Source organism: Eschrichtius robustus, chromosome 2 (assembly GCF_028021215.1).
Source record: "Eschrichtius robustus isolate mEscRob2 chromosome 2, mEscRob2.pri, whole genome shotgun sequence".
NCBI lineage: Eukaryota > Metazoa > Chordata > Mammalia > Artiodactyla > Eschrichtiidae > Eschrichtius > Eschrichtius robustus.
This window is the reverse complement of record NC_090825.1, coordinates 79,765,240-79,909,418: the sequence shown is the minus strand read 5'-3', so window position 1 is coordinate 79,909,418 and position 144,179 is coordinate 79,765,240. Positions and strand designations below refer to the sequence as shown.

The window sequence follows — 144,179 nt, the reverse complement described above, 5'->3', positions numbered from 1 at the left end:
AGATTTGTATTATTAAAATGTATGCAGCGTATATAGAAAATGTTTCACGTTATGTGCTGCAGTCATCAAGGGCTCACTATATATCACAGTGGCTGAGATAAATTTTGGAGCTAGACCAACCTAGTTCCAATACTATCTCCACCTTAACACTTTCCTTTTCTTTAACATAGAAAAAATAATTTGTTGTGAAGATTAAGTGAAATGATATTTGCAGAAAACCGACTTGTGCTTGGCACACAAGAGCTATATGAATGTTAGGTATTATTATTATATTATAGTGTGGTGAAATTTGCTGGACAATATACAGCTGAATACACTGTAAAATAAAGAAAGGAATAGGAGACTGCTTTGCCTATTGCAAACAGCAATAGGAAGCAGCAAGCCCAAATGCTTCTAGAGGACAGGGAGGTTGCACAAATATGTGTACAAGGTATATTGGAGGATGAGGAGAGAGAGAAAGAAAGTAGAGAATGATAGAACCAGGAAGGAGTTGGCTTTTGCAAATTAGAGTAAGCATGTCCAGCCTAAGGACATTCAAATTCAGTATTTATCAAGTGCTAGCCAAATATGAAAAACGTCTTTAAGTCAGATTGCCCTAAACTCCCAGTCAGCCACATGCATAGTTTCCAGAGTTGCTATATGTCACCTCAAAATATTGTCCATTCCTATTTCAGATTTTTTTGGGGGAAACTCCAGACCTTAAGGAGTCTGAATGGCCCATCTCTGGATGATGCAAGGGAGCTGAGGTGAGGATTATGTGCAGTTAAGGCATTTCCAGTACTCTGCAATCTCCCTTGAATGGAACCTCAACATCCCAAGGCTTGAGTGCTAAGTCCATGTGGGTCCACAGGAGGACAAAAGATAGGCTACTATTGACTAAAATACTTGAGGGAACTCAAGGTGTTTCTTGCCTCACTTCATCTCCAAAAGAGGACAATGGATAAAAAACAGAAGTAGGTAATACTGCCAGGAGCTGGAGTTTTTAATGTGGCAAGTGAAAAGGTTAAAGCAGTACTTTCAAAACCTTTTTTCAGTTTATGTCGCGACCTAAGGCAACTGGCATGGGGCCCTAGCTGTCCGGCTTCCATCCCCTACCTGGCCCCAAATCACACTTCTGACCTTTTCCTTTGAGAAGCACTATTTCAAATCTTGTGAATACATGTGATATTACACCTGGTTTTTCCTCACTCAGCTCTTCTCTAAGAAACTTGCTTCCTTTATGGGTAAGTAGCAGATGGTCCCAGGGATCCTCCTAACTGGGAAGGTGCTTTGTGCTTTGCTTTCTTCTCTTCCATTCTTAAACCTTGCCTTTTAAAAAGATCACATGGGAAAGAGATCAAATTATTTGAGTTCGATGTGCTTGGTCTTTGGAAAAGAAAATTTTTTTTTTCTGCTTGCGATATACCTTTCCTTGGGGTAGCTCTTCCTAACCTCTTCTTACCATCTACAAGCCATCAAGAAAGCAGATTAGTATGTGGGCTTATGAGAAAGTGGTCAAGGATGGCAGATGAGCATTAGGAAAGTGTGTAAGGGTGTAGACACAGAGCAAAAGGAAAGCAGAGTTGCCTAAGCATAAAATACAAAATTGGAAATCACAGTATTGACCTTCATCTACCAAGAACTAGAATAATTTTATTTATTATTAATTAAATGTACTAATATAACTCGGGGAACATTATTTGCCCAAGGTTTCAGATATTCGTAAGTATTAAGTATGGGAATGGAGGTGGTATATAAAACCTCAGTAGTATTCCACAAAATCACAGAATAGCTCTCTTAACTAACATTTATTTAACTCCTCACTTCTGCTGGCTGATGCCCATGGTTTGATGAATCTTGCACTGAGGTGCCTTTCCAGTACCTCCTAATATTCTATTCTCCCAGATGAGTTGTAAGCTTTTTAAGAGTTATACATGCATTCCCCAACCTATTTGAGCCAGCTGTGCTTATCAGTATAATTTCTTAATTTAATAAAATATTTATTTGTATTAAATTATAAATACTAATATTTTAATAAAATATTCTTAAATTTAATACAATATTTTCCACTTTATTATATTGTAAATAAATGCCAAACTATAACAGTACAACTTAAAACCAAAGAAATATGAATGTAAAAAATAGAGTTATATCTATAAAAACTAAATTTAATGCCTGTAAAGACTCAATAGAGGTGAGTTGTTGGAACTTCCCTGGTGGTCCAGTGGCTAAGACTCTGTGCTCCCAATGCAGGGGGCCTGGGTTCGATTCCTGGTCAGGGAACTAGATCCCACATGCCACAACTAAGAGTTCGTATGCTGCAACTAAAGATCCTGCATGCCACAACTGAAGATCCTGCGTGCCGCAACTAAGACCACATGCAGCCAAATAAATGAATAAATATAAAAAAAAATAGAGGTGAGTTGTTTTTAAAATGTTGCTGACAAATTAGAGTTCAAGGCAACTGTAAAAATCAGTGGGAAAGTATTAAAAGTCAAAAGAGGCTGCATTCAAATTGATTTATAAGTGTCATTAAGTCCTATATCACTTTAAGGAAACAGAAACTAAAAATCAGAAATGATGCAATTTGTGTGTTCCATGTCGCCATTTTGAGTATTTTTTCATGCCAGAAAGAAGACAGCAGCTGACTCATACACAGAGAACATTCATGAATGAATGAACATGTCTATATTTTAAGTCAAGATAAAATGTTTAAGATATGTTTGTATCATTTTTAAAATGATTTCCCAATCTTAATTGACATTTTTGGTGTGAACCAAATAATTCTGGGTCATCTTTGGGTCCCTCCCACCTGGAATAAGGTGGCTACTATTGAGTTTTTTGAAATTTCTAACTGGATGCATTTATGTAGTTGTTTCATGGGATTGTATTGTTTTATTTCCAGGGCAAAAGAAATGGCATCACATTACTAGAGGATATTTTTTATTACTTAGGAAACAACATATAGGTAGCAAGAGTGTAACAAATAGGTAGGGGTGAGACAGGCTTCTCAGAACACCAAACTTTCAAAACAGCCTTAAATAGCTAAATAGGATTTTTTGGACTTCTTTTGCACTTAACTTTTGTTATTTAACAATATTTTCATGTAATAAAATATCTCAATAATATTATAATTTTCATATTAAAGAATTTTTATATTCTTATATTCTGTAAGAATTCGTGAAAATAAAGTTACTGAATATAAACCAAAACTTATGATTTCTAGCACAAAGTCACACTATTATTGGAGTTCATCAAAGTTTATCAAGGATGCAGTACTCAGAGTTCCTTTCCTTCTTTCTACACCAAATTACATTATTCAATTGTAAGTTTTTATAAAATGAATATGCTAATCTGCAGATGACTTTCACCAGACTCTAATTTTACTAGGAAAACTGTGCAGTTAAAACAGTAGTTAACCATTCACCTCTTTTTAATGTCCTAACACATTTCAGAAACCAAGAGATAAGAAGGAGCAATATCAAGTTCAGTATTCAAAATTAAGAATTTTTACATTAATGGTATCAAATAACTTTTATTCATTTAATATTTATAAGCTTGATTTTTTCATAGATTAAATTTCTTATATCAGACATAAAAGGACAGCTTTTCAATCACAATAACAAGTGACTAAGGGAAAATTTTTATGCCTAAGGAAAAATTTGAATTCTACTTATGTTCAATTAAATATAAACAGAAAAAAAAGTTCAAGTAAACTCCTGTCATAACTCTCCCATGTCCCATTAGAAAACATCTTCCTTCTCTTTCGATTTATATTACCAGTAGAAGTGTTATATTTAACACTTCAGCAGAATTAAAGCTTTGATTAAAGCTTTAAATAAAATTCTATAGCTCTTTTTTTTTTTGGAAACATTTTATCTTTATTTATTTTTTGTCTGCGTTGGGTCTTCGTTGCTGCACACGGGCTTTTTCTAGTTGCAGCGAGTGGGAGCTACTCTTCGTTGCAGTACGCGGGCTCCTCATTGCGGTGGCTTCTCTTGTTGCGGAGCACAGGTTCTAGGTGCGTGGGCTTCAGTAGTTGTGGCACGCGGGCTCAGTAGTTGTGGTTCGCAGGCTCTAGAGCACAGGCTCAGTAGTTGTGGTGCACGGGCTTAGTTGCTCTGTGGCATGTGGGATCTTTTCTGACCAGGGATCAAACCCATGTCCCCTGCATTGGCAGGTGGATTCTTAACCACTGTGCCAGCAGGAAGGTGGAATTATAGGGTAGTCCCTATAACTCTTCTTATTAGAGCAATTTTATGGTGACAAATTATGCCTCAAAAAATTACAATGAAATTCTCTCTACTTAAAAATCCCAAAAGGATATAAAACTAAAGTTATACAATGATAATGATAAAACCTAATCTGCACTCTTAATGGCACATATTTTTAAGTTGCCCTCTATTTTTTAACAACCAAAGACATACATTTTTTAAATAATTACATATCCCTCTTCATGAATATGAGAACGAACCTACTCTGCCCTAACTGAATAGAAATCTTTATTTCTTTATTTAGAAAATATTTTTTGAGTGTTAAATATGCCTGGCACTATTCTAGACACTAGAGATATGGTAGTAAACAAAATAACCCTTAGAGAGTTTATATTATAGCAGAAGGAGACAGATAATAATACAATTAATAAGTAATGACTAAGGTTTTCAACTAGTGACAAGGCCTAAAAATAAAGCAGGGAATGGATAGAAAGCCTGGGGGATATGGAGGAACACAGAAGGCAGTGTAAATCTTTAACAGGATGGTCAAGAAAGACCTCACTAAAAAGACATTGGTAGGGCCTGAAGACATTAGTAAAGACTTTGATTTGTATGTTAAGTGAAATGGGAAGCTTTTAGAAGTTTCAGTTGCTGGATCATATGGTAGTTCTATTTTTAGTTTTCTGAGGAACCTCCATACTGTCTTCCATAGTAGCTGCACCAATTTACATTCCCACCAACAGTGTAGGAGGGTTCCCTTTTCTCCACACTCTCTCCAGCATTTGTTATTTGTAGACTTTTTAGTCATGGCCATTCTGACTGGTGTGAGGTGGTATCTCATTGTAGTTTTGATCTGCATTTCTCTAACAATTAGTGATGCTGGGCATCTTTTCATGTGCTTACTGGCCATCTGTATGTCTTCTTTGGAGAAATGTCTATTAAGGTCTTCTGCCCATTTTACCATATGATCCAGCAATCTCACTCCTGGGCATATACCCAGACAAAACTATAATTCAAAAAGATACATGCACCCCTATGTTCACAGCAGCACTATTCACAATAGCCAAGACATGGAAACAACCTAAATGTCCATTGACAGATGAATGGATAAAGAAGATGTGGTACATATATACAATGAAATACTACTTAGCAATAAAAAAGAACAAAATAATGCCATTTGCAGCAACATGGATGCAACTAGAGATTATCATACTAAGTGAAGTAAGTCAGAAAGACAAATACCATATGATATCACTTATAAGTGGAATCTAAAATATGGCACAAATGAACCTATCTACAAAACAGAAACAGACTTACAGATATAGAGAACAGACTTGTGGTTGCCAAGGGGGAGGTGGGGAGGGAGAGGGATGGACTGGGAGTTTGAGGTTAGTAGATGCAAACTATTACATTTAGAACGGATAAACAATAAGGTCCTACTGCATAGCGCAGGGAACTATATCCAATCTCCTGGGATAAACCATAATGGAAAAGAATATGAAAAAAGAATGTGTACGTGTGTATAAATGGGTCACTTTGCTGTACAGCAGAAATTACCACAACATTGTAAATCAACTATACTTCAATTAAAAGAAAAGAAAAAGAAGTTTGGAAAAGAGATGTGGCATGATCTGACTTACACTTTCAAAGGATCTCTAGCTGTTGCGTTGAGTACAGACTGGAGAGGAAAAGGGGTTTGGAGGGCAAGTAGGGAGAATGCAGAGGATGAGTTCAGAGGCTATTGTAGTAATCCAGATAGAAGATCAAAAAGTTTTTAAAATAGTGAAAAGTTTTTGGAATTGGGATATCTTTTGAAGGTGAATTCTACAAGAATTAGTATTGGATTGAATGTGAGCATAGAAAAGAACAAAAATTAATGACTATTCCCAATTATAAATTCCTTATTGTAAAACAGCACTCCAAAAAATTAAATTCAGCAGTTAAATAAGAGCATCTTTAAAAATAACGATAACAACAATAGTAGCTGTATTAGTCAGGAGAATCTAGGTTATGTTACTATAAGAAAAAAAGAAAAATCTCAGATAAAAGTCAGTTTCTTCCTTTATGCAAAGTTTGTTGCAGGTTTAGGAACTGTTTTAGGGCAGCTGTGTTCCATAGACTTTCCAGTGATCTAGATTGCTTCAATGTGTTGGCTCTTTCATCTCAACTTGAGGCCTCCTCCATGACCAGCAGGAAAAGAAAGATAAAGAAGTGTGAAAAAAAAAAAAAAGGGGGGACTTCCCTGGCAGTCCAGTGGTTAAGATTCTATGCTTCCAGTGCAGGGGGCATGGGTTCAACCCCTGATTGGGGAACTAAGATCCCACATGTCGTGCAGCCAAAAAAATTTTTATTTAAATTAAAAAAAAAAACAAGTGTGAATGGGCTTTTCCCTACCTCTGCCTAAAAGTGATATGCATCATTTCTGCTCACATTTCACTCACATATCTAGTGCCACAGCTCTACTCAACAGCAATGGAGCTGAGGAGTGGTCTTCCATGTATCAGGAAGGGGAAAAGAATGTATATTGCTAAAAGCTAGCTTTGTCAACTACATTAGCTAACATTATATAGCATTTTCAATGTGACAGGCTATGTGTACTATGACCCACAAATAAAGACTCCCAGTGATATGTTCTCAATAGTTTCTACATTGACTGGAATAGCACAGCCTGGGCTCATTGTCCTAGACCCTAACAGAAATTATTTCTAATGCTTGGGAATCCACCATTACCAGGATTTAGAAATGCTCTGGGAAAATCCAATTACTCCCAGATATGTACATGCAATAAGGAAACAGGGATTATGTCTGCCAGTTTCCACCTTTATTTGTGAGTTATAGCATACTCTGGGGATGGGATTATGATACTAACTAAAGACAAGTCCACATAAACAAGCCATGGCTCTCAGCAGAGTCCATGCTTAGGCATAAACATTCATGAACTCTGTTCTTCCAGTGCTTGGATACCAAATTTCATGTCTTGGGAAATTGATGCTATGTCTGAAAAGATTAATTGCCAAGGTGTCTGGAAGATAGCCCTACCCTGCGGCACCCTTCAACTTCATCACTGCTACTCCCTGCCAATATCAGTTAACTTTTATACCTAGCAGGATTGAAAGAAATCCAGGGCACCCAGCATGGCACCATATGCAATAAGGATTCCTATACCCAGGACTGAATTTAAGCCAAGTGTCTGTATTATGTTGCCTCTTATTTCCATCACATCACTCATTGCGGGCCAAAACACAAGTGTTCATCCAAAATACAAACCTAGAAGTCCAAGGGGCAGTTAAAACCACTTTTGACCCCCTAACATCTTTGAAGGGCATCCCTCTATGTTAATTGTACCAGAGTCATGTTGCAACACTAAGTGGTGGTGGACAGGTTAATTCTGATCAACAATTTATCTTTTCTTCAAGGCTGAGCTCAGCCCCAGACATTACAATCCTTTGGTTCTCCATGGTTCACAAAAACATACTCAGTTCAAGTTCAGTTTCTGGAAAATATAAACTCACTGTAAAGATGGAGAGTTTTTATTATCTTAGGAACAAATGTGAGAATTCTTTTTATAGAGAAAGAGCTATTTTTATTGGGAAAATACTTTTAAGCTGAGAGTTGGAGCTGAGGTCCTGAAGTCTGGGTATTAGCTGGCATGAAAACTTAAGAGGAAGGGAAAAGTAACTCTTGAAAAAGAAGCAGAGGAATTTGAGCTTCTAGGGAATATATCAGAGGGAAGAAGAAAAGTAAGCAAAGTTGATGTATAAAAGAGGGAAGGGCCAGAAAGAGAAAATCCCTATGGCATGTTATCTGAGAAAGAACTTAGGAAATCAATGATGTCATAAGCATATGAACCATAGCATACAAACTCTTCCTCCTTGTCCCCTGCAATAGCTCAAATGAAATCTATATTTCTCACTAACACTTCAGTGTGAGTTAATTTTTATGTGAAGGATCTGAGTCCTATATCTTGGATGAGACAAAATAACACAGGTTTTTGTTTTCAGAATAAATACTATTCCTAGCTGTGTAGCTTCAAATTAACTTCCCATTATATTATTCTTTATGAACAATATCCACTAGGAAAAAAAAATGCTTCTAATTCTTCTTCCTTCTTAATGTCTCATGTATTATTCTTCTTTTCCTCTTTCTATTGACACATCCTAGTGGACTAGGTACTGATACCTTTAGATCAGTATGACTAAAGTAGATTCCGAATTATTCTCTCTCTCTCTCTCTCAAAAACTCTAATATCTTCTGTACATACTGGCCTTACTACTTTTCCTAAAATTATTCCATTAAATCATTCTCTTATTCAATAACCTGCTATTGTTGGCCAAAATATTGATAGTAATTCCTTTTTCAATTATATCTTCCTCATTTTTGTAACCCCTGCTCCTATACTAAATCATATTTTTAAATTAATGGCTTCAGGGACTGCCCTGGAGGTCTAGTGGTTAAGACTTAGTGCCTCCACTGCAGGGGGCACGGGTTCAATCCCTGGCCCGGGAACGAAGATCCTGCATGCCGCGCAGTGGGGAAAAATAATAAAATGAAATGAAATGAAATGAAATGAAATGAAATGAAATAAAATAAAGTAAAATAAAATAAAATAGAATAAAGGCTTCAAAATTATTCCAAGTGGGTGCTAGAGGAGTACATAACAGAAAACAAGTAATACTACAAGGAAAAAGGAAAGCAAAGAAAAATAATATGTGACGAACTCTTACCATATCATCTTATGTATTCCCCCAACAGTCTGTGAGTTTGATATCATTATTCTCATTTCACAGATGAGAAACTAAGGCTAAAAAGTTAAGTGATGACCAAGCATACACAGCTCGAAAGTGGCAAGTCAAGAGTTAATGACAAGTCTGACCTTTTTGCCTCTTTCTCTGGCTTCAGGTGGGTGCCATCTATGTTTTGAATCACGAGTACTGGTTTCACAGCTGGTAGAGAAGGGGAATTCTATGATAGGCAGAGGAAACAGTATGAACAAATAGATACTTATATACGTGGGACATTCAGGAAAATTAGAGTTGTCAACAATTGTTGAAGCACAGTTTCACCACCACTTCCATTGCCAGGTCGGGTAGGCAGAATGGAGAACCTGCCAGTGGTCTGGAGCAAGACTTGGGGTAGAAGGTAGAATCACTCACTAAACAGTTAGCCATGATAGTATGTGTGTTACTAGAGGTATTCTAGATCAAGATGGAGCTATCTGCTGTCCCATCCTCAAAACTAACCACTATTCTAACTTCTAAAATTTAGTTTCTGAAGTTTATATTAATAGAATCATGCAGTTTTATTATTTGATGTCTGGTTTCTTTCAGTCAACGTATTTGTGAGATACATCCACACTGTGTATGTAGCTATAGAATCTGTTCACTTTCACTGCTGAATGGTGTTCTATTTTATGACTATGCCACACACTATTTATTCATTTTTTATTTTTATTTTATTGGTAAGAACATTTAACATGAGATCCACCCTCTTAACCAATTTTAAGTGGACAGTGTAGTATTGTTGACTATAGGTACAATGTTGTACATCAGATCTCTAGAGCTTATTCATCTTACTTAACTGAAACCTTATGCCTGTCAATTAATAACTCCCATTTCCCCTCTACCCAGCCACTGGTAACTACCATTCCAACCTTTGACTTTATGAATTCTACTAAAGATGCTTCACATAGGTGGAATCACTTCTATATCTGATTTATGTCACTTAGCATAATGTCCTCAAAATCCATCCATGTTGTCACATACTGTAGAATCTCCTTCTCTTTTTAAGGTTGAATAGTATTCATATATATATATATACACACACACACACACCATATTTTCTTTCTTTGGAATGACCTAAGGAAAAGCTGGCATGCATTCAGGGGCAACCTTGGTATGGGAGGCTGGGTTGCAGCACACAAGGTCACCAGGGCACTGCTTCCACTGTGTACTCTGATTCCCTACCTGAAGCTGCAGGCCCTAGATGTGGAGCAGTGTGTATGTCAGACAGGCTTGGCACGAAGGAATTAAATATAGCATAGATGAGCAGGGGTAAATATAGGAGGAAATACTAAAAGGTTGGTTAATTCAGTGAATCATCTTAAAGAACCTTATCAGTTGTCCTCCAACAGGTGTAAGTGTAAATGTCTATAAGGTAGGGAGAACCATCCAGTGTTTCCCATATGGCCTGACTGCCGAGATGTTTAGTATAGGTTTCTACGTACTTTATATTGCTCCTTGCATATTGGGAGAGTATATTACTCAGTTTTCCCATTTTTAAGAGTCAAACTGGCTTCTGAAAAAAGACAGGAAGTGGAGAGAAATTTCTTTGTTTAATTGAAAAAATATCCTGAAGTTCATGATTTCAGGCATGACTACATCCAGGAACTCAAAAACAAAGTGGATCTCAGTCCTTCTCTCTCAATCTCTCTCTCTCTCTCTGAAGTTTGTGTATTTATTCCCAACAGCATATATTGAGGTAGTGTAACATACTGGTAATAAACACAGGTTCTACATCCAGACTGCGTAGGTTGAAATTCAGCTTTACCATTGGCTGTAAAACTTAGGGCAAGACAGTTAGCTTCATTTACCTCATCTCTAGAGTGGGGATGAAAATTGTCAACCCTGTCTCTAAGGGCTATTGTAGGACTAGATGATTAAATGCATGGTTAATTAATACATAGTAATTGCTCAACTAATCTTGATTCTAACCATACCTTGATTCTCTTTTTCTTTGCATTAACTGCAATCTCAGATAGGCTCTCCTCAGACAGGCTCTCCACAAATGGTAACAAAATTGCTATCATCAGCTCAAGATTTTTATTATTAGGTTTAAATCTGTTGTAAAGGAAGCTTTTTTGTACCCCAATTCCAACATATAGGTCAGAAAGATAGCTTCCTGTCTTCTATTGTGTAGTTATCCATGACCCAAGCACTGTGGCTAGGCTAATGTGATTCTCTGACTGGATCACATAATCGCTCCTGGATCAAATGGGTGGCATCAGTCCCAACCTAACAATGTGGATTGACAATAGAAGAGAGGCAATGCCCTAAAAAAAAAAAAAAAAAAGCTGATGCCTTTATTATAAGAAAGGAGAATGTGCTGTTCTGGCTAAGCTAAAACAACAAATGTCCAAGAGCAGAGGGGATCCTGTAGGTTTCCTTGAGCAGCTCATCCAGGTATTAATCAGAGGCTTGTTAATGGAGGGGCAAAAAATGGGGAAGTAGGGATGGAAGCTGTGACGAAAATCAATGTTGTGATTAGCTGAATGGGTACAGCAATATACTCTTTGAAATTTCCACTGTAGTGGATTATTCCTTGGGCCTGTGTGGTATGTACGTGGAAGTGATCTTCTATAAATGATCTTTTAGAACATGTTTGGTGAGTTAATTGGTCTAAGATGGTGGGTGTTGGACAAGTGGATATGAGGATTTAAAACTGTGAGCAGTGACAGCTGGAAGCATGAGGAGAAAAGGGCTCAATGGTAAGATATCAGTGCTAGGCAATTTTTCTTAAGTCATATGACAATGACAGGGGATTAGAGTTCAGTAAAGAGAATGAAGTCTGGAATTTTGGTGAGTGCATCTACCAAGACTGTGATGTGATCTTTGGAAACATGCAAGTATTTTATGAAATCCATGGTGATGGTTTTTCAGAGGGGCTAAGGACTTGGAGTGAATGAAGAAAAGTCTTCCAGGATTTCCCGATTCCAAAGAAGTACATGACTGGGTGGTGCAATAGTGTAGGGCATTGTGTTGGAAGAGGGAGCATGTGAAATTTCTACGAGCAACATTGCAGGAGGACACAATTAAGATTCATGTTTATGTTTCCTCATTTGAAACATGGGGCAAGGTGTTTTTGTCTAGTTTAGGACCTGATCGGGGCTGTGTCTGGCTCACTACCAGACACTTAAAGGTATCATCTCCACTTGTTGTTTCTGCCTAATTATCTCAGTTATTGCCAATTGTGGCCAACTAGTGGACTCACGGTTTGGGCCAGCTTCTCAGTCAGTGCTCTCTTGTGATCCTCCTGATCTAAGCCATAAGCATGGGCCAGTTTCAGATCACCTGCTGCTAGAAGAACCTTAATTCTACATCCATACTGTCCAAAAGAGATGTGCTAACTTGTTCTATTAGGGTAGGTTGGATACTTCAAACACAGACTAGGAGGTGGCCAGAAACCCTCCCATAATTCCCCAAAGGGGAACTGCCAGGTTATCTAAATAAAATTAACCATTCATCTATGCCTCATTAGCAAGAGAATAAAAATGTTGCTTTTGTAGATTCCATATTTATTTATTAAAAAATATTTATTGAGCACTTACTATGTGTCAGGAAACTTTTTAATAGCTGGGAATGTTTCTGTAAATGTAGCAGATAAAAATCACCGCCCTCATCTAGTGTATATGCTAGTAAGATAAGACAGACAGTAAACAAAATAAGCAAAACACAGGAAGGAAATGCCAAAATATCTGAGATTTGCTTTAAAATACAGTAGAAAAAAAAGTATTTGGAGTATAGGTTAAATAAAATTGGTAAAATATTGATAATTATTGAAGCTTGGTATTGGGAACATGGCATTCATTATACCATTCACACACAATTGTTCATTTGTAATAAATGTTATATAAAAAAGTAAAGCAGAATAGGAGAATGAGTAGTCGGGGTACAACTATAAACAGAGTGGTCAGGGAAGGCCTGCTGAAAGGTGATATGTGAACAAAGATCATAAGGATAGGGTTACACATTTACTCACTACACTCAGATGTATGACAATGAGGTCTTTGCATTTTCTATAACTTATCTGATCCTCCTTGTGAGACCCTACCATTTTGGGAAGCAAGGAAGAAAAAAATTTAAATTTAATCCAACCCAGGAAAATCTCACCCTAATCTACTTGTTGCCTCTAATGTGTAGGATGGGGCACACTGATAAGGCAATGTAGAGACACAAACTTCTACCATCTATAGTGAATGCAACCTTGTCACTTAATTATAACAGGTCTAAGGCACCCAAGTATATTCTAAGTATGCAAGTCTGTACATTTTTATGTCTAACCCAAGTTTATAATTTTTACTTTCTCATCTTTCTTGGACAACTTCCTTCCCCCTTCCCCCCTCAAATGCTCCCTAGTTTTTCCTAGACCACAGGTTTAACAATTCATTCATTTTCTTATTTTATTTTCTTATTAAAATGTCAGTATCAAGAAGAGGGGTTTGATTGCCCAGGCCATCAGGAGTAGGGTCTATACAAGGTAACATCAGTTACAGTCTGTCCTTCTTTTGGTCAAACTCCTGTGCTTATCAACATAAGAATGGAAACATTCTGCAGCTGCATCATCCTTATCTGTTTTTCTCAATGTCTTGATGACCTTACAATTCTCTCTGAATTCAGGGACTTCATACATTCTGCTTTTTATAACCTACATTACTACAATTCCATTCTCCAATATAAGGTGTTTTCCTTCTGATCAATTCTACTCAACACCAGGAATCTGAACAATCCAGATCCTTCAGATTCTCTCCCTCAGCGCTGGCCCCCAACCCCATCATCCCCTCCAGAAGCCGACTTAACCTCTCTCCTTTTTCTGACTCTTTGAATCCTCCCTTTCCAAAAACCCTAGGCAAGTTCTTTTTTTTAATAATGTATCATGACTGGTGGATTAAAAAGAAATGAAATTGTAATTTGTAACGGACATAGACTATATCAAAATGCACTGCAAGTAATAAAAGTAAGTTTTTTATGCAAAACTGTTGTTTCTGTAACATATATATATACACTGAATATTATACATACATGTGAATTGGGTCATAACACAAAGTTTCCTATTATGGTTAGTGGTGCTTTGAAAGTCTGGTAGCTATCAGGCCTAGCTTTTGATATGTTAAATGCAAGTAAAAAAAAGATTGGGAAAACCTTTTCACCCTCCAGGTTTGCAAGACAATTATCTTCCTAGAGAGGTCAGGAAAGTCAGCTTTTGAGTCTAAAGCTCATCTGTGTCTTTTTTGGTATAGCTTCCTTTGTGTAATAGCCTTGGGCTCCTTTTGTGTAAAAAGCCTCAAACCTAGGGGGAGGAAGCCTGCAAAGAAGCACTAAGTTGTATCAGTATAATATTTTAAAATACAACATCACCCTATTAAACATGCCAATTATAAGTCTTGGGTTTCCATATGGATTTGCTTAAGTAAGAAAGGCAGTTTTGGGAATTCCAACGCGGTCCATTGGTTAGGACTCCATGCTGGTCGGGAAACTAAGATCCCACAAGCTGCTCAGCACGGCCAAAAAAAAAAGGCAGTTATTCTTAGTGACCCCAAGACATATTTGAGGAGATGAAGCAGTGATGGCTTGCAGATCCCTTAGACAGCTGTGGGAGGAGCTGCTGATACCTGCAGGACAAGCAGTTTTTTTTTTAAGCCAAGTGGGTATGTATAACTATTGTGGTCAGCATTCCCCTCCTTCATATCTGAGCTTCAACAGATGCACTTATCCCATTAGAATGAAAGGATTTTTGTTTACTGCTCTATCATTAGTAATCAGAATAGCATCTAGCATACAGTGTGGGCTCAAAAAATATTTGTTGAAAAAATTGCTGATTTAAAGTGTATTTTTTGCATACATCTTTTTTTTTTTTTTTAATTTTATTTATTTATGGCTGCGTTGAGTCTTCGTTTCTGTGCGAGGGCTTTGTCCAGTTGCGGCAAGCGGGGGCCTCTCTTCATCGCGGTGCGCGGGCCTCTCACTGTCGCAGCCTCTCTTGTTGCGGAGCACAGGCTCCGGACGCGCAGGCTCAGCAGTTGTGGCTCACGGGCCTAGTCGCTCCGTGGCATGTGGGATCTTCCCAGACCAGGGCTCGAACCCGTGTCCCCTGCATTGGCAGGCAGACTCTCAACCACTGCGCCACCAGGGAAGCCCATACATCTTTTAAAAGACTATGTTCCTAGAATCAACGGTTAGCAGCAAAATATCCATTGTCTCCACACAGGGACTGGGAATTAGGCTTGCCTGGGCTGCAGACCACTGGGCATGAGCATGACTATGGTGACTAAATTACCTGCAAAGGTCCAGAATAGAGAGAGCCAACTCACGGTCCCAAATTCAAGATTTAAGGGCCAGAACTTACACATAAATGCCAAGGTTAGGAAGTAGAAGAGATGGAATGAGGGATCACAATATGTATAAGAAATGGACCAGAACCAGGAAGTGGAGGCCAGAATGGTTTCTGCAAAGACCAATAGGTAGTTTCTTTTATAGCCTACAGGTAAGTGGCATGGTGAGTAACACTGCTTAAGAGATGCAAGGCTGAAAGAGAAAATGGAGGATGATTAAAGAAATAAGATTAAAGAAATAAGATATGTAGGTATGGTTTGGGGCAATAAAAGAAAAAATAGTGAGGACCTGAATAAAGCAGAGGGAAAAATAGATTTTAGATACTCTTCTGATTAGAATTTTCAAGACTTGGTGACCTGTACAATACAGGGAATATAGCCAAAATTTTATAATAACTACAAATGGAGTAAAACCTTTAAAAATTGTGAATCACTATATTTGTACATCTGTAACTTACGTAATATCATACAACTGTACTTCAATTAAAAAAAAAACACTTGGTGCCAACTGTTAGTATGATATAAAGGAAGAATAACAATGATTAAGGTAATTTACTTGGGAAACTGGGAAGGTAGTGACTGTAAAAAAAGAGATGGAGGCTCTGTGAGGGAGCAGTTTTGTTCCTCCATAAACTCAGTACCTTTATGAGTTTAATTTTGAACATGATGAATTTAAAGTGTCTGTAGAAAATTCAAGTTGAGAGGTCAAAAAGGCCTTTGGAAATTTTCATCTAGATCTCAGAAAAAAGGTTAGAGTTGGCCAAAACAATCTTGAGAAGGACGAACAGAGTTGAAGGTATCAGGCTCCCTGACTTTAGACTACACTACAAAGCTATAGTAATCAAGACAATATGGTACTGGCACAAAAACAGAAATATAGATCAATGGAACAGGATAGAAAGCCCAGAGATAAAGCCACTCACATATGGTCAACTAATCTATGACAAAGGAGGCAAGGATATTCAATGGAGAAAAGACAGTCTCTTCAATAAGTGGTGCTGGGAAAACTGGACAGCTACATGTAAAAGGATGAAATTAGAACACACCCTAACACCATATACAAAAATATGCTCAAAATGGGTTAAAGACCTAAATGTAAGACCGGAAACCATAAAAATCCTAGAAGAGAACATAGGCAGACACACTTTGACATATATCACAGCAATATTTTTTTTGACCTGTCTCCTAAGGCAAAGGAAACAAAAGCAAAAATAAATAAATGGGACCTAATTAAACTTAAAATCTTCTGCTCAGCAAAGGAAACCACTGACAAAATGAAGTCAACCTACTGAATGGGAGAAAATACTTGCAAATGATCTGAGTGATAAGGGGTTAACATCCAAAATATATAAACAGCTCATACAACTCAATATCAAAAAAAAAAAAACCCAATTAAAAAATGGGCAGAAGATTTGATAGACATTTTTCTGAAGAAGATACACAGATGGCCAACAGGTACATGAAAAAGGTACCTGAAAAGGTACATGAAAAGGTCAACAGGTACATCAACATCACTAATGATCAGAGAAATGCAAATCAAAACCACAATGAGGTATCACCTCACACCAGTCAGAACTGCCATCATCAAAAAGTCTACAAATAATAAATGCTGGAGAGGGGGTGGAGAAAAGGGAACCCTCCTACACTGTTGGTGGGAATGTAAATTGGTGCAGCCACTATGGAGAACAGTATGGAGGTTCCTTAAAAAACTAAAAATAGAACTATTATATGATCCAGCAATCCCACTACTAGGCATATATCCAGAAAAGACAAAATCTCTCATTTGAAAAGATACATGCACCTCAGTGTTCATAGCAGCACTATTTACAATAGCCAAGACATGGAAGCAACCTAAGTGTCCATCAACTGGATGAATGGATAAAGATGTGGTATGTATATATACATATATAATGGAATATTACTCAGCCATAAAAAAAATGAAATTTTGCCATTTGCAGCAACATGGACAGACCTAGAGACTATCACACTGAGTGAAGTAAGTCAGACGGAGAAAGATAAATCTTATACGATACCACTTATATGTAGAATTTAAAAAAGAATACAAATGAATTTGTTTACAGAACAGAAGCAGACTCACAGACATGGAAAACAAATTTGTGTTTACCAAAGGGGGTAGTGGTGGGGGGTGGGATAGGCAGGGAAGGGAGGGATAAATTAAGAGTATGGGATTAATACATGCATACCACTATATATAAAATAGATAAACAACAAGAATTTACTGTAGAGCACAGGGAACTACATTCAGTTTCTTGTAATAGACTATAATGAAAAAGAATCTGAAAAAATATATATATATATATGTGTGTGTGTGTATGTGTGTGTGTGTGTGTGTAACTGAATTGCTTTGCTGTATACCTGAAACTGATACAATATTGTAAATCACCTATACTTCAATTTAAAAAAAATGAGAGAGTTAGTTAGACAGTTACTAAGGACCCCTCATGTCTAAGAAAGGCAACCAATTGTATAAACGATTCATCAGCAATGAGTTTAGATAGCACGAAGCACCTGTTACTGAAGCAAGTGTTTTTAAAGCAGAATTACAGGATTTTGCCTCTGAAATATATATAAGCTATAGAATTCTTGAAAGCAGTCTATGACTGCCCTCTTCTGTTACTTATATGGTGAAGATAACAAACCAAATACACAGTGCTTTATTTTAAACTAACTTATAAGATTCCTACCACCCCTCCTGACAAATACTCATTTACTCAGAAAGGAGAAAATATGTTAAAATACTACATTCATGTGGGTTTGATTGTAAAATTTTACAGTGAATGAGAAAGCCCATGGCTATCATTGCATTAAGAAATTTACCCAAGAAAATAATATGCAACATGTTAGGCATCATGAATTCATGTCATTAAATATAAGTGTAATACTTACAAAGCATAAAAACGTTTTTATGCCAAAAAAGGAGCAGAGTTGATCTAGTCACAATTTTGCCTCTGAAAAGGCAGCAAAGAAATTTCTATTTTATATATGCTTGCCAAATCTCAAAGTTCAAGGATGTATCCCACGTATCTTTAATGTCTCCTGACAACTAATTGTGCTGTTTAGATATTTGATTTAATATTCCTTCACTTTTATCTTGTGTTATTTATTTGTTTTTTTGTTTTGGTTGTTGCTATCGTTTTATTCCAAGCATCAGAAATCAGCATTTTAAAATTGCAATGAATTCTCTTACTTCTACATTCAAAAGACAACTATTTTATTCATTCAACAACTTTTAAAAAAATTGAGGTATAACTCACATATCATAAAATTCACTCTTTAAAAGTGTACAGTTCAGTGGTTTTTAGCCACAAGGGACAGCAACTATTTATTGAAGGCCTACTATGTACTAGGTTTCTGTTCAATTTGATATTCATGTACTAGAAGTCAGAATTTTCTAATTACAATATGAACATTTCATAGCTATGCCAGATAGAACAGGCAATGTTGGAATAATCATTCGTTCCTGACCAGAGATGAATTTAGCCAATGTGAAAAATGGAATAAGCTTCCAAAGTTAAAAACAATACAATGTGCAGAGTCAAGAACTGTTTCCCCTTTGCATAGCCTGGCCTGCTCGTGAGCATAGATTAAATCTCTGGTATTAGCTGTACAGATGATGATTTGTCACCAGGTAGAACAGGCGATCATAGAATTTTAGAACTGGGTGATGCCTTAGGGATAATTGATATCCTATATCTCCACTGTACAGATCAGGAAAGCAAAGACCATAAGAGAGTTAGTGTTCAGCTCAATTCTTACCTAATGCTTTCAGATTCTTAACTAATGCTTGTTCCTCTAGAATAGTTTGCAAACTATATTTCTCAGGGACCCAGGATTCTTGGAGAAACCTACAGGGCTTCTAGGATGACGGAGGGGTGGCTAAGTAGAAGAGCCTCTGCATCTCTCCCTAACTTACTCTAACAGCTTTGACTTCATAAGATTCTAAGCAAGCATTTGTTTTAAAATAGCTTCACTGCTAAAAAAAAAACACGTTTAAAATTTTTGGCATTTGCTAAACTACTCCACAGTGTCCAGGGGAGGTATATACCTAGCACTGCACACACAGTTTAAATAGCCTGCCTAGAAAACTGCTCAACACCACCTGAACACTAAACTGGTTTCTTAGTACATGGTATATGTTTTAGGAATTGCTCCTTTTTCATGCAAGAATATTTTTTTAAATATACTGTCCATGTTTGAAAGCCCCCTGAAGAAAGCATTTTTCATTTACTGACCTCAAGTTCAGGTTCTGAAATTACAGAGAAAAAAAAAGAACAAAAAACCCACACACGGGTAGATGACTATATTTATTAACTGAATGCAAATCTATCCACATTCAAAAATGTATTTCTGACTATAGTTTCTGTTATATTAATCTGAATTGAAAATAGAATAGCATCTTCCCTAGAGTACTTCATTTTTAAAAACAAAGTATTTATAAAGTGTTCGAAGTCAAATTATGCCTAAAGAAATAATAAAGATGCTTTGCTAAAAAGTCTATTCAAATACATATTCTAGTACTAGCATAGTTCTACTACTAGGATAGCAAGTATTTGTTTATTTCCTAAGGCAACTGGCCTTCAAGGAGTATGAAAGGCTGACTTGGCACCTGGAGTACCCAACATGTGTACTAAGTGTCACCAAAATGTGTTGGAGTAAAAAGAGTGGGGTATAGACACTAGATCAAAGCTCTTTGAGAGTCATCTCAATAAATTTACTTCTGTAGAAACTTTAATGCTTTCTTGGGTCACTCACTATATTCTAGGGCTGCCATTACAAAGTGCCACAGACTGGGTGGCTTAGACAAAAGAAATTCAGCGTCCTGTGATGCTAGAAGCCTGAGATTAGGGTGTCAGCAGGGTAGACTTCTGAAGCCTCTCTCCTAGGCTTGCTGATGTCCGTCTTCTCCCCAACTCTTCACGTGGTCTTGCCTCTGTACCTGTTTCCAAATTTCTTCTTATACGGACACCAGTTATATTGGAGTAGGGCCTACCCTAATGATCTCATTTTAACTGAATTACCTCTTTAAAGGCCTTATCTCCAAATGCAGTCACATTCTGAGGCCCTGGGGGTTATGACTTCAATATATGAATTTTGAGAAGACACAATTCAGTCCACAGTGCTCACCATGCAGCAATAAATGCTGCTGGTAAATGTTTAATAAGCAGCTCTCCAAAAAGAAAATGCCCTGAATTTTAGCATTTACTTATTTCTTTGGCAATAAGTCTCCTATTTCAGCCAATGTCAGGCTACCAATGTGATTCCTCCGAGTGCAGAGTTGGGAAGAGGTAGGAGGCAGCACAGCATTTTATAGTATTTCTACCACAGAAATAACGCAGACGTAAAAAACTTAAGAACAGAGGTCAGGAGTCAGCAAACTTTTCTGTATATGGCCAGGTACTAAGTGTTTTCGATTTGCTCAACTCTGTGTTGTAGCAAGAAAGCAGCCATAAACAATATGTAAATAGATGGGCATGGCTATGTTCCAATGAAACTTCAGTTTGCAGTTGGCCTTTGCCCAGTGATAAGAAGTTGGGGACATCTAGCATTCTCATTGCTTCTTCAGCAGCTTTCAACCAGCCTTCATGAAGGTCCATTCTCCCGATCAAGTTCTCCTGCTCCAGTTGCTGGTACCCCCTGAACCTTCTCAGGCTAGATCAATAGGGCAGCCATGAAAGTGCACTTTGTAGGTCTCCCTTCAAAATATAACTTTGCCATTCAGCTGCCATGAATGCTAATAAGCTAACTGCCTCCATCTGCAGCAATTTTAAGATATGCTACAGACTTCCAGTTGAGGCCATCTCTTCCCTAGCAGCCCATAGCCAATGACTGAGCATGTGATGGTACTAGGGTCGAGCCATTTCTGCCCACTGTAGGATTTCCATGACAGGCAATATTTGCTCCAGAGCTCCACATGGTGTTGACTGAGCTTTTGTCATATCTGTAGCACAATCTGAAGATTTTTCCCATTCCTGCCTTCTCCCTCTTTTTCTTTTTTACAGTAGACTTCTTGCACTCCTAACTTCATGTCATCTTCTGCTTCTTGGAACACCCAGAGTGACACAGTGGGTAAAAGGAGTAGTCCAGGAAAGCAAGCAGTAAGATAGGGGTTGGGCTAGATCAGAACTGTCCCACTACCAATGAACCTCATTCCATATGGTGTTTGGGGCACAGATAGTCCCTGGCAGAATGTGGTGGCCTGATTACTAAAACTCTCACCAGTTATGACTTGGAAGATCATTCTGATATGGAGAAATGCCCTGGCTGGGGAAAAGTGCAGGCAGTTTAAAACTTTGTGTATGTGTATGGAACAATGGATACAGGCTATTATTGGCTAGCCATTATTAACTTGCATTGAGGCCTACAGGAAGTTAATAAAAAACCTGAAAGCAGTTAACAAACAAGTGAAAACTCATTGCCAGATGGCTTCTTTAGTAGCTTCCAAAGAAGGCCTTATCTCTGGAAAAACAGAAACTTGAACACCAAACTCAGAACTTAATCGTCAAGATGCCTTAAAAGGTCATTAAAGCCAAGGATAGATAACTTGCTGGAAAACTTGGTACCCTGACACACAGAATGGGGACAGCTGGGTGGATGCCCCCAAAGATTCTGGGTCCTGAGACTCCTCTGAACACTTGGAGCCTGCAGAGGTCACCCACCTTTCTTATTAAAAGCTAGCACTCCCCCTAAGCAGAAAAGCCACTGCAGTGAGTGCTTCTGAGCAAGATAACAGAAGGCCTCTCAAAAAACTACCTCACCTCCTCTCAGGGCTGCCACACCAACACCTAGTGGCAAATCACAGCATAACCCACATGGGAATGTGCTAGGTCTGATCTATACCCCAAAGAAGCTGCAAGAATTAGTCAGCATATACTGGCAGGAAACAGGGGAGTATTTGGGACTGGATTTTGAGGGTGCTTGATCAAGAGAGCTAGAAGGTGAGACTGGATAAGGGTGAACTTACTGAGTTGGAGGCATTTTTGGAATATGGGATTTAATACCCTGACACTAGGGGATGGTGCCAACTTCCTGTTAGGATGGTTCCTAAAACTCTGCACAAAGTAATAGTCTGTGCTGAGATGCTGAAATGCTTGAATTGCAGACAGTGGAGAGTGGGATTAAAAAGCTCAGAGAAGTGGGCAGGCTGGACTGAATATGTTATGGGAGGCCAGAAGCCCACAGGGAAGATTATGTTCCATGGGAGGGGCCAGAGGGTACACCCTTCACCAAGGTCATCAGGAGTGCCCTGCTAAGAGAGATAACTACCCTAAGAAGCTCAGTGACAGCTCACCTCTGAGGGTCAAGGCTCACAGTAGGAGATGCTATCACAGGCTTGCTGTATTAAATTGCAATGGAAATGATGGGGCCTAGAAGCATAGTAGATCCAGGAGGCAGAACTTAATGCCAAAAATCAGGACAGTCACAATTATCATAATGACTATAGCAAAACTGCACTGACAGTTAAGGGAGCTTGACCTGGAACTAGTTGAGATGTTTTATAGAACCCAGTGTTACGAGGAGAAAAACAGATGGGCAGGCAACAAGAGTACTGCCTACCATTTATAAGCAAAGAAAGCAAGAGTGGATGAGGAGACTGAGGGTAGTTACTACAATAAGAGAATGTCATGATCTCTTGCCCAGTTCCCAGATCTGAGCCAACGTTCAGACCCAGAACGTGCTGACTATAGAAGTGGCCAGGTCCTGGAGGAAAGTACCCCAAAACACTACGGCAAGTGTATATTGTAATAATTCTTTTAGTCCTTCCCTAAAGGCATCTAGGCCATTTTCTCAGGTGACTGCAGACTGAGAAATAGGGAATATCCACACAGTTCATGGAAAATCAGACACAGGGTCTGAGCTGACATTGATACTTAGAGATCTGGAGTATCATCATCTTGGCCTCCCCATTAAGGGTAGAAACATTCAGAGGGCCAGGTAATAAATGTAGTCCTGGCTAAATCCTGGCTCACAGTGGGTACTGGGTCCATGGAAACAGCTAGTGGTCATTTCCTCAGTCCCTGAAGGTTACAATTCTGACTGACACACTTGGCAGTTGGAGTAATCCCCACACTGGGTTTTAGCTCCTGAAGTAAGAGCTATCATAGTGGGGAAGGCCAAGCAGAAGTCTGGGAAACTTATACCCAGCCCACTTCAGACAAAATAAACCAAAAGCAACACATCGTATTTTAGGTGAGGATGGTGGAGATCAGTGCCACTCTTAAAAATCACAAGGGTCGTCTGTGACGGTTAATTTTATGTGTCAACTTGAGTGGGTCAAGGGTGCCAAATATTTGGTTAAACATTCTGGGTGTGTTTATGAGGGTGTTTCTGAATGAGATTAACATGTGAATTGTTTGACTGAGCAAAATGCCCTCCCTAGTGTGGGTGAGCCTTATGCAATCTGTTGAAGGCCTGAATAGAGCAAAAAGGCTGAGTAAGGGAGAATTTGCTCTCTCTGGCAGACTGTCTTTGAACTGGGACATCAGTCTTCTGCCTTCAGACTCAGACTCAAACTAGAACTTACACCATCAGCGTTCCTGGTTCTCAGGTCTTGGGACTTGGACTGGAACTATACCATGGGCTCTCCTGGGTCTCCAGCTTGCCAACTGCAGATCTTGGGACACCTCAGTCTATACAATTGCATGAGCCAATTCCTTACAATAAATCTCTATTTATAGATATCCTATTGTTTCTGTTTCTCTGGAGATTCCTGACTAATATGGTCCCTATCATATCTCTATTTGTTTTTCATAAATTTATTTATTTATTTTTGGCTACATTGGGTCTTTGTTGCTGTGCGCGGGCTTTCTCTAGTTGCGGCGAGTGGGGCTACTCTTCGTTGCGGTGCACGGGCTTCTCATTGCGGTGGCTTCACTTGTTGCAGAGCATGGGCTCTAGGCGCACGGGCTTCAGTAGTTGTGGCTCGCGGGCTCTAGAGCTCAGGCTCAGTAGTTGTGGTGCACAGGCTTTGTTGCTCCGCGGCATGTGGGATCTTCCCGGACCAGGGCTCTCAAACCCGTGTCCCCTGCATTGGCAGGCGGATTCTTAACCACTGTGCCAGCAGGGAAGTCCCTATCACATCTCTATTTAATTCACCTGTCTGTCTCCTACAAAAACTGGATGAATCCTGGAGAATGACCATAGACAACAGCAAGCCCAACCAAGTAGCAGCCCTAATTGTAGGTGGCAGCCTTGAATTGTCTCTTTACTCAAGCATATTAACATGGCTTCAGGTATACAGTATGTGAAAAAGCAAACTGAGCACAGAACGTTCTGAATGTTTATGCTATTTTCCTGTTTTTGTTTTTTGTTGTTGTTTGTTTTTACAGTTGTTTCATCCACACCTCACTTATCTGAATATTTTTAGTCAGTTGCCTTTGGTTTTTAAAAAGCATTCCACAAAAATTCATGGAAAGAACCGTTTGCCTTCTTAGTTCATCAGTTTACATAATTTTTTTCAATTCCATAATTACAATAACAAGTAGCAACAATAGGCTTAAGAACAAAAACATAATCTCTTAAAATACACAATTCAACTTATAGGAGCAGAAATGTATGTGGTACTAGAGCAGTTTACCACCTGTAAGCATTTAGAAATTCAGCATTCCAGTGACAGCAGTGTGTTTTACAGATGGAAAGGAGAGGATCTGTTATTCATTCCAAGGAGTTAGAGTAGATTTAAAGATTAAGTGGAGCTCAGTTATGAGTGTGTTTACATTCAGAAAGGACATGATTCTCATCTCTTTCTCCCTCCCCCCATGTGTGTGGGAGGAGCATGGAGAATAGTGGTAGGGGAATGTACTTTTGCTCTTTTTCAATGCTAAAAAGATCTGATCTTATCATTTGCCTGCTTCCAAACCACCATCAGTCCCCAATGCCTTCAAGAAAAATAAACTCCTTAAAAGTAGTGTATCAGGCCCTTCACCGGCTCAGACTCCCTATTATTTCAGTCATATTTCTACCTCATGCCATTTCCCCCCCACCAACCTCCCTGTCATGACAAACCAGAGATCATGCTTTTTCACTTACTCATGATTTTGCTGCTCAGTCTAGAATGACTTTTTTCCTTCTTTTTAGGGTGACTACATAATTTACTGTCCAAACTGGTACACATTTGAGAATGAAAGGGGACATTAATCAGATGGGACAATGAGAAAACAGGTATGAACTGGGGTAGCCCTATGCAGACAGGTCTATGGTTCCCCTACTCATCATGGGCCCACCAATTGCTTCATTAATGTGATCTCAGTGCCTAACACTCAGCTTGTGCTCCAAAAAGCTTAGTTGAAATTGATTATATATTCTATGACCTTCTCCTATTGCTGTTTTTATTTCCCTCTCCAACCTTGTTCACCACTAATACATACAGAAATTTTGTGTGAATGACAAAATGTGCCCTTTCTTCCTGGAAGCAAAATCCAGACTACACAGTGTGTGGACACAGGCTGGATTTCAGCCACTGCTTTCCCCTCATGTGGACACTTCTGTGTGTACTGAAAAAAATTACTCAATGTGTCTCCAACTATTTAGACTGTATAAAAATTAAGTGGTTGTGGAAGATACTGAAACACTCCACTAAAATATATGTCAGATGACATTTGAAATCTGGATGAGAAAAGACACAAAGTGAATTTGTAGTAGTAGGAGGAAAGTATCAAACATTATCTGAAATTTTATGTAGAGTGAACACGAGAGCACTGTGAACATCTACTGGGGAGTAATAAATTTGCTTTACATAGAAAAAGTATTTTACAAGAGGAACATGGGCCATAATATTATGTAGGGAAAGTGTATTATCAATATCACCCTAAGAAAAAGAAAAGCTGATATTCTTACCAATCAGAAACAGGCTATGATAACCATATATATAAAATGTCCATTTCATTTTAAGAAATCCGTCTTAATAAACAAGCATTCAGTACTTTTTCAGTTGTTCAACACTTTCGCAGCATAGTGCATACATTTAAAGATATTGGCCATTAAGCACTTAAACAAAGACATCTTCAAACTTCTTATCCTTTTTACATCTAGAACACCAAATATTTTAATCTTTAAACTGCCTTTATTAAAATAGTAATTAAAGGGAATTCCCTGGTGGTCCAGTGGTTAGGACGCCACGCTTTCACTGCCGAGGGCCTGGGTTCAATCCCTAGTTCCCTGACTAGATCCCACAAGCCACGCGGCAGGACCAAAAAAAAAAGTAATTAAAGAAATAATTTTTTAAATGGACTCAATTTAAAATTCTAAACTTCATTAGGTTCTTTTTGAAAAATCTAAATAATTAAGGTACATGTTTAAGAAATCAAATAGCTTTGTAAGGCGAACAAGGAAAAAGAATAGCCTGGGGCTCATCTCCCTTCCCTCCACCTCTTGGCCCTGTTTCCAAGAAGAAAACACTTCAACTATTTAAAGCTATTTCTTCTGTTAACAAGCTCCACTTTTCTAAATAATGCATACTAACATATATAAATATAATTTACAAATTTTAAATATCTCTTGACTTGTTAGGAGAGAGTTGGATTTTGTCAGTTAGGATGCCTCAATTTCTAGTAATCCCAATCCCACCTGGCTTAAGAAATTAAGAAATGCACTGATTTCCACAATTAGAAGCCCAGAGTTTGCAATGAACCTGAGTCAGCTTCATTCAGTGGCTCTGGCTCCAGTTCTCTGTCATTTCCTCAGTTCTATTCTCCTCCAGGTGACGTCCCATCCTTAGACTGCTTCTCCTGTGGGGGCAAAGACCTATAACAGCTCCTGGTTTCACACTGACACACCCAAAATCCAGAGGAAGAAAGAGGTTCATTCTCTGATCTTTCACATTTGAATAAGAAAATCTTTTTCTGAATTCCTAGACAGCTTTATACTACAAACTGGGTCACAGCTCATTCCTGAATCATCCCCTATGGCCTAAGGAATGTCATGAATTTTTTGGCTTACACCTGCCCACCTATAAATTTATTAGAGTGGCACGGGGTACTGGATTACATGAATCAATTAGGATTAATCAGGCACACTTCTAAAGCTGAAGTACATGGCCACTATGCAGAGGGTAAAGGTGGAAGGGATGTTGAATGGCAATGCTGACTTCCACTGTGGGCATCTAGCACTCACACACCCCTCCCACCCCAACCACACTGAGAATTACATCATCATATTTATCTAAAACAGTAACAGTGTTAACTTTATGATGACCGTGGAAAAGATGGCCATAGGGTACTAGGATTTTATTTCCTTTCTGTAGAACTTTTACACTTTACCTGTAACCTTTTAATTGCTTTTTAAAAAAAAATCCTACAAAATTTACTTTCCACATATCCTTTACTTTTCCAAATGTTTCACTGTAGCAGTCTATCAGGGAGCTTACCTTCTTGGTAAGAAGGGGAGAAAGCAATAGGCAAGTAAGACAAGTAACATGAAGTCATTGTAAATCATGATCATTACTATGAAAAAAACAAAGTAACTAAAAAAGTCACTGAGGAAGCCCCCTTTAGAGTATGTTGTTTAGAAGACCTCTGTAAGGAAGTGACATCTGGCCTGAGACCCAAAGGATAACGAATAGCCTCCATGAGAAGAGCTGAAAGAAGCATTCCACGCCTAGAAACAACCAAAGCGAAAGCCCGTGAATGGAAGACAATTTGGCAGGCATGAGGATAGAAAGGAGGCCAAGTAGCTGCAACATAATGAGTAGGGGGGAGAATGATGGGGGTAAGACTTTGGAGAGCCAGACTGAATTGAGATCATGCAGGCTCTTGGAAGACCATGGAAAGAAGTTTGGCTTTTTCTGAAAGGGTGTTAAAACAGTAGAGTGATATGATTTGTTTCATGTTTTTAAAAGACCCCTCTGGTTTCTATATTGAGAGTGGATGGAAGGTAGGGGGCAGGGTAAGGCAGAAATGGAAGTATGAAAAACAAGCAGGGTACCACCGCCACTCTCTTCCTCATAGCAATTCTACTGGACTGTACTTTTTGTCCTATAAACGCAGTTTTTAAAAAAGAGGGTTTTTTTTTAATGTCTTTACTGGAGTATAATTGCTTTACAATGGTGTGTTAGTTTCTGCTTTATAACAAAGTGAATCAGCTATACATATACATATATCCCCATATCTCCTCCCTCTTGCGTCTCCCTCCCACCCTCCCTATCCCACCCTCTAGGTGGTCACAAAGCACCGAGCTGATCTCCCTGTGCTATGTGGCTGCTTCCCACTAGCTATCTATTTTACGTTTGGTAGTATATATAAGTCCATGCCACTCTCTCACTTCGTCCCAGCTTCCCCTTCCCCTTCCCCATGTCCTCAAGTCCATTCTCTACATCTGTGTCTTTATTCCCGTCCTGCCCCTAGGTTCTTCAGAACTTTTTTTTTTTTTTTAAGATTCCATATATATGTGTTAGCATACGGTATTTGTTTTTCTCTTTCTGACTTACTTCACTCTGTATGACAGTCTCTAGGTCCATCCACCTCACTACAAATAACTCAATTTCGTTTCTTTTTAAGGCTGAGTAACATTCCATTGTATGTATGTGCCACATCTTTATCCATTCATCTGTCGATGGACACTTACGTTGCTTCCATGTCCTGGCTATTGTGAACAGAGCTGCAATGAACATTGTGGTACATGACTCTTTTTGAATTATGGTTTTGAACAGTTTTGAAAATGCCTAATCAACTTTATTTAATAATGTATTGTCACTTTAAATTAAATGTTAATTTTAACTATGAAGACCCATAGGACGTCAAACTTAAACAAGGTACTCACACTTATTTTTCCTTCCGTTCAAATATGTCTATTTGTCTTGGCTAATTATTTCAGATGAATCATGTAGGCTCACTTCCTCTGAAAGTTTTGCTAGTGATACATATCAATTGATAGTTTCATGTAATTTTTACCTACATTTCTCTAATTAAAGTGATATTAACTGAACAGAGGAAAAAATAGGTGATCCATAGTTACAAATAATATTAAGAAACCATAGAACCAAATTGATTTCTATTTTTTTTTAAAAATAAAGCCTTTATGCTTTATTGTAACTGTTATACCAAGTCTCCAAATACTTCAAATTTCAGGTTGAAAAATTAAAATCCATGGATAATTTAAAACATGAAAAGAGAGAAACTTCTAGCTAAATAAGCATTCTTACTTCCTGAAATTTGTCTTAACGCAAAAATTAGTATAAATGCAAACAAACAATTTTTAAAAATTAGAAAAAAAAAAAAAGAAAAAAAAATTAGTATGTGAGTGCTCATGCTACTGAAATCACATTAGATTCCTTGCTGTTCCATAAACATAATAAGCCCACTCTAGCCTATGGCTTTCTCTCACTCTTCTACATGGTGGAATGCCCCTGCCCCTGCCTTTGCCCCTGCCCCTGAAATATATCTGCAAGTCTCTCTTCTTTACTTTATTCAGGTGTTGGCTCACATATCTATTACCTTTTCAGGGAAGCTCTCTGTGATTCTGTTTAAAATACCATCCCCATCTCTCTCTCTATATATATATATGTGTATATATATATGTATATATACACACACACACATATATATGATTTTTTTCTTCATAGCACTTACCACTATTAGGTATAACATATGTTTATTTTCTGGCTCCCCTCACAGGAATATAAGCCCCAAACAATGCAGGGACTATTTTTGGTTGTTGTTGATTGCTGTATCTCGAACACTTAAAACAAAAACACAATACACAGATGTTCAACACATAGTTGTTGAATAATATTGTGTCCTTTTCAAATTAAGACCTATATTCTTAACATTAACTGAGTCTAGGCTGTCTTAAACTCATAATGATTCAACTATATCCTTTTCAAGTGAAGACCTTCTTTGCTCCTGTATTATGAATCTCAGGGTTAGGATCTGGGGCCACTGTTCTCCTTTCTCCAAGAATATATGCTCCCTTGAAGCTAATGTTATCAGCTCTACCACTGATCAGTCCTCTGTAGCTGTCCATTCTAGTTACTCTCTTATTTATTATCAACTTTAGTTCCTGGTTTACTATCATATTTTCCCTTTCCAAGACTATATACAGTCATTCCCAGTGACTTTCAAAAATATATGTAGATGGCCCATCCAACAGCACAGTCTCTTCTTTACTTTTTTAAAAAATTTATTTATTTATTTATTATTTTTGGCTGCACTGGGTCTTCGTTGCTGCGTGCCGGCTTTCTCTAGTTGCGGTGAGCAGGTTTCTCATTGAGGTGGCTTCTCTTGTTGCGGAGCACAGGCTCTAGGCTTCAGTAGTTGTGGCTCTCAGGCTTCAGCAGTTGTGGCACACGGGCTTAGTTGCTCCACGGCATGTGGGATCTTCCCGGACCAGGGCTTGAACCCGTGTCCCCTGCATTGGCAGGTGGATTCTTAACCACTGCACCACGAGGGAAGCCCTTAATTCTTTTGTTTCACTGTTTTTTAGTTTTTGTTTTTTCGGTTTGGCTGTTTATCCCTAGCACTTCTTTTTGGTTCTTTCTTAGGTTTTCCATCTCTCTGCTTACATTACCAATGTGTTCTTCCATGATGTCTACTTTATCCATTAGAGCCTTCAGGATACTAATTGTTTTAAATTCCTAGTCTGATAATTCCAATATTCTTGCCATGTCTGGGTCTGATGCTTTCTCTTTCTCTTCAAATTATGTTTTGTGCCTCTTGGTAATTTTTTTATTGATAGCTAAATACGTTGTATCAGGTAAAAGAAACTGTTTGAAATGTCTTCAGCAATGCGGCAGTGATGTGTGGGGGCAGAGGAAGCATTCTCTAGTCCTATGATTAGGTCTCAGTCTTTTAGTGAGCCTATGCCTGTGTACTTCACAAGTGTTCCTCAGTTTTCTTTCTGCCCTCTTAGGTGGGACAGGATGGCTAGAGTGGGCTGGAGTTGGGTACTTCCCTTCCCCTAGGTCAGTTAGGCTCTGATAATATCCCAGCAGATTGGGCTCTGGCTAACTAGCTTCCCCCGAGAGCAGGCTTTCTTTAGAACAGAGTGCTCTTAGATATTTCAAAATGGGTCCTTTTCCCTTCCTCCTGCTGGAAGCCCAAGAAGATTTTTTGTCAGATATTTACTGTGGGAACCTAGTCGAGCTCCTGGAGGTAAACCTTAACGATTTTGTCTTCCCCACCCGCCCATGACTGAGTCCCCTGAAGTTTTTAACTCTTAGAGTTGTCTGCACTGGGCTTCCAGCAATTCATAATTACAGTTCAGATTTTCTTACCCTGGACTGGTTCCCACAGTGGTTTATGCTCACCTCTGCTTAGGTGAGCTGTGACTCCCAATATTCTCCTGTCTCTCCAATCTTGGGGACAGAGGTTTGTCCTGTGTCCTCCCCCCTCTTACGGATCCAAAAAGAGTTGTCGATTTTTCACTCAGTTAGGATGGAGTGGAAACTTGTAAGCTCCTTACACGCAGAACCAGAAAAAACTTAATTCTCTAACTTCATCACCTCCAAAGACTATTACACAACCTAAACTCATATCTTAGACTAACCCCAGACGACGTAAGCCCTGATAACTGCACTACCTGTGAAATGTCAATTCTGGGCATCTTATTCAGTCCACCATCTCACTTTAGGTTGGCAATAAGTGTTTGGCCTCTTAGAGGTGTCCAGTCCATTGACCCCCACCTCCCACCTTCACCCCACTACTTTTTAATTATCTGTATTTACTCCCACGTTTACCCAGCTTGAATTTCATGGTTCATCATTATATTCATTCCTTTTTAAGCACAATCAACTGCCTTGGCTCCCATCTCTCTCTGTTGAACTTACTTAACAAAATCCCAGATCTGCTTGAACTCAGTTTGGTTCCTTGTGCAGAGAACCAAGCAACTTAATAAAGAAACAATACAATTAGCTGACTGATTTTTTTTTGAAATTCATGACCACAGACTGCAAATGAACACTCAAGACAACCTGGCAGTCCTACTATGCTTCCCTAGGAAGTTCATGTTCACATTCTCTGAGGTAAAAATGTCATATTTCTTTCCTGTTAGGTCAAACTCTTTCACTCCACCCATTTTCAGCTGGTGATCCTACGCCATAATCCACTGTGAATACAGAAACCATCAGAGAGGATTTACTTCATTTTCATTCCAACAAATATTCACACCTCTCTGCATCTGTACTCACCTCCTCAGCCTCTTTTCTGTAAAAAAGTGAAAGAGTGTCATTTTTCCTATCATGGTCAATTCTAACTCTTAACACCCATAGTTTCTGTTCTTCTCAGTATTTTGCTTCTTCAGTTATTCCGTTTGTCTACTGCACTTCATCAAATTTTCACTCTCTGCTTATTATTCATGCATCATACATTAGTTATTATTCTGCCCACATACATTAGTATTTCCTACTTAAAAAAAAATCCTCTGACTGCCTCCATCTATCACTACACCTCTCTGACCTTTTCACAGCAAAGCTTACACATAAACACATTAACACACATATATACAATTTTTATAAGAAAATGATATTGAATATTTATAACAAAAAATTGCATTCTCTCCCCCACCCCTCTCCACTCCCAACTATCTTCAGCATTTCTAGCTCTGATATGTCTCCACATTTCCAAATATGTTTATATTGCTTTTTATCAATTAACATATTTAGATACTAATGAATGGTAAGTGAGGACCTCAACTCAAATGTTACTTTAACATCCCCAATTTATCTTGATTCCATCTTGTCTACATCTCTAAAGCTACTCCTCTAATCCTAACAGGCCATTATACACTAAAGTAGGTCCCTAAGTGGAGAGCTAGAGAGTGGAGAGCCACTCTTGCTACTACTAGCATCCATTTTCTACACAGCAGCTAGAACAATCTTATGGAAGGCAAATCAGATTATGCAATTCTCTGGTGAAAAAACTTCCAATGGCATCCTGCTGTGTTTGGAATTAAACCCCAAATGCTTTCCATAGCCCTCAAGGCTCTAGATCAAAGGAGGTTCCTTGGCCATCTCTTCAATCTCATGTCAACCCAGCTTCCCCCTTGCTATGCTTCAGCTGTATTTGTCGCCTTCAATTCTTCACACGTAACAAACCCTTTCTTACCTTAGGGTCTTTGCACTTGTTCTCCTTCCTACTCTTCTTGTGGTTCTTTGCCACAGTAGGCTCTACTTCACTCTACCAGTTATAGCTCAAAGAGGCCTCCTCTGACCACCCCACTGCTCTTCCCATCTGAGTATGTCTCTCTTTACTCTCTCTGACATTACACTATCTATCTCTCCTTTATAGAGTCCATCCCAGCTTGTAAGCTTATTTCCTCATTCATCTCTCTCTCTTCTCCTCCTTCCCCAAACTAGAATGTCAATTCCAAGTAAGAAAAACCCTTGTCCATCTTTACACTATTTTGAATGTAACTAGCCCTAGGATAGGTATATAAAGCCCATACAAGAAATACTTGGATTAATTCTGCAATCTGTGGACTAAATATAAATTTAACTAGCTTGCTAAAGTATGTATTGTACCCAGCAGGAGTGGGATAGTAAATAATGGCCCTTGAAATCTCATAAGGCATGAGTTAACTGAAAAAATTCCTAGTCAGTTATTAGAAAATCTGTCTATATCCAGTTTGGATTCTCTTGTACAGAGTCCTCCAGGGCCACTCTTGACAAGGGACACTAAGGTTCTTCATTTCGGGAAAGGATACCCACTTCGAGCTGGTGCAGATTCTTTTGTACTGGAAAACAGGAGGTGCTTGAGGGGTTGAGATAGTCTGTGGTCTGAGTCTACTTTGGGGTTTTACGGCATGCAACTGCTCTACTGTGGAGGAGAGCCTGCTAATTTTCTTTTAGGCAGATTCCTTTTCCATTTAGCTAATGCTGAAGACTTTAGTGGGTCTGGTTTCTCCTTGTCAATCTGGACTTGTTTCTTAGCAACAGTTGAGACTCTGTCCATCCCTGTTGTTCTCTGCTTTAGCCTCAAAGCAAACAACAGAAAAAGTAGGCAAGGCAGTTTGCAGTTTGCCATTTAGTAATATTCCCAGACACATACTGCATTGCAATCCTAGTGGCTATTGATAGACAATGTGAAGGATCATCACACTTTTGTGAAGCATGAGAGGGGATGGGAAGTGGAAAATGTTTTGGAAGGAGCTGAGGAATTAGAGTCCTTAATATCATTTGTTCTTCCTTGACAGTCCTATCCTTATCACTAAAATTCCACTTTCTGGTATTCAATGTCAAAACTTTAGTGTGAGAAACAGGAGGCAAAAAAAAAAAAAAAATTATGTTGCCATTCAATGAGCCCTTTGAGTAATCTCTTGATCTAGTTGTATATTCTCAGCCCAAAGGCAAATTGGCTTCCAATAATTGCTAAATCAAATTTGCTAAATTTGGCACAACCCGTTCCAATCTACTTTCACCTAGGAACTCTGTTTAGAATTCCTCTCTTTTCCAACATACTTTTCAAAACTCCACACATAGAAACCAACGCACTCAATATTTTTTATATTTGGCTACCAAGATCTCTAGGCCCTACCTCAGTGACTACATTAGTCTGAGTTCTGAGACAAGATTGGAGAAAGCCTGGGTAAAAGATTCACTATTGCACAACAGAAGCTAACAGGTTCCCATCTTAAGGTAGGAAAGTCTTTATTGCCGGCAGCCCCACCTCGATTCAGTCAGTTTTAGTTTCTCTGAGCTTTGTTATTTGCATTCCAATTCATAGTCAAACTAGAGCAGGACACTTTCAGTTGCAATTGGCTGATCCACTTAGGCAAAGACATGAAATTTTATTATAAGGATAAATTATGATAAATAATTCAAAGATAGGGAGCAGACTACCCTTCTCAAGGGACTGAGCTCAGGAACTGGAAAGCTATCAGGAACCAAGGCAGCTATTATACATGTGTCTGATATGTCAGCACTTCATGAAAACACAGACTGGATTCAAACTGCCCAGGTTTTATTTTAGCTTCCAAAAAAAAAAGAGAGAGAAAGAAAAAAAAATATTTTAGCTTCAGCGCTTCAGCACTTTTTAGTCAAGCTTCTCAGTTTCCTTACCTGTAGAGATAACAGTACCAACCTCATAGAGTTATGACATTTATAACACTGAGTGATACAGTAAGTAATCTGAGATTATTCTTGTTTTTGCAACACAACTCTGACTCTCCATGTGCTGCTTCCAAACAAAGTACCCTGGCCTAACTTTATGTTTCTCAGGAAAAGATCAGCTGTCTGATGAACTTTCCAATTTTAAATTCTCAGAACAATCTGATTGGTCCAGATAGGGTTCTGTTGTTCATCCTGGCTAAAGCTAGAATAGTGTTCCTATGAAACCTTTCGCAAACCTAAATGAGGTAAAACAAAGAAGCAATTACCTTAGGACACATCTTGCTAATGGATGCACAAAATAAATGGAGATAAAGCACTGATGCTCACAGACACAGTTCAAAGCATGATGGCTTGATGCTGAGAGGCTGAGTGTAGTTCCCAGGGAAGGAGCTTGGAAGTGCCACTCTTGCTGCTCAGGGCGCATGCCACCTCTGTTACAACGGCTCACTGCAAAACAAATGCTGAATGCTATTTTCGCTTTTCGTCTTATTTTGTAAAAGCAAAAATCCTCTTCGGATTTCTTTTGTTTAGCGAAAACAGGTACTAAGGTATGTTTTTCATAAAAGTGAAGTGGCATAAAGTGAACTTTTGAAAAGGGGATACCTATACATATATAGCTGCTGAGGCCCACCCTAAATGTCTCTGGATATTTCTCAGTGGTGGGGGATCATGAATCAAGGCTGAATTTTTTTTTTAAGAATTTTTTTATACTCCTCCCAACTCACTGATCTTCTATTCTTCCATAATCACAAACATAAGGTCCCAATTTAAGGACTTGCCCAAAGTCATATGGTAATAATGGATGAAGGTGTGGTTCAAAACTAGGTCTGACTCCAAATCCAAAATTTACTTTCACTATACAATGCACTAGAGTTGTTTTTATCTGTTGAGAACATGTTAGGTAGCCAACCCTTTATTTAACCAAGTACTTAAGATACAAGATTTCAAGTAGTTCAAAATTAGGTTTCCTGATTTTTTTTCATAACTTTTAATTTTTAAAAATTGGGGTACGGCATGTGTAAAGTTCACAAAATTTAAATGTTCAGATTGATGAACTTTTTCATATGTATGCATTCATATAACAACCAATGAGATCAAGATCCAAAACATTTTCCATCATTTCATAAGGCTCCCTTGTGCCCCTTCTAAGTCAATACCCATGCCCAGAGAGGTAACTACTATCTTGACTTCTATCATCATGAATTAGTTTTTTTCTTGAATTTCATATAAATGGAATAATATTGGGCTGTCCAAAAAGTTTGTTCGAGTTTTTCCATTACATCTTATGGAAAAACCCAAACAAACAATTTGGTCTACCCAATACAATATGAATTGGTTTTTGTCTATTTCACTCAACAAATACCTATGAGATCCATCCATATTATTGTGTGTAGCAGTTTATTCATTTTTATTGCTGGGTAATATTCCATTGTAAGAATATATTTTACTTTGTTCCTATTTGAGGCCATAATGAATCAAACTACTATGGATATTTGTATACAAGACTTTTAGAAGACACCTGCACTCATTTTCTTGGATATACACTCACAAGAGAAACTGAATTACAGGCCTAAATTCAGCTGTAATGGATACTGTCTATCAGTTTCCCAAAGTGACTGCAATCAATGTATACCCCCGCCAGCAATAAGAGTTTCAGTTGCACTATATATATATATTTTTTGCACTATATTTTTTAAACTAGGAAAATAATGTAATCAGTCTATTGTGCTAGTCACACTTCGTAGTTCTACAAATTTATTTTAAGGCTCTTTTGTTGCTGGTTATAAGCAAGGCTAAGTTGTTAGGTGGGGCTACGTTGTTAGGTAGATCCTCATTCATTAGCACTCTTACTAAACTGTAAGCCCCACCCGTTAAGACTTTACTAAAAAATACTATTTAGCTTGCCATCCTATTTTATAGCAGGGTTTCTCAACAATGACATTATTGTCATTTTGGGCCAGATAATTCTTTGATGTGGGGGGTTGTCCAGTGCATTGTAGTATCTTCAGCAGTATCCCTGGCCTTTACCCACTGTATGTCAGCAGCTCCAACCCCCTTTCCCATTCATTGTGACTACCAAAAATGTTTCCATATTTTGTCAAATGTCCCGAGAGGCAAAAACTCCCCGTTAATAACCACCATTTTCAAAATAAGTGACCTGGCCTCTCTCTACTTCATCTAAACTAAATGTTGAGTCAATGCAGTGTTAACATGATGATGTCCATAGTTTTTAAACGTCAGTGGCACATTAGAATCATCATTTAAAAAGCTTTTAAAGAATGCATATGCCCAGGCCCCTTCTCAGAACAATGGAATGGAATCCCTTGAAGTAGGGCTTCAGCATTTTTATCGTGAAGTTCCTCAGGTATTTCTAAATTTTGGCACAGTTCAGAACTACTTTCTTAACAGATTACTTTTCCCATGAATATATGCTTTAAAATAGATTTATACCAACAACTTTTCAAACATTAGTAGAGCATGAGGCACGTATTTGGGGAGTAGAAGGCTCACAGAAACCCTCAAATCACAGCAATTAAGTGGCCACCTATAGCCCATAACTATAAACAGTGGTTATCTAGTGTTCCGTTCCTGATTGAAAAAAAAAATTCTATTTTTTCCCCAAATCACTTTGAAATGTTCATGTATTTTCTTTTTGAATGATTATTATGTGGTAATCCTTCCAGCTAATTCTTGTAGCTAACTCATATATTCACTCTCTCTCTCATAATGACATTTTCCATTGTCTTTCAAACACTCTAAATCTTTCACCTAAACAAAAATCCACAAAAGCCAGCAAAAAAAAAAAAAAAAAAAAAATTCATATTCCCTCCCAAGTCAAAGTCAAATCACCTAAACGAGAAATTTAGACTCAGATTCCACTTTTTCATTTATCACGTTCTACTCCAGTCTGGCTTCTAGCCCTATTATTCCAACAAAATAGTTCTTGCTAAGGTAACTGATGACTGTCATGTTATTAAATCCAGTGGCTATTATTCAGGCCTTATTTCACCATAGAACTGGACACTATTCACCACTCCTTCCTTGAAGCACTCAGACCTTTGTCCTCTATTGCACAACACCCTTCTGACATCGCAACTCCTTATCCAGCTAATCTTCCTCTACCTAGCCAAAAATTAATTGAAGTTCTTCACTGTACACTCCTAGGCTGTCTTCCAAGCCTATTTCACATATACTAAAGATTTTAATTTTCCCCTACACACTTAACAGTTTTTATTTTTAGTCTAGATCTCCCTTCTCAGGTCCAGACTTCTATTCAAAAGCTTCTTGGATGACTCAATGACATGAGAAACTCTAAATTCTAAACTAAATCTATCATATTCACACCTACCCATTTCCAAACATATTACCATTCAGTTCCATTCCATTGTATGTACAGCTTCCCTCCTTCTCCTAACCTTGAATCCAGCTGCATCAACAGATCCCATGGACATTTCCTTCCAAATCTACTCTCTCTACTTCCATACTACTACCCTGGTTCATTAAAGTTATTTCTAATCTTTTGGCCTCCTAATTCAAGAATTTTGTGTCGACTTTGACCCACTTTTAATCCATTTTTGGAATTTACAGTTAAAATTTTCAGTTTGTAAATCTCATCATTACCACCCATTTTAAAATCTGTCAAAGGTTTCCCTTTATTCCAGGCAAAGAACCTACTTCTTTACCTGGCATTTGGGCCCTGAATGGTCTGGCCACCATGCAGCTTCATCTTCCTCAGTTGTTGCTCCAGCAGTACTGTTCTTCTTTTAGTCCCTTATAGAGCGACAATGTAATTTATCATCCAAACCAGAACACTTCTGAAAGTAAAAAAAGGCCTATCCTTGGCAAACTGGGATGTAAGTTGATATCATCTCTCTGGCCCCTGAATTTTTGCCATGTTGTTACCGTTTACCTGTTACGAAGCTCTTCACTTCCCTTTTATCTAATCCACGTTAAATTCTTAGTTTTCATGGTTTGCAAGGCAGAAATAGAGACACAGATGTAGAGAACAAACGTATGGACACCAAGGGGGGAAAGAGGGGGTGGGGGGTGCGGTGGGATGAATTGGGAGATTGGGATTGACATGTATACACTGATGTGTATAAAATAGATAATAAGAACCTGCTGTATAAAAAAATAAAATTCAAAAAAAAAATTCTCAGTTCTCAGATGTCACTTCCTTTAGGGAGACTTTTGGGACTAGGGTTCTGAACTATGAATTCTCACAGCACTATATGTTTCTTCATACCATTTTTCTCAGTTATCATTTCCAAGTGTGACTGTTTCTTGCACTAGACTTTAACTCTTGAAAGAGTCTGTGTTTGCTCTATTATAACCCTCCCTCCCCCACCCCTGTAGAATGCCTGGTATGCAATGTATTGAATAAATGTGGATATAATGCAATGGGAAACAGAGTCTGCTCAAGGAGCTCACAATGTAATATGGAAACAAATGCTTTATTACAATATAACGATATGCTGCATTTGCAGAATACAAAATTTCCTAAAAGGGAAATGAGAGAGCTGCATGACATGTCTCATAGGGTTTTGGCACAATTTGTCAGTGTATTCAACAGCTATTGATTTACTTACACCTAAAATAAAATGATTCATAAGACAGATGGACTATATCCATTTACAGTGATATTGATACATTCCCAGTGACCTGGAGAAATGTATGGCTGGAGTGTCAAATGTCTGCTAGGAATGATGGGATGCAATGTTGAAATCAGATTGTGAACAAAGTAATTAAAATATTATGTATGCAAATATATGTGGTATACTTAAACATATGTATTTGAAGCAGGGGAGTGATATCACTAGATTTCAAATCTGAAGGAAGCCTGTAGGGTGGCCTGGAGGGAAAGGTGTAGGGAATAGAACCTAAGTAAACAAAGTAGTGGGGATTAAGGAGAAAGGCTGAAGACAACATATATGAGGTAAAATGGACAGTAAATAAAGGATCTGGGGGAGAGGAAGGAATGATACAGCATCAAGGCACCAATCTGATATTTTGAGATTAACTACTTAAACAACATTTTTCCCCATCTGCACACTTAATTTTTAAGTAGAATCTTTGTATCCACTTCAATACCTATTAGATTTTATACACAGTTGCTTCTTAGTATCATCTCTAAGAGCTTTACATTTGAAATTTTACTTACTATGATTTAAGAATTTATCAGTAAAAATCTCCAAATACAATGGCCATAAACAAGGTGGATGAGCTGTTGGTGGTTATCAGAACAATCTAGTTTTTCCAAACACTACTTAGAACCTAGAAATTGTGCATTTCAGAAAGGGAGTGTCCAGCATGTGTAATTAGGAAAAACTTTCCAAGGTGACTGACTCCTGTCCCTGCCCAACACTGGGAACCACAGCTACTCTCCTATAATTTTTAAGATCAAGAAAATAGAAAATGTACAGTAAATTTTCACTATAAGGTGACTTGGGATTTCATGGGTTCTGTTTACAGCAGACTTTGTAAATTTAAGTATCATATTTGGAGGACTCTTTCTCTGTTTGGCAAAAACCCGGGAAATGATGTCATAGATTGAGATTCTAGAGTATTTTAATACTGTCCTGATTGTTTTAGCAGCTTTTTGTATACAAATCCTCTAGGCAACAAGAACATAATTATGGAATTAAAATCCTATCTTGGCATCCAAAATGTTAACAGAAAAGCAAGAGTTGTTACTGCCTTTATGCTGCACATCTCACAATTCTGGGTAAGTGGTTTTCAATCTATTCCCACCTAAGGATACCCATTGGTAACTAGTCCTAGTAGAGCATGTCAGAATTAAGAACCTATAAAGTGCTGTCCCAGATTTTGTAAAAGTAATATTCTTTCCAAAGAACATGAAATTTCCCAAATGGAAAATCAGATAGTAATAAAGACCTCCTGGTTGATGTTAATTTTCAGGGATTTTTGCTATTCATGTGTTCAGATTATTTACTGTTTGTCTATTGTTTTCAGTAGACTTTTCAAAAAGGAGACATACAGTTTGTTTAAACAAAGTGAAACTGAGAATTTAACTATGCAGATAAAATATGGTCAAAAAATGTTTTTGTCTTATTTATCAACTGACTTTTAAAAAACTGAACTGGTAAGATTTTTCAATTTTCCACTTACCTTGTATTTCTCCACAGTCTCAAAAGTCATTCTAAAATTCTGTGAAGTCATAAAGTATATTATAATTTTACCAGAAATATAAGTCTCCAAGGTTCAATATATTATTACAAATTTGGCAAGGTTTTTTCCTTTTTTGTCTGCAAAAAAAGTGTCTCAAAATTATACGTAGCATATCACATCCAAACAGCAATTCAGTTTAAAAAGGTGCTTTCAAAAAACATATAAAACAGATTAAGTCAATACAGTAATCATTTTTTGGTGAGGTAACAAAATGCAATATGGTTATAATTGAAGACTTTATTATCTTAATCACACTTATGATTACAAAATTCTTTACCTGCCATGTTTTCCTCGGGTTTTTATTTTTTACTTACCACTCTAGTAATCCAAGAAATAAATTAGTCCGAGGAACAGGAAGTTCCTATTATCAAGGCACCTTATCATAATTTTAAAGCACAGTATTAAAAATTAGCACTTAGTTTCTAAGGACTTCAGAGATGGATATTTGTATGATCTTTTTATTCCTCACAACCCAGAATTATAGCTATTTAATAACTAGGATAAAAAAAGAGGCTGAGCATAGATCATTTTGCAAACTATGGTGGTGTTTCATTTTGTTTCACTATTCATTGACCACAGACATACACATTTTTTTCGAGAGACTGTGTCTACCTGTGTGCCTTCCCCTACTCCCCAAGGATGAGTATACCTTTCCATATAATAAATACGTATTTGGTGTTATGTTTGGAGATCTTTTTGAGGGCTCGGAACAAACTGTTTAAACAGACAGTAGACTAAAACTTGAATATTTCCCACATGTGAAAATAATTATTTGGGGAATGAAGCTACCGCATTCAAACTCATTTGACTTGGAAGGCAGTCCTTTACATCAGATCAAATAACTGAAGAATGGGATTAGAAAGTTTCAGAAATTATCATTAACTTGGGCTGACTCAACACTGATCTGTGGACGAGAAAAATAATGAACTGTAAAATAATTCTGACTTAAAAAAATGGTTTAAAGGAGAGAAGCGGAACACTCCCGTGCTTGAAAAGATAGTGTTTCTTTGGACAGATCTAAAAGGTTGTAACTGAGGCCCGCAGTTACAGTTATGAAACAAACCGTCAACTAAATTACAGTACGTTAACCTGCGACAGTTACTAACGTCTCTCGCATTGCATTTTTTGTACTGATTCGGCACCGCACCCTCCCCCAGCCCTCCGGGGAGCGACCTGGAAACGTTCTACACGTTTTTTTCCTGAACCGGGCACGGGCTACCCACAAATGAATCAAGAAAGGTCATAGGGTGTCAACAACTCGGTCTCTGTTTTCTCTCCGCCTCCTCAGGTGCCCGGCTCGCACCTCCCTTAGGGAGCCTTTGTCTCAGGTCGCCTAAGCGTAGGAGGCGGCGGGAGGTGACCACAGTGGTCCAACAGTTGGGTTCCCAGGCTGCATGGTGTGACGCAGCATCCCCCTCCCCGCCTTTCCAGACAGGCGCTCAGACCCGGCGCGGGGCTGAGGCCTGGGCTACCGACCCCACGTTCGACCCCGCCCCCTCGGCTTATACAACACAGCCCTTCCGCAGCTCCCCAAGCCCCATCAGTCTTCAATATCTCCCCACCCCCCTGTTTCCCTAGTTCCTTCTCGGGCTCTCGGTCGTGACGTCCTTACGCAACCGTGCCAAGTGACAGTAGCGTCCATACCCGCAAGGAACGAGCCTGCAGCTCCCACTTCCCGGAATTCAACTCCAGGCCGCTAAGGGAGGGAGCCCGAGCAAGGCTCAACAGCCCACCGCGGTAGCCAGAGTCCGGCAGCCTCTGCGCGGCCGGCGTGCGCGTTCCCAACAGTGCGCGTGCGCGCACTCGCTCTCCGCCCCGCCACAGCACCAATCGTTTTCTTCCTACGCCCCACGACTCCACAACGTAGCCCCTCCCACTGTCCGCGCGCCAGTTGGTGGAGTTCGGCGTGCGCGCGCCCGCTTGCCCGCCTCGCGCCCAGTGAGGAAGGGGAGTGAGCCGAGAAGCTTACGTCGCGCGGGAGGCGGAGGCGACGGCTAGCTCGGTGGCGGCGGCGGCGGCGGCGGCGGCGGCGGCGGCGGCGGAGGCGCCTACGACGGAGACGGTTGCGCTCGCTCTCTCGGCGTCATGGCGGCTGCCAGGAGCCGATAAGCGGCGGGAGCGGGAGCGCGCGCGCGGCCGCGGTGAAGACGACGACTCGTTACTTCTTGCTTTTGCTGACCTCGCCGTTGGTGTTTTAATAATGAATTGATTGTTGGATCCGCTCCGCAGGGTATCGCGCGTTAGAGCCGCGGGCCGGGGCTTCCTCTTCTTCTCCGCGTCCTTCCCCTTCCCCCTCGCCCTCACGGACTTCTGCTTATCCCGAAACGCCCGGAGCCCGAGGACTCTCGGCGGCGGAGACCGCGGGCCCGGACACACGGGAGGCCGCCGATCGAGTTGGCTTTCTCCGCCCCGCGAAGCCTGCACGCCCGCCGGTAAGAAAGGGGTCGGCGGGCGGGTCAGGATGTGGCGGGGAGGACGGGAGCTGGCCAGGCGGAGGGCGGGGGCGGCGCGGTGCCCGGGCTGCGGCCCAGCCGCCGGGCGCCGGGCATAGGCCGGGGCGGTCTTAGAGGGCCGGTGGCGGCGGATGGGCTCGCCGCTCAGGGGGCGTGTGAGTGGCGAGCGCAGGCCGGCGCTGCGGAGCGCATCCTCTCTCCGGACGGGCGTGCAGCTGGCGGTCGAGCCCGGGCTTCCTCGGTCTGGGGCCGCCCGGGCCGCGAAGGGAAAGCTGCGAGACGCGAGTGGTGCGCTTGGCCGGTGCGTGGGTCCCGCCGCCACCCGGGCTCCCAGCACGTGGGGAGCGGCGGGGAGGGGGAGGGGGCAGCAGCCCGGGCGAGCCCGGGAGGGCGCGGGGTGGGTCTGTAGGAAGTTTGAGGCGGGAAGGGAGACTCCGGGACCGGGATGGAGGCCCTGGGAGGGATGGGGGTGGGGGGGTGCGTCCGGGTGGCAGGCTGATTGGAGCGAAGCTGCGACGGACGGGGGAGGAAGGTTTCCAACCTCCTTTCGAGAACCGCTTGAAAACTTAGCAGGAGGAAAGCAACATAAAAGACGGGGCAAAGAAAAGGCGAATTGAAGAGGTTTAACGATTTAGGGAAGAATCATTGTTAAGACGTGTGAAAGGCAGGAGAGAACTGCGGGTGCTTGGAGCTTCAGAACTTACGGTTGTAAGAAGGGTCTCAGAAAGAGGACTTAACTCTGAGAAGGAAAATGAGGAGGAGAAAGGAAGTTACAAAGTACAGAGAAAGCCATTTTGAGGGGCGAAAGGGAGGTGAAAAGGAAAGAACGAAAAGAGGAGTGAACTTTCTCAATGAAGAGAGACTTTCGGGAAAGAGAGGCAGTTTGTTAGAGTACCTAGATTTTTAAGATCTAATTGTTTAATAGTTAATCTCTTTGGCTAGTTGGAATTAATATTTAACATTAGGAATAAATGTTGCGTGAAATAATTTTTAGATAACAGTTCTTGCTAAGTCTACTGGACGGTAGTTTCTGGAGAATTAAAATCCCGATCTAGATGCAGAGTTTGCTATGATTAAGTTGGCAGCAGCCTATTTCCCCCCGCCTCTTTTTTCTCTTTTTTTGTGGAATGGAAATAATCGTAGGAGTAAATTCTCTTTGCTGAGGTCGGAGGACAGCTCTGCTCTCAGTCGTCTGTATCGGTACTTTCTGGCTGGGGAAGGATCTGACGTCTCCTTCCCCCGCTTCTTCCTCTCCCTCCCCTGCCAGAGATCTCCTTTGTTTATTAGTGGGTGGCTTGTAGGTGACTCTCCAGTGTTGTGCTGATATGTTGAAAGGTGGAAATGTTGTGTCTTGGTCCATGATTTCTGCCCCAAACCCCTTACTTAAAAAATCATAGTGTATATATTCTGTTACCTTTTTCCCCCAGAGGAATCTCTGCTTGTCCAAACTGGATATATACTGTATTATTTAAACTTAAAACTGCACTATCGGTTTACCTGTGAAAGGACACATTTATTTTGACCTGTACATTTTTTTGGCTAAGATTATATGATACACTTTTACTCTCCTGTTCTCATGTGAGCATTTTCAACACTTCCCCTCGCTCTGGCATACGAAGTCCTTCGTGATAGGAATTAGTGCTTGATTAAGGTAACCTTTTCCCCCCTTATTTCATTTGTTTGGCCAAGTATGTAATAAGACTCTATTTTCTATTCTTGGAACGTAGGTATATGTTACATACTACCATTTTGCTTTAGTTTTTTGTCTATAATGTGTGATATATACACACAGTTGCAATTAGTCTAAAAGTTCTATCACTCCACAAATATTTTAATTTTTTCTGTCAAAAATAAGCAGTGGTGTGTTAAACTCTAGTAAGTAGTCAAGAATGTAGTTAATAGAAGCCTAGGTATTTTGAGAAAAAGACCCCTACCGCTTCCTTACCACCTCTAATCTAATTGGCGTAGATAGATTTGTGTAAGTTCCAAATAGACTTATTTATCTTTTTGTCTACAGGAAATTTTCTCACTTTCTTAATTTTTTTTTTTTTTTAGGTGAGTCAAAAGGGTCCCAGGAAACCTGTGAATGTTGAAGAAAATTCATCTGTGAATTTTTGATATTCAAAGAGGAGTCAGTATTTATATTCATCTTTTAAACTGGGAAGATTTATATTTTATTTTAAAACTTCTTGATATTTACAATGAATGGACACAGTGATGAAGAAAGTGTTAGAAACAGTAGTGGAGAGTCAAGGTAAGTACTTTATTATCAAGTTTTTATTATGAAAACAATTTAAAACTTATGTGACTCTTTTTAGTTTTTCTAATAGGTGGCAGAGTTTTCAGATTCAGATTCACTGTTAGCTCTCCAAACATTAAAAAGTTTCTAATAAATAAAGCTTTGTTGAAAATACAGAGTTTAATTATTTTTTTCCATTGAGATGCACAGAGAGAAATTTAAATATAGAAAGTTTGGGATTAAATCTCTTTGGAGATTTATATTGTTTGGGTTAATAATTGAAACTAGAGCAAGTAAAGGAAGACATTTAAATTGATTTGACTGTTACTGCACTCTTCAAATAAAGACAATAAGAATTTCTTTACTCATTTTTTTCTGGCATTTTGCCTTCTATACCTGTGCTGTCCAATGTAGTAGTCAGTAGCCACATGTGGCTATTTAAATTTAAATTAGTTTAAATTACAAAATATTCAAAATTCAGTACTCAGTCACATTAGACACATTTCAAGTGCCGAATAGTCACATGTGGCTAGTGTCTACCGTGATGAATAGAGAAAAATAGAAAACATTTCTATCATGGCAAAGGTTCTTTTGGACACTGCTGATCTGGACATTTGTTAGAGTATTGCTGCAACACTTTTTTCCCCCATTACCTTTTCAAATTTGAGTTTTAGTTATATATGACTGAGTTAAGAGTTCTTACGTGGGCCATGTCTTTGCAAAGAAGATATGGTTTATGGGAGTAAGCCATGTTAAGCTATTTTAATGTGTAAGAAACCTCTTCAAATACAAAGACTTTTAAAATTCTTCTGTAGCCCCCCAGTTTTAAGTTACCAGCCACGTTAATAATGCAATCCCATGTAGTTATATATGCTTATCATATAGAGAGGTCAGGAATATGGACATTGGGGTTAGACTGCCTGATTACTTACCCAGTTGTACTTATTAGCTGTGTGAATTAGGGCTAATTTTTTAACCTCTGAGACTTTGATTTTTGTATTTATAAAATGGGGATTATAGTATTATTTATCTTATTTGAAGTTGAGGATTAAATGAAATGCTACCTGTAAAGGTTTTAAAATAGTTCCTGATATAATGAGCACTCTGTATTATTATAATTATCATCAGATTTTATATAACATAGAATAATACATAACTGAAACATTAATTACAGTGATGGAGAAATGTGAAGGACAAGGAACAGGAAAGTTTTGGCAGTTAAGAGGGCTTCAGGAAAATGTTGGATAGAAAATGAAGCAGTGGGATATGTATTTGACCTGAGGCTTGGGATTTTCTGGTTATGCTAGGTATACTTTAGTTTATCAGTTTCACAGGCAGACAGTTTGGATAACAAGAACATCATAGAAAACAAGGAGCAGTTATGGGAAGCAGAATGATTTAGTAAACAAGTATTGGTCTAGGAGTTACAAAACCTGAGTTGACCTGTCTCTGCACTAACTAGTTCTCTGAATGACTTCTGAACTGTAAAATAAGGAGAGTTGAATTAAACGATTTTGAAGTTTCAGCCTACTACTTAATATACAAAGTATTTAACAACAGAGTTTAACTGGAAGTGCCAAAGTTGAAGGGCTAAACTAGAATACCTTTGAATTTCAGCTTTGATTCCAATCTCTACAGGTATATTGACTGGAGTAAGTGAATAGGAGAGTCACATTGTCCACATTCTCTTGTTCATTAGTGAACAATGAAATGGTTAATAGGTAGAAATATCTAGGGGAAACGCAGGAGCCTAACTACCCACGGAATAGGAAATAAGGCTCTTGAGAGTAAATCTTCTGGTTGAACATGTAGAGAGATCACATGCTGTTATATTCTGACCCCTTACCTTTTCCAGTAATCTTTTATGTATTTTGCTGCCATATGTAAAGCAAAGGGGGAGTCGTAAATCAAATTTGTTATAGTAGAGATGAAAAAAATTAAACCCTGTGAAATCAAATCTACTTGAATCTTTTACAATGCATACTCATTTTAAATAATTGCAAAGTATATTCTCCAATTATTCTGAGTCATTATTTACACCATATAGATTTTATGTACTTCTGAGAATTGTAGCTGTCAGGTTATCTAGTTCTTGCAACTGCCTTGGTGTTTATCTGAAGAAGGGAGACCTGCTTCTGTTTTCCTTTCATTTTCTTCCTTTCTGCTGTTATGCTGTCCTTTTCCTTTGCTCTACCGAAGTTACTAAGCCTCAGTGCCCCCATACCAAAAGCTTTCATAACAAGGCAGTACAGAGAAGGGAGATTGTGCTTAGTTAAAAGAGTGAGGTGAACTTTATAGATACAGGGATTTTCTTGCAAAAACCAAAAGTCACCATAACTATGAATATTAATATAGAGTGATGAGGGGAGAAATATGCTTTTTTTTTTAATAAAGCACACATCTTTTTTTTTTAATTAATTAATTTTTTTTTTTTTTTTTTGGCTGTGTTGGGTCTTCGTTGCTGCGCGCGGGCTTTCTCTAGTTGCGGCGAGCGGGGGCTACTCTTCCTTGCGGTGCGCGGGCTTCTCATTGCAGTGGCTTCTCTTGTTGCGGAGCACAGGCTCTAGGCGCCCGGGCTTCAGTAGTTGTGGCGCGTGGGCTCAGTACTTGTGGCTAGCGTGCTGTAGAGCATGGGCTCAGTAGTTGTGGTGCACAGGCTTAGTTGCTCCGTGGCATGTGGGGTCTTCCCGGACCAGGGATTGAACCCGTGTCCCCTGCATTGGCAGGTGGATTCTTAACCACTGGGCCCCCAGGGAAGCCCTATGCTTGTTTTTAAAATTGATATATGCTGTAAAATTTGATTGTTATTGGCTAGAATTTTTACATGTATTTTTGCTTCAGATTTCCTTTTTTTCCTTCATGGAAATTTATGAAATGAAGTAGAATTAAGCAAGAAGTCATTTGGCATTTTTAGTTGGTATGATTAGCTTTCTACTCAAAAGTGTCTTTTTTGATTCTTTTGATGTGAAAACCTTTCCATAACCATTGACAGAAAGGAAGAAGAATACACGGGAGAACGTCTCTTTGGCTATGTTGTAACTGACAATTTTGAAACTTATTTACTAAGAAACGTGTGTCAGGATGCACCTGTACCTCAATTTCAAGTTAGCACAAAGTTTATTATATAACTGAAGTTAAGCTTTCTGAAGATACTATTGGAAGATTTCAAAGCATCAGTTCCCAGCTGTGTAGATTTCTGTTGTTATTTGTAATGAAGTTTTTCAAAGCCTGGTTAGACCTTTTTTATTTTAAAGTTAACTTGAATGATGATTTGCTCCAGAAATAGATTTGTGGGTAAAGACCAGAAATACATGGTTACATTTTACTAATTTTTGGATGACTGATAAATGCTTAATACTCAGAAGTAATTTCTCTGCTTGCCTGTAGATTAAATTTTCAATAATGTAAATTTGTCCATGTAAATTTGAGAATTTATTTTAATTGCTTTAATTAGTCTATATAGTATGCTTATGAAAAATTATCACAGAGTGAAGGAAATTTTGGTGATGTGTTGTAACAGTCTTACCTACTTAGAATTGATCTAGAGCTGGCAACTGAGCTATATTGACCTGATTCTAAAAGAATTAAAAAAAAAATTATTTATTTGGCTGCATCGGGTCTTAGTTGCGGTACGCGGGATCTTCGTTGCGGCGCGAGGGCTTCTCTCTGGTTGTGGCATGTGGGCTCTAGAGTGCATGGACTCAGTAGTTCTGGCACAGGCTCTCTAGTTGTGGTACACGGGCTCAGTAGTTGTGGCACACAGGCTTAGTTGCCCTGCGGCATGTGGGACCCTAGTTCCCTGACACGTATCGAACCCGTGTCCCCTGCACTGGAAGGTGGACTGTTAACCACTGGACCACCAGGGAAGTCCCTAAAAGAATTCTTTTCCTTGATATATTATAGCTTTTTATAGCATTAACAGTGCTTGACCAAATATAAATATGTTTTAAATATATGTGTGTAAATTTTATATTTACTTAGAGGAAGTCTGTTGCAATTAAATTTCCTTGGCTTACTGAAAATATTTTAATTGTTTTATGCTTCAAGAATCTTTGGGTCTCAACTTTTGAAGTGTTTTGAGTAGGCAGTGAGTAGGAAATATGATCGATGGAAATGTTCTAAATGAAAATCTCATTTTTAGAAATTCAGAGTCACTAAACACTTTTTAAAGGCTTTGAGAAAAAAGCCAGATAGTCGAAATGACCTGTTAAATTTAAGGAACACCAAGTCAAAGTTAATTTGAAGACAGGGCTGCATATTTCACCATATATCTGTTAGTACCCTATCAAAGACTTCTATGGTATACCAGTTTTGGAAACATTGCTTTTATGTATACACATACCAGCAAGATCTCTTGCCATCAAAATCAGTTTCTTTTAATAAATGAAATTGAACATTTTTTAAAGGCAATAGAATGGTATTTTCTGAGCTTACTTTGATGTTATCTCAGAGTTTTTAAAATTAATTAATTAATTTTTATTTTTGGCTGCATTGGGTCTTCGTTGCTGTGCACGGGCTTTCTCTAGTTGCAGTGAGCGGGGGCTACTCTTCATTGTGGTGCACGGGCTTCTTATTGCGGTGTCTTCTCTTGTTGTGGAGCACAGGCTATAGGCGTGCGGGCTTCAGTGGTTGTGGCGCACGGGCTCTAGAGTGCAGGCTCAATAGTTGTGGTGCATGGGCTTGGTTGCTCCATGGCATGTGGGATCTTCCCAGACTAGGGATCAAACCCCATGTCCCCTGCATTGGCAGGCGGATTCTTAACCACTGCGCCACCAGGGAAGTCCTCAGAGTTTTTTTAAAAAGGTTCAATTTATTCTTACATTTCAAAAGTTTTTGCGAAGAAGCATTTTAAGGAAGACAGGAAAATGTGAAATCACAAAGCCAGAATGTCTAGAAATCATTGAGTTAAAGAAACTGGTTTTTAAAATTAACTGTGATGTCATTAATTGTAGGAAAGTATGACTGTTTTACATCTCACTTTTTTGTTAATCCCTATTTCTTGATTCAGTATGTACTTTCTTCATCTTTTCCTACTAGTTTTTTCTTTCCTCAAATATCTTGTACATGCTACTGAATCTCAGATCATTTATTAAGATCATTTTTTATGCTTTGAAAACTCAATAAACTGTTAATCAGGAGCTTTGGTAATAGGTTACTCTCTCCAAACAGAATTCACGGAATTAAAATTTTCCCGGGACTTCTGAAAGTTGTGGTTAATCCAGATTACTGTAGTGTATTTAGACTAATTTTTAATTGGTAAAGATAAGAGAATTGTATGTGATTTGACTTTGAAAGACATTACTTTTATCTTCACAGGCATGAGATAATGTGGGGGCAAATATTAATGTGTAGTTGCCCCTTTTTTATACTGATTAAGTCATGGCTTATTTAAGATATTGATGACTTGTGGGTTATAGCTGGTACAGTTCTGTGTTTAAAAATATGAGTATTTGTGGCGAAGACATAAAGTTTGATGGAGAAAACTTTTTTTTTTTGTATTTTTTATGAAAAATTTTAAAACATTACAGAAGTAGAAAACTTATAGCTCCAGTTGTGGTACTTGGTCTAGCAGCATTGGCATCACCTGGGAGCTTGTTTGTAATGTTCAACCTTGGACCTCATCCCAGACCTCCTGAATCAGAATCTTCTTTTTAACAAGATTCCCAAGTGATATGTATTCATAATAAATTCATATGCATATATATGAAGCTGTTTGCATGGAGTCATTCACCACCTTGCTACTTGTTGTTATTGAGTTTATTACACATGCTTTTTATTTTCTGGGAACCCCCCAGAGAACTGTGTCATAGGCCATGCAAGCAAGAAGCTGGGTACGTTTCATTTCACAGTAATAATGGCAACCGGTAATTACTGAGCTCTTACTCTGACTGAGCCATGGTGTACATGGTGCATTACATTAATTTATTGTAGGTATTCCTTCCAAAATTCCTGTGATGTATTTAGTACTATGTTTCCCATTCTCCAGAAGGGGAAACCAGATTTATAGCCTTTTTAAACGTCTTAAAAAAAATCAAACAACTATTAACCAAATTTCAGATTTTACTTGGATTTTATTGTTTTTCCATTAATGCCCTCTTTCTATTCCAGGATTCCATCCAGGGTACCATGTTGCATTCAGTTGTTAACTCTCCCCAGTGTCCTCTGATCTGTGAGAGTTTCTAAGTCTTTCCTTAATTTCTTTAACAGTCTTGAGAAGTACTGGCCAGGTATCCTATAAAACATCCCCCAATTTGGCTTTGTCTGATTTTTTTTACTAGGATAAACCAGGGTTATCAGTTACCAGTTTTTAGAAAGAGTATCACAGAGACGAAGTGCTCTACTGGTCACATCATATGGGGAGCAGAATATCCACTTGACATTACTGATTATGTTAACCTTTATCATTTGACCAAGATAGTATTTGCCAGGTTTCTCCACTATAAAGTTACTGTTTTTCTCTTTCCATACTGTATTCTTTGGAAGTAAGTCACTATGTCTAGCCAGCTCTCAAGGGATGTGGTGAGTGGTGGCATGGGTGGGAATTAAGTTCTATCTCCTGCTGGGAGGGAGTAACTACATAGTATTAAATGGAATTCTTCTATAAAGAAATAATTTCTCCCTCATTAATTCCATCATTCACTTATATAAGCATGGACTTATTATGTATATTTTATTCTTTGGATTATAATCCAGTAGGTTAATTTTAATTTTTCTCAAATTGTTTTAGCCTTGCCCATTGGGAACTCTTTCAAGTTGGCTTCTGTGTTCTTTTTACACCCTCCCATTCTTTTGCCCTAGAATCAACCATTTCTCCAAAGAGCGCTGGTTTCTTTTATTGGAGAAAGGGGTATTAGAAACCAAGATTTGGGTGCTGGGTTGCTACTCAGATGTCACTGCTTCGAGGCCCTCTCAGTAGACAGAGCAGACAGAGTTATATCAATCTATAGATGTTTATATATACTAAACCATGTGTATCTATAGTTGTTTCTGTGTCTGTCCATCTGTGTACATTTTTTAAAGTTTTATTTATTTATTTGTTTGTTTATTTATTTTTGGCTGCGTTGGGTCCTCATTGCTGCACGCGGGCTTTCTTTAGCTGCGGTGAACAGGGGCTACTCTTCGTTGTGGTGCGCGGGCTTCTCATTGTGGTGCGCGGGCTCTAGGCACACGGGCTTCAGTAGTTGCGGCACATGGGCTCAGTAGTTGTGGCTCGTGGGCTCTACAGCACAGGCTCAGTAGTTATGGCTCACGGGCTTAGTTGCTCCACGGCATGTGGCATCTTCCCAGACCAGGGCTCGAACCCATGTCCCCTGCATTGGCAGGCAGATTCTTAACCACTGTGCCACCAGGGAAGCCCCCATCTGTGTGCATGTTAGGGTAAACATGAGTTAGTACTGTTGTCTCCAACTCTAATCCTATACTACAGGATTCATCCTAATCTTCCTTTCTTGTACTTTCGTAACTTCCATCTCTAATAGAGAGAAGCCTGGCTCCCACCATCTGCCATCCACCATGCATGTACTCCAACCTCAGTATACAAGTAAAGTAGTTTCAGAATTTTTAGGCTATACCCCCAGAAGAAACAGATTTACCAACTAAAATACAGTGTTTATGTACAGTGTACAGTTCCTATTATATTTAGCCTTATGGTTTCTAGTCAGAACACTGATTTCCAAAGTTACTCAAGGTAGCTTTCTTCCCCTCATCCCCTTCAGTGTGGTTATGTCATAAATTTGTAATAGTTAGATTCATTTATCAGTTTGCATTCTATCCTGGGATCCTCAGTCACATGGGTTTTTTTTTTTTTTAATAAATTTATTTATTTATTTATATTTATTTTTGGCTGTGTTGGGTCTTCATTTCTGTGCGAGGGCTTTCTCCAGTTGCGGCGAGCGGGGGCCACTCTTCATCGCGGTGCACGGGCCTCTCACCGTCGCGGCCTCTCTTGTTGCGGAGCACAGGCTCCAGACGCGCAGGCTCAGCAATTGTGGCTCACGGGCCTAGTCACTCCGCAGCATGTGGGATCCTCCCAGATCGGGGCTCGAACCCGTGTCCCCTGCATTGGCAGGCAGATTCTTAACCACTGCGCCACCAGGGAAGCCCAGTCACATGGGTTTATGTTTTAAACTTGCATATATTACATTTACTCTGTGATATACAGTTTCATGGGTTTTGACAAATGCATAGAATCATTTATCCTCCACCCCAGTACTGTACAGAATGATTCCTTTACCCTAAAAGTTGCCCTCTGTGTCCCAGATCTACTGAATCAGAATTTTCATTTTAACAAAATTCCCAAGGAAATGTATAGGCATATTAAATTTATATGCATATATATGAAACTATTTACCTGGAGTCATTCAGTATCTTGCCATGTTTTGAAATTATAAATTAAGTTGCAGAAAGATTATTTTGATCTAGAGGTGATAATGGAATAGCCAAGTTTAAATACACAATCAAGTGACTATACTCAAACTCATGGGGTCGTATAGGCATTCAGGTGAGGTGAAAGAAAATGGAATTGGGCAAATCACTGGAGTGAGGTAATGGGCTATATGGGAAGTCTTCATGGAGCTTTTGAACTTTTGTAATCTTAATGATCAGAAATGATGTGGTTTGGAAAGAAAAGAAGAACAAATGATGTATACCGAGAAACATGATGGAGAGGAAGGTTTTCACAGGATTCATAGTCCCCCAGTAAAAGAAGTACAAGTTCCCTAGTGCAGAGAATGTGTTGGACATCTTAGTTTCGCAGTTCTTGTCCCTGAGGTTTGTTTAGTGTCATATTGAAGTTTTTGTATGGTTTAGTCCCAGGTGGAGGAAGGAGGAAAAAAGGAAGCATAGCTGAATAAACACTACGAGTATTAAGAGACACCCATGGGAGAGTATATTACCCATGTGAATGGACTGGTCAGACCCACTGGTTTCAGAGAGAGACTCTAGGAATCTCTTGTACCAGAATCAAGTTCTTGTGTATTAATGACTGAGAAAATTGCTGTTTATAATTAGGAGTATATTATCTGTCATTGTGATATGAGGTGACTGCTTAGAAGTCAACTTTAAATAAATGTTAAACTGAATTTGAAAGTTTCTTTGGTGTGGATAGATTGAGATTTCAGTTATTGAGGTTAAAATACAGAGACACACAAAGTTCTGGCTAAACAGTACTGGCTTATGGGATCCACTGTCTACAGTATCTATCAGAGCTGTGGCATAAGGCACAAAAATAGTGGGGAGCACTTTTTTTAATGAAAACCATTCCCATTAGCTATTTCACATCTCTCCTGTTACTGCTTTTAGAAATACAGTTCTCTGTCCTCAGATAGTTATTTAATTTAGATGATTGAGCAACTACTATGTGATGAGTATCATAAGATGCTAAAATTTGAGATCATTCTCTAAAACTTAAAATCAAGAAAGAAACAGACCTAAACCTTAAATGTGTGAGTATCAGGTGGGTATGGTAAATACAGAGAGATACAGTCTGCAGCAGTTCAAAGGTAGGAGACAAGGAAGTTTGATCATAAGACAGATGGTTAATCTCTGTATCAAACCCAATATCAGAATGAAATTTTGTGCTTTTTTTTGTTTGTTTTTGAGAGATCATTTAAAACCTCTGGTAACCTTAAATTTTACACATGTTGAAAGTCCTTGTTATGTGGCTTTTATGGTGGTAAGGTGTTTTGACAGGCTTAGGCAAAAAGCAAAGAAAAATTTTTTATACCGAGGAAAAATGATGTTAGAAGGCAATACATTATGCTGAAGAGTTTTTATGTAAAGGATTGGGGCCATTGGAAAAGAGTGGAGTTAGTCTAAATTCCCTCAAAGAAGGCTGTTCTTGTTTTTGTGCTTGAGGTAGATTATAATATGATGATTGCCATCTGATGCAAATACTACAGTATTTCCAGTTCTAAATTACTAAATCCTGAATTACATTAATAAAAGGAAGAAGTTTGATCTGAAAGGAAATTTTATAAGAAAAGAATTACAATTAGGGGTACATGAGAGCTGAAAAGGTAAATAATCTCCTTACTCCAGTTTTAGCATGTATTTTATACCAAAGGTTTGACCTAGTGTGCAGTAGTTTATCTCAGTCATACTGTACTACATTGATCATTTCACTTTTTTTTTAACTAAATGACACAGTAGATGGAGGTTCTTACGTGCAGCACACTCTCATGGGTATATGCAGACTGTGATGAAATACCAAATTACAAATGATTTCGTTAGAAAGTAAAATATATAGTGCTGGGAACTTTGTTTTCTTGTGAGAGTATTCATTAAAGTAATTTAAAAGCATATAAATATTTTAAAAACCTTTTTAAAAAAGCAAATTAATCAAATGATTAATCTTTTAAAGATTGAACTTTTAAATGTAGACATTTATTTTATTCTTTGTGCTAATTTTAAAATTGTGGATAATTTCAAACATGCAAAAGTAGTGACAATAGTAAAGTGAACCCTTGTGTATATGTCATCTAGCTTCAACATATTTCATCTCATGGTCAATCTAGTTTAATCTGTAAATCCTACCTACTACTCCTCCCCTCAATTACTTTGTGGATTGTTTTGAAACATTATATAATTTCTACATGTGTTAGACATGTGTTCCGCATGATAGGTAATACTAATGGGGAAAAAATATAAACGTTAAGTTTTGCCTACTTTTTATAATTATAAATAATAGAATTAGAGGGTTTTATCATATCATTGATATTATAACAAATTTCATACATGTTTTATGAAACTTGTTAAGTGACTTTGAAGTGTATGTATACATAGTCCTTATTTCTCATCTGATTCCCTGAATGCTTATTAGAGAAACTTTTGAGTTTACTGTCTTTACTTCAGATTCAGCATGACTAAACCCAGTCATCTTTGAAATTAGTCATGCTAAATGTTACCTTTCTTAGCATCTATTTCTAGCAGTTTTATTCTCATTTATTCAGTTAGAGACTTTAAGAATAATACTGTGCTTTAAGAAGAGTTTATGATAGAATTTTGCATTGGATTGGTAATTTAGAATGCTGAAAGGAGCTGTTGTGTGTGTTCTTTAGTTCCTAACAAAGGCCGTAACTGGTTTTCAGACCCATGAGGATGAATACTTTCCAGATTTTCTCAAACCTTTGATAGTTATTTTATGGACTGTAGTGAAATATAAGGATAACAAATTTTAATACAATGTAATTTTATAGAACTTGAAGGTGATCTGATCTTAGTTATCATCTAGCTGAACCCTTCTCATTTTCTAAGTGACTGCTTCTAGGCTAATATATTTTAAATAGTGGGTTGCAACACCTTAGAGGACCATAACTGGATTTTTTTTTAATGGAAGAGAATAATGTAAACTAATAGTGTTCCTTTTGTAGAGTATTACTTCATCAAACTTTTGTTACTTTACATGTGTGCATGTGTATACTACATCATGATATAAAATGTATTTATTATTTAAGTCATGATCCAAAAAGTTTAAAAGCCATTGCCTTTGACCACTAATTTGTATTTTTTTTAAGTTGTAAGTGCTCAATACCTGCTAATTTCCATATTGTTTCTCTAGCTCTGTTGAAGTGGATAATGGTCTCTAAAAATAACTAAAGGCCCCAATTTAATGAATTCCAGGATGTAGTTAGAAGAGAGATACGTGTATAAGCATAATTTGTAATATTGTGAAGGAATTATTAGTAACATATGAGCAAAATATTGTGAACACATGGGCTGGAACAATGACCTGTCCCTAGAGAAATTGGAGAAAGTTACGTGAAGGATAGGATATTTTTGAGTAATCTTAAAGGGTGAGAAGTTTTATCAGTTGCTTCAGAGAAGAACTGTTTTCTAGAGGGAAAGTGTGGGGAATACACCAATACCCAGCTCTAAAATTACTCCCTCCATGAAGCCTTGCATCTAATTTCATTTGCCCTACCTCCGGTTCCTCAGTCAACAACCGATCCGTCCTTATATCTTTTTTTCCTTTTTTTTATCATCCTTGTATCTTTGATTCTCGCAAGTTTTACTTTTCCCATGGCATTTTGTCCCTGCTAGAAACTCTTGTTCAATACTTGTTAGTTGAAGAGATGAGCAAACGAATTCAAATTACATATGTATAAAACTTGTCATTTCAAAAGTGTTTATTGCAAAAACATTATTATAGCATATCAGTTAGAGAACCAATTAAGGTGCCATATATACTAGAGTCCTCAAAACACAGGGTCTCAAAATTAGTTACTTCTTTTCATTATCAGGTAAGTGAGCTCTACCTCTTGAGGTTATCCAGGTACTCTGGCTAGTAGGACAGCTTTGTTATCTGTAACATGTGGCTTCTATTGCTCCAGTGGTTGCCATCTTCAGTCAACAGGAAGAAAATGGGAATGGGGAGGATTTAAGGCAAGCCAGTTAATGTTTAAGGCTAAGATGTAGAAATTTCATATCACTTCTAGCCATAATCCGTTGGCCAAAACCTGTTCACATAGCCACGCTTAGCTGAAAGAGATGCTGGGAAATCTAATCTTTAGCTGGGTGGGCATGTGCCATTTAAAACTGGAGTGCCACTTATGTAATACAAAAGGGCAAGCACAGTGGATACTGGGTGAGTGGGGAGGGGCAAGTAGACAACATTCATATGGTACAACATAAAGGGATATTAAAAATAAATCACTCCTGGGCTTCCCTGGTGGCTCAGTGGTTGAGAATCTGCCTGCCAATGCAGGGGACACGGGTTCGAGCCCTGGTCTGGGAAGATCCCACATGCCGCGGAGCAACTAGGCCCGTGAGCCACAACTACTGAGCCTGCGCGTCTGGAGCCTGTGCCCCACAACAAGAGAGGCCGCGATAGTGAGAGGCCCGCGCACCGCGATGAAGAGTGGCCCCCACTTGCCACAACTAGAGAAAGCCCTCGCACAGAAACGAAGACCCAACACAGCCAAAAATAAATAAATTAATTAATTAATTAAAAAAAAGAACCTCTGTTTTTTTTAAATTTATTAATTAATTTATTTATATTTATATTTATTTATCGAACCCGTGTCCCCTGCATTAGCAGGCAGATTCTCAACCACTGCGCCACCAGGGAAGCCCCCGAACCTCTGCTTTAAAAAAAAAAAAAAAAAAAAAATCACTCCTGTCATCCTAAGAAATTAGTGGCTTTCATTTTTCTGAATTTTCTTTCAATTCTTCATAATATTAGTTTCTGTTTTCTTCACTTAGCCTTCTCTGAACCTCAGTTTGTTTATTTGTTTATTATATGAAAATGAAAGGATTAGACGAGAACCCAGTGTTTGGCACATAGCACCAGTTAGTAATCACCATGTCTTCCTTTTTTTATTAGTTTGTTTTGAAAATGTTAGTATTTCTACAGGTCTTTTTGTTTTTAATTTTTATTTATTTATTTATTTATTTATGGCTGTGTTGGGTCTTCGTTTCTGTGCGAGGGCTTTCTCTAGTTGCGGCAAGCGGGGGCCACTCTTCATCGCAGTGTGCGGGCCTCTCACTGTAGCGGCCTCTCTTGCTGCAGAGCACAGGCTCCAGACGCGCAGGCTCAGTAGTTGTGGCACAAGGGCCCAGTTGTTCCGGGGCATGTAGGATCTTCCCAGACCAGGGCTCGAACCCGTGTCCCCTGCATTGGCAGGCAGATTCTCAACCACTGCGCCACCAGGGAAGCCTCTACAGGTTTTATTCATAGACATTTTATATATTTATACTTATAATTATGACAGTCCAAAGAACACCTAACACAAATTTTGAAGTAATGATTCTGATCTTGAACTCAGGGAAAAAAAATCAATTTTTAAAAATTCTAATAGCTATTAATATTGAGCTCCTAGTATATGTCAGATAATATGCTTTACATTTTTTTAAATCTTCACAGTAATCCGTAAGTATGTTTATTATTTCCAAGTGGTAGAAACCTGAGGCTTATCTAATGGGTGTAAATATATACATATAATGAGACAAAAGGGCTAGGAGGCGAGGAGAAAATAAGTCAGTTGAATTTCAGAACACCATTGAGTTAAGTTAGTCCCGAATTTCCCCACAAATGTCTGTCAAAAAATTCTTTCAGAAACTCCCTCAAAGAAGTCCTTTTGAATGGCATTGACAATTAAGCAGTAGTTAAGGAGGAAGGGAGCAAGGCATAAAGTGAGAATTTAGTGCAGTATGCTTGTTCTTTAGAACAATAAATACATTTCTTTGATTGCAAATACAGTTCTATTTATTGTAACTTAATAAATTATTACTGTAATTGGCAGGCACACTAGCCTCTGTTATAATATCTGTGTAAAATCAGTTTACCTTTTATCAATGTATCCTATAACTTCTCTTCCCCTCCTCCTCCCCAGAGTCTAATTCATCTAAATTCTACCAGTTTAAAAAAAGGAAAGAAAAATTATGGAAATGTGATATATTAGAAAGAAAATCTTTACATATTAGGAAGGAAAGAAGTAAACAAATGGATACGTTTTTAAAATGAAATCGTCGATTTAAGCCTTTGATACAGGTAGTCTAATTTACATATGATGTTTAAATACACAGTGTTTTTTTCTTCTTCGTTAGTGCTACTGTTTTGAGATGTTCTTTTCATTCCGCTTCAGTACTTCTACACCCACTTCAGTGTTACTTTCTTTTGACTTTTCAATCTATTCCAAGATTTATCAGGGCCAGTTTCTTCTGTAAGTGATCTGGTGGTAAGGAAAGCAGCTATCCATTGCTACCACTTTCTTAGAAGGTCATTATTTTATTCATTCTTTCTTTATGTTCCATTGCAGGCTAGTTTCCAATTCCTGTGATAAAAAAGCATGTTTTTCCTTGTAACATAGAAGAATCTTTGTTTATTCACTTGAGAATACATCATTTTCAAGTACTCAGTATAGGTAGTAGTGTTTTCTTTAGTTCAAAGGACTGATAAGAGTGGAAAGTTGAGTATAGAGAAAGGAGGTCTTGCAATTCTGTTACAGGCTGTGCTGAGCTAACATAGACTCTCACTCTGAAGCACTTCCTACCCACAAACACATGAAAATGCTAAATAATATAGAGCAAAGGAAAAAAAAGTAGATGTGCAGCTGAACTTTAGTGAAAACTTTGATGTGCCAGGAACAGAACGGAACTCAAAGTCAGAGCAGTAAGCTCTGAGCAAACAGGGCAACGCAGGATATTTGGAAGGATACAGGCCCTCTGTACAGGGTGCTGGGATTGGGACTGGAACTTAGTATTTGACTACAGAATTAAGTCTCCTTAAAGCTGGGACCTTAGAAGGGTTGTCTTCTCTGAAAACAGTTCATAAAGTCTCCCTATATGTGCCTTCAAGGACATTTTTTGGTGGTGAGGATAAAATGGAATTCGTTTTACCAAAATATTTTGAAAGCTGTAAAGAGATATTAAAAATTTTGTCTTAATTGGAGTATAAATGAGAAAAGGAGCCATAAGGGCCAAACAGATAACATAAATGAATGAAGCTGTCCAGGTATAAGACATTTGTTTAGGGGAGGCGACTGGTGAGTTGGAGGTCATATCCTTCATCAAAAGGAACCAGTGCTACTTAGATATAGACAATTGTGACCATGTGGGAAGTGGACCTGGTGTTTTCAGATCGTCTGATTCTTCAAAATAAAAAAAAGGAAGAAAAAATTTCTTCTTAAAATTATTTTCTCCAAAACAGTTTTAAGTTAGATGACTTGGAGGAAGAAAAAACCCAAAAGAGAAAAGTAGAGGCAGAGAAACCGGGAGTAAGAACAAGAAAATTTCTGTGGAAGACTTAGGCTTATGGTGTTTTTGAAAAAAAGTAATGAGGAGGTAGTATTAGCCATTTATTAATTCACAAATATATTTTCAGAATATGTCAGGTAGAGTGCCAGAAAGTAGGGATACAGTTGTTAAGTAAAACACCCCTGTGCTCATACTAGTTTATGTTAAGCATACACTAAGTGCCAGATACCATGCTAGATGTCTAATGTAGTCTAGGGGAAGAGGTCTAAAACTAGGGAAGAAGGTGGGATGAAGATTAACAAGTTTTCCAGGTAGGGAGAATTGCTTTATACCAAGGCTATGAGGTGAGAAAGCATGGCAAATTCAAGGGCTAAAGGAGGTTAGTGAGACTCAGGTGCAGAATAGAGATATCTAAGATAAATTGGAGAGGTAGGCAGAGATCAGATTTTAGTCATTTTATCCCAAGAACAAAAGTGAGTCATTAAAACTCCTCAAGGCGCTAGCTTCACCAGAGGCTATGAGATGGGACCAAGGCATATGTAATTGAAAACTTGGAGAGGGATGGTCATCTTCATGTTTGTTAGAGTTTGAAAAGCATTTCTCAGAGCTAATCCATAGATACATTTTAGTTATGTGGAACTCATGAGGAAGTAAACCATTGACGATAGCTGCACTAAAGCTCCTAAAAACTTAACTTGAATAAAACAATTTAAAAATGGATTTAATGTCTTAGAACAGAATATTAATTTTTCATGGTCACTCAGGTTATTAAGAACATTCACTTACCATAACCTTGGGAATATTGGAAAAGAATATTGGCTTTTATACTAACAGAACCTGTGCAGATGTGAATTTTGAGCACTTTTACTACTGTTAGACAGCTGGAAATTTTGAAGGTAAATCAGAAGGGCCAGACAAGGGAGCATCTCCTAGCTGAGTCAGCCCGGTTGAGTAGCCTTCTGGGAAGTACAACCCAACATTTCTGCTTATGTTTCATTTGTCAGAACTTTTAGCTAATAGCCATACTTAGCTGCAAGGAGTTGTTGCTGTACACTTTTTTATACTGTGTAGACCGTAACATTGGGATTTCTGTTAACTAAGGAAAAGAAGACATGCTGAGTTGGGTGACTAGCAGTTTCTGAGGCAGCTGTTGTATACAGCTGGTCTTTAATTTCCCTTCCTTAGTGTTTTTATCTTTCCATATCTCTTAAGGAAAAGCTTTATGCAGTTCTTATATTTTTACCTATTCAGCTGGGCCATTTTATTGACTGAATATTAGATACTTTTATTTTTCATGCCACTGAATGTTTACTTACTTGCCTGTTTCATATGCATTTGACTTCTGCAGCTTTAAAATTTCCTCATCTTTGTACCTTTTACTACTTGAATATGAGATACCACAATATTGAATATTAGTGACAAAATCTTGTGGTATTGGAAAAAATTATTTTTGTTTATTAACATTTTAATTTTGAATTAATTTCAAATTACAGAAAAGTAAGAATTTCAAATTACAGAAAAGTTGCAAGAATAGTTCCTGTAATATGCTTCTGCCTGGATGCACTGATTTTTAGCTTTTTGCCACATTTCCCTTTTATTCTCTTTTTATACATATATGTTTATATACATGATATTTATGTAATATGTATTTATTTTTCCTGAATAATTTGAGAGTAGGTTGAAAAAATCATATCCATTTATGCTTTTAAAACTTCAGTATATATATTTTTAAGAACCAAGGAATTCCCTTATATAAGCCCTGTATAGTTATTATATTCACGAAAATTTACGTTAATATAATACTTTAATCTTTATTCTGTATTCCAGTTTGGTCAATCATCCCAGTCATCTTTCAGTACAGGGTTCAGTCTAAAATTGGATTTGGCTGTCATGTCTCTTTAATCTCCTTTAATCTGAAACAGTTCCTCTTTCTTTGTCTTTCATGACATTAGCATTTTGAAGGCTATAGGCTAGTTATTTTATAGAATATATCTCTCAATTTAGGTTTGTCTTATGTTTACTTATGATTTGATGCAATTTATGCATCCCCTTCACTCTGCATCCCCTGGCTGGAGGACTGTGTGAGTGATGATATGTCTTTCACAAAGGTATCAAATCTGGAGGCTCATGTCTGTCTGTCCCTATTGGTGATATTAGTTTTGATCACCAGGACAGTGTGATATCTGGTTTTTCCACTGTAGTTTCTAATTTATCCATTAATACAGCTAATAAGCAATTTGTGAGAAGATACTTTGAGACTGTGCAAATACCTTACTCATCAAACTCTCCCCCTAGATTTAGCATCTTTTGATGATTTTTGCCTGAACCAGTGTTTTCTATGATGATTGCAAAATGGTAATTTTCTAACACTGCCACCCTGTCCACATTTACCAGTTGGCATTCAGAATTCTTTCAGCCTGTCATCTGCCATCTGTCTGTCTGTCTTTCTACCTACCTACCTATCATCAGCATGGACTTGAGGATTCCTGTTTTATTTACTAGGTAATAATCCTTTACTGTCTGTTTTGATGCTCAAATCAGATTGAGCTGATGGAAGCCCCTTCAAGTTGGCTCCCATATCCTGTTTTTTCTTCTTTTCTCTTTAGTATTTTGCTTTTTGGCACAGCAAGCTTGTTTAGGTTCATCTGGTGCCTTCCCTGTCCCAGCCTTAGAATCTGCCATTTCTCAAAGGACTTCTAGTTTACTTAAGTGTGGATTTGTATTTAGGAATCAAGACCTGGGTGCTAGGTGATTGTAAATTTAAAACTTCAAAGGGGATATATTTACATTGGTTGATAAATAGCAAATAAGAAGATACACTGCCATAAATACAAAAAAGATATATGCAGAGGGTCATTTTTTTGTGTCATTGTTTGTGGTATCAAAAGACTGGTTCATCTTTGAGGGCCAGGTTGAAACTATGGTGTATCTACAAAATGGAGTATATGCAGTTGCATAAAGGAAAGGGGACTATATCCCTACACTGCTATGGAATGACCTCCAGGATACAATGTGTGTATAATGTGACATTTATATAAGATTATAAATATGTTAATAATCATTTGTGAAAGGGGAATATAAATATACTCTTATTCATAATTTGCTTATATTGAAAAAGGGAAAATAAGTGAAAAACTTAAAAAAATAATTTCTGAAGGGGGAGAGAGGTCATGGTGTAGAGGAGACAAGGATGGAAGCTGGATTTTGATGATAACTTTGGTAGCTCTCAAGTTGGATCCAAGTAAATAATAAAGCAACATTAAATCAAAGTGAATAAAAAGCAGTTCCTAAAAATGAAAAAAAAAAAAGCAAATGACCCTAATTAAACAAAATTAGTGACCATACAGAAGTTTGGTGATCAAAACTAATATCACTAATAAAATATCACTATTTTAGTTGGCTTCAAAGCAATAATTTGATAGTAGGGGTGAGTATTCCTGAAGGCCAAGAAGAATTGTGAAGAAATCTTAACTTTTAGTTCAGACATCTTAACTAAAAGTTAAGACATCTTAACTTTTAGTTAACATTGTTAATCAATGTTATTGCTATTTTGAAACTGTTATGTCTATTCTAAGATAAAGCAAATAAATAATTTTATTAGTGTCATTTGGAACCAAGAAACTCAACCCAAGTGATGGTATAAATATAAAATCAGAGAAGTAAAAAACCTACAAATTTACTTGGAAATACAGTGTAAATCCTTAATGTATTGTCTCTAAAAATACACGTATCCTAGCTCATCTTATTAAAAAAAAAATCTTAAAAACAATGACCAATCCAGTAGTATTAGGCTCACCCAGTACTCAGATTGCAGTTTAATTTCCAGCTTAAACAGAAGCAGGGCTTTTTTTTTTTTAATATAAATTTATTTATTTATTTTTGGCTGTGTTGGGTCTTCGTTTCTGTGTGAGGGCTTTCTCTAGTTGCGGCAAGCGGGGGGCCACTCTTCATCGCGGTGCGTGGGCCTCTCACTATCGCGGCCTCTCTTGTTGCGGAGCACAGGCTCCAGACGCGCAGGTTCAGTAGCTGTGGCTTACGGGCCCAGTTGCTCCTCGGCATGTGGGATCTTCCCAGACCAGGGCTCGAACCCGTGTCCCCTGCATTGGCAGGCAGATTCTCAACCACTGCGCCACCAGGGAAGCCCAGAAGCAGGGCTTTTTGATGAAATACCTGAGTTACAGTCTGAGGCAAGAAATATACAAGATGAGTGTGGTTCATCTCATCAGACCAGAAAGTGAGGAAGCTATCAAAGACGACTTGAGGTCTTGTGAAAAGGATTCAGGAAGTAGTAAAGGGTTTCCTGTTCGCTAAAGAGGGGACAATTTGGGCATAAACAATGATAATGGATTGTTAAAACTCATCAAATAACTTCAACTCCATGAGTTCATAATGAGACTTAGAAAATTACTGGTCTACTTACTTTGAAAGGATGCTAGCAATTTAACTCATTTTGAAAGCTGGAAAAGAAGGAAAAGAAATGAAAGTGCATTTCCTGTATGAACTGTACCTCAAAGTTAACAAATATGGTGAGGGAAATTTTCTCCTTATAGAAGAAGTATTCCACCTACTAGTGAATAAATGATATAATGGGTAAATAAAGAATGATATAATATCACCATTTTACTGCCTCTAAATAAATAGTGGATGAAGTCCCTGTAGGGGTATGAGGAACTGTATAATGGAAGGATAAGGCTAAAAATAACCTGAACACACAGATCAAACAACCTCATACAAAAAGAGACAACCAAACATTGTTTTTTCTAATAGAAGTCCACAACAACTCTTAAAATACATTCTTGCCAAGAAGAACTGAATTTAAATCTGAGCCTCTAGATCTAACAGTTTACAAGAAATACAAGGGACAGAAAAATCTGTCAAATAATACCACAGAGATGCAGTCAGTAAAATCTGGAAAGCAGGAAATGTCTGCAGGAAAAACTGCCTAATTTATTCCACAAAATAAATTGCAAGGGGAAAAAAAAGAGGGAGAGGGAACTGTCAGGTTAATGAAAGAGACTTAAGAAATATGTGATTCAGTTGCAGTGTATGAACTGTGTTTGGATTTCCAGTCTATGAAGAAACAAAATCAACTAAAGAGATAAACTAAACTGGATATTTAATACTATTTAATAATAATATCATATTTAACATTAAGGAATAAGTGATTTTGTTTTAAAAATGATACTCATTTTGTGGATGTTTAAAAATAGTAGGGGTTTTTTTGTTGTTTGTTTTTACATATGAGTACTAAAGTATTTATGGATGAAATTTTAACATGTTTGAGATTGTGTGTTTATGGGAAGCTGGATTATTTGAAACAAGATTGGTATGAGTTGTTAATTGCGAAGCTGGTTGTTAGATAAATGGTAATTCATTGTATTCCTCTCTTGTTTATATTTGAAATTGAGCATAGAAACAAGCTTGAAAAGAAACTTTAATTTGAATTGCTATTTTATGTTTAAATGTTGTATTTCTACTTAATTTACCCTAAGAAAACTATAATTTTATCAAAGTACCCATAAACATGGTGGTGGGTTTTTTTTTTGGTAAATTGAGGAAGATGAGGAAAAGAATTCAGTGTTTTTAATAATCTACCACCTTATTACTGTTGGGCTAGTGAGATTTAATATAAGTAATAAGGATAACTCTTAAGTGGTATACAGATACTTATGTTGTATTAAAAAATCAGTGCTATTGATTACTACCTAAGTAAATAAAATGTTAATTGGAGCTTAGAAATATTTTTTATAGTCAAACTCGATTTGTGAATTTTATATGAGACGTTGTATCCGTATGTATCTTTGATTTGTTTGCTTATGTATACATCATCCACCCACCAAACATATATTGAGCCCTTCATTTAGTGCTCAGCATACAAAGAACAAGTAAAAATTCCAGCACTCCAGGAACATATGGTAGAATACCAAAGGTAGGATACCAAAAAACAAAAGAAAACAGAAAACTACAGTGATTATTACATGATATGTGTATGGGCAAGATAGTAATAGGTACAGGATGCTGTGGGAGTGCTGAGGTAAGTATTCCTGATTTAATGTTCAGGTGATTTAATGTTGGAGTCAAGAGAGATTTGTTGGAGAAGTACCCATGAAGTGAGGCGCAAGTAGAAATTATATAGTGGGAAAAAAAAGGCAAGTAATTATGCAAAAGCAGGAACTGGGAAGAGAAACTCGCTCTCAGAGAATTACAAGTAGTTTGCCATCACTAAAACTAAGGGTTTAAGTGGGAAAGTGGCTGGAGATAGGTTGGCAGAGACAAATTCCTGCACCTCATAGGTGTTTGACCTTTGTTACAGAAACACTGAAACCTTATCAAGTTAGGCCATGTTTAATTTTTATTCTAGAAAGGAGCATATGCAGCAGTGGGCTGAAATAGAATTACTTCATTAGGGAGAGGCTTTTCACCTATTTTCGCTCAGAATTTTATGTCTGAATATAGATTTTTCCCCCCTCTGAACCTATATATATTTTCTCTCAGTTGTTAGGATTTCCTTTTTTTTTTAAGGGTTATTATAATCTTTTATTTATTTATTTATTTATTTTATATTTATTTGTGGCTGTGTTGGGTCTTCGTTTCTGTGTCAGGGCTTTCTCCAGTTGTGGCAAGCGGGGGCCACTCTTCATCGCGGTGCGCGGGCCTCTCACTATCGCGGCCTCTCTTGTGGCGGAGCACAGGCTCCAGACGCGCAGGCTCAGTAGTTGTGGCTCACGGGCCTAGTTGCTCCGGGGCACGTGGGATCTTCCCAGACCAGGGCTCGAACCCGTGTCCCCTGCACTGGCAGGGAGATTCTCAACCACTGCGCCACCCGGGAAGCCCAGGATTTCCTTTTTAAATAAATTATGTAAAGCATTTACATGGTTCAGAACCTGACAACTCATTTCTATCCTTGTTCCCTCTACTTTCTTCCCTCCCCTCCCTTTGTAGGTAACCATTTTTAATTTAATTGTTGTTTTATGCTGCCATTATTGCTTTTTTCAGAAGCATAAGCACCTATGTGTAAACATTTCCCCCTTCATATACAAAGGAAGCATACTATAAACACTTTTGCATATTGCTCTTTTTACCTAACTATATCCTGTAGTTCATTCTATGGCAGTATGTAAAACATTCCTTACTAATTCTTTGTCTATTCTTAATCCTGCTATAAACAACTAAATAAAATAAATACTTTATACTTTTAATACCTAAGGTGAAGACATTCTAATAATAAACCTATGCCTTTAGAGCAGTCTAGGCTCAGGCTGTTAGCTTTTATCTCCAGCCAACTTTTGCGTAGAGAGTATGAAAGGAAGATTCATACCTTCACTTAAGAATTTTGATTTATTAACAAGGAATTTTGACTAGCTACTTTATGACTAATCAAGATATAATTAACAATATAGGCGCATGATAGTTCCCAAATTCAATCATCCGTCCATTTACTTTTCAGGTATTTACTGAGCGCCCACCTGTGTAAGGTATGCTGGGAAAAATAAACAGTACCCTCAAGAAGCTTGTAAGCAATTAAAATGATACCCATCTGCTTAATTCTTCTTTCCTAAGGGATTAGTTCATCTTCACTTTCTTCTAAATGTTCTGTGATTACTGTACCTGACTTGTTTGTGTCTTCAGTGCTCCCCATACTCCTAGTTCAGTTATCTTAAATATGCCCAGAGTGGTATTTATTGGTTGACATGACTGTCTCTCCATAACAGGTTAGAAGTTCTTTTAATGGTAAGGACTTTGTCTCATCTCAGTCTTCCCAGTGCCTAACGAATGAAAGTTCTCAGTAAGGTTTACTGAATAAATGAAAAACGTCTCTTGCCTAGTGGGTTAAAGGAAAAATAAAATTGTGTGTCAGGAAAAATATCTTCTCTGATATTCTTGTTGAAGTTTCAAGGGACCCAAGTAAAATACAGTATGGTAAATTTTGTTTTTGTTTTTTAATTAAAAGACACTATGCTGTTCTTGAACCAGGTGTCTAGAGGGTAGAAATTGTGGCAGAAATGTAGAAAAACATATATTCCACTAGATTCCCAGATTTTAAAAATAGGCATATGTTTGTTCACACCTTAAGCATTTTAATTTATATCTTTTGGAATCAAAAGTCTTCTTGAAAACTTTTATGTCTGTATTTCCATGTAGAAACTTCTTGCTCTCGAAAAGGAGAAATTACTTTTAGAAAGGGATTACTTTTTGATATTGCAGGATTTTCTTAGAGTAATACCTCCATCTGGTGGTATTTCTGAAAATTACAGCAAGAGAACATGAAGCTTGAGTTTTGCTGTGTGTTGGTGTATATTACATTACCTGTTGTTTCTCATGAAGCCAGATGAAATTACATCAAAAGCTGAGTCTACCATGTATTTCACAAATTTAGTGCCCTGGTTTTCAACAATTCAAATGTAAACACCAAGTGAACAAATGGCCTTTTGGGTAATAGTAATTTATACAATCATTTATTTAGTACAGACCATCTCTAGACTACTTTGGACTGAAAATAAGTTCTGGAGAATGAGATAGTTTCTCATTGAACTATTAATTGCTTTCACATGTGTGTGTATAGAGGCTAGGAAAGATTGTGAGAATTTGCTATTTCAGATTTATTACTAAGGAACCATAAAAGACTCAATAATTTTCTCAGAGAAGCAATTACTGATCTTATTTTTTAGTAAATTGTATTTTATCATAGTTTAGTGGTAATTAATTTACATTCCCCTGAGATGATAGAACATAAAATGTAAACTTGAAAACAAGTTGAAACTATAAATTAATTTGTTTTCTACCTTTTGCTATGAGAATGTTTAACACATTTAACCTTTTCTTCACAGAATTCATTCTTTATGTTTACTACATCAAATAGCCTTTTAAAGATAGGGACTGCCGCTTAAACTTTTCGTTTTCCCAACTTTCTAGCCCAGGATTCTGTACTTGGTAGGTTTTGTTCATTATCTTGGAGGAAGATTGTGATCTGATTGCTTGTGTTTTATCCCAAACTGTACTAAATCTATCCAGTATGTCAGTTATTACCAGAGATTAACATTAATTCCTTTTTCTATTTGTTTGGTTATAGACAGTTGACATATGAACTGAACAAGGTTTAATGATTTGGGGCTTTTTGCTGAGTTAAGAAAAACTAAATTTTTTAATGAATTTTGTTTGAAATCTGTTTATTTTCAAATTGTAGCCAGTCGGATGATGATTCTGGGTCAGCGTCAGGCTCTGGATCTGGTTCAAGTTCTGGAAGCAGTAGTGATGGAAGCAGTAGCCAGTCAGGTAGCAGTGACTCTGACTCTGGATCCGAATCGGGCAGTCAGTCAGAGTCTGAGTCAGACAATTCCCGAGAAAATAAAGTTCAAGCAAAACCACCGAAAGTTGATGGAGCTGAGGTAATAAATAAACTATCCAATGAAAGGTAGATTTCTTGTATTACTTTGGGAAAATGTATAGCTTTGGTTTAGAGCATTCTTAATCTAGCTTTTAGAAAATGTTAATTTCAAATATTAAAATACACTTTAAGTGATTCCTGAACTTGTGGTTCAGTATCTGTGGACTGATTGGCTTGGAAGAGAAGCAGTCTGTAACTATATGAACACATACAAAACTTTGTAACTATACAAAACTGTACAGAACTTTGTAACACATACAAAAATGAACACATACAAAACTTTCTCTTTTTGAGGCAGAAATTGTTGCATAAACATTCATTGTCTCATGGATAAAAATTTAAGGCTTTGTGAGGTCTTTTTGTTAATCTTACAGTGTGATCTCTACTTTCAAGATCTTCAGAGGAGATACTTTATTGCTAATAGGAGACTTTAATAGAACTCTGCTTCCTTGAAGATACATGGTGGAATCGGCTAAGAGCCATTCTGTTTAAAAAAGGCTATTACAAGATTTACTAAAACTTGTCTATACCTCAGAATAGTATACAGTAGTGTTACTTAGAGTACCAGTCATGATAAGATGCTTGGACCAGAATATACATACAGCTTCCTTCATTCAGGAAGTCTTGCTATCAGAAACAAACAAAAACAAAGAGTCAGTTGAACTAAAACTGTGCTTAGTTGATTTGCATTCTGACTCAAGCTCTTCATCTTCACCTCACACCAATTAAAACAATAGCAGCCACACTTTGAGTAGCACTGGTGTCATATATTATCACATCGTTTTTGAAAATAATAGTCTTAATACCAAAGAACATATTGATTGATTGTCTGTGAAACTCAAAACACCATAAATTATTTATATACAACTAAAGCTCAGCATTTTATTTTAATTATATTGCAATGATATTGTATTACATATAATGTAAGAAAAATAGTCTTAATTTATTATTTGGAGGCAGTGAAAATGTTGGTACTACTTTTCAATAAATTAATCTTTTCCCAGTTTTCTCAAAACTTTGTTCTTCACTTGTTTATATTTCTATTATAGTTTTGGAAATCTAGCCCTAGTATTCTGGCTGTTCAGAGATCTGCAATGCTCAAGAAGCAGCAGCAGCAGCAACATCAAGCTTCATCTAATAGTGGATCAGAAGAGGTGAGTTTTCATTGTGAAAACTCTTAATCTGAAAAGTAGACATGATATGTAATCATTTAGGTAGCTATTTATGAAATTACTAGAAACAGTAAGGGTTTTAAAAGGATAGGAAAATAACTACATTTAAATATGTGTATCAATAGCCTTGAAATGTAGACATATTTTTATCCATATTTCCTCTTGTTTCTAAAACGAACAACAGAAATTTGTATGCATTTGCTCATAAGAGCAAAACTAGAATAAACTAAATATGAATACTAGGAAAATACACATACACAAACACACACAGGTATGCACTCACATATATGAATGAAGAAATACTATACTGTTAAATCATATTTGTACAGAACATTAATAACAGAATTCTCAACATGTTTTTAAAAGAATAGGCTGCAACTGTAAACAGTGTAGTTCCTGTGTGCACATGAGCACACATGCAGGTATGTTTGCACAAAGACATTCAGGAAGAACTGTAGGTTTCCCCAACTATCCGAAAGTAGAGTGTTCCTTTCCTAAGCCAAATGGTGTAAAGCAAAGAAGCTATTTCCTTAGGACACATCTTGGTAACTGTTGTGCAGAATAAACGGAGATAAAGCACAGATGTTCACAGACACAGTTCAGAATTAGGGAGCTAGTGCTGAGATGCGGAGTGTAGTTCCCAGGGAAGGAGCTTGGAGGTGCTGTTCTCGCTGCTCCGCACGCTTGCCGCCTCTATAACAGCTCTCTGCAAAACAAATGCTGAACGCTGTTTTTGCTTTTTGCCGGTTTTTGTAAAAGTAAAAATTCTCTTTGGATTTTTTTCAGTTAGTGAAAACAGGTACCAATGAAGGTTTTTTGTAAAAGTGAAGTGGTAGAAATTGAACTTTCAAAGAGTGGGGGATATTTGTGTATCAAAAACTGCCTGATGAGGAAGAAAAATATTAAATGAAAATTTGACATCCCAACAATTAGGATTCCTTTCTGAGGCCATACTAGGCAACAGTAATAGTCTCCAGAGACAGTAGATTATAAGATTTTATACAAAATGCTGGCATTGTGATGTTTACCTAATTTCACTCGCTGTTATATATTTGCAATAAAAATGTTATTAATTACTTTATGTGCTAATTAATGGTGTAAACATAACATGGAAAAAAAGAGCCTTTATTATTAAAGTGAATGTTAATAAAAAGTAATAAAAGTAGTAAAGTAATAAAAAGTTAATAAAAGTAATAAAAATATATTATGGTTAAATTCTAATCATTAATAACATTAACTTTATATATTTTTCTCTACAGGATTCTTCTAGCAGTGAAGATTCCGATGACTCATCGAGTGAGGTCAAAAGGAAAAAGCATAAAGAGTATGCCGTTTTGTTCAACTGATTACTTTTATATCAAGAAAATCCTAATGATTTTGTATTTCTTCCTTTATGAACAATTGTTGCCAAAAGTGAACTTCTTGGTTCATGGCATTTTATTAGGTTAATTTAAACCATTAATTTTTTTTTTTTTTTTTTTTGTTTGCTGTGGGTTTGTCATATATGGCCTTTATTATGTTGAGGTAGGTTCCCTCTGTGCCCACTTTCTGGAGAGTTTTTATCATAAATGGGTGTTGAATTTTGTCAAAAGCTTTTTCTGCATCTATTGAGATGATCATATGGTTTTTATTCTTCAATTTGTTAATATGGTGTATCACATTGATTGATTTGCGTATATTGAAGAATCCTTGCATCCCTGGGATAAATCCCACTTGATCGTGGTGTATGATCCTTTTAATGTGTTGTTGGATTCTGTTTGCTAGTATTTTGTTGAGGATTTTTGCATCTATATTCATCAGTGATATTGATCTGTAATTTTCTTTTTTTGTAGTGTCTTTGTCTGGTTTTGGTATCAGGGTGATGGTGGCCTCATAGAATGAGTTTGGGAGTGTTCCTTCCTCTGCAATTTTTTGGAAGAGTTTGAGAAGGATAGGTGTTAGCTCTTCTCTAAATGTTTGATAGAATTCACCTGTGAAGCCATTTGGTCCTGGACTTTTGTTTGTTGGAAGATTTTTAATCACAGTTTCAATTTCATTGCTTGTGATTCGTCTGTTCATATTTTCTGTTTCTTCCTGGGTCAGTCTTGGAAGGTTATACCTTTCTAAGAATTTGTCCATTTCTTCCAGGTTGTCCATTTTATTGGCATAAAGTTGCTTGTAGTAGTCTCTTAGGATGCTTTGTATTTCTGCGGTGTCTGTTGTAACTTCTCCTTTTTCATTTCTGATTTTATTGATTTGAGTCCTCTCCCTCTTTTTTTTTTTTTTTAATGGAACTAAGGTTTTATTTATTTATTTATTTTTTTCCACACACACACACACTGTATTTTATTTTTACAAGGGATAAATAGACTGACACCAAGCATTGTACATGGATGACCACAACAAAAACAACAATGATTGCAATTACCAAACATGAAACACACTCATACTATGTCATAATATTGACATTCAGTCCAGTAATCCTCCACTGTAACAGCTCCTTTACTTTGCAGTGAAAATTGATTTGTATATTCTTTGCCTCTGAGTCCTTGTGGGATTTTTTTTTTTTTAATTCAGACAGAAAGTCACAAAAATTATACTCATCCTCATCAGTTCACTCAGTCCCATGTAATTAATTTTTTTTTTTCATCTTGATCTTTTGTTAGCACTTTTATGAGTTCATCAGTTTTTCATTAGAGTTCTGAAAATGCTTATTCATTCAGTTCAGCAGTACAGTCAGTTACCAGAAACCTGTACTTGTCAGTCTTTTCCATGAATTTCTTGAAGATGAAACCCTTTTATAGGAACATATTTGCAAAATCATCAGAGTACACCCAGAACTGTCTGTAAATGACAAAAGACTTAAAAATGACCACGGTTAAAGATTTGATGAAAGTTCATAATAATGCAGTTGACAAGAAAATTAGTTATTTCTGAGATATACATTTTAAAGTAATAACTAGGATTATTACTTATAACATTATACCAGAACATATAAGATTTTTAGAAATTTCATGTAATGTCTGAAACATTTATATTAATATATTTCCATACATATTTCCATACAAATACAAATATAAGATTTTTAGAAATTTCATGTAATGTCTGAAACATTTATATTAACATATTTCCATACAAATAACCCAATGAAAGTTTAGTATTAGTTGTTTTGTTTGTTTTTTTATACTGCAGGTTCTTATTAGGCATCAATTTTATACACATCAGTGTATACATGTCAATCCCAATCGCCCAATTCAGCACACCACCATCCCCACCTCACCGCAGTTTTCCCCCCTTGGTGTCCATATGTCCATTCTCTACATCTGTGTCTCAACTTCTGCCCTGCAAACTGGCTCATCTGTACCATTTTTCTAGGTTCCACATACATGCATTAATATACGATATTTGTTTTTCTCTTTCTGACTTACTTCACTCTGTATGACAGTCTCTAGATCCATCCACGTCTCAACAAATGACTCAATTTCGTTCCTTTTTATGGCTGAGTAATATTCCATTGTATATATGTACCACATCTTCTTTATCCATTCGTCTGCTGATGGGCATTTAGGTTGCTTCCATGACCTGGCTATTGTAAATAGTGCTGCAATGAACATTGGGGTGCATGTGTCTTTTTGAATTACGGTTTTCTCTGGGTATATGCCCAGTAGTGGGATTGCTGGGTCATATGGTAATTCTATTTTTAGTTTTTTAAGGAACCTCCATATTGTTCTCCATAGTGGCTGTATCAATTTACATTCCCACCAACAGTGCAAGAGGGTTCCCTTTTCTCCACACCCTCTCCAGCATTTGTTGTTTGTAGATTTTCTGATGATGCCCATTCTAACAGGAGTGAGGTGATACCTCACTGTAGTTTTGATTTGCATTTCTCTAATAATTAGTGATGTTGAGCATCTTTTCATGTGCTTCGTGGCCGTCTGTATGTCTTCTCTGGAGAAATGTCTATTTAGGTCTTCTGCCCATTTTTGGATTGGGGTGTTTGTTTCTTTGATATTGAGCTGAATGAGCTGTTTATATATTTTGGAGATTGATCCTTTGTCCGTTGATTCATTTGCAAATATTTTCTCCCATTCTGAGGGTTGTCTTTTCGTCTTGTTTATGGTCTCCTTTGCTGTGCAAAAGCTTTGAAGTTTCATTAGGTCCCATTTGTTTATTTTTGTTTTTACTTCCATTACTCTAGGAGGTGGATCAAAAAAGATCTTGCTGTGATTTATGTCAAAGAGTGTTCTTCCTATGTTTTCCTCTAAGAGTTTTATAGTGTCCAGTCTTATATTTAGGTCTCTAATCCATTTTGAGTTTATTTTTGTGTATGGTGTTCGGGAGTATACTAATTTCATTCTTTTACATGTAGCTGTCCAGTTTTCCCAGCAATACTTATTGAAGAGACTGTCTTTTCTCCATTGTATATCTTTGCCTCCTTTGTCATAGATTAGTTGACCATAGGTGCGTGGGTTAATCTCTGGGCTTTCTATCTTGTTCCATTGATCTATGTTTCTGTTTTTGTGCCAGTACCATATTGTCTTGATTACTGTAGCTTTGTAGTAAAGTCTGAAGTCAGGGAGTCTGATTCCTCCAGCTCCATTTTTTTGCCTCAAGACTGCTTTGGCTATTCGGGGTCTTTTGTGTCTCCATACAAATTTTAAGATGATTTGTTCTAGCTCCGTAAAAAATGCCATTGGTAATTTGATAGGGATTGCATTGAATCTGTAGATTGCTTTGGGTAGTATACTCATTTTCACAATGTTGATTCTTCCAATCCAAGAACATGGTATATCTCTCCATCTGTTGGTATCATCTTTAATTTCTTTCATCAGTGTCTTATAGTTTTCTGCATACAGGTCTTTTGTCTCCCTAGGTAGGTTTATTCCTAAGTATTTTATTCTTTTTGTTGCAATGGTAAATGGGAGTGTTTCCATAATTTATCTTTCAGATTTTTCATCATTAGTGTATAGGAATGCAAGAGATTACTGTGCATTAATTTTGTATCCTGCAACTTTACCATATTCATTAATTAGCGCTAGCAGTTTTCTGGTGGCAGTTTTAGGATTCTCTATGTATAGTATCATGTCATCCGCAAACAGTGACAGTTTTACTTCTTCTTTTCCAATTTGTATTCCTTTTATTTCTTTTTCTTCTCTGATTGCCGTGGCTAGGACTTCCAGAACTATGTTGAATAATAGTGGTGAGAGTGGACATCCTTGTCTCGTTCCTGATCTTAGAGGAAATGCTTTCAGTTTTTCACCATTGAGAATGATGTTTGCTGTGGGTTTGTCATATATGGCCTTTATTATGTTGAGGTAGGTTCCCTCTATGCCCACTTTCTGGAGAGTTTTTATCAGAAATGGGTGTTGAATTTTGTCAAAAGCTTTTTCTGCATCTATTGAGATGATCATATGGTTTTTCTTCTTCAGTTTGTTAATATGGTGTATCACATTGATTGATTTGCGTATATTGAAGAATCCTTGCATCCCTGGGATAAATCCCACTTGATCGTGGTGTATGATCCTTTTAATGTGTTGTTGGATTCTGTTTGCTAGTATTTTGTTGAGGATTTTTGCATCTATATTCATCAGTGATATTGGTCTGTAATTTTCTTTTTTTGTAGTGTCTTTGTCTGGTTTTGGTATCAGGGTGATGGTGGCCTCATAGAATGAGTTTGGGAGTGTTCCTTCCTCTGCAATTTTTTGGAAGAGTTTGAGAAGGATGGGTGTTAGCTCTTCTCTAAATGTTTGATAGAATTCACCTGTGAAGCCATCTGGTCCTGGACTTTTGTTTGTTGGAAGATTTTTAATCACAGTTTCAATTTCATTACTTGTGATTGGTCTGTTCATATTTTCTATTTCTTCCTTATTCAGTCTTGGAAGGTTATACCTTTCTAAGAATTTGTCCATTTCTTCCAGGTTGTCCATTTTATTGGCATAAAGTTGCTTGTAGTAGTCTCTTAGGATGCTTTGTATTTCTGCGGTGTCTGTTGTAACTTCTCCTTTTTCATTTCTGATTTTATTGATTTGAGTCCTCTCCCTCTTTTTCTTGATGAGTCTGGCTAATGGCTTATCAATTTTGTTTATCTTCTCAAAGAACCAACTTTTAGTTTTATTGATCTTTGCTATTGTTTTCTTTGTTTCTATTTCATTTATTTCTGCTCTGATCTTTATGATTTCTTTCCTTCTGCTAACTTTGGGTTTTGTTCGTTCTTCTTTCTCTAGTTTCTTTAGGTGTAAGGTTAGATTGTTTACTTGAGATTTTTCTTGTTTCTTTAGGTAGGCTTGTATAGCTATAAACTTCCCTCTTAGAACCGCTTTTGCTGCATCCCATAGGTTTTGGGTCGTCGTGTTTTCATTGTCATTTGTCTCTAGGTAGTTTTTTATTTCCTCTTTGATTTCTTCAGTGATCTCTTGGTTATTTAGTAACGTATTGTTTAGCCTCCATGTGTTTGTCTTTTTTACGTTTTTTTCCCTGTAATTCATTTCTAATCTCATAGCGTTGTGGTCAGAAAAGATGCTTGATATGATTTCAATTTTCTTAAAATTACTGAGGCTTGATTTGTGACCCAAGATGTGATCTATCCTCGAGAATGTTCCGTGCGCACTTGAGAAGAACGTGTAATCTGCTGTTTTTGGATGGAATGTCCTATAAATATCAATTAAATCTATCTGGTCTATTGTGTCATTTAAAGCTTCTGTTTCCTTATTTATTTTCATTTTGGATGATCTGTCCATTGGTGTAAGTGAAGTGTTAAAGTCCCCCACTATTATTGTGTTACTGTCGATTTCCTCTTTTAGAGCTGTTAGCAGTTGCCTTATGTATTGAGGTGCTCCTATGTTGGGTGCATATATATTTATAATTGTTATATCTTCTTCTTGGATTGATCCCTGGATCATTATGTAGTGTCCTTCCTTGTCTCTTATAACATTCTTTACTTTAAAGTCTATTTTATCTGATATGAGTATAGCTACTCCAGCTTTCTTTTGATTTCCATTTTCATGGAATATCTTTTTCCATCCCCTCACTTTCAGTCTGTATGTGTCCCTAGGTCTAAAGTGGGTCTCTTGTAGACAGCATATATATGGGTCTTGTTTTTGTATCCATTCAGCCAGTCTATGTCTTTTGGTTGGGGCATTTAATCCATTCACGTTTAAGGTAATTATCGATATGTATGTTCCTATGACCATTTTCTTAATTGTTTTGGGTTTGTTTTTGTAGGTCCTTTTCTTCTCTTGTGTTTCCCACTTAGAGAAGTTCCTTTAGCATTTGTTGTAGAGCTGGTTTGGTGGTGCTGAATTCTCTTAGCTTTTGCTTGTCTGTAAAGCTTTTGATTTCTCCATCAAATCTAAATGAGATCCTTGCCGGGTAGAGTAATCTTGGTTGTAGGTTCTTCCCTTTCATCACTTTAAGTATATCATGCCACTCCCTTCTGGCTTGCAGAGTTTCTGCTGAGAAATCAGCTGTTAACCTTATGGGAGTTCCCTTGTATGTTATTTGTCGTTTTTCCCTTGCTGCTTTCAATAATTTTTCTTTGTCTTTAATTTTTGCCACTTTGATTACTATGTGTCTCGGCGTGTTTCTCCTTGGGTTTATCCTGTATGGGACTCTCTGGGCTTCCTGGACTTGGGTGGCTATTTCCTTTCCCATGTTAGGGAAGTTTTCGACTATAATCTCTTCAAATATTTTCTCTGGTCCTTTCTCTCTCTCTTCTCCTTCTGGGACCCCTATAATGCGAATGTTGTTGCGTTTAATGTTGTCCCAGAGGTCTCTTAGGCTGTCTTCATTTCTTTTCATTCTTTTTTCTTTAGTCTGTTCCGCAGCAGTGAATTCCACCATTCTGTCTTCCAGGTCACTTATCCGTTCTTCCGCCTCAGTTATTCTGCTATTGATTCCTTCTAGTGTAGTTTTCATTTCAGTTATTGTATTGGTCATCTCTGTTTGTTTGTTCTTTAATTCTTCTAGGTCTTTGTTAATCATTTCTTGCATCTTCTCAATCTTTGCCTCCATTCTTATTCCGAGGTCCTGGATCATCTTCACTATCATTATTCTGAATTCTTTTTCTGGAAGGTTGCCTATCTCCACTTCATTTAGTTGTTTTTCTGGGGTTTTTTCTTGTTCCTTCATCTGGTGCATAGCCCTCTGCCTTTTCATCTTCTCTATCTTTCTGTAACTCCTCCCTCTTTTTCTTGATGAGTCTGGCTAATGGCTTATCAATTTTGTTTATCTTCTCAAAGAACCAGCTTTTAGTTTTATTGATCTTTGCTATTGTTTTCTTTGTTTCTATTTCATTTATTTCTGCTCTGATCTTTATGGTTTCTTTCCTTCTGCTAACTTTGGGTTTTGTTTGTTCTTCTTTCTCTAGTTTCTTTAGGTGTAAGGTTAAATTATTTACTTGAGATTTTTCTTGTTTCTTGAGGTAGGCTTGTATAGCTATAAACTTCCCTCTTAGAACTGCTTTTGCTGCATCCCATAGGTTTTGGGTCGTCGTGTTTTCATTGTCATTTGTCTCTAGGTATTTTTTGATTTCCTCTTTGATTTCTTCAGTGATCTCTTGGTTATTTAGTAACATATTGTTTAGCCTCCATGTGTTTGTCTTTTTTACGTTTTTTGCCCTGTAATTCCTTTCTAATCTCATAGCATTGTGGTCAGAAAAGATGCTTGATATGATTTCAATTTTCTTAAATTTACTGAGGCTTGATTTGTGACCCAAGATGTGATCTATCCTGGAGAATGTTCCGTGCGCACTTGAGAAGAACGTGTAATCTGCTGTTTTTGGATGGAATGTCCTATAAATATCAATTAAATCTATCTGGTCTATTGTGTCATTTAAAGCTTCTGTTTCCTTATTCATTTTCATTTTGGATGATCTGTCCATTAGTGTAAGTGAGGTGTTAAAGTCCCCCACTATTATTGTGTTACTGTCAATTTCCTCTTTTATGGCTGTTAGCAGTTGCCTTATGTATTGAGGTGCTCCTATGTTGGGTGCATATATATTTATAATTGTTATATCTTCTTCTTGGATTGATCCCTGGATCATTATGTAGTGTCCTTCTTTGTCTCTTGTAACATTCTTTACTTTAAAGTCTATTTTATCTGATATGAGTATAGCTACTCCAGCTTTCTTTTGATTTCCATGTGCATGGAATATCTTTTTCCATCCCCTCACTTTCAGTCTGTATGTGTCCCTAGGTCTAAAGTGGGTCTCTTGTAGACAGCATATGTATGGGTCTTGTTTTTGTATCCATTCAGCAAGCTTGTGTCTTTCGGTTGGAGCATTTAATCCATTCACGTTTAAGGTAATTATCGATATGTATGTTCCTATGACCGTTTTCTTAATTGTTTTGGGTTTGTTTTTGTACGTCCTTTCCTTCTCTTGTGTTTCCCACTTAGAGAAGTTCCTTTAGCATTTGTTGTAGAGCTGGTTTGGTGGTGCTGAATTCTCTTAGCTTTTGCTTGTCTGTAAAGCTTTTGATTTCTCCATCAAATCTAAATGAGATCCTTGCCGGGTAGAGTAATCTTGGTTGTAGGTTCTTCCCTTTCATCACTTTAAGTATATCATGCCACTCCCTTCTGGCTTGTAGAGTTTCTGCTGAGAAATCAGCTGTTAACCTTATGGGAGTTCCCTTGTATGTTATTTGTCGTTTTTCCCTTGCTGCTTTCAATAATTTTTCTTTGTCTTTAATTTTTGCCACTTTGATTACTATGTGTCTCGGCGTGTTTCTCCTTGGGTTTATCCTGTATGGGACTCTCTGGGCTTCCTGGACTTGGGTGGCTATTTCCTTTCCCATGTTAGGGAAGTTTTCGACTATAATCTCTTCAAATACTTTCTCGGGTCCTTTCTCTCTCTGTTCTCCTTCTCGGACCCCTATAATGCGAATGTTGTTGCATTTAATGTTGTCCCAGAGGTCTCTTAGGCTGTCTTCATTTCTTTTCATTCTTTTTTCTTTAGTCTGTTCCGCAGCAGTGAATTCCACCATTCTGTCTTCCAGGTCACTTATCCATTCTTCCGCCTCAGTTATTCTGCTATTGATTCCTTCTAGTGTAGTTTTCATTTCAGTTATTGTATTGGTCATCTCTGTTTGTTTGTTCTTTAATTCTTCTAGGTCTTTGTTAATCATTTCTTGCATCTTCTCAATCTTTGCCTCCATTCTTATTCCGAGGTCCTGGATCATCTTCACTATCATTATTCTGAATTCTTTTTCTGGAAGGTTGCCTATCTCCACTTCATTTAGTTGTTTTTCTGGGGTTTTTTCTTGTTCCTTCATCTGATATATAGCCCTCTGCCTTTTCATCTTGATTATCTTTCTGTAACTGTGGGTTTTGGTCCACAGGCTGCAGGATTGTAGTTTTTCTTGCTTCTGCTGTCTGCCCTCTGGTGGTTGAGGCTATCTAAGAGGCTTGATGGGAGGCTCTGGTGGTGGGTAGAGCTCTAAACCATTAATTTTTAACTTTTATCTTTCCGTGACAACCTGAGTTTTTTGTGCCATTTGTTTATCTCCTATAACCCCTCTCCCCTGTATATTTTTCAACTTCAAAGATCTTCTTAGTCACAATATCAGAAAATCTTGATAACTTGAGAAACCTATATAGGAGTGTAGGGACCAACAGATGATAGATTTTAGGTGATTCTGATGTTAATAGCTATCCTTACTATTTATCTGCACATGAAATTTACTTCTTCTGTAGAACTCATTTAGAAACTCACTGTAATTTCCTAAAGATCTTGACCCAGGAAGTGTTAAGAGTACCTCAGATCTCAGTTCCGATATTTTAGATGGTCTGAGTTTTTTTTTCTCTCATTTCTCATTGTTCCATTGTCTTGTCTCTTATTTTTCTCTTTGTCTTGGGTATTCTGCACTTTCACTTTGGTGCATCCAGCTTTGGATTTGTTATTTATTTATCCCACTTTATGCACTTTATTTTATGTATCTTTAATGTGAAGATTCATGAGTTTTTACTAGTTTCTGAAAATTCAGTCATTGTATCTCTAGGCATTTTCTCTTTCCCATTCTGTAAATCTTCTCTGTTACTACAGTTAATATATATTGTATCTGTCTTACTGGATCATATCTATTGTATATATTTGTTGGATCATCCATCCTATCCATGAATCTTACTGTATCATGTTTTTTATCCTTTTATTGCTATGCTACATTCTGGCTGATTTCTTCAGATCTGTCTTCTGTTTTACTAAGTATTTTCAACTACTGTGTCTCATCAACTGTTTAACTCTTCCACTGAGTTAGTAATTTCTGAACTTAGCATGGGTGCAAGCAAAGAATATTTTTAAAACAAAAGTAATTTGGGATGATGGATAGATTTGGTTGGATATAAAAATCATAATATTTATTATAAAAATGTAAAACGGAGACTTTTTCATATATCCTGCCTATTGCTATTGTCTAATGTGCAAACTCTGAAAAAAAATCTCAAGATAAAAAAATTAGTTTCTCTATTATGTTTTTTATCATAAACCAGATTTTATCATATGTGCTTGCTTGTGTAACCCTTAACACAGTCTTAATTGATGCAAGCCATGCAGAGCAATGGAGTAGCAACAGCAACTGTGAGACAGGATGTAGTGTATACGTAAGAACTTAAATGTGTATCTTTCATTTGAAGTTTATATTATAGCAGAATATTAACAGTGCATCCAATATTTTTTCTTTACATGCTAATTGGGATTAAATAGACTAAAAATAGTAATAAAGGTAATAATTGAATGTTGGTTAAGATGGAATTTTTTGTTTGTTTTTCCATTTTCTGATCCCTTATTTTAAGCTTCTTAATGAACATGTTGTATTTTAAAAATCATTTTTGAAGGGTATGTTTTTAAAAATCACAATCTCCAGAAAATTAAGATGAAAGGGATTAGAATCTCTTTTTGAAATGGCAAGTATAATAATTATACAAGGTTTTCAAAATTAAACAGTGTGACTCTTCAAATTAACATACTGTGTTTTCATCTATACTAATAATCAAAATAGATCCACTTAATTTGCCTTTCACTGAGGTATAACTAAATAATTAACAGAAAACTCTGGAGTTGGAGAAATCTATGAAGAATATTTTCTAGCATTTTTCTTATTCTATAGACATTTGAATATTTTTATAATGGGTGAAAGCAATATTTTTGATATCAGCTGGAATGTAATTTAGCCTGATTATTTTTATATCTTATCAGACATAATTTGCTATATGATAAGTATGAATAAACATCCTTTATATATTTTACATACAGTGAAGATTGGCAGATGTCTGGGTCAGGATCTCCATCTCAGTCTGGTTCAGATTCAGAATCTGAAGAAGAAAGAGATAAAAGTAGTTGTGATGAAACAGAATCTGATTATGAGCCAAAAAACAAAGTTAAAAGTAGAAAACCTCAAAATAGGTAAGTATAGTATGTTCTTGGTTTGATTCTGAAAATTGTTGGTTACAGAAGGTATTTGTTCTTTTTCTCACAGTTTCTCAAATCTTGTTTTATGCCAGTATTTCTGTAAAACACCTCTCTCCCCTGGTCTTCCCTAGATCTAAGTCAAAAAATGGAAAAAAGGTTATTGGACAAAAAAAGAGACAGATTGATTCATCTGAGGAGGAGGAGGAGGATGAAGAAGACTATGATAATGATAAAAGAAGCTCTCGTCGACAAGCAACTGTCAATGTTAGCTATAAGGAAGATGAAGAAATGAAAACAGATTCTGATGACCTACTTGAAGTCTGTGGAGAGGATGTTCCTCAACCCGAGGAAGAGGAGTTTGAAACAATAGAACGGTTTATGGATTGTCGGATTGGGAGAAAAGGAGGTATTTTTTTAAGAAACATTTATTTTTTGGTTGTTTCAGTAATACTTACTAGAGTAAAGTATTTCTTGAAGATTTTTCAACTTTGAAAGCCAAGAGGGTGGATTTTTTTCTTTTTACTTATTTGCTATAAAATATACTTTGCTTAGCCTGAATATTTTCTTCCCAGGAAGTATCCATTTGATCTCATCGTACGTTGCGGATATTAGGGAATTTTTAACCTGTGCATTTGAGTTTTTCTGTTACCATACCTAAATAAATAGTTGTTTTTTAAGTATTTTCAATTTGACATATGGTTTGGTTTAAAACTTCGTTCTTCCATCTCAAATATGTAAGTTATTTTTTAGTTACCTTGACATACATTTTTTTCCTTTCAGTTTTTTTAAGACATAATTGACAATGCAGCACTGTATAAGTTTCAAGGTGGGCAGTATAATGACTTGACTTACATATATTGTGAAATGATTACCGTAATAAGTTTAGTTAACATCTGTCATCTCAATATAGATAGAATTTTTTAAAAAATTTCCCTTGTAATGAGAACTTTTAGAATCTACTCTCTTAGCAGCTTTCAGATATACCATACAGGAGTGTTTACTATAGTCATTATGTTGTACATTACATACCCAGTACTTATTTATCTTATAATTGGAAGTTTGTACTTTTTGACCACCTTTATCATACTTGCCCTACCTCTGGTAACTATGAATCTAATCTCTCATTCTATGAATTCTTCCCGTTCCTCCCTCCCTTTTCCATATATGTGTGATCACACAGCATGTCTTTCTTTGACTTATTTCATTTAGCATGGTGCCTTCAAAGTCCATCCATGTTGTCACAAATAGCAGATTTCCTCCTTTTTTATGGCTGAGTAGTATTCCATTGTATATGTACATGTATATGTATGTATCATGTTTTTTTTAATCCAGTTATCTGTCAGTGGACACTTACACTCTTTCCAAAGTGTCTTAGCTATTATAAGTAATGCTACAGTGAACATGGGGGTGCAGATATCTTTTCCACAGTGATTTTGGACATGTAGTTTTTAAAGATGATTTTTAGTTATTTTAATTTCCAATTATTAATGTTTCAATCGTCAGTTATCATAAATTGCTGTATGATCTCATGTGAGCTGCTGTCTTTTTGACCTTTTTTTTTCTAATTTTAAAACCGAGGGGATTAAATTAGATAATCTTTCTGTTCTAGAATTCAGAGTTTCTTTTATAAACGTGTAATATAATTTCCCATAAATTCTTACACCCTGTTTGTTATTTAAAAGAGCATATATTTTTCTCTTTATAGTCTTGAAGTTTTGAGTTGAAATGCTTCTATAACAGGATTACATAGAATGTATTGTGCTTTTCTTTTCAGCTACTGGTGCTACTACAACCATCTATGCAGTTGAAGCAGATGGTGACCCAAATGCAGGATTTGAAAAAAACAAGGAACCAGGAGAGATCCAGTATTTAATTAAATGGAAAGGATGGTCACATATCCACAATACTTGGGAGACAGAAGAAACCCTTAAGCAGCAGAATGTTAGAGGAATGAAAAAATTAGATAATTATAAGAAAAAAGATCAGGAAACAAAAAGATGGTATGTTTTATATTAGAGTTAAAAATTAATGATGTTTATTTCTTTTTCAGTTTCTTCATTATTCATACTGATTCACATGATGAGTGGCAAAATGGGAGACTTTGTGCTACAGATGGTGTTTGGAGGATGGGTTATTGGGGGAGATTTTTAAGTCTGTTCTTGGATTAATAATCTTTCAGGTTGAAAAATGCTTCTCCAGAAGATGTGGAATATTATAATTGCCAGCAAGAACTTACAGATGATCTCCATAAGCAGTATCAAATAGTGGAGCGAATAATTGGTTAGTAATAAATGATTCTAATTAAACATTTATCTTTCCATGCTTGAAGTCATCTGAAAAAAATCTTAAATTTACTGCTTACACATCAAATACAGTAGCTTGCTCTTACTATAATAATAGAGTATTGTAAATCAGATGGCTTATTTTTACTTGTATAGTTTTTAACCAAGAATTATTCCTTGGATAAGAGTGTAAAAAGTAAAATAAATACCTGATTTATCTCACAGCTCATTCCAATCAAAAGTCAGCTGCTGGCTATCCTGATTATTATTGCAAATGGCAGGGCCTTCCATACTCAGAGTGCAGCTGGGAAGATGGAGCTCTCATTTCCAAAAAGTTTCAAGCATGCATAGATGAGTATTTCAGCAGGAATCAATCAAAAACTACTCCTTTTAAAGACTGCAAAGTGAGTATTGTTTGCCATTTTTAATTATTGAAAATATATTTATGCATCATAAATGTTACAAGCCTACATAGAGAGTTGGATCCTGATTTCACATAGGCTAAAGGAGAGAACTGCTTGGATGGTAGGTCTTACAGGAAATGATGTTCCTGTAATTGCTATGCCCTCTTACATGTGGCACTCTCTTTTAGCCTTGGTGAGTGAATCTGTGTCAGATAGATAATAAATTGGTGGTGGTAGTTGTGGGGAGTGGGTTAGGGAGATCAAAAAGGGAAAATTCCTTGGAAACTAGATGTATATGCTTGATTTAAAAGGTAGTGAAGGACTTCCCTGGTGGTGCAGTGGTTAAGAATCCGCCTGCCAATGCAGGGGACACGGGTTCGAGCCCTGGACCAGGAAGATCCCACATGCCGCGGAGCAGCTAAGCCCATGCGCCACAACTACTGAGCCTGTGCTCTAGAGCCCGCGAGCCACAACTGCTGAGCCCACCTGCCACAACTACTGAAGCCTGTGTGCCTAGAGCCCGTGCTCCACAACAAGAGAAGCCACCACAATGAGAAGCCTGTGCACCGCAACGAAGAGTAGCCCCCGCTCGCCACAAGTAGAGAAAGCCCACGCACAGCAATGAAGACCCAACGCAGCCATACATACATACATACATACATACATTTATTTATTTATTTTTTAAAAAGTAGTGAATATTTTCCATGATGGTAGGAAAGGAAAAGAGGGATGTCCCATAAGAAAGTATCCAGGACTACCTTGCCTAATATAATATCTTTGTACTTAAAATTACTATTAGTGATAGTTTTGGGTGTGTACTACTAGAATTTGTTTTCTTATTACAAGATGGAATTAAATTCATAATGGTAATTTAGAAATCAGAAATCAAATGGGAAGCTAAACCAGTTTTATGGTTTATTTCTACGTCAGGGCTGGAGCGATGGTTAAATGAATAAGTTTAACATAGCTTTTGCTTGTGAAACATGTGAGACCCAAGTATTTCAGTAAGAACTTACTTATCTATCATTTTTTATTCACAAAAGAGAGCAAAATATTTTACCGTACATTGTTACAGTAATAGAAAACAGTCTTCTTTGACTGAATCCTCAGATATATTTTGAGTCATGGAATTTTTGGGCTTGATGATTTGAAATGAAATTTTAAAATTTATGGTAAAAGATAAAAGATCTTCTTCTTTTAATATGATTTCTTATGTTTAATAATTCTTCATATTAACATTTATTTCTACTAAAGGTTTTAAAACAAAGGCCAAGATTTGTAGCCCTAAAGAAGCAGCCATCCTATATTGGAGGACATGAGGGATTAGAATTAAGAGATTATCAACTGAATGGTTTAAATTGGCTTGCTCACTCTTGGTGCAAGTAAGTATATTTTGAATTGTCTATTTAAGAGGGTAAAAATTTTACAAATACAGGGTTTGGAAAAGATTTCTACCAACGTAAAGAATAAGACCCTTTGGTGTTTATATGCAGGTCTTTGAATTTCCAATTATATAAACAGTACTTATTACATATTAAGAAGAAAGAACCTTTTGATCGTTGCAGTATTTAAATAAGTTTTTATTGAAATTGAAATCAGAATATGTATACATTCTGTTTCACAGTAGTCCTGGACTATTTCTCTTCCAGTTATTTCTAATATCCATTTAGGCCTCTATTTTTCTTTCCTCTCTCCTATGTCCCCTACTCTGTTCTTGGCAATATAGGTGACTAAGGTGCAATTTGTTTTTAAAACTTAACCATAGCTGTAGTTTTATCTGGGCTCTACCACTTGTAGATGGGTTGTGTTCTTGTCTACATATCTGATTATAGGTAATGCTGTTAATCTTTTAGCTGCTTCTGGTCTAAAATGATAAACTCTTCTCTTACAGTATTATAATGGCCTTGACATTTATTATTTATAGTTAATAAAAGTGGCATATTATAAATAATACTATCAGATTCATCTTACTTAACTTCATATAAACTTGTACATGGATTATGTAAAAAGGTTTCTTGTAAATTTGAATCTTTATTGCATACATGATTTTTGTTTTTAACTTTGTAGAGGAAATAGTTGCATACTTGCTGATGAAATGGGCCTTGGAAAAACAATACAGACGATCTCATTTCTGAACTATTTGTTTCATGAACACCAATTATATGGACCTTTTCTATTAGTAGTACCACTCTCCACTCTCACTTCCTGGCAAAGGGAGATTCAAACATGGGCTTCTCAAATGAATGCTGTGGTTTATTTAGGTGACATCAACAGCAGAAACATGGTAAGTTGTTTCTCCACAAATTTAGAAATTTAGACAAACTTGTCTTTGAGGACACATCTTGATTTGTCTTTATAAAGTCTTAGTTTCTAGCATTAAACTTGCCACAGAGTAAGATTCAATACGTGTTTGATTGGCTTAATAAAAATTAATTTTTGGTTTAGTGTTACTTTATATATATATTTTTCCTGCCTCATTGAAAGTTTCAAATATGCATGAAAGCCTACAGAAGAGTATAATAAAGTTCCATGTGCATAGGTCCAACTTCACAATTTTAACTCTTGCCAGTTTTGTTTCATCTGTACCTCTACATGGTACTTTCCTCCCAGTTATTGTGAAGCAAACCCCAGACATAATATTTCATCCTCAAAAAAAAAAAAAAAATCACTTGTGTTCGTCAAATGAGAACTTCCTTCAGTAAGAAGTGTATATTAAAAATGTGTCTTTTTTTTATAGAAGGTTTTGATATGCTGGAGTATTTATATTTTATATATGATAAGTAAGATCATTGTAGCTTGTTGGACTATATAAAGAATAGTTAAAATTATTTTATTACCTAAACATATAGACATAGTTTTTTGTGTATTTTGAATGGATTTTATTTTAGATATTCAAGTAACAGTATACTTTTTTTTACTGTTTGTCTTAAAATTGTCTTTGAAATTTCTTGATAGATAAGAACTCATGAATGGATGCATCCCCAGACCAAACGGTTAAAATTTAATATACTGTTAACAACTTATGAAATCTTATTGAAGGATAAGGTGTGTATTATCTGTGTTTCTCTGTTTAGTATATATCAGTGTTTTCTTTACCATATGTTGTGGATAGGATGAGAAGATAACTTAAATCAGGGGTCAGCAAATTAAAGCCTGTGAGTCAAATCTGGCTTATCTGTTTATTTTTTTTATGATCCTTGAAGTAAGAATAATTTTTACATTTTTAAAGTGTTGTAAAAACAAGCCAAAGAATATGAAACTAGTTTGGTGTAGTGTCTGTTGATTTGTGAAGTCTTTAAAGAGGAGGAAGATACTTAACAGGATTACGCTACCACTGGGTAAATGCTTTATAGCTATTGTCTTATTTAATTCTTCATAATTACTTTATAATATACTGCTGTCCCTATTGTGAAGAAAAGTCAAGTCTCAAGGAAGTTAATGAACTTGCCTAAGGTCATGCAACTGTTAAGTAGCAGAATCAGGTTTGTCTCTGTTTTAAGTCGGAGACCCACGTTTATGTATTGGAGATATACAATTCATAAAATTTATACAGTAAATTATAACTACACTTGGAGTAACACACTGTTCCAAATTTATTTTCTCCAAATTAACATTAATAGAGGTTTCTACTGGGCTTAGACTTAAAAATCTTCTGTAAAATTTTTAAATGATACTATAGTTTTTATTTTCAATATGTAAGCTGGTAAAAAAAATTTCATTTTATTATATTATACTTTGTTTTTCTAATGGCTCAATTAGTCATGGAAGGAACTTTATTTTGCATGTTGAGTTACTTGATTTGAAGATTCCAATAAATCTTAGAATAATACATAATTTTTATCTGAATATTAGACATAGGTTTGTTTTTAAATTTGCCTCATTTTAATGTTTCTCTCGAAATGTTAACTATGTTTTTCTGTTCATTTTAAGGCATTCCTTGGAGGTCTAAATTGGGCATTTATAGGTGTAGATGAAGCACATCGATTAAAGAATGATGATTCTCTTCTGTATAAAACTTTAATAGATTTTAAGTCCAATCACCGTCTTCTTATCACTGGAACTCCTCTGCAAAACTCCCTCAAAGAGCTCTGGTCTTTGCTACATTTCATTATGCCAGAAAAGTAAGATAAATTGAGATATACAATGTTAGTGTTAGTTTTGTATGCTAAGTTTAGCAGGAAAATAATTAGTGTAGGTAATAAGGTCAGAAGGAGGTTATATTGTCCCAAACATTGGACCAGGGATTATTAAGAAGAAACGAAATGGAAATGGGATGGAATATTTCATGTTTGAAATAATACTTTAATTTTTCAATTTTGTAAATAAATAAGCTTGAGCCACGTATGATAAATTACAACAGTTGATTTTGCCTGGGTTCAAAATATACCTTGCTTAAAAAATGGAAATAGTATCATTCTTAGTACTGAACGGTAGCAGTAACAACAGTAATGAGATGCTCTTAGAAAATTCCATTTTCTAAATGAGGAAAACCAGACTAAATAAGGATAAATAACTCGTCCAAGTTCACATACATATTTTCTTTGAATAGATTCAGAACTTTCTTTGAGAAATATTTTAGTGATAATTACTCCCGTATTTGAAAATATTTCATCTTTATTTAACTCAAGGAAAGTCAAAAATTATTTATAAAACAACTCCTTATATTTTACCTCTATATAGATATACAATAGATTTCTTGGAAGGATAGTTATTAGAAGTGATTAATTTTAGCTAATTTTTTTTTTCTAAAAATCTGTATTTTGTTTACATCTGACTATCCTGAAAAATCTCAAATGCATTTTGACTTCTTTTAGTGATTCTTCCATTTGCTTAAATTTTTAAGGTTTTCTTCCTGGGAAGATTTTGAAGAAGAACATGGCAAAGGCAGAGAATATGGTTATGCAAGCCTCCACAAGGAGCTTGAGCCATTTCTGTTACGCAGGGTTAAGAAAGATGTGGAAAAATCTCTTCCTGCCAAGGTTGAGCAGATTTTAAGAATGGAAATGAGTGCTTTACAGAAACAATATTACAAGTAAGCTGTAAACAGAGCACATGTTCTGAACATTTAATTGTACATAACCCCTGTCCTTGTCTCATCCAGGTGCCCCCCAGCCCCATTTGGGTCTTAGAGCAGTAACAATTCTTGAATTTTAGAATGGGTTTATTCTATGGCATATTGATTGAGGCAGAGAGATTTAATGGTATGTCCAAGATCACGGGTGACATAAGACTAAATAATTCATCTTATAACACATCATTAATTGCTTTTCTCTATTTCATACTATGTTACATTATGGAGGGTTTCTTTTTAAGTGTTAGGATTGCCATGATACCAAGGCATTATTATGTAATTATGATGACTATATAATTGACAGATAGAAGTAGAAGCCAGAAGAACAAACTTAGAACAAAATTTTAGGCCTCCCCTGCTTTTCGAAGAATGTTAATAATCATATTTTGTATAAATTATGTATGTTGGATCTATATAGTAACACTTCAAAGAATCAAAAAGAAATATCTGTCCTAATATCTGTTTAAACATCTAATTGCATAAAATGCACTGCTACATGCATTTGAATTCTCAGAAACATTTTATGACAAATGTGTGTCATCCACTTAAAAAATACATTTATTATATAAATTTTACATATTTTTATGGAAAATTTCAGACATATGCAAAATAGGGTAATATATTAAACTCCATCACTCAGCTTGGTTTTCAGCTCATAGCCAGTCTTATTTTATCTCTAGCCACCCCCACTGCCCCTATTTTCTGTCATTTTGAGGTAAATCAGATGTAATTGTTTCAAGTCCCTTCGAAGACTAACTTTGTAAAAAGGAAGAAAATAAAAGGTGTTAGTCAAGTTAGATCATGGTGAGAGAAAATGTTATGTATAATTTGCAGTAATAAAATAACCACTTAAAATTTTTCTCTAAGCTGCATGTGTATTGTGTAACTGTAATTTAGAGAAGGCAATGGAGCTAAACCAGATATCCTCATGCGGTATTAGGTGCCCAATGTAGTGAAATTTGTAGGAAGGTTAAGATAGATAATACAGTTGACCATTTTAAAAATAAATTTTGGGGGTAAGGGATTAATACACTATATTCACTGTGTTATGTTAAGCCTTTACTTTGTATAGTTAATGGTTCGGCTAACAAGTTATGTGTTCTCATGAGTCTTATGAATGAGGTTCATTAGTCTTGTGAACAGAGTTTGGTCCATTGTATATGCAGTTGAACTTCTTAATGGTGCAGTTTTGCTTTGGTACTTAATTGATTTTTTATGGTTTTAGAATTCATCCTGATAATTGTTCTGCTACATCATTTTCATAATCATTTTTCTAAACAGATGGATATTAACTAGAAATTACAAAGCCCTCAGCAAAGGTTCCAAGGGCAGTACCTCAGGCTTTTTGAATATTATGATGGAGCTAAAGAAATGTTGTAACCATTGCTACCTCATTAAACCACCAGATAATAATGAATTCTATAATAAACAGGAGGCCTTACAAGTAAGAATTTAAAAATTTTATTACTTTGTGGTAAAGCAAAATTCTAGAAACGTTTATTTCAGTTTTAACTGAAAATGGCACAGTGCTTTAATATATTGACTAGAAGTTCTCTTTGGTTAATGGTATATTTAAATAATGGTGCTGCTTATTTTTTAGTCTTTATAAAAAGATTTTAAAATTATAATTTATCCATTTAATCATTTTGATCATTTTTCTAAAAACAGATCTCTCTAACCATGGGCTGTCATACTTTATCCAGCAAAAACCCCTTAGTGTATTCTTCATTGTGGAAAAAATTCACTAATAGTGATTGTGCCGAATTCGTGACATGGCAAATGGTAGTCTTAAGAAGGGCATCTGGACCTTAGATCTTACCTTTCCTATCACTTCTGGAAGACAAATGAAGAGTGTGAAGAAGGCACAATTGTCATCCAGCCATAGTAGTGCTTTGAAGTGCGATCAGTGACTTATATATATAAATTAGAATACATTTTCGCACTCTTTCAAGACCTTTGATTACTTAGTTGTTGCTTCTTTCAGTGTATTGTTTTTCAGCTAAGATTTTTGGAGAAATGGTGTAATAACTGACAAATAGAGTGAAACAGTGCTTTTGTTTTTTTGTCTCCAGAAAATACAGCAAAAACCTAGGTGCTAAATGGCAAGGAAAATTTAGCTTAAGTCATAGAGCAAATTGATAAAGCTTCTAGAAAATTTCAAAAACTGAAATAAACTATTTCCAACATTATAAAAATTTAAAATTTCAATTTAAAATAATTAAAGAAACAGGTGTTGTGGGGCATTTGTTTAATTTGATATAGTTCTTTTAACGCGTCCTAACAGTTGTAATTTATTGTTTCTTTACAGCACTTAATCCGTAGTAGCGGAAAATTAATTCTTCTTGACAAACTGTTAATTCGTCTAAGAGAGCGAGGCAATAGAGTTCTTATTTTTTCTCAAATGGTGCGGATGTTAGATATACTTGCAGAATATTTGAAGTATCGTCAATTCCCCTTTCAAGTAAGCATTTCTTTTTGTCTTTTTTGTTGATTTAAATTTCATCTAATTCCTGGGCGTGTTCTACAAAATTACCTTTGAAATTCTTTTGTAAATGAAGAATAGATTTTATATAAATCATACTCTTTTTAAGAAAATAGATCTGTTAAAAAAATTTTTGTCATTTTTTTTTTTTTTTTCTTGACCTTATAGCAAAGCAGTTTTTCTTTTAAGTTTGTATTCCTCTCCTGTGTTCAAATGCTAAGGGGCAGCCTTATGTATTAGGCTTTAATCTTAGGAAGGACAAGAGAGAGCAGTTCTTATGAATGTTGCCAGGACTGTTGCAGATTCTGAAGATTATGAGCTCATAGTTATTCTAATGCATAGTTTGCTGAATAAAACTTACATGACTTTAGAAAATATATCAAAGACCAAAATGGGCTTACATTCCGTCTATTCAATATTTATTTTGAAATTCATTCAATATAATTACAGCTAATATGAATGAGTGTTTAATATTAGAGTCAGTCTTAGCACTTTACATCTAATTTATTTAATCCTTAGAGCAATTTTATGAACAGTACCTGGAACATAGCAAACACTCAGCATATACAGCTAATAAATGATGTATATTTAGTACAGGCAGTAAAATAGAAGCAGAATTATAATGATGAACCTCAATACACATAATCCCTGCTCTGCTGGAGCTTACAGTCTGGTGTGGGAGATAGCCATTAAGTAGGTAATTACAAATAAATGTAATGTTATGACTCTGGTAAGTGCTATGAAGAGCAGGTGTTGGGTGATATAAACTTGATTGAGATACATGTAGTCATTTAGGGGAAAAAGTAGAAAGAATGAAAGGTTTTACTAATTGTAATTTTTAGTGAAAAAGAAACATAATACTTTAAAAACTTTTTTGATTTTGGACATTCTTGTTTAGGTAATATTTAGTAAACACTCAATATGTCAGACACTGTGCTAAGTGTTTTACTATGTTCTCTAACTGAATCCTCTGTATGAAGGAAGTACACTACTTCCTATGTCCATTTACTGAGAAGGAAACTTACAAGGAGAAAAAGGCAAATTACTTGCCCAAGGCACCCATGAATACTCAGTATACTCAAATGTGGGCTATTCATCTAGAGCCCATGGTGCCCCAAATCAGTGATTCTCATACTTTAAAACAGAGGGTTTTTGCTGGATCCCTCTCTCACAGTTTTTGATTCAGTAGGTCTGAAATGGGTCTCAGTAATTTGCATTTCTAAGTTCTCAGGCGACATCAATGTGTTGGTCTGTAACCACACTGGACTCAGTGTTTTTTAAACTATGGGCTGTAACCCATTAATGGATCTGGGAATCAGTTTAATGGGTTGTACCAACTTTTTTTTTTTTTTTTTAATCATAAAATAATGAGGGTATATCACAGTACATTGTGTCATGAAACTTGCTTTGGGCATATAGCTGTATACTTCATTCACATGTAAAATGTATTCTTACGGTGGGTCTCAGGTAAAATGACAGCCAGTGCTATTATTTACTCTTAGCGAAAGCAGTTCCAGTGGTTAAGAGCACAGAGTTTGGAGACAGAATCCCTGGACGTTGCTTTCCTACCTATAAGTACCTTCTATTGTTAGCAAAAGCGATGCTTCATTTTCATACTTAATTTCATAATTGATTTTAATTCCTTTTTAAAGTTTTGATTTGTTACAATGCAGTATTTTAATGTTTTATTCCAGAGATTAGATGGGTCAATAAAAGGGGAGCTGAGGAAACAAGCTCTAGATCATTTTAATGCTGAAGGATCAGAGGTATGAATGCTTTTAAATTTTTATTGTAAATAAATTGTTTTAGTCGTTATTTTAGTCATACATAACTTGTAGTTTTTTATTGGTGGTAGCCAGTTTCAATTTGCAAATGAGGTTTTTAAATCAGTATTCTGTGTTAAATCTGAGGAATTTTACCCTTTCGTATCAATACTATTACAATATAGGACAGTTAGATTTGCTTCAAAATAAATTAGCCCACTTTGATTTAGAATTCTTTTTGAATTGTTTATTATTCCCATATATATATTTGTATTTTGGAGTCTTGTTGATTGGTTTTGTTAGATGTTTATATATTTTATTAGTAATTTTTAAAACTACCTTTCAGTTTTATTGGTAAAATACTTTTTAAATTCAGAAATTCAATTGTAAAATTCTCACATTGATTATTCACAGTCCCAGTTTAGAAAAATTTTAAATTGTGCCTATTTATTAATTCCTTACAGGATTTCTGCTTTTTGCTTTCCACAAGAGCTGGAGGTTTAGGAATTAACTTAGCCTCAGCTGACACTGTTGTTATATTTGATTCTGATTGGAATCCACAAAATGATCTTCAGGCACAGGCTAGAGCTCATCGAATTGGGCAAAAGAAACAGGTATTTTTTTATTCTCCTTATTTTACTCTTTTATTTTTATTTTTTTTAAGTTTTTTAAATAAAAATAAATAAATTTATTTATTTATTTACTTTTGGCTGTGTTGGGTCTTCGTTGCTGCACGCAGGCTTTCTCTAGTTGTGGCAAGTGGGGGCTACTCTTCATTGCAGTGTGCGGGCTTCTCATTGCAGTGGCTTCTCTTGCTGCGGAGCACAGGCTCTAGGCACACGGGCTTCAGTAGTTTTGGCTCGCAGGCTCTAGAGCACAGGCTCAGTAGTTGTGGCTTGCAGGCTCTGGAGCACAGGCTCGGTAGTTGTGGCGCACGGGCTTAGTTGCTCCGTGGCATGTGGGATCTTCCCAGACCAGCGATTGAACCCGTTTACCCTGTAGAGGCAGGTGGATTCTCACACCACCAGGGAAGCCCTATTTTACTCTTTTAGAATCTTTTTTATGATCAGTGTTTAGAAGTGATTTTGGTTTATCCTTCTGGTAAGATTGGAACAGTCATATTGCTATTGAACAGATAGGGTAGTGAGGAACTCAGATTTACCAGAATCACCTGGAAATTCTGACAGAACTGAGAAAAACTATGCCTAAATAAGATCATGCACTCTCTTTTGATCATAATTCTGTTTACAACTATAGAATACAGTGTTCTCCATTCAGTATATAAACTTTAAAATGTCTTCATATACTTATATTAAGTATTGAAAGAGTTTTGCTTAGTACATTGCTTCCTTTTTGTTAGGCTGTGTTTTATCCACGTGCCCACAAGATTCTCCATGCAAAAAAGCCATTCTCATAAGTTTCGTACAACTGTCTGGCACAGTTGTAATAAGCCCTTGAGAAAAACCGTCTGTCGTCCTTTTGATGTCTTGGTCCTTGTAATTTTAATTCATTTACCTCCATCTAGAGTAGTGTTCTCACACTTCTTCAAAGCAGGAGATATGAGCAAGTAGCACAAAAAGGCACGTTTTATTTACTTTTTAAACATTCATATTTTCTACTGAAAAATAAATCCATAATATAAAACTAAAAAAATTTTTTACTCAGATAATTCTTATAAAAGAGAGGGAAACTTGAAGTAGGGATAACAACATGCCAAGACAAATTATAGACTGTCAAAGATGAGAAAGTGAGGAAATAGGATATTCTCACAGGTGAGCTGGGCCTAATTTATATGTGAAAAGACAGCATATTCCTATATTATGAATGAGATGGAGAAAAGTGATTAATTGCACTGAACAGATACCTCCTATATTGAAATCCTCAACACATGGCTAGACTAAACATTCCACTTATACTACTTAAAGACCTTGGCTACCACATTTTCTAATACAGGATAGAAAATAGAGGATACATATTAGGAAAAGAACCAGTAAGACAAGATACTATAGAAAGCTGTGTGGTAGACCTCTGGGATGAATACCTAAATAAGATCACAAAATAATGCAATACAGATTTCCTACCATTGTGTTAACAAAAATTTTTAAACATAGGTATATATATGAAATATATTTTTATTATTAATGAGATAAATTCTTTATTATTTCATTATTGGTGACATATAAGATTCCTGTGCTTCATGTACTTGCTATTTTAGTAGTAGTTGGTTCTAAATCTGATCAAAGGAGTCTAAGATCTCCTTTTAAATATTTGCATGCAGCAACTACAAAGTGAGTAGTTGTAGGTTACTAATACAGATGAGTTTTGTTGGTGACCCAATACTATAAATGTTTAGAAATAACTTTTGATAAAGATCCAAATAATACAATATCCAGTTATCTACTGATTTACACAGTAGTTCCAATCCTGAAAAAATTAGTGTGTATTGTAACTTTGTAAAAACGCTTCATGTTTATATTAAAATAGTTATAATTTAGACTCATGATAATTTAGAACAGTTTTTAAAAATCATTTGGAAGACTCAAAAGGCGTAGGATAATTTTTCATTGAGCCAAAATGTCCAGTTTAATGAAGAATGCCTGGTATCCCAGGTCCCTGTGCTCTAAATGCTGGTAAGCCCACCTAATCACTGAAAACTAAAAATGTTTCCATAAATTTTCAAAATATCCCTATATGGTGGTATTGTTTGATATAGAACCACTGACCTTGAGAAGTAGGGCAGAATTACTACACATCAATTTTTGTCTATTTTGGAAAACTTTTTCTTTTTCTTTTTTTTTAATGGCAGGGCTTCATCATTAACTTGGCAAGTGATTTGTGGAATTTTGGATTATTGGAATGATGAAACATTAATCAGAATTAAGGGAACTGGTATAAGGTTGTCATAAGTTTATTACCATTCCCCCTCCTTCCCAGCTAAAAGATAATTTAAAAATTACTGTCATTCCTTTAAAAAAAGGAAAAGAAGCAAATAGAGTCTACTAACCAAAATGTAAGAAGGAAGGACATACTCTGAGTCTTTAAATTGAAGAAACTTAGTTTTATATTTTTAAATTTTCATATTGCTTTTTTTTTTTAGAAATTTAAATTTATTTATTTATTTATTTATTTAGCCTGTGGTGGGTCTTCGTTTCTGTGCAAGGGCTTTCTCCAGTTGCGGCGAGCGGGGGCCACTCTTCATCGCGGTGCGCGGGCCTCTCACTGTCGCGGCCTCTCCCGTTGTGGAGCACAGGCCCCAGACGTGCAGGCTCAGCAGTTGTGGCTCACGGGCCTAACCACTCCGCGGCATGTGGGATCTTCCCTGACTGGGGCACGAACCCGTGTCCCCTGCATTGGCAGGTGGACTCTTAACCACTGCGCCACCAGGGAAGCCCCTCATATTGCTTTCAACCAGTGAAAATTTCACGTCGGATGAACATCAGTCTGTGTACCAATATTTGGGCATTTAACATTAGCAAAACGAATCCTTTTTACTGCACTTTAAGTTTCATCGTGTGTATCTTTACAGGTGAACATTTATCGTCTAGTTACAAAGGGATCAGTTGAAGAGGATATTCTTGAAAGGGCCAAAAAGAAGATGGTTTTAGATCATCTTGTGATTCAAAGAATGGACACAACTGGGAAGACAGTATTACACACAGGTTCTGCTCCCTCAAGGTAGTTACTTTACTTAAAAAAAAAGTCCTTTTAGAATCATACTATACTCATTTTTCTGAAATGTTACATAGTGTAAACAGGTCATTGAAGTACTATATTTAGTGTTGTTATTTTATTTTTTAAAGCACTGAGCTAATTTCTCGTCAATGGCATACATTCAGTACATGGTTTCACCACTCTAGTTTTGTAATCTTGGGGGAAAACCCTAAGCTTCAAGTTCTTTAGTTTTAAAATAAGTATACTAGTAATGCTTCACTTATCTATGTCATATTAACTGTTGTAAAGGTGACTATGTCAATAATTCATAGAAGTGCTATGTAAATGTTAAATTTGTGACTGTTAGTGTTAAGTATTTTTGTTTTTCCTGATTTTAGTTCTACTCCTTTCAATAAAGAAGAGTTATCAGCCATTTTAAAGTTTGGTGCTGAGGAACTTTTTAAGGAGCCCGAGGGAGAAGAACAAGAGCCCCAGGTAAAACAAACAAAAACAAACTTGTCTCAAAATGTGTCATTTTTTAAGCCATAAATGTAAAGTATATTTATTTTAAAACATAAAGCATATTTAAAATAAAGATTTCTTTCTTATTTTAGGAAATGGATATAGATGAAATCTTGAAGAGGGCTGAAACTCATGAAAATGAACCAGGACCTTTAACTGTAGGAGATGAATTACTTTCTCAGTTCAAGGTAGTTTTCTTTTTTAATTTTTCTTTATATAAATTGATAAGGGATGATTTTTTTTTTTGTCATTTAGTGTTTTATTCATCTTTTCTTTCTTTAAGCAGGATCAGCATGATAATCTAAAAAAATGTTAAAAACATCTTTGTCTTAAAATTTGCTTTGGTGTATAAAAATTTTTCTTTCTTATTCTGACAAACCAGTAGTGACCTGATTTGAAAGGGACCAAATCATTTATGAACAGTTACATTTTCATGACTGAAGACTTTAGCTAATCTTTATTGGAGCAGTTTTTGACATCAGATTAATTTAAGCATTATCACAACTAAGAAAACTCAAGTTTTCAAGTTTGACTCAAATCAGTCAGACAAAGTAAGCAGTAACACTGACAAATACCCCTGGTTAGGTGAGGGCTAAAAGGTTGCAAGGAGTCCTAAAGTCAACCAGCCTCATAAAGTGTGTGCCAGTTGTTTAACATAAAGAAGCAGGTTCCTCTATATCCTAGCCATTTCCTACAACCTGAGGTTTTTAAGAGTCAGTTAATGTCATTCATTCATTTCACACATATTTATTGTGCACCTGCAATGTGCCACACACAGACACAGCAGTGAATAGAAACTTTTGCAATTTTAATGGATCACCCTGGCTGCAATGCAGAGGATCATTCTGGCTGCAGTGCAGAGGATTTACTGTAGTAGGCAAGAATTGAAGCAGGAAGAAAAGTTAGAAGACTATTTCAGTAATCCTGGTGAGAGGTAAAGTTTTCTGGAACCGGCACTCACTCTGGGTATTGTCTAATGAACTTTTGTTTTTTTACACATTGTTATACTATTTGCTTTTAATTTGACTAATTGGCAATTTGAAAAAGTCACTGATAAGTTAACTTGAATAAATACAGATTATGTTTATACCAGTGAGTTGCCACTCATACACAGCTGGCTTTAAGGCTATCATCAACATTTAGATAGCATACATGAGAGAACAAGCACTATATTTTCAGCCCCATTCCTTATATAGCATGAGCATAGTTTTCTTGTCTTTTCAGTTATCTGTAAGCTTTAATGTACTAGTATTGGCAGTTAGCTTTAATGAGTGCTTTCTGTGTACCAGACTCTGTGCAGTTCTTTAAATGCATTATCTTACTTAATCCTCACAAAAGTTAGTGAGCTCTTACTAGCCCCCTGTTTTCAGAGTTGAATAAACTAGGGCTTAGGGAACCTAAATAAATTTATCTGTGGTCTCAGAGCTCCTTGTGTCTTGTCATTAGCTCTTTAGGTACTTCGTTTATGATCATAAAAAAAAGAATTTTGGGTTTTTCTATAGCGCTTTGTAATTAATGGACTGGTGTGGTAATTTCTGCAGAAGGTGATTTAGCGTATTACTCTATAAATTACTTTGTTGTTACTCTGTTAACTTCCTCTAGTTCTGTTATTAGTAATAATTTTGTTGATAAGCAAGGCAAAAGAGAATCATTCCTGGAAGAGAATTCTTAGAAGTCATTTGGTTTGATCTACTTTGACCTCATGAAGAAATAAACTTAGCTTAGCAATCATATTTGGTTTAACCCATAGTCATATTCATTATCCTGAGGCTATTTAAGTTATATTATCTTATTCTGGTATGCCTCTTCCTTCCTGCTAAAAAAGAAAAATATAATTTAAGGATGAGTTCTTCTTTAATCTTATTCTGCTAAAATTCTGGAATTTATCAGGTTGCCAACTTTTCAAATATGGATGAGGATGACATTGAGTTGGAACCTGAAAGAAATTCAAAGAATTGGGAAGAAATCATTCCTGAAGATCAAAGAAGACGATTAGAAGAGGAAGAAAGACAAAAGGAACTTGAAGAAATTTATATGCTCCCCAGAATGAGAAACTGTGCAAAACAGGTGACTTTCTAATTTAAAAGATATTTCTGTATTGTAAGAGTATTTACATATGGACTGTCTTTTTAGTTTAGAGAAATATTGATTCTTAGCTTTTTTTTTTTTCCCTAGTAATGACTTCATCTGATTTAATAATGCCTGTCTCATAAAATGAGTTGGAAAGTGTTCCCTCCTCTTCTATTTTTGGGAAGAGTTTGTGTAGGATAAGTTATTATTTTCTCGTTAAATGTTTGGCAGTGTTAGGGAAACTATCTAGGCCTTTAAGTGTCTAAAGGTGTAAACTTGGATCATTAAATCAAGACTTTCCGTTTCTAATATTAGCATTTAATGCTGCAAGTTTCCCACTAAGCACTACCTTTTCTAAATCTCCTAAATTTTGATTTTTGTCGTGTTCTCATTTTCATTTATTTCAAAATATTTTCCGATATCTTTTGTGACTTCCTCTGTGACCCATAGGGTTTTTTTAGAAGTGTGTTGTTTAATTTTCAAATATTTGGGAGATTTGTCAAGTATCTTTGCTATTGATTTCTAGTTTAATTCTTTTATGGTCAGAGAGCATACCTTGTGTGATTTGAAGTTTTAGAGATTTGTTGGTGTTTATTTTATGGCCCAAATGAACAAAATGGTAGATTTTTAAATAATGGTAGCAGCGCCATGCCAAGCTATATTGGGTCCTGTGGCAAAAGGAAAAACTTTAATGTTAGAGCTCTTTGCGTTAACTTCTGTTTTTAGACTACTGTTGCATTACAAGATTATTTGTCCTGATTACTGAATTTTTTGGTATCTCCTTAAATTTTGAGTCTGAGGGAAATGAGGAACCCACCCTACCCTAATCCTTGCCCTGCTAGTTTTTTGTTTTCTTTTTCTTTTCCTACAACTGTATTAGGTCTTCTTCTGTGTCCTCGGTTCAGTAGGTGAGAAGGGTCTGGCCAGGCTTTCTGCCTGTCCCCTCAAAGGTGACTACTCTCTTTCTCTAGGCCTTCACCATGAAGGAAAGTTTTCTGTAATCTCCAGCCCTGTTTCCAGTCTGTCTCATGAGCAGCTGGTGGAGGTTTGTGGAGAAGCGCCTGAGAGTGGGTACAGGTTCTCCCTGTGTCTTTGGTTCCCAGGGATCCTCTGCTCTCATGGTAGCTCACACTCAGTCTTTAGCAAATATTAGCTGACTTTCCTCTTTCCTGCTTGAATGGTACTTGATGTCTGCCATTCATGCTCTTCACAAGTGAGCCAGTGTCCAAGTTCCATCTCTTCTTATAATCTGCTTTATTTCCTTATATTTTAGACTACTAGATTGCCTTGTGATTTTGATGTGTGTAATAAAAGTTATTATTTTGTAGATTAGATTTGTTGTTAGAGCGGGAGCAGCCTACCAACTTTTATATCCCAGGCAGAAATGGAGCCAAGTAATTTGTGTTTGGCCTGAGAGTAATTGTATGTGTAGTTTCTTGTTTGTGTTTATTTCTGCAAACCCCTTAGTGGTTTCTTTTTATAGTGCAAGGGAAGCACAGCATTATATTAGATCTAGTGAAAGGATGGGAGAAGGTTAGAACAAATAAGAACTAAATACCATCATTGACTTTCAATTAGCTTTCAGCATATTAGGGATTCAGAATATGTATTGAGGCTTTGGAAGAACTCCAAAGACTTGCAGGAAAAATGTCTGTCCACTCAGAGATATCATAGTAATAATATTATTACAGTATATAGTATACATAATTCTAGTATTTTTTTAATACATATCATTTGCCAGGTTTAATTGGAGTCATTAATTTGGGACTTGCTTTCTTCCTTTTGGCAGTATATAATGAATGTTAGTCATTCTACAAAATTTTTAATGGCTTCTCAGCTTTCTGTTGTATAGATTATTTGATCTTTTTTTTGATGAACATTTAGATTGTTTGCAATGTTTTTTTTAAATTTTTATGATAAAAATGACTTGGCCAGTGTTCCTTTACACTTCTGATATCAAGAAAAATGCCTAGTACGGACGTTGCTGGGTCAGCAGAATGATAAATTTTAAGACGTTTGATACGATATTGCCACATTGCCCTCTGTCCCAGTTTAAATACACACCAGAGCTGTTTGACTGTTATTCTATACCAGTACCAGTCTTGGCTGTTATTGCTTAGTTAGTATTGGTCTAGTTGATGGATTAAAGAAAGAACTACATTGCACTGTAACTTTAATTCACATTTTAAGAAATATACCAATGAGGTTGTATAATTCTGTGTTTATGTTATTTGATTGCTTTTTAATAACCTTTCATATATTTTTACAAAAGGATAATGGGTATTTTCCTGCTGATTTATGAGAATGTTTTAAGTGTTAAGGCTGTTAATAACTCTTTGTCATTAATGTGCTATATTTTTTCTGTTTTGTTTGCTTTTTAATTTTGTTTATAGAATATTTTTGATACGTATTTGTTAATTTTGTCAATGTTTTATAATGTTTTCTTTGCCCTTAACATAGAAGCCTGCTTTACTTAAACTTGGGCAAAATTTTATTTTCAAATTCCAGATTAGTTTCAATGGAAGTGAAGGGAGGCGCAGTAGAAGTAGGAGATACTCTGGATCTGATAGTGATTCAGTCTCAGAAAGGAAAAGGCCAAAGAAACGTGGAAGACCACGAACTATCCCTCGGGAAAATATTAAAGGATTTAGTGATGCAGAAATTCGGCGGTAAGATGACATAAGACCATTTTTACTTCAACTTGCTTTTAGTAGGGGGTGAAATTAAAACAAATTCCATAAATTTTAAAGATTAAGATGAAAGTTTTAAGGAGGCAAATATATGATAATTGTGTAGGGATTGGGTGGTTCTGCTTTTGATTGTTCTTTATAACTATGGGTAAAAAATGAGTTTGCCATTAATCTTTGCTGTGTTATTTATTGGTTACTCTATTTAGACAGCTAAATTATTTTGGTTTTATTAATGTGGTTCAGAATAGTGGCCCTTTTGAATAATGAATGTATATTTCAGTACATTAGATTATTTATTAAAAATTCTGACTGTATTTATGACTCCCAACATTACTCTTTACGTGGGAGTAATTTACTTCCATATTTTTCTAGTTTTTTTACACTGAGGTGATTGGTTTTTTCAAACTAACCATGTTAAAAGTGTTTCTGATATGTCCAAATAGGAGTTGAGGTAAGATTGGCCAGGCAGGATAAATTGTAGTTTTCTTTCAAAATATGTTTGTTCATATATACAGATTTATTTAAGGGGAATGGGATAGCAGCTTACTTTGTTTATGTAATATTTTTGCATATGAAATTTGTGAAAGGTTGTTCGTTGTTGTATTTTGAGAGTTTGTTGTTTCTTTCAAGCCATTGTAACTCTTTTCTTCTAAATCTTAGACCTGACTGATAAAGTTCTTCCTCATTTTTTTCTACCAGAAAACTAAATATATTGTTAGATTTTGTTTAGGGTACTTTTGTGACCACGTGATTTGCTGGACTTTCTGTCTCTAGTTGAAGAGGCATTTCAACTTCTACTTTTCCTGGATATTTTCCCCCATCCATCAACCACTTGGGTAGCTTTGTTCTTAAGTAATATTTATTTTTCCATTGTTGGTATAATACCATACATCTGAATTAAAGCTATACTCAGTAAACTTTTATCTACACTTGAAATGTGAGGAGGTGTAATATGATTGATAATTCTGGAGACACTTCCTCTGGTAGCCTTGAACCTTTTTTGTCTTGTGAAAAAAATAATTTCTAAAATAAAATTTAGCTTCTGTTTTATTTATATTGGTTTCTAAACATCATCCTGGGTGTTAAAAAATATATCTTGTCTTACGTGGTTCATCTTAATGTTTTAATGTTTTGATTCTAGCATAGTTTATTCATTTTTGTTAGTAACAGTGCCTTGAACTAATTTTTATACTAACAAGTATTATTTCTATATATTTATATCTATTTTATAACGAATAGTGAAGCCCACATTTAAACCAAACAATTAATTTCTGTTAGGTTTATCAAGAGTTACAAGAAATTTGGTGGCCCTCTGGAAAGGTAAATACATCTGTCATTCTCAGTAGAATTATAGAATGTATCACATGCTGTCAGCTTTATTTGTACTACTGTTAAATTTGCTGTAAAAGGTTTTTACAAAGTTAACCTGTAGAAAGCAAATTTCAGATAGATTTTTGAAAGCTTTTTGTACTATCCTTAATCCTTTCTAGTCTCTAAAGTTTTACCTACAAATGAAGTTTTCTATAAAATACATGGCCTGTAAAACATTTGCATTTTTATAATTGTAAGCTACTTTTCAAATGCTTTTTCTTACTTTTTCATCACAAGCTTATAAAATAGCAGATTCATCCGTAGAGAAGCTAGGTTGCTAACCTAGCCTCTGACTTAAAGACCAATTTTGTTTAACAGTTATTCTCAATAACTGCTATAACCACTATCTTAATTATAGAGTGGCAGAGACTCAAATTGGTTTAATTCTATTTTTCTCCCCAAAACTCCATCTTAAAATAGAGATATTTTCAGTTTTATTTTGGGATGACTTGCATGAAGTTACAATGAAATACTTACATAATTATTTTAAATGATGAAAAAAATGTTTTGAACATTTATTATTCATATTTTCTCAGTGTATAGTAATAAAAAAATTATAGAACTTTACTCTTATAATATCTGTCTTAAATGGCTCCATTTTATTCTGCATATTTACCTGAAAATTGTATTATTTTATTACAGATTAGATGCAATTGCTCGAGATGCTGAATTAGTTGATAAGTCAGAGACAGACCTCAGACGACTAGGAGAATTGGTACATAATGGTTGCATTAAAGCTTTAAAGGACAATTCTTCAGGAACAGAACGAACAGGTAATACTAAAATGAAAGTGATTTAAAGAGAGGTAAATGGAATTTTCAAAATATGCTTTTATTGAGTTAGTTAGGTATTATATCTTAAGTTACCTATTCATTAGTCTTAAAAGATGCTTTATAAAACAAAGCAAGGCCATTTCTGGGTAATAGAAAATGGGCGGCAGAATTGTATTATTGAAGGCAGTAGAATCCATCTGCCTGGTATATTTTCTGGCTGGGAGGTAACATCAGGAATTATTGTTAGTTGTACTATATTTTTAGTATAGATGAGATATTATAAGTGTACACATGTGATAATGGTTTTAGCATAGTTACTTCATTATACTTATTTTGTAATTCATCTATCTAAATAAAAATAGATTCAGTAATTAGATGTACTGAAAAAAATCATACTGGAACTCTTATTTAGAAAGGCTGACATATTAATAGATTGATGTATCTTATGCATTTGCTAAAGTACATGAAATGCTTTTTGTGAATCTTTGTGTGCTATATTATAATCAGTAGTATGTACTGAAAAATCTCGAGTGAAATTTAGGTTTGCCAGCAAGCCTCCCCTTAACACAAATAAGTAATACTTAAAAATATAGGTAAATAAGTAATAGTACTTATTTATATAAGTAATAATATATTTTGCTTTGTGTTTCGTAGTATATATTTTATACTTTTTAATATCCTTTTTCAAATAAATTAAGGTGGTAGACTTGGAAAAGTAAAGGGTCCAACGTTCCGAATATCAGGAGTACAGGTGAATGCCAAGCTAGTCATCTCCCATGAAGAAGAATTAATACCGTTGCACAAATCCATTCCTTCAGATCCAGAAGAAAGAAAGCAGTGAGTTGTTTACTTTTTCCATTGTAAAATATTTGTTGTTATTCAATAATTTGGATATGAATGTATGTTAAAAATGTTTTTTATGCCATTGGCCAATTTGAATAAAATGTTTTTAAAAATAAAGCATAGTATTTTGAAGTTGTAATGACTCAGATATGTTTTTCAAAATTAATTTTTAATAAGGCAATTATAACTTGACAGTGGCTGTTAACTTTAATGATAGGTATATCATCCCATGCCACACGAAGGCAGCTCATTTTGATATAGACTGGGGCAAAGAAGATGATTCCAATTTGTTAATTGGTATCTACGAATACGGATATGGAAGCTGGGAAATGATTAAAATGGATCCTGACCTCAGTCTGACACACAAGGTACTTAAATATTTCTTGATTCTGTTGACCACTGATGTTAAATTGAATTTTTTGCGTTTAAATTATGTTAGAAATAAACTCAGCTGGGAGTCAGGAAACCATGGCTCTAGTTAGCTGTGTGACCTTGGCTTCTTTGGAATCTGGTTTTCATGAAGGGATTGAATTTAAATGATCTCTAGATTCTGCTTTACCTCTGAAATTACATTTTTGTTATTAAGGCATAGGTATATTTTTCTTCATAGTATCAGGTTAAAAGTAAACCTGTCTGTCATTCAGTCATTATATTATTCAAGAGCAAAAAAGGATTGTTTTTTATGTGTGTGTGTTTATTTTTTTTTTTTAAATAACAAACAATGTTTAGGAGTTTTGGTGATTTGATGCCACCACACTAGTTATGATCATTTCTTTGCCTAGAATGGAAAACATTGGAAGCATTGCCCTATGCTTACCATTTATCTTTTTATATTTTACTTCTTCATGGACAAATGGGAACCTTCAGATATTTGTCATTTGCTACTGTGAAACAAAATTAGTTTGTTTTCATTATAAAAGTTTCCTCACAGTATATGCTTTGGGTCATCTTCTACATGAACGATACTTTTTTTTTTTTTAATTAATTTTTTATTTTTGGCTGTGTTGGTTCTTTGTTGCTGCACACGGGCTTTCTCTAGTTGCGGCGAGTGGGCGCTACTCTTCGTTCTGGTGCGCGGACTTCTCATTGTGGTGGCTTCTCTTGTTGCAGAGCACGGGCTCTAGGCACACGGGCTTCAGTCGTTGTGGCATGCAGGCTGTAGAGCGCAGGCTCAATAATTGCGGCGCACGGGCTTAGTTGCTCCGCAGCATGTGGGATCTTCCTGGACCAGGGATCGAACCTATGTCCCCTGCACTGGCAGGCGGATTTTTAACCACTGCACCACCCTGGAAGTCCTGATAGATGATACTTTATATTCTAGGAATTTTTGTATACTTTATACTTAAAATATACTGTTGAGAGGGAAGGAAATCTAAGAATATTATGATGTTTAATAACACTGAATGCCAATACACCATTACAAATTTGAAAGAAATTTCTAACCTCATACTGTGTAGTCTCATTTTGAATAGAGGGATATTTTTCTCGTGTATTTAGAATTCATTCCCAGAGAAATTGAATCTTTGTGGCATAGCTATAAAAAATGTATTTTGCATTCTAAGCTGTTTATTCCTACAGATTTTAAGAGTTGTAACTTGTTAGTGAATTATACATATTTTTTAAATGAGTAAGCCTTTTTTAAACAATGATTATTATTTCTCATGTTATTTATTAAGACAAGATGAAAAAATTAATTGCTTTTCAGATTCTTCCAGATGATCCTGATAAAAAACCACAAGCAAAACAGTTACAGACACGTGCGGACTACCTCATCAAATTACTTAGTAAAGATCTTGCAAGAAAAGAAGCTCAGAGGCTTTCTGGTGCAGTAAGTTAACATATGCTTAAGAGCAGTTTACTTTTGAATAAGATAAATCCAATTTTCTGATCACCCTAGGCACCTGTGGTTAGCATGGGCTCATCAGTATGTTTATCTGTAATTTAGCTTTATTTGAATATGGTAATATTTTGCCTTAAATGATCTCAGCATTCATGTTAAAACTCTAGTGAGTCCTATCTTTCAGAATGGGATCTGTTTTTTCCTAGTATTTAGAGAGAGAGTGGGAGCAACTTTTGGAGTGGATTGGAGTGCTTTTTGAGAGGACAGGCTTCCATTATTGTTTCATTTGGCGACATTGGGCAGCTTAAGGAATAGCATTAAAGATCACCAAGCTTATTTATGAGGGCGTTTCACAAAAGAAGGAAAAAGACACTAAAAGAGAGGTGATTGGAAACTAAAGCAACCCTTGAAAGTTTACCTGTGACCACAGTGTCAATAACTACCTATGTACTATTAAAAATAATTTCTAAGGCTATCTCTGGTGACATTGGATTAGTTGAAAATAATAATAATTTAGGAAGGTGAACAACCCTCCTATTTCTCTCTACTCTGTTTTTTTTTTTAAGAAATAATTACAGTTGGTTAGCATTTATTCACATTAATTTGTACTTGATTCATTAAGTTATATCACTTTTGTTGATAATAACTTTCTAAGATTGGTGTAGCTTAGTGCCAGCAGATTAAGGATTGGGTTGGAGTGTGTGTTCTTTAGCTTTATAGATGTGGTATTTAAGATTTTTTTTTAATGGAATCTGTGGGGTTGGTTAGAATAAAAATAATTATTTTTAGGGAGGTTCAAAAAGGAGGAAAGTAAGAGCTAAGAAGAATAAAGCAATGAAGTCTATAAAAATGAAAGAGGAAATAAAGAGCGATTCTTCTCCCCTGCCCTCAGAAAAGTCTGATGAAGATGATGATAAGGTAAGAATGTGTTTTAGAAAAGCAACCTGTTATATAGAAAGGGGACATGGCATATTTGAAGTTTGAAGTAAGGCTTGAAATTTTACTTTTAGATACTGAAGTTCTTTTTTATAGTTTGTTATGTAGTCTCATTTACAGAACAGAATTCTACCCATCCAATAGATTATATTTCACTAGAGGGATAGAGCAAAGGTCCTTCCTTTTCAAACATTTGCCATTTAAAGACATTCTGTCTCCTTTAATTTTGTTATGAATTTTGAATAGGATTGGCTTACCTTAATTTTTATAGGAAGGTAAATATTGCATGTATCATTACTAATGGGATTCTGAATTACTTCTCTCAGAATCCACATACATGCAATCCATGGTCATGCAAAGAAAAGAAATTAGTCTTTGTCGAGATTTGGTTAGTAATACATTGGCCATACTTGCACTTTTCAGGATGAGATCACTTCTGTGAAACATCCAAATAAAAAAGTTAAAACAGAAAGAGACAGTGAAGAAAAACCTGAGCCAGATGTTTGTATAAAGAAGGAACCAGAAGAAAAGAGGGAAGCGAAAGAAAAGGAAAATAAAAGAGAACTTAAAAGGGAGATAAAAGAAAAAGAGGATAAGAAAGATATAAAGGAAAAAGATTTTAAAGAGAAAAGAGAAAACAAAGTAAAAGAAGCTATACAGAAAGAAAAAGACATAAAGGAAGAAAAGGTATGCAAATCATAATATAAAATTTAGAAAGTGACACAACAGGATATTTACAGTTTAGGAGAATAAATTGCCTGTCAGCCCAATTAGTCTCAATAACTGAGTTCTTTAAAAATGCATATGGGTATCTAGTAGAGGAGAAGAACAGGTTTGAATCCTTTTTTAGATGCCTTACCTAAAAGGAATGTTACAGAATAGCTTTATTTTTGGTTTCCCCAAATGAAATGGGGGAAAGATAAAATAGATAAGAATGTTAAATGTGAGTAAACTTTATAGAATAAAATGAGACCATAGTTCTTCTGGAAGTGTTAATCATTTTTGCCTTTGTTGTTGTTATGTTTTTGTTTTATTTTCTCTTTTTCATCAGTTGAGTGAATCCAAGTCTGATAACAAGGAAAGATCTAAGAAATCTTCAGTGTCGGATGCTCCAGTTCATATCACTGCAAGTGGTGAACCAGTTCCCATATCTGAAGAATCTGAAGAGCTAGATCAGAAGACATTCAGCATAGTAAGTAGTAAAGTTTCTGGTTATTAGGAATAATTCATATAACATTTTATTTAATTTATATTCATCTTTTAAAACTTTAACTTTAGAAATATGTTTGAATTTGATAGCATTGCAGTTCAAGTTGACAAAAGCAATAGATTTAAATTTTGAAAGGTATCCTAAATTTAGAATCAACCTAGAAAAACTTCTTCATAAATTAAAGATTTTAAGAAGAGATATTTAGGGAATAAACTTTTTTTCCTCCAACTTTAGAATTTTAAAGTTTTCAGTTCCTGAGCCTATTATCCATATAACAGTGCTTTTTATCTACAGTGAAGGACCCTTCTTTTCTAATCTTTTACAGACCAGTGTTTTTAGAAAATAAAATAAAAATGAAAATGAAAATAGGAAAAAAAGAATATAAAATATAAACCCTGGTGTTGTATTACTAGATTCAGTAGGTATAAATTTGCACTGTCAAACTGATATAAAGGTTTCTAAAATTTCTGTACCTATCCTGCTTTGGACTAACACAGGTTCATAGACCACACTTTGAGTAACACTGGTCTAAAATATACTGGTTTTACATGCTACCATGCTTTTATATTCATCGAAGTCAGGGAGAATCTATCTTGGCCTTTCTCCAAAGGGTTTATTTGCTGTATATATTCAGGAACCCAAATAATCTTATGGGTGTAATCTTAAGTCAGTTTTATCACTGATACTAATCAAATGCTATACTTGAAAGATGGAAATTTTCACCTTCTAAAATTATATTTGTGTTTGACCTACTATGTCCTTTTAGATCCCCAGCTCACCTTCATGTCCCATTTTCTCCTGCTGTGTACTCTGACTAGATGATACTAAGGCTGAGAACGCATTTATTCATTTCCTACTGATTCCATTACATGCCCTAATACAGTTCCAGATATGCTCTTTAAATAACATAGTTCCTACCACAGTTTTCTTGTCCTCCTCACTTTTGGCTGTTTACAGCCCTCTAATCTCTGAGAATATTGGGGACATTCCCAGGTAAGCTGTTTCAGCTCCTGTCTTCCATCTTACTTACTTGAATGCACATATATCTTATCTCTTGACTTTCATTTTTATCTTTTCTCCAGGTTCACATGTTGTGATTCCTTAGCAACTTTTAAGGCTAACCTTTCTATTTATGGCCTAGATCTTAATCTAGCCTCTCTATCCATTTTCTATTGGTTTCTTGTTTTGGTTTGGTTTTTTTACCCCCTCTGTATTGGGTGGGAATGGGTGATGGTGTGATTTTGCTTTTCTGAGGTGAAAACACTGAACTCTTTCTGAACTGCTTCCCCTACACTATCTGCTCCATTACTGAGGTAGGTGAAATTGCACCTCTTACCTCTTCTTTGCCCACATTTCCTCCTTAGCCATCTGACTTGTTCATATAACCAGTGAAATGGAAAGTTTCCTTTTGTGCCCAGTGCATGAATTTCTTCTTCATTAACCTTCATAAATGATTTAAAATCTCTTGTATTATGGAAAGGAATAATGGAATAGTTTTAAACATGGACTCCAGAGCCAGATTTTCTGAGCTTGTATGATTAAGATTTTCTTGGTATATACATTTTATTGTATTCGGGAATAGCTCTGATTATTAAGAAATTCACTGGTCTTAGTCTTCATTTTTCTTGACATCTTTGCCTCATTTAGCATCTCTTGATTTTCTTATGTCTTATTGATCTGCCTTCCTAGATAGCAGTATAATTTAGCAGTCAAGAAAGTGTTTGAGGTCAAAACTGGGTTTCACAGATGTCATTTCATTCTAAGCTTCAATTTCTTTTTCTATAAAATAGAGTGAATGGTATTGCGAAGGTCTATTGTCAGAATCAAATTTAAAACAACGAACACACAGCCTCTGGTACCTAATAAGTGCTTTATAAATATTAGTTATCATTGCTCCAGTTCCCATCTTCAGGCCTTGACCTTAGCATAGATTTTAGTATCAATTCCTCTCTTTTTCCTCCACTCACATTCAGTCAATGAGTAAATCATATTGGCTCTAACACACTGGTTCAAGCCACAGCCATCTCTTTCCTAGATTATTTCAATAGCTTCATAGCTGTTCTCACTGCTTTCACCCTTCCCATCTCACTCTATGCCCTTTTCGTACCCCGGTTTGTACTCCACACAGCAACCCAGACTGACAATAACTGTTACAGGGATAACAAAGTCACCCCATGTTACTTTGCTGTTTAAAACCCTTGAATGGCTTTCCCTCTCGTTCAGGATAAAAGATTCATAACAATAGTCTAAAAGATACAGCATCTGGTTTACTCCCATCATCTCCTGCCGTTTGCCTGACTCACTTGGTTCCAGCGACACTGGAATTCATACTGTTCCCTTGAACATGTCAGACAAGTTGTAGGACATTTTTACTTGCTCTTCCCTCTGCTTGAAATGGCTTACTCCTTCGTTATCTTTAGATACCTGCTCAAGCATCACCCTTCTCTGAAATCTTAAGTAAGGTAGAAAGCTCCATGTTCTTTCTTGCTTTATTTATTTTTTTATCATGGTTGTCACCATCTTAAACACTATGTCTTGTTTATTTATTGGCTCTATTCTCCTACTAGACTACAGGTTCCATAAAAGCAGGGTCTCCGTTTTATTTACTGCTCTGTTTTCTGGGTCTAGAACAATGCCTAGAATATAGTATGTATTCAGCCTACATATGCTGAATAAATAATTTTCTAGCAGAATATAAACTAGAAAATTGAACAAGGAACAGAAAATGTAGAGAACAAATATGAGTAACACTAAAAATTAGAAAGGAAATTAAAAATTTCCCTTTTTTAAAAAAACATTAGGCTTGGCTGAGTTCTAATTTTAACTAAAGAATAAATGATTCCAGTGTTATTTAAATTATTCCTGACAAAAGATGGAAAGTTTCCCAACTGATTTGGAGAAACAGGTCAATAAAACAGAATAAAGTACTCATAAACAAATTCGCACATATAATATAGACACTTAATTGATAATAAGAAAGGCCCTTCACGGCAGTGATGTAAGGATTTCTTTTTTCAAATAAATGGTGGCATTGGGACAACTAAATATATTGTCTGTAGTTGATCCATCCTTGCATTCCCCAAGCTAACCCAACTTGCTACTCATGGATATAATTACCATAAAGTTGTTTTTGCATTTGTATACAATAAAATTTATCTGCAGTTTGCTTTTTTAGTAATATTTTAATTCTGGTTTTGGTATAAGGTTAACAGTTTTTATTACACAAATTGGACTTTACTGAATGGTACAGTTTGGGTGTGTTGTCCTTTTACTAGCATGCTAGTGCTGTGTAGGCCAAGGAAGAGGTTGGTTTCCATCAACTACCCCCATGTCCCTGACTGCCCAGATATGATAGAAGCAAAATTCATCATTAGCTACTTTGGCCCCAAGAATAGACAGGTTATACTTGTAGCTATATTGATGTTAATAGCTTTGCCACTATATTATATAAAGATTATTATTTATGTATTTATATATAAAAATAGCTTTGCCAATATATTACATAAAGATCTTTTTTTACATTTTATTCTATATTATAGTCAATACATAATATTAAGTTATACTCTGAAATATTTTAATGTTCTTTAAGTCTGTTTAGAATGGTGTTCTACAGTGTAAAAAGTAACCATTTTTATAAAAGGTAAGTAAAATCCAAGGCTTTTACTTAGGCAAAGATAAATGATAATGGAAAGCCTTGCTTTCTGAATAAAGTCTGAAGGAAAAATGCTTGATGTTTAAGAGCTGTGAGGTGAGATTTAATGCTCATTTCAGCATTAGACAATGCTATCTTTACTCAGGTAAGTAAGTATCATTGAAAGAAGTAGATCTTTGTTGAATTCATGGTTTTAATACATGTATTTGTGTTCTTATTATTTTCCTGTTTTAAAGTGTAAAGAAAGAATGAGGCCTGTCAAAGCAGCTTTGAAGCAACTTGATAGGCCCGAGAAAGGCCTTTCAGAAAGAGAACAACTGGAACATACTAGACAGTGCTTAATAAAAATTGGAGACCATATCACGGAATGTCTGAAAGAGTATACAAATCCTGAACAAATCAAGCAGTGGAGAAAGTAAGTGATGTATTTTTCAGGAAGTGTTAAATTTGTAATTTTGTAACCATCTATTTGTCTCTTGTATTTCAAATTTTTTTCTACTTCTGAAGTTTAGGTAACAAAAAGTTTAAAAAGGTAACCTGAGGATGATTGCTTTCACTTTTTCCTTTAACTTTAAAGCTTTTTATAAATAAGTGATTACTTAATTGTGCATCATGATAAACCACAGGTGGCATCTCTGCCTTTAAATAAATAGTGAAAGGCATTTCATTAAAATTCAGATTGCATTTTATTTTTAAAAATCTCCACAATTTATCAAATTATTCTCAGTAATATCTTCAGAGGTTGGTGTACCAATTTGTTAGATAAATTTAGCAATTCATCTTCTAAGTATCACTGTAAAGCCTTGCAAAACTCAATGTCCTCAAGCAATGTAAAATGCAGACTTCTGTTTTCCTCTTCATCTTAGAAGTGGCAGCAATTTGATTGATTTTAAAATTACAGTTGATTTTAAAATTATAAATCTGAACTGCTATAATATATACTAATCACTTAATGATTACCAAATCCAGGACACTGTTAAGCCAGACGACTAGACAGGATAGGAAAAAAATAAAATGAGCATAAACCAGTCATAGACATCTGTTTATTAGCCTTCTGATTTCTTTGCTACATGTAGTGCAGCTACATATCAAAACAAAAAACTTTAATGACACATTTCTGGAGGAGGCATGATGATTACACAAAAGTTAAAAAAAAATTTTCTATCCTTGTCCCTTTTCTTCTTAAACTCAACCAGGACCCCCATTTTAGAAAGAGGAGATAGAAGTTGATCGTGATCACTAGGCTTTTGAAAACAAGTGAAACTGAGCTCATGTCTAAAGAAACTGAAGCCATTCACAGACATGAAGAAGAGCCTAAAGTCATGTGCCTATAATGACATGGAATGATCACTGGAGTTGGCATTACAAGACATGCATGCTTAGTTCCATCCTGGCTAATTTTTGGCTTTGTGACCTTAAACAGTTACCAATATCTATGAGCCCCCCAGTATTATCATCTGTAAAATGATAAGGCACTGCATATTTTTCAGTTATTGAAGGATAATGATAAGATATATTATACAGAATGAGAGGCAATAATTCTCAAGTACTATTCATAGTGTCTAGTTGAATCTTTTATTTATGGTTGGAATATATATACACCGGAGCTTAATTGCTTTCCTTAAATACCGTAAAATAGAATTACTCCATCCTTCTCAAGCTCTTATCAACTCACACAGGGACCCCTAAAGTACAGAACCACAGGACATGAATACAGTAGAGTTTAATTATATATACTAGGATTAAATGAGAATATAGCGGAATTCCTCTATCTTTTTATATTTAAGATCCAAAGTTAAATAAATGTTCTCTGTCAGTGGCTCCCGGACATATTCTTGATTGTTGCTTGTCTGTGATAAAATTAGGGAAAAAAAGGAAATGCAGTGAGTTATTTTTAAAGCTAAATTTAGTTAATTTAAAGGATTATATTAAAGTTATTTTCTACTTTTTAGTGTAAAGGAGCTTATATTCTCTCTGACAAAACTTAATTGTGTACTACATACCAGTTTTTAAACCTTAATATAATTAGAGTTTAGATTTTTGAGGTTGTGAAGAAGGCAGAATATCTATTTTACCTGCTTTCTAGATTAGAAATAAGCAGCATCTCGTTGAAATTACATGTCGACTAATACAACTGGATGTTATTTCAGGTTTAGGTTGTTATTTATTAGGAAATGGGGGAGGGGGGGTAAAAAAACCTTTAAAAGAAGAGAGACCAAATAGCCAGGAGACATTTTTCTTTGTGTTCGCCCTTACCTCCCAAGGTTGTATTCCTCTTTTTACCCAGCTAGGCAAATTAGCTTTTGTTTTTCTTCCATTTAGCTCTCATCTACCTTGATTTCATATTCCTTGGTACTTATTCCTGCTGCCACTGTCTCTGGTTATACCAGATTCCTTTAACTGGGAAAGGCGAACAGAAAGACCCCCGTTGAAAAATATTTCAAAAGCAAATTCGTTTTTGCTCTGGTCTGAGTGCTGTCTTAGAGAAAGATTGGGGAAAAATGTAGAAGCAAGGGAGAGTCCCTTGTGTTAAGGTTGAACTTCTGACCACCCTGCCCTACTCCACTCCACCCCACAGAACACAGCTACAGTTACTGATTCTACAAAAGGAAGGAAGATCAAGACCTTACCTGTAATTTTAAAGATAGGGACTTCACCCATAATTATACAGCAGTTGATGTTAAGCAAACTTTTACAGTAACCATAATTATCTGCTTTATTTCTTGCTTATAGATGTTTATATATAAATATTTTGACCAAATGAATAGTTAGTGAGGAAATGCAACACTAGTTTTTATTTAAAAATCACTTATAATCAAGTGATAACCGTAATAATGTGTATTTGTGTTTCATTTGTATATCAAAGTACTTTCATATGCTTCATTCTAATTGATCCTTTTAAAAATGCTGTATTTAGGAAATCTTAATAGTTAATACTTCCATTTTTAGAGAAGAAAAAAATGGACTCAGGTGAATAGCTTTGTAGGGCTGGGACTGGGGTATGGCCAAGGAGGCGCACAGGGCATGAACTTTAACAACAAGATGCTCACTCTTACGCTAGTTCCAGGTCTGGAGTTTTGCCCAAGATCACACAATTCAGCAGGTGATATAATTAGGACCAGAATCTAATTTCAACTAGATTTTTTCTAGGGAAAAAGTATTCTTAAAAAGAAACTTAATTACTAACAAAAACACAGTTTATTAATTCCTACTTCTACTCTTTTGAGTTAACTGTAGAATGTAGATAGTCTAGAGATAGTCTATAAATTCATTTAAAGGCGATGAATTTTCTCAGCTGCTGTGGATTTCACTTCACTCAGTTATCATTTAATTTTTTCTAAGTTTGCTTATAAATTTTATTTCAAGGTTAATGTCATACCTATAGTGAAAGTTTTAATATCTTCTGGTGACCACTGCCCTAACAGTATTCTTAACAATTTAAAGACATGCTGATTCTTTTTAGCCTTTTGTTGCAGTAACAAAATGAAAACCAGATTATACTCATTTATCTTTAATAAATAACTCAAGTATTTTATAGATTAATAGAGCCCCTTGAACATTAGTCATAATTTTAATTTCATTTGTTTTTAAACAGGACCAAATTTGTATTTTACTTTATTTTTATTAAAATATAGTTGACTTACACTATTAATTTCAGGTATATAACATAGTGATTTGTAAATATACAGAGTTGTTATATTTATTGACTATATTCCCTGTGCTGTACGTTACATCACTGTGACTTATATTTATTTTCTTACTGGTAGTTTGTACCTCTTAATCCCCTTTACCTATTTTGCCCATGCACCTACGCACCTTCCCTCTGGCAAGCACTAGTTTGTTCTCTGTATCCGTGAGTCTGTTTCTGTTTGTTACATGTTCATTTGTTTTGTTTTTTTAGATTCCACGTATAAGTGAAATATATAGTATTTGTCTTTGTCTGACGTAGTTCATTTAGCATAATACCCTCTGGGTCCATCCATGTTGTTGCAAATGGCGAGATTTTATTCTTTTTTATGGCAGTGTAATATTTGTGTGTGTGTGTGTGTGTGAGAGAGAGAGTGTTCCACTTCTTTATCCATTCATCTATGGTTGGACACTTAGGTTGCTTCCATGTCTTGGCTATTGTAAAAATAATGCTACAGTGAACATGGGGGTGCATATATCTTTCCGAATTAGTGTTTTTATTTCCTTCAGAAAAGTACGGAGGAGTGGAATTGCTGAATCATATGGTAGCTCTATTTTTAATTTCTTGAGGAACCTCCATGCTGTTTTCCATAATGGCTGCACCAATTTACATTTCCAGCAACAGTGCATGAGGGCTCCATGTCCTCCACATCCTGGTCAACACTTGTTTTTCCTTTTTTATGATAGCCATTCTGACAGGTGTGAAGTGATATATCTCATTTTGGTTCTGATTTGCATTTCCCTTACGTTGAGCATCTTTTCATGTGCCTCTCAGCCATCTGTATGTCTTCTTTAGAAAAATACCTGCTCAGGTTCTCTGCCCATTTTTAATCAGTGTTTTGATACTTTAATTTTTAAATAAGCTGTTCTAATTTAATGTCAAACAAACAATGGATAATAATAGGATTTGGCTAATTAAGTTAGATATAAATTACAGAGATTTTACTATATTTAGTATTGAAGTTGTTGAATGATTTAATTTTCCCAACTGCTATCTGATAAACTTTTATCAAATTTGTTGAAAGAATTATCTTTCATGACTCGGTATTAGCTATTTCTTCATTCTTTCGTTTCATTGATAATTGATTACCGAGAGTAGTATAATCTAAAGAGCGTTTCAAAAGAAAAAACTAAATAATATTGACTCCAGTTAATGATATGCATGCTGAAGTATTTAGGGGGGAGATATACTAATACCTATAATTTTTCTTTGAAATGTATCAAACAAACACTAGAGGGATTGACAGAGGGATGGACATAATGGAATCATATGTGATAAAGCAAGCACAGTAAAATGCTAATAAGAGAATCTAGGTATTAGGTATATGGGTGATCATTGTAAAGTTCTTTTATCTTTGATGTATGAAAATTTTCATGATGTTGAAAATTAAGAAACAAAATAGCCTATGCATATGTATTATGAAAATGTCCCATTAGTTTAAAATAGCCTGCTAATATTAGTCTTTATAACTTGATATGCCTGTTAATATGCCATAATTTATTTAAATAGCCCAATTTTACAGGCTATATGAAGTATCACTATAGAAGCAAATTTTGAGAGTATTACACACACATATGCACATTAAATATAAGGGTTTGGGTGACTGCTCTTTAAACTGCAGTACAATTTTATAGTCTAGTTTTTGTAAAATTATAGATCAAAATATTGATGAGGAATAGGTATCATCATATACACAGTTAAGCAAAGAGCTGTCACAAACTAATTTAATTATAAATGGTAATTTATAATTAATAAAACAAAAAGAAAGGAAAGAAAACACTTGAGAAAGCCACAACTGTCTTAACAACACTGGCAAGAATTCTTTTAGAAAATCACCAGATACCCATCTCTGTATGCACATATGCTGGGATAATTTTGCAGTTATTGTATGACTCACAGATTTCTGATTTCCAAAGTTTACTAACACTTAGGAGTTTGCTAGCAAGCAGCTCTTCACACATATCGATGTCCAAAATCAAAAGGCTGGGAATTACTCATCTTAGTGGAAAGAGAATTAGGAGCCAGAGCCCTGCCTTCTAGCCTTACCTAGCTGTATGAGTTTAGGCAAGTCACTTAGCCTCATTACCCCATTTGTTCGTTTATTTTAAAAATTGTCTGCTACATTGACTGTGCCTACCTAAAGGCTGGTTATTTGTGGAATTAAGTAATAGAAAAGAGCTTTGAAAATATAAAAACTGTATAAAGTACCTAGCCAGACACAGGTTACGTACTTTATACAGTTCTCATTCAAGCCTTTGTAACAATGTATGTTTTGTAGTCATAGGCAATTGATGCTTGGTATTTGAGAGAAATATGTCTCAGCTGTTCAGAAATCCCCAAATTGGGACTTCCTGGTGGTCCAGTGGTAAAGAATCTGCCTTACAACGCAGGGGACGCAGGTTCGATCCCTGGTCAGGGAACTAAGATCCCATATGCTGCGGGGCAACTAAGCCCGCGTGCCACAACTACTGAGCTCGCGCACCTCAAGTAGACAGCCTGCGGGCCACAAACTACAGAGCCCACGCGCTCTGGAACCCGCACACCACAACTACAGAGCCCATGCACCCTGGAGCCTGCACACCACAACTAGAGAAGAGAAAACCCACACGTCGCAACGAAAGATCCCACGTGCCACAACTAAGACCTGACGCAGCCATAAATAAACAAATAAATCTTTTTTAAAAATCCCCCAATTAAGTGCTTCTGTATAACTTTATTTCTCCCATAAAAAAGAATGAGAATAGTTACTTTCTAGCTAAGAATTTTTGCTTCCTTAGGCCTTCTTTCTTCAATTAATATCCTGAGAGATGGCTTTCTTTTGGGAAGTCATTATTCACACACACAGAGTTTTATTATTTTTTAAAAATCACTTAAAATCTATTGCTTGACTCAGCAAAGATGTTGATGTTGGGTAGTCCACTAAACCTCCATCATTGGCTAATTAGTAATTTCTTTCCTCTGTTTATATAAGCAAGATTCAAAATCTTTAACATACCTACTGTAAAGCTAGTGGTTCAAGAAAAAATTGTAAATATATGAAGCTGTTACTTTTTCAGTGATGGCAGATAGACTTCAACTCAAGTGTCACTGGTTATTAGTGGCTCTGAGGAAGCTGTGTTGAGAAGGATTCAGAGACTGCATCTGAATTTATCATGAAGGAGTACCATGATCAATTACTGATCCCAGCCTTGGGAATGGGAAGAGAGACCTAAAGATACAATACTGTCCTTGGTTTATAGTGTCTGATCATGTTACTCTCATGACAATTACATCACAATTATAAAATGACAGTTGCTTTTTAATGCATTATTCAGGACCTTTCGTTCACAGGCTTAATCCATATTATCTGATGGTATCTTTACTCAAACTATTAACATAGTTTATTCCTTTTGTATCTAATCTGAACCACTATAAGAGTCCCTTCCTGATTTGTAAGTTTACTTCCCTTTGGTTTCAAATTAGGATTGATTACTACTTTTCAAATCCAAAGATTGTAAAATGAAGGAATTTGAAAGAGAAGTAAAAGTTAACAATGTCCAGTTTTATTTGGAATCTTATCCATATATGAAGTTTAAAAAAAAAAATGCTAGAAATAATCTCTTGAGACTGTGTTCCATAGAGGGCTAAGATGTGTATATTTCTGTGTAGAGGGAAGGGATTTCATTAAAAAGCTAAATATTTTCCACCAGACTAATTTGCCTTTTCTTCTTCTAGAAACCTGTGGATTTTTGTATCTAAGTTTACTGAGTTTGATGCAAGAAAATTACATAAATTATATAAGCATGCTATTAAAAAACGGCAGGAATCTCAGGTAAATTAATGCATCATTTTTTCTTTATGTTATTGAAACATTTTTCCTTACAGAAGAATTCAGTTAATAAATGTAGAAGGAATGAAGGAAATAGAAAATCTCACAATAAAAATTGTTGCAAGTAAGATCCTCCAAGGGAAGCTAAAATTAGTGGGCAAGAAAACAAGATATTGGCATAGTCTAAAAGTATCTCCTCCAAGATGTTTATTGATTACAAAGAGAAAAATAATAGCTCTGTAGAGGAGAAACCTGCCTCACACCACCTTAAACAAGCAATCAAAGTTAATGTCACCAGTAATAAGACATATTGACATCATGAAGCCCCTGCATTGTGTACTGAAAAAGGTACATCACTTCTGTGGAATTCCTGGCAAAAAAGCATCACTTCAATCCAATCATGAGAAAATATCAGATAAACCCCAATTGAGAAATACTCTATAAAATAGCTGTCTAGTATTCTTCAAAAGTATCAAGGTCATGGAAGACAAGAAAAACCTAAAGAGCTGTCCCAGTTTGGAGGAAACTAAGAAGACATGAAAACTGAGTATAATGGAGTACCAGATTGGATTCTGGAGGAAAAGGATCTCAGTGGAAAAATGTGAAATCTGAATAAAGTCTGTAGTTCAGTTAATAGTACTGTACCAGTATTAATTACTTAGTTTTGATCATTATACCATGGTTATATAAGATATTAACAGTAGGAGAAGCTGGTAAAAAGCATATGGGGACCCTCAGTACTATTTTTGCAGCTTTTCTGTAAGTCTAAAATTATTTCAAAGTCAAACTTTTTAAAAAGTCATGGGACAAATAGTTTATGCTTTTAAAAAATATCTGCAAATATTACATTTGTACATTCTAATATCTTGAGAACTTCTTTTAGCATAAGGATTTTCTGTATCCTGTTTTTTATAAGGGTGTTTGAAGCCACTTAAAAGATTCTTACACATGTGCATTTATTTTAGCAAAATAATGACCAGAACAGCAACTTGAATACTCAAGTGATTAGAAATCCAGGTAAGTAAGTCTTGCTAATTGTTTGGGAAAGTAAATTTTAAAATTGGGGGGGTTTTTTGGTGGGGGGTGTTTTAGATGATATATACCCATGTTATTATATCGAATCTAGTATCTTAATAATCCTTTTTAGCTTATTATTAACTTTCCCATAAATCAACCTATTACCACTTTCTAGAATTTATAGAATAATTGTTGAAATGAACATATTTTTAAAAAACATTATTTGGAATAATAATGTATTCTTTCTGTGTAAGAGTCACAGAAGTATAGTCTAAGAAGGAAAAGGGCCTTATACTTTTCGGTTGTGATTTTTCACATTTCAGATTAAAGTAACCTATTTGTAAGCCTTAGTATGGCTTTTATAAAGCCATTTCTAAATGCTTTAACTGCCTGTATTTGAGAACCGGTTTTGTTAGTTGGAGTTGAAACAGGATTTCTTATAATCTAGCAGTGAAGTTACTTTTGTTTACCATGTTATTTTTTTAAGTCATTAACAAAAGTTGGACACTTCTATCTAACAGATGTGGAAAGATTAAAAGAGAATACAAATCATGATGATAGCAGCAGGGACAGTTACTCATCTGATAGGCACTTATCTCAATATCATGATCATCATAAAGACCGACATCAGGGAGATTCTTATAAAAAGAGTGACTCTAGGAAAAGACCCTATTCTTCTTTTAGTAATGGTAAAGATCATCGTGATTGGGATCACTACAAGCAAGACAGCAGGTAAACTTGACAGTTTTAAAATTTTGCTTACTGATGTCTTCTTTATTTTATTTGCTGTATTTGACTTTTATCGGCCAATTCAGTCTTCAGGTAATCAAAATAAGTCTTATGTAAGGTAAAGGTTTCGTTTGTAAATAAGAAAAACTGAAATATAGTTCTTTTGGTTAATATTAAGAGCTGAATTTCTCTATAAAAATGGATTTTTAATTATAAATTTAAGATCAAAGTATACAATAAAAAAGTTTAGTGTAGGGAGTTCTGTAAGTCATGGGATTCATTATTGGTGGTTTTGGAGAATATTGGCTAAAATACTCTTAAAAATATAGTAAGTAAGGTAAAATAAAAGATTGATGGACTGTGGCTGAAGTGAGGTGGTGGTGAATTCTACATTCTATTCCATTAAAAAAAAAAACTCCTAATATTTGTGTGAGTAATTAATTTATGTGAAAACAATTCATTGAGTTTAAACTTGAAGCAATCTGAGATAGTCCTGAAATCAGGACGTTTTCTCCATATATTATTATTTTTCTGAAGCCTTTAAGTAGTAAACAACTGTAATATAATAATATATTTTACTCCTTTGTTGGTAAGGGAATATTTTCATTATAGTGATCATTACTGTAAACCAAACAAAAATACTGAGAAGGGTAAAAGTAAAGATCAGAAATAAGGAAGTTAGTAGGTTTTTTTGTATTTTAGTTGTGCTCACTGCAGTAATTTCTTCTGAGAAACACAGCCACATTATAAACATGTCAATTGTATAATGGCTCTTAAAATTAGAAAAAGGCACACAATGAAAAGGAAAAGCCATATTTGTAGTGGTAAATGTTTGTAATTTCACAGACTTACGTAACAATTTATTTTGTTTATAATAAGGACCTTTTGTGAACCAAAAACCATTAAATTATGTTTGGTGTATTTTATTTGAAAAGGCAAACATTTTAGAGATTACTTTTCATTAAACTGCCATAATTTTTTTAGCCAACTGCCACATTTATGTATGGAGTAAATTTCACAATGACTTATATATCAAGTCTTACTATATAAGTAATCAAATTAAGGAAGCTTTTAATAGGCATCACCAACCAATAAAAATTCTTTTACAAATTTATTTCATAGACTGTTTTAGAAGTTTTTATTTTTTTTCCTGCTTACAGGCTCATAAAAGGCTCTGATTTCAGGGGTATTTAGATTCATGTAGTTATCTTAATTCCAACTTTCAGATAGTTAAGATGTATTAAGACAAATGATGCATAGAATAAAAAGTAGCAACCAATCTAAAATGAGCATGAGAAATTAGATGCTACCTGAAGTGCTTTGTATGGTTTCACTTTAGTTTAATGAATGGAATAGTTTTTCCAAAGGCATGCAGAGATATTTCCAGTGATTTTTAAGCTCACTTATAAAGTTTTGTGATTAAACACTGAATTTGTATACAATTAAAAGTATGCTTTAAAGTAATTTTGTTTTATTTTTAATAAGATTTTGTTTATTTGGAAACATTTAATTAGCATTATTAATTTAACTAAAATTCCTAATTTCTCTTTTGTTAGATACTATAGTGATAGAGAGAAACACAGAAAACTGGATGATCACAGGAGTAGAGACCACAGGTCAAATTTGGAAGGAAGTTTAAAAGACAGAACTCATTCTGATCATCGTTCTCATTCAGATCATCGGTTGCATTCAGACCATCGGTCAAGTTCTGAATATACACACCATAAATCTTCCAGGGATTATAGGTATCACTCAGATTGGCAATTGGACCATAGAGCTTCCAGTAGTGGCTCTAGATCACCACTAGATCAGAGGTCTCCTTATGGCTCCAGATCTCCATTTGAACACTCAATTGAACACAGAAGTACACCTGAGCATACCTGGAGTAGTCGGAAAACATAACAAAAACTGATAGTGTCTTTCTGGACTTTTCTTTTAGCCATATATCATAAACCAACACAGTAATTGCCTTACATGACTTGAAAGATATAAACAGATCTTCTATCAGTAGCAGTATTGTTACTTCTTTCCAGGATGCAAGGTCTATTATCCCAACAGAAGAGAAAATATTTTTATATTTAAGGATTATGCTGCACTGTACTACAAATATTGTAGTACTTTTTCTTTTCTTTTTTAAAGAAATGGAAAATGTTTACTATTACAGGGACCTCAACACTGCCCTTCCATATAGGCTGGATAAAACTGTTTTTAAGTCAGTGGTTTTAGACTGACATCCATTTAAATTATGTTTGTATATGAACTGTACTCTGACCTGTGATCATGTTTCAGGAAGGAATGAAAGAGAGTTCTTTTCTTAATAAAGAAAACACACTCAAGGACTTTATTCACTTTCCAAAGCTACTTGTTTACATGTACACTGCAACCACCTTGCCGCTTTTCATCACAAGCTTGAATATTTAAATTCTGTACTTATATCTGTAAAATAGCCAGGAATTTCCTGTTTGTGATCTATTATTATGCCTTTTTACACACACAAACAATGGCTGTAAATTACTGTAAATGGATTAAACGAGCTTTCCTTACTTCCTTCCCCTTCTCAGGCTTTTTTTGACTGTTCCTTTCCCTACCAACTCAGGCCTTCTTATCATTTAAAAATATATATATCAGTGTAATAACACTTTTTAATGATTTGTCTTGATGGAGTCATTGTTTAGAATGTAAAAAAATGGGGAAAGGGGCCACTTAATTCCATTAGTCCTTTTTATATTGACTATTTTATTAGATACATGTTATTTCTTTCCTTTCCCTTTTTTAGTCAATATTGTGTAAGAAAATGGTGAGATGATAATGTAAAATCTAAACTGCATGCTCTGGAAACATTTTTTTCAGATGCATTTGGTTTAAAAGGGTAGGTGTATGAACACTTTCAGAATCCAAATGGCCAAAAGTTATTGTAAATCCATTTGTTTTCCTTTTCATGTGGGCAATAATGTCAAATGTGCTATGCAGCCAGGTAACATTTTAGATAAACTTGATTGACTTTTAATAAAAACTGTTACAATGCACACTGATTGTATATAAAAACCTTATATATGACAAATTAAATTTAAGAAAAAGGATATGTGGGCTCCTGTAATTTTCTGCTGCATTCTTATTCCCTCAAGCACTTAACTTTTTTTTTTAAGTAGTAACATTTAGCTTCTAGAAAAGGATATTTTGATAAGCAGTTGAATATTGTTAATGTGTAGCACTACAGTTAAATCTATTTTGAAGAATATATGAATCTATGAAGTAAAATTTAGATCATAGAAATCTCTGTTGGACTCTTGATTTTCTGCAGATATTATTTTAGAATGCCTTATATTTATTTACAGATTTTTTTTATTTTGTTATATTCAGTGGGAATTTTTTAATCATGTGGCATACATTCTTGGATGTGTGCTGTGATGTAACAAATTTGAACCTTAACTTTGACAAATATAAGTATATTGATATATTCCTATAATATTCTTAAATGTATCTTTTGATGAGCTGTGGGAGTGATGTACAGAAATTTGTCCATAGATGTATTTTTTAATATTTTCCTTTTATCCAATTAGGTCTAAAATTTACACTATGTGTACAAAACAGAGCTTCTTTATCCCCCCCTGCCCCCCCCACCCCCCCCCCCCCCCGCCCAGAGTTACCCTGAATGTCTTTTCCTGGTATGTCAGATAACAAGAGGAATAACTCAAATTTTTAAACGTCTGATTATAATTAAATATAAAAGTGATAAAACAGTTTAGTGCTGGTACACATTTTTTAAGCTTTTTCACTTTTTTCCACTATTAGTATAAATGATTACTTTATTCTACAAGATAGCATTAATAAAAAATTATAATGCTTAATAAAATCATAATATTAACAGAGCAAACAGATCAGGGTTGGCATTTTTAATTTATCACTTTGTAGCTGGGACATTTGCATTATATCCTATTGTGAAAATTTCATAAAACAGTATTACATTTTTGAGACAATGGAATGGGCTCTAACTTTCTTAACAATGCTACGTTTAGTTGAATATTTCAGTCAACTAATAGCTGAGTTGAATGAAAAACCTAAAACTGTATGTAACATTTATTAATTGATGGAAAATATGTTCATTATTTTTAAGAATCAGCAATTATGTAGAAAAGGAACAAGCCATAAATTTTTTAAGACACATGGAGAAGAACATTAGTACATAGATATAACAGGAAAAATTCTCTATAAAATATGCTTAATTTTTGTCTTTTTACATGCTCATTCTGATCTGCCATTTTTATCCATTTGTGTTTAATTTTTCGAGAATGAGAGATTATGCATAGTACTGTACCAATTAACCCTCCACCTTAATAATACACAATAAATGATTCTTACTAAAAGCAATGGCCTGTTTGCGTATAAAGAAAATATTCTTTGCTTAGGGTATGTTAGAAGATAATTTTCAGACTGAAAAACTGTGGAAAATGAGGGTGAATGATTCATTAACCTCACAGTGAGTGGGCTTAATAAAATTAGAACCTTAAAGTTGCATAAAACATAGATTACATATGTAATTTCCCTTTTGTGATCTGTTTTTGAGGTTAAGTAAAGTTTTGTGTAGATTATAGGCTGGTTTACACAGATTTCATTTCCTTGAAATTTATCAAGAGTATGCACAAAGGGTAAATGGCATAATTCTGTCTTCGCACCACATTACTGTTTCTGACTAGAAAATGATCATTGGACTATAAATAACTTTATGAGGGTTTTTAAGGTGGGGGGATTTGAAAAAGCAACTAATCATTAAACAGGATTTTTTTCCTAGACTCCCAGCTTCATCTGAAAGTTAAATGTAAACTGTTTAATGTGGCTTAACTGTTAAAATTTTGAGTAGTTCATTACTTAGCAAATAATGCAAAAAAATATTTTTAAATGTTTCTGAATTGATACATTCAAGCATATTAACATAGATACCTCTATCAAACAGATTATTTACATTCAAGACTCAATTCAAAAATACAAATAAAACCTATTACATATTATTGCAGCACTTTATGCAAGATTGATGGAACTGTTTAAAAGGAAGCAACTAGGCAATAGTGCAACAACAAAAATATCAAGACAGTGTCAAAACTTCTGTGTTAAATTCTTAAGGCATTTACTTTTAGACATTTAAAAGAAAATAATTCAATTGAAATTACATTTTCTCCTGGAAATGACTATATATTGATAGTGAGTGATTTTGTGTAATGTTTTACGCTAATTTTGTTTCTTTTTTCTTTATTTTTAGCACCTACCTAATAGGTAGATTTTATTACAGAAAATCTTTGGATTCTTTATAAAGAAAGACCTAGATTTAGGAAATAGTACCTATGTTAAATAATGAAAGAGGAGATTACTTGGTAAAGTAGAATTTTAAAAATACTTTTCAGATTTTGTTCAAGTATCTATACAAGTTCTCCAGTGGGGCTTCATGTGCCAGATTTTCTATTGTAAAAGGCCATTAGCCGTCTTGTTCTTAAGTTAAAAAAAAAAAAAAAAAAAACCCAACCTTTACTTGAAATGGGATTGGTAGTTCAAACTCCCAAATGAAGGAGATGCTTAGTTTAATTCCAAATTCTATTCTACATTTGAGTTTTGATCTAAATATTAAATTGAAGAGGTATAAACAGTTTCAAGAAGCTCCCTAGCTTATAATGATTCTATTAAATGAGCTAAGGATAATCGATTGTATTGATGACATACATACCTCACATGCAGAAATGTGGGTTGCATTGTAATTTCATTATTGTAGGCTGCCATTAGGTTTCCAATCTGTAGAATGAGCTATGGAATTGAATTGGCACTTACTGCTTTATTCTCTTTTTACTTTTAAAACCTTTGCTTTGTCTGTGGTGTTGTGCAGTTTTACTGTGCTAAGTCTAGGTGTGGTTTTATTATTTATTTGTTCACATCTTGCCTCTTGCCCAGTTCTTTTTACTTTTTGGAATTCCTATGGTGTTGCTAGCATACAACTTTTGAATTTCTTTTCTCTGTCTCAACAGCTTTACTGTTTTTCCTTCTTCCATTTCTGTGCTGAGTATCTTCAGCTTCAACCACTCCCCATGAAGTCATCTCCACTTAGATATCTAATAGATACCTAATTTTAAAATAGTAAAACTTGATTCAACTCTTCTCCATCACTGACAGTTAAAAGAAAAAAAACAACTTCCAAATGTTCCATAATTTTTGATGAATGGACTCAGCATTCACAGCTCTCTAATCTATGACACTTTCCCCCTAGCTATTTCTGTTTGTTTTGCCTCACTCATGTTACCTCCATTGTTTTTAGAATACACCCGAGAATACTCTTGGGTCTTTGGATTGTTGTTTCCTCTATTAAGAATATTTTTATCCCTGATTTGCAGAAAACTTGTTCCCTCACCTAATTCAGGTCTCAGCTCAAATGTCATCTCAGGTCTCAGCTCAAATGTCATCTCAGGTCTCCAAATTAGTACCCTGCCCTTATTTTTACATTCCTTATCTTGCTTTCTCTTCTAACGCTTAACCATTACTTGACTTTATTATTATTATTATTTTCATTTGTCATTGTCTCTTCACTAGAATGTAGTTCCAGTAGGGCAGGGCCTTTATTTTGTTCACTGCTGTATCCCCAGCACCTAAAACAGTGCCTCACACATCAGTTGTGTTTTTTTCATTATTTTGATGTCTCCCAGAAATGCTATGTTCCATAAATGGCTAGCATTACCAAACTTTTCTTTCTTGTCATTGTTACGTGATCTGTTAGTATTATTGGAAACTTTAGTATGCCTTATCAGCATCTCTATTACTAGAGTCTGTTTACTATCTTCCAGTTTTTAAACCTGACTAATAAATCACCTGAGACACTTGAGAAATAGAGGAACAACTAAGTGTCATTTCCATAAATTAAAATTGGCAGAGAAGGGCCCAAGTAATATTTTTAGGGATTTTAATATTTATTGACTTGAATAATAGAGGTTAATTCCACTGTTATAAATAATATGCATGTGCTTACATATAAATGAAAAATTGGTTCCTGTTATTTATGGCTACTTAAGAAATTTAATGATACTTTGTGAAAAGATTCAGAGATGTGGTATGTAGGTGGAAAATATAAAACATTTTGATTTGTCTATTTTATTTATCTTTTGAGAGGAAATATGTTTTTAGATGGCATGCCACTATCTTTTCCTACTCACAAGTAAAGAACACAACTTGTAAAGACACTATAATGCAAGAGAAATAGGTTGCATTTGCAATATTTTTCAGGTGAAATAGCAAAAATCCCCTCCTTTTTATTACTGAGTAGCATTTCTCGTATTGGATGTACTACAGTTTGTTTCTAACCATTCACCAACTGGGTTTCCAGTCTTTGGGTTATGAATAAAGATGCTATAAACATTTCATGTAAGGGTCTCTGGATAGACATATTCTCATTTTTCTTTGGTAAATACCTTGGAGTGGGATTGCTGGGTGGTATGGTAAATCATATGTTTTACTTTATAAAAAACTGCCAAACCATTTTCCAAAGTGGATGTACCATTTTATGTTCCCACCAGATATAGATGAGAGTTCTTATTACTCTCTACTCGTGAGCATTTAGCATTTTAGCCATTCTGATAAGTGTGCAGTGGTAACTTAATTTGTGTTTCCCTAGTGACTAGTGATAACATCTTTTAGTTTATTTATTTGCCATCCTTATCTCTTTGGTAAAGTATCTGTTCACACTTTTTCCAACTTTATAAAACAGAATTGTTGATACAAGTCATCTATCAGATAAGCTGCAAAGATTTTCTCCTACTCTATGGCTTGTGTTTTCATTTTCTTAACAGTCTCTTTTGAAATGCAGAATTTAAAAAATTTTGATAAAGTCCAGTTTATCCATTTTTTTCCTCTTACGATTCATTCTTTGTGTGTAGAAATCTTTGCCTAACTTGAGGTCACAAAGATTTTTTCTCCTATGATTTCTTCTAGAAGGGTTATACTTTTAGGAACTGCTTTTTAAGTCTACGGTTCATTTCAAGTTGATTTTTGTATGTAGTATGAGATATGGATCAAAACTGCATGTGGGGGTGGGTTTTTTCATATTTTGTTTTTGGAATATGTATATCCCATTTTTCCAGCACCATTTATTGAAAAGACTGTCCTCTTCCACTGAATTTTTATTTCACCTTGTTGAAAATCAGTTGTCCATATACATGTGGGTCTGTTTCTGGGCTCCCTATTCTGGCCTATTTATATTTCTGCCCTTATGCTAACACCACACTATCTTGATTACTGTACTTTATAGTAAATCATGAAATCAAGTGGTATGAATTCTAAATTTTGTTCTTTTTCAAAATTGTTTTGGCATTCTAAATTCGTTTGCTTTTTCACGTACATTTTAGGATTAACTTCTCAATTTCTACCAGAAAGCCTGCTGGGATCTTTATTGAGATTATATTAAATCTATAATCAATTTGGAGAATATTGACAATTTAACAATATTGAGACTTCTGACTTATGAACCCAGTATATATGTCTGTTGTTAGGTCTTTAATTTCATCAGGTGCTGTGGTTTTTCAGTGTACAAATCTTACACATATATTGTTAAATTTACCCCTTAGTAGTTCATATTTTTCTACTATTATGTTTTTTTAAATTTCAATTTTTAAGTGTTCATTGTTTTTTGGATTTGACCTTTATTTTGTGACCTTGCTATACTCACTAATTAGCTCTAATTCCAGATTCTTTGAGATTTTCTACATAGATAAACACATCTTCTGTGAAAAGAAAAAAATTGTATCTTCACAATCTTGATGCCTTTTCTTCTTCCCTTAATGTCCTTTCAATGACCTCTAGTATAATGTTGGTAAAAATGGTCATCTTTACCTTATTCCCATCTGGGTTGGAAAAGGTAAGAATTCAGTCTTTCACCGCTGAGTATGGTGTGAGCCATAGGTTTTTTGTATATGACCTTTGTCATGTTAAGGAAATTCCCTTCTAATCTTAGTTTTTGGAGTATTAAAAGAAAAATATTTGTTTTTTATTCTTAAAATAACCTTAAGTACTTTTTCATGGGATATGTGCACCTGTTGTACAACTTCTCAGATCATGGAATCAGATTGGAGACAGCCACCCTTGTCACCTGTTTCACACTGATTTTCTCCCAGTACTTGTTTATCAAAGAAACCATCAAAAAACAGCTTTGCAATGTAATGGGATATAATGATGAAACTGAACCATCTCAAGCTGGTAGTTAATGTTGTTTTGGGCCAATAGATATTTGTCACTGTGTTTCCCTTGAAAATTTAAAATTTCCTGCAGCATCCCTGTGTTTTTGCTGCATTTGCAAACCACAGCAGTAACCCATACACAGTCTTTAAGAATTCATTCAAACTGAACTAATTTATTCTTACCTGCTTTATAAACTCTCTCTTCCTGTCATAATATGTCAAATATAGTATACAGTTAATGTATATTAGCTCCTCTTGGAGAGTCTTGTCATTCTTTATAATTCGGCTCACTTGGTTGCCTGGTGACCTCTGGTCTCTAATGGGTTCAAGAAAAACTTATGATTTTTTTTTTAGATTAACCATCTTTTTTCTTGTTAGGACAGGAGGAATGTTCTCTTGGAGCTATTTACATCCTAAGAAGAGAAACTCTCAAATGAGAGTTTTTTTGAGTCATCTTTACTGGGGTGTAATATACGTACAATAAGTTGCATGCTCTGTAAGTATACAGTTTGGTGAGGTTTGAGAAATATATAACATACTCATGACACACAATATTTTCGTCACTCCAGAAGTTTTCATTGCCCCTTTCCAGTCAATCTCCATACTTTAACGGTAGCCCAGGAAACTACTTACTGGTCTGCTTTAAAATACTACATGTTAGATTTGTCTAACAAGTTTTATACGTAAATTAGTAAAAATCATACAGTGTATGCACTTTTTTGTCTTTTGCTCCACATAGTGTTTTTGAGATTAGTTCATGTTGTTACATATATCCGTGGTTCGTTCCTTTTCATGGCTTTGTAAAATTCCATTGTATGGATACACTGCTCACCTCACAAATGGGTTTCCAGTGTTTAGCTAATATGAATAAAACTTCTTTGAACATTCCTTTACAAGTTGTTTTTTGCATATGTTTTCATTTCTTGGGTAAATACCTTGGAAAAGAGTTGGTAAGTCATATGGTAAGTACTTAATGAACTTTTAGAGAAACTACCAAACTGTTACATGAAACAGCTGTGTCACTTTGCAATGTACGGAAGTTCCAGTTGTTCTGCATCCTTGTCAGCATGAGGTATTGTCAGTTTTTTTAAGCTATTGTAATAGTTGTGTAATGCAGTCATATTATGGTTTTAATTTGCATTTTATTGATAACTGATGATATTGATCTCTTTTCACGTGCTTTTTGGCCATTTGTATGTCTTATGTAAAGTACCTGCCAAATCTTTTTTTTTTTTTTTTTTAAAGAAATTCACGTTCTTTTCTTTATTTATTTATTTATGACTGTGTTGAGTCTTCGTTTCTGTGCGAGGGCTTTCTCTAGTTGCGGCAAGCGGGGACCACTCTTCATCGCGGTGCGCGGGCCTCTCACTATCGCGGCCTCTCTTGTTGCAGAGCACAGGCTCCAGACGCGCAGGCTCAGTAATTGTGGCTCACGGGCCCAGTCGCTCCACGGCATGTGGGATCCTCCCAGACCAGGGCTCGAATCCGCGTCCCATGCATTGGCAGGCAGACTCTCAACCACTGCGCCACCAGGGAAGCCCCCTGCCAAATCTTTTGCCTGTTTTGTAGTTTGTTTTCTTGCTAGTGAGTTGTAAGCTTTTTTTTCTGTTGTAGTTTTAAATACATTTTACTTTTTAGAGCAGTTTTAGGTTAGCAAAATGGAGCAGAAGCTACAGCGATTTCCCATATACCTTCTGCTCCCGCACATGTATAGCGTCTCCCATCATCAACATCCTCCATAAGCACTTTTAATATATTATGAATACCAGTTATTTATCAGATATGTATATTGTAAATATTTCCTCCAAATCTATGGTCTGCCTTTTTTTTCCCCTAACAGTAATTTGCAAAGAATAGAAGTTTTAAATCTTTACGAAGTCCATTTTCTAATTTTTTTCCTTAAAATTTTATACATTTTGTATCCCATGTAAGAAATCTTTGTCTAACCTAAAATCTCAAAGCTTTTTTTTTTTCTAGAAGAGTTTTCGCTGTTCTGTTAGGTCATTGTTTCAGTTCAAGTTAATTTTTTCTGTGCAATGTGAAGTAAGAGTTGAGATTCATTTTTTTCCCTCCATATTGGATGTCCAGTTTCTGTGGCATCATTTATTGAAAAGAGTAACCTTTCCTCATTGAATTTTTTGACTCCTTTATAAAAAAAAAAAAAAAAATCGACCACGTGTGTGTCTATTTCTGGACATTCTCTTCTTTTCTATTGACTATATATCTAATATCCCTGGGCCAAAATAAAATGATCTTGATTACTGTAGCTTTATAAATAATTCTTGAAGTCAGGTACTAAGAGTAGTACTCCAACTTTGTACATTTTCCAAATTGTTTTGGCTACTCTAGGTCCTTTGTATTTCTTTATACATTTAGTCAGCTTGTAAATTTCTACCAAAAAAATCTTCTTAGGATTTTATTGAAATTGTGTTGAATCTATAGATAAATTTGGAGAGACTTGGCATCGTAATAAAACACTGAATCTTCTAGTTTACAAACATGCTTTATCTCTCCAATTATTTACGTATTTAATTTCTCTCGGCAGTGTTTTTTTAGTTGTCAGTGAATTGAATTTACATTTATTTTGTTAAAGTTATCTCTACAAATTTAGTAATTTTTTTTTTAGGTGACTTTTGATAGGATTTTTTTTTTTTTTTGGCTGTGTCAGGTCTTACTTGCAGCACGCGGGATCTTCGCTGAGGTGTGTGGGCTTCTCTCTAGTTGTGGCATGTGGGTTTTCTCTTCTCTAGTTGTGGCACACAGGCTCCAGGGCACGTGGGCTCTGTAGTGGTGGTGCGGGGGTTCCAGAGCGCGTGGGCTCTGTAGTTTGCGGCAGGCGGGCTCTAGTTGAGGCGCCGGAGCTCAGCAGTTGTCGTGCGCGGGCTTAGTTGCCCCGCAGCATGTGGGATCTTAGTTCCCTGACCAGGGATGGAACCCGCATCCCCTGCATTGTAAGGCGGATTCTTTACCACTGGACCACCAGGGAAGTCCCAAATTTAGTATTTTTGGATGCTATTGTAAGTACTTTATTTCAATTACCAATTTTTTGATTCTAGTGTATAGTTATACTGTTGATTTTTGTGTTGACCTTGCATCCTGCCAATGTGCTAAACTATTAATTCCAGTAGATTGCAGGGGAGGGGGAGGGTAATTTCCTTAGGTCTTTCTATGTACATGATCCTGTTTGCAAATAAAAACAGCTTTAATTCCTTCATTCCTAACTGTATACTTTTTTCCTTTCCTTACCACCAGTACAGTGTTGATAATGGGAGAGGGGGTGGGAGTGGACATCCTTGGCTTATCCCTTATCTCAGCATTTGTCTTGCTCTGTTAAGTATGATCATAGCTGTAAGTTTTTCATAGATGCTTTTTATCAGGCTTAGTAAGTTAGCCTTCTCTTCTTGGTTTGTGGAGACATTTTATCATAAATGTCTGTTGAGATGTGTTCTTTCTTCTTTCATATTAATATGAATTACATTGGTTTTTAAATGTCAAACTAACCTGGCATTCCTCAGATAAACCCTATTTAATCGAGGTGTATTTCCCTTCTCCATATACTGTTGGATTCAACTTGCTAATATTTTGTTTAAAATTTTACATCTATATTCATGGTGATATTTGTCAGTAGTTTTGTTGTATTATTTTATAACTTTTTTTTTCTGGTTTGAGTAGGATAACGCTGATCTTGTAGGTTGAGGTGAGAAGTATATTCCTTTTCTCTCTCTTTTTTTTTTTTTTTTGAGCTATTAATGTTTATTTCGGATCAAAAATAAAGGGCAAAAATTGTGAAAATAAGACATAGTGAAAATGACAAAGTTCAGACTCTTAGAAAAAAAAGTAGCTTTTCCCATGGTAGAAAATCTGGAAAATGTGGAAAATACAAAGAAGAGTAAAAAAACTCCAGCACTGTCCCCACTGTCTATAGGTAACCGCTGTTAATATTTTTAAAAATATTTTAAATATAATGTTTAAAATATTGTGGTCACACATGTATGTATATTTATATGTTTGATGTGTGTATGTGTATTAATTTATAGCCTGCTTTTCACTTAATAACATGATATTACAATGTGATATAACAGCAATATGATATAAAATGGGTTTTATATATTTTTTAATAACTGCATAACACAAATTTGTTTAACCAATCCCCACTGTTGGGCATATAGACTCTATTTTTCCTTATTATAAATAAAACTTTAATAAATATACCTGGCACATCACTATTTCCTTACTACAGCTTTTTAGAAGTGGAATTTGTGGGTCTTAAGATTTTGGGCAAATATTTCCAAATTGCCTTTCTGAGAGATCATTTTCCACTCCCACCAGCAGATCCCTGTTTCCTTTTTTGATGACTGAAAATAGTGAAGGTGAAAATTTTTAAAAATATGTTGGCTAATTTTTTAATTGCCCGTTTTGATTTTGAATATTTTGTCATTTTCTTACAGGTTTATAAGGGTTCTTACATATTAGGGGTATTAACTGTTTGTCATTTTGTTTATGATATTGTGTAATTTTTAGTTTTTAAATTGAAGTATAGTTGCTGTACAATACATAAGTTACAGGTGTACAATATGGTGATTTAAAATTTTAAAGGTTATACACCATTTATAGTTAATATGGGTTACATTCCCTGTGTTATACAATGTATCCTTGTAGCTTATTTCATATCTAATAGTTTGTACCTCTTAATCCCCTACTGCTGTATTGCCCCTCCCTCTTCCCACTTAACCACTAGTTTGTTCTCTGCATCTGTGAATCTGCTTCTTTTTTGTTTTATTCATTTGTTTGTTGTATTTTTTAGATTCCACATATAAGTGATATCATACAGTATTTGTCTTTCTCTGACTTATTTCACTTAGCATAATGCACCCCAAGTCCATCCATATATATACACCACAACCTCTTTATCCATTCATCTGTTGATGGACACTTAGGTTGCATCTATATCTTGGCAATTACAGTTTACAAATATTGTTGCTATGAACATTGGGGTGCACATATCTTTTCAAATTAATGTCTTTGTTTTTTTTCAGATCTATACCCAGGAGTGGAATTGCTGGGTTATATATCTTTAGTTTTTTGAGAAATCTTCATACTGTTTTCCGCAGTGGCTGCACCAATTTACATTCCCATCTATAGTGTACAAGGGTTCCCTTTTCTCCACATTCTCACCAACATTTGCTGTTTGTGTTCTTTTTGATGATAGCCATTCTGACAGATGTGAGGTGGTATCTCAGTGTGATTTTGATTTGCATTTCCCTGATGATTAGCAATGTTGAGCAACTTTTCATGTGCCTGTTGGCCATCTGCATTTCCTCTTTAGAAAAATGTCTATTCAGTACTTCTGCCCATTTTTTAATTGGGTTGTTTGTTTTATTGATGTTGAGTTGTATGAGCTGTTTATATATGCTGGATATTAATCCCTTACCAGTCATATCATTTGCAAATATTTTCTCCCATTCAGTAGGTTGTCTTTTCATTTTGTTGATGGTTTCCTTTGCTGTGCCTTTTCTCTGTTTTCTAAAACAGTTTGTGTAGGCATATTATTTCTTCTTTAAATGTTTGCTAGAACTTACCAGTGAAGCCATGTGGACTGGTTTGAGTAGATATAGGACTATTCAGATTTTCTACTTTTTCAGTTTTGACAATTTGTGTCTTTCAAGGAGTTTGTACATTTTCTCTAAGTTGTAAAATTTTTTGGCCTATAGTTATTATCTTTTAAATATCTGTAGGATCTGCAGTAATGTTTCCCTTTTCTTTTGTTCCTGATATTAATCAGGAACATTGTAGCTTCTTTTTTTCTTCTTCAGTCTAGCTAGAGGTTTACCATTTTTGTTGCTCTTTAAAAAAAAAAAATCAGCTTTTGGTTGTATTGATTTTTTTGTTTTATTGCTTCTCTCTTTAAAAAAATAGATTTTGTTTTATAGAGCCATTTTAGTTTCACAGCAAAACTGATTGGAGGGTGTAGAGATTTCCCATATACTCCCTACCCCTACATATGCACAGTCTCCCCTACTAACAAAGTCACTCACCAGAGTGGTAAATTTTTTATACTCAATGAACTTATATTGACACATCTGTTATCACCCAAAGTCCATAGTTCACATTAGGGTTCACTCTTGGTTGTTTACATTCTATGGGTTTTGACAAATGTATAATAAAACGTTTCCACCATTATAATATACAGAATAGCTTCACTGCCCTAAAAATTCCCTATGCTCTGCCTACCCATCCCTTCCTCCCCCCAACCCCTGGCAACCATAGATCCTTTTACTCTCTCCATAGTTTCGCCATCTCTAGAGTGTCACACAGTTGGAATCTTATGGATGTAGACTTTTCACATTGGCTTCTTTCATTCTGTAATATACATTTAAGTTTCCTCCATCTTTTCATGACTTGATAATTTTTTGTTTGTTTTTAGTACTGAAGTATAATCCATTTTCTAGATGTAACAGTTTACTTATCCCTTGATGGACTGAAGGACATCTTGGTTGCTTCCAAGTTTGGGCAATTATGAATGAAGCATTCATATAAACATTCATGTGCAGGTTTTGGTGTGGACCTAAGTTTCAACTCATTTGAGTAAATACCAAAGAGATTGTATAGTAAGAGTATGTTTAGTTTTGTAAGACATACTCTTACCAAACAGTCTTCCAAAGTGGCTACCATTTTGTATTCTCACCAGCAATGAATGAGAGTTCTTGCTGCTTTACATCCTTTCCAGCATTTGGTGGTATCAGTGTTTTGGATTTTGGTCACGCTAATAAGTGTGTAATAATATCTCATCGTTATTTTTATTTGCAATTCCTTAATGATACATGATGATGAACGTCTTTCCATATGTTATTTTTTTAATTCTCATTTCTGTTTGCATTTCTCTGGATTAGCAGTGAATTTGAGCATCCTCTTCACATATCTTCATATATCTCATATTCATTTACGTTTCTTCTGTGAATTGCCTGATCATATATTTTGACCATTTTTTTCTATTGCTTTTCTTTTCTCTTGTTGATTCTTAATTCCTTTGGGATGCCAGAAAATTAGTCCCTTATTGGTTTAAAATATTGTAAATATCACCTCCCGATTTATTATCATTAACTTTTTCATGGTATTTTTTATTGAATAAAAATTCTTAATCAAGTCCATTATCTTTTCCTTGCCTTATGGTTTGTACTTTTGGATTTTAAGTCCTTTATCTGCACATTGGTCACAAAATGTTTTCCTACATTATCTTCTATTCACTTTTTATAGTTTTAGATTTCACATTTAAGTTTTTAATTCATTTAGAAGCTACTTTGTTCATAGTTTTAGGTGAGAATATAGGTTTACTTTTCTCCATATTGTGAACCAGTTCCTCTAACGCTATCAGGTAACAGTCCTTCCTATTCCCATTGATCCGTGGTGTAAACTTTGCGATATATCAAGTTCCTACGTATACATGACATGAGTCTAAGTTTGTGCTTCCTATTTTGTTTGCATCATCCACTTGTCTGACCACTTTATTATTATATCACAGAAGTGTTATTATGTAGCAGGGAAAATCTACCCTCTTTGCTGTTCTCAAAGCTGATGTGGTCACATATGTATCTTTAAGCAATATATATTTTCTTTGCATATTGTCTATTTATTTGGGACTAAAGATTTCTAATTAATTTGTACAAATAAAAATGTGTAAGGAAAAATGTATGATACAGTTGATGCAAAATTTCTCTGGCTGGATTTATGTTTTTTGCTCTGTGCAAATAAACCAAAATAGTTAATACCTCTTTTAATGATATGCTTACACTATATATATGCCAGTGTCAGAGGAGTTAGTAGAAGTCTTTTTATGTTTTAAATTGTTTTATTCTATACTCCCTAAATATTTTGGAATGAAATATATGGATACATCTAAAGGTTTTTATTTATATAGAATCAGAGTCAGAGATTAATCTTAGAATTTGCTTCATGTGTTTCAATCAATAAATAAGAGAGACACAAAGAGGTCAACTGCCCTGCCCAAATGGGTACAGGCTAATTAATTGTGAAATCAGTAGTAAACACATACTTCTTGACTTTGCCTTTTATATAGTTCTGAACACATCTATGATTTATTTGCCTTAGACTTTAGTTCGACTATAACATAGAAAAACATGTCTGGCAAAATAGGTTTTTCAGATATTAAATAATATCTTTTTTTACATTTACTTTGTTCCCACATGACCTTCATTATGGGGTTAAATCTGTGTGGGGACAACAGTACTTTTGATAAATTTGGGCAAAATTAAGACTAGAGGATGGAAGTTTAGTAGAAGTTTCTTGCCATCAGAGCAAGGAATATATGTCTGTAAAAGCAAGTGCTTTCAGAATATATATTCTTACTACCTGCAAATTCACCAAGTTTAGTGGTGATAAATGCTCTCTTATTTATAACTTCTAATTGAAATAGTAGGATGCCTGAGCAGGTGCAAGTATTTTGCAAAATAGATGCTACTAAAAGGCTCTGGTAAGGATGCATGTTAATATTTAAATGTTCTTTCCAAAGGCCATCTTATTAGATTACAAAAAGTAACATAATGATATTATTGACTATTTCTTTCATAAGAGACAGGCAAGTTTTGATGACTTTGTAATGTGTCACCTTGGCTAGGCTACATTACATTCCCCTAAATTCCTTTACCTGTTTGTTGCCAGTTAGGGTGGGTCACAAGGGATATATCTATGGGGGATTTGGAGAGCAGAGGTGAAGAAGCAGCCATATGTGTGTTAGACATCTTGTTGCTTATCTGCTGGCTCACCTAGGCTGAGGAAGTGGCCAGGACTGCACCCCTGGAGTCTGCCACCCCTGGAGTTAGTGTCTCTGTCTCCTTGACTTGATGAAGTGCCGTGGTTCCCACAGGACACATTCCATTAAGGTGAGAGGCAACAAGAACAGACACACTTGTCAGACTGTTCTCATGAGATCTAGCTCATGCTTGTGAGTTTGAGATTGTTTTTGATCTTCCTCACTTTATATCCATTTTCCCTTCCCAACTGTCTGCTATGTGGACTTCAAGCTACAGCATCAGACGCAAAGTCAACAACCTTATAGAGACTACTTACCCAGCTCTCACAATCAATAAGGTCAAATCCTTGTATCAAATCCCCTATTTTATCTATCTACCTACCTATTCATCATTCATCCATCCATCCATCATCTACCTCCTAGTCATTCTTCTTTTCTGATTAAACTCTGACTGATATATTTTTCATTTATTCACACAAGTATGATTAAAATGTACTTCTAACCTGCATTCATTTAATATAGCACACGTATAGTTTACAAAATTAGA

General features: G+C 35.7%; 1 protein-coding gene and 1 long non-coding RNA gene across 4 annotated transcripts; one reads left to right on the top strand and one right to left on the bottom strand.

Moving 5' to 3' along the window:
• Positions 1-24,742: 24,742 nt before the first annotated feature.
• Positions 24,743-43,713, bottom strand: LOC137759446 (uncharacterized). 2 transcript variants are annotated; one of them, XR_011073100.1, is made up of 5 exons: positions 43,187-43,713; positions 41,483-41,521; positions 39,037-39,124; positions 35,620-35,800; positions 24,743-27,041 (listed from the first exon to the last, which is right to left on the bottom strand). It is a non-coding gene; the product is annotated as an uncharacterized lncRNA (long non-coding RNA). The 2 variants fall into 2 exon arrangements; XR_011073099.1 differs by lacking the exons at positions 41,483-41,521; positions 43,187-43,713 and having other exon boundaries at positions 39,037-39,672.
• Positions 43,550-128,745, top strand: CHD1 (chromodomain helicase DNA binding protein 1). 2 transcript variants are annotated; one of them, XM_068535677.1, is made up of 37 exons: positions 43,550-43,974; positions 46,051-46,249; positions 71,112-71,313; positions 72,362-72,466; positions 73,744-73,808; positions 84,708-84,857; positions 84,995-85,269; positions 86,638-86,863; positions 87,043-87,143; positions 87,371-87,549; positions 88,804-88,931; positions 89,617-89,833; positions 90,505-90,594; positions 91,480-91,670; positions 92,393-92,581; positions 93,902-94,064; positions 94,929-95,081; positions 96,797-96,868; positions 97,330-97,479; positions 100,392-100,540; positions 100,915-101,011; positions 101,131-101,226; positions 102,929-103,105; positions 105,617-105,777; positions 107,077-107,118; positions 107,812-107,942; positions 108,641-108,779; positions 109,003-109,153; positions 110,491-110,613; positions 111,415-111,543; positions 111,985-112,248; positions 112,613-112,753; positions 116,660-116,838; positions 123,826-123,922; positions 124,885-124,936; positions 125,458-125,668; positions 127,222-128,745. In XM_068535677.1, exons 2-37 carry the CDS (start codon positions 46,197-46,199, stop codon positions 127,565-127,567), a joined length of 5,394 nt encoding a protein of 1,797 aa, XP_068391778.1. In that variant the 5' UTR covers positions 43,550-43,974; positions 46,051-46,196; the 3' UTR covers positions 127,568-128,745. The 2 variants fall into 2 exon arrangements, with proteins under 2 accessions (XP_068391778.1, XP_068391779.1); XM_068535678.1 differs by lacking the exon at positions 111,985-112,248 and having other exon boundaries at positions 43,551-43,974.
• Positions 128,746-144,179: the final 15,434 nt, after the last annotated feature.

Excerpts from the sequence above, each read along its gene's own strand:
- CHD1 (XM_068535677.1), top strand. The coding sequence starts at position 46,197 with ATGAATGGACACAGTGATGAAGAAAGTGTTAGAAACAGTAGTGGAGAG. Across the intron at positions 84,858-84,994 it reads AGTAGAAAACCTCAAAATAG|ATCTAAGTCAAAAAATGGAA; the intron begins GTAAGTATAGTA and ends GGTCTTCCCTAG. Across the intron at positions 109,154-110,490 it reads ACCTCAGTCTGACACACAAG|ATTCTTCCAGATGATCCTGA; the intron begins GTACTTAAATAT and ends ATTGCTTTTCAG.